Source organism: Dromiciops gliroides, chromosome 4 (genome assembly GCF_019393635.1).
Source record: "Dromiciops gliroides isolate mDroGli1 chromosome 4, mDroGli1.pri, whole genome shotgun sequence".
NCBI lineage: Eukaryota > Metazoa > Chordata > Mammalia > Microbiotheria > Microbiotheriidae > Dromiciops > Dromiciops gliroides.
The window spans coordinates 143,844,493-143,988,671 of record NC_057864.1 but is presented as its reverse complement, the minus strand read 5'-3'; the positions used below and the strand labels follow the sequence as shown (position 1 = coordinate 143,988,671).

The following is a 144,179-nucleotide window of genomic DNA, read 5'->3' as shown; positions in this document are numbered from 1 at the left end:
CCCTATCCCTAAATAATACTCTGGCCTCAGTTTCCTCACTTCACTGCCTTCCCTCTATAGTTTAATAATTGAACTATATACATTGTCCTCCACCCACCTATGTGTTAACCTCCAAAATCCCTTGCTTTCTTTTTCTACTGCTATTTATAACCTAACAATCCTCAAACCTGGTTCCTCTTCATAATTTCCTTTTTTACCACCAGGTCCAATTTTAGGATCTGAACCCTACAACAATGTAAATGGAAAGAACATATCCACCAAATTGAATGCTGTGTAATTTTTTTTCATGGAGGAAAATAAGATTGTATTTACAGTAACAACATTTAAAAAATTCAAACAGATGACCCTTGATCCTACCCTCTCCCTTCCACTCCAGGTCCCACTGTCCCCTCCTTGTTTCTTGTCTCTCCAGAATCTTGAAGGAGCAAGGAGGCAGTTAGTACCTGTGAGAAAATGGGTAGCTGTCTCCTCTCAATAAGGATATAACAGTCAATGATACTCCTCCTGACCTGTTTTTAGGACAAAGGTCTCAGATCCCCTTCTCCCCCTCTGGCCAACAAAATCACATGGTTCAAGGAGCCCTGGTCTCAATAAGGTTCACTCCGGAGTCGTGTCCATATAAGGAAGAATAAGGTCCACTCCTGAGTTATGCCCATATAAGGAAGAAGGATGGGAATACTGCATTCCGATTAGCTAGTCTTTGCACATAAATTGTAACCCTTGAGTAATTGGACCAATGATGAAAAAGGAGAGGGTCCATTCCAGTTAGGGACTAGGGTATAAAACAGGGCCTGTGAGCCCCCTTTCTTTATACCCACTAGCTGTACACTAGGGTGCCTCCTCACGAGAAGGAAATAAAAGATCTGTAAGAATTGGTTGGGCCTTGGTCAAACTCCATTGGGTATCATTAAAATTCCACACCACACCCATCATCACACTTCCCTCCTTTGGGTACTATGAGGGAAAATAATCCTTTTCTCAATAATTCTCAGGAACTCAGCAGTGATGTGACAACGGCTCTGTAAAAAATTTTAGCTAGCTAGCTGTCTGTGGGGCTATAGGCTATTAGCTGTCTAAGCCAGTCTGTAAGGGCCATTTAAAAATCCCCCAACTGCTTCTCCCAGAACAAAGGAGGAAAGTATGATGATGAGTGTGCTGTGTAATTTTAATGATCAAACTCGGCCCCAAAGAAGAGAGATGAGATTGCACCTCTATCCTCTGTAGAGGTGAAGGACGATGGGTGTAAGTGCAGAATACTATACATGTTGTTAGACTCTGTGTGTCGGTTATATTTGAAGAACTTTTTTTTCTTACCTTCAAATTATCCTTTATCTCACCATCCCTTTTCCTGATAAATTCCCAGAAAGATTTGTAATAGCAGATAGTTAGAACAGTAGATAGAGAATTAGATGAAGTTAGACCAGAGTTAAATTGTGGCCTCAGACACTTACAGGCTGTGTGACTCTAAACAAGCCACTTGACTGCTGTTTGCCTTAGTTTCCTCAACTATAAAATGGGGCTAATAGTAATATCTACCCCCAAGGGTTGTGAGGATCAAATGAAATAGTATTTGTAAAGTACTTTGTAAACCTTAAAGTGCCATATAAATGCTAGCTAGCTATCATTGCATTCATTGCCTAATTTCTTCATAACCTACTCACTTCTCAACCCCTTGCAATTTGGCTTCTGACCTTATCATTCCTGAAACCACTCTCTCCAAAGTTACTAGTTATCTCTTGAGTGCTAGCTTTGATATGCTTTTTCTTAGTTCTTTCTCTGTCCATTTCAGGGAAGGGCCCAGGCCATCCACACTTACTCCTTCATTCTTCGCTAGGTTCTGTTCCTGATTCTCCAGACTTCTTTCTCCAGTATGTCCCATCATCCTCTTACCCTGGAAATCTCTCTATTGCTGTGGCCTCTTTCTCTGATTGGTGAATGCCTCCCGGAAATCCCAACTGAAGGAAGGACTCATTATCTATGTTCACTCCTTCACTTCTTTCTCCAGCATGCTTCCTTACTCTTTTCAGCTATTTCATTTTATGTGTTGTCTTCACCCTTTAGAGTATAAAATCCTTGAAGGCAGGGACTGCCTTTCATTTAGATTCTCTTTGTATTCTTAGTGCTTAGCATGTTGCCTGCACAGATTAAGTGCTTAATAAATGCATGCTGATTGTATACCTGTTATGTATGCCAAGAGAATATAAACTTCCTAAGAATTGGTGGCAGTTAATTTTTGGTCTTTCTCCCAGTCAGTACATAGCAATGGTGCCTTGCCCACAGGTGCTTAATAAATGTTCAGAGAATTGAAGGGAAAGACATCTTTGTCCCCATTACAAATATTTGTGGTGCAGAGCAAGAGGTGACATGTAGTATTAATACTGAGCATATGGCAAGCAAAATGAATGGATATGCTGTGTAATTTAATGCTAAACTAATGGAATGTTAATTTTCTTTAAGGAGGCATGTCTCCTACTCTTCCTTTCCTGAAATATATGGCTAGACAAGCATCCTGCAAATGAACTGAAGAGCAGAATACCTGAATGCCAGGACCCTACCACACTGGCCATTCTCTAAGACAAATCATGACTGTGGAAGCAAGTAATTCAACATTAACTTATCTTTGAACTCCATTCTTTTGCTACTACTCCCTTGGCTGAATAACATTCATCTTTACTTAGTGACCTATATTTTGGCTTTAAAAAAAAAATCTGGGGAGCAGCTAGGTGGCGCAGTGGATAGAACACCGGCCCTGGATTCAGGACTCCCTGAGTTCAAATCCGGCCTCAGACACTTGACACATAACTAGCTGTGTGACTCTGGGCAAGTCACTTAACCCTCATTGCCCTGCAAAAAAAAAATAGTTTATAAAAAAAAAATAAATAAAAAAGGAAATGAATCACTTTTGACCCTTGTTTCTTTCTCACACTCTTCCTGTTTCTTTTCAGTTGCTTTGGATTCTGGTTACTTGTTTGACTTAAGATTGCTTGGATATGGGGCAGCTAGGTGGCGCAGTGGGTAGAGCACCAGCCCTGGAGTCGGGAGTACCTGGGTTCGAATCCGACCTCGGACACTTAACACTTACTAGCTGTGTGACCCTGGGCAAATCACTTAACCCCAATTGCCTTACCGAAAAAAAAAAAAAAACGAAAAAAAAAAAAGATTGCTTGGGTATCCAACACTGTATGAATATCAAATCAGTATAACTCATCAGCTGACTATATTAATTATAAACCAATCTCCAGGTGCACTGAATAATGGGATCTGTAGAAACAAAATCTGAATAATAATAATGTCAAAGGGGATGGTCTAGAGTTTAAGGAAAATAGCAAGACGTTTTTGTTTGTTTGTTTTGTTTCCCTTGTTTGCTGTTTCCTGAAATTGAAAATTACTTCATATAGCAACACATCCTTTATCTCTTCCAAACTTAGCAAGCATTTATATTTTTTAACAGTAGGTGGCAATAGTAACTTGGATGGCTTGCATTAATTTATCTTCTGTATAAAACAGTGCAATTTGGTCAAAGAATTGGCACAAAGATAATTTGGCACTCTCCTGCTGGCTGTCAATCAAGGTTTAGGGCCTCTAGAGGTCCTGTGAGATCACGCCTGGGCAGCTGGAGGCCTGTCCAGCCAGCTAAGAAGCACCTTGATGGCAGGAATCTTGTGGTACAGGATACCCCCAGCCCTACAACTTTGCTGGTTCAAGACTCTTATTAGGTATCAAAGAAACTCTCAAGCTGTAATCCAGGCCTCATCTCAGAAGGCCCCTTGGAGGTTCCCCCTTGGAAAACCATTGTTCTGATAGATTAGTAAACACAAGCTGGCAAGGTAAAGGGCTTGTTGAATTGAATTAAACAGGGCTCAATTGACTGTGTTGTTGGTAGACAAAATTTGAGTTAACCCTCAGAGGATACTAATGTAGACAAGATTAGCCCTGGAAGTATGCAAATGCATCCTCCCTCCCATTGTCTACTGATGCCTAGAGAAGGGCTACCTGCTTGCTCCAGAAAGTTCCCTACTAGCCTGGCTCTCTGGAAAGGAGAGGGTTTTGAGTTGAGTGGGGAAGCCATGGCTTCATTGGCACTACTGGTGTCGAGAAGAAGCTTTCAAAACTGCATCTGTTTGAAAATCTCCACTTCTTTCTCCTCAAAAGAAACTGTCCCTTCCATCCAGGAAAGACCATGGAGGAAATTCTTCCAGTGCCAAGTGGACTTACTTTAAAAAGCACAGCCCTATACCTTGCATTGGGCAGCTAACTTTGACTCGGGCAACCTTGAAGAAGGCGATAGAAGAGGGAGGTAATCCTAATCCCAGATTCGGTGTGAAAATCCCAGAAAAGTGCATATCTCTTCTGGCAAAGCCCTCTTCACCAAAAGATTCCTGACTCATGTATGCCCTCACAGCCTATTTTCTTATTTCAAGTCCCAGCCTTGATGGCACTACTAGAGGTAAAAGACGTTTCTTTGCCTGGATCTGTTTGAAAAAGTCCTCATTTCTCCTTCCTGCCACTGAGGACGGCGGTCCCCGGCATTCGGGAAATGTGAAAGCAAAGGGAAATCTTTGCAGCTGCTGGTTGGACTAGATGGCCACCGAATTCCCTTCCAGCTGGGTTTGGGATTATATAACAATTGAGCAAAATGATCGTTTCTAAAAGGTAACTGTGGCCAACATTGTTTTGGAAGTCACAGAAAATTTTCAGTCAAGAATTGTTTTCTGTTCTGTATACCTCCTTTGAGCATGAATCCAAATTTGTCATGTTGAAAAAAATCTGCTAATAAAACATTGTTTCTTGGGGTGGGGACAGAAGGCAGAGCTAATTTGGCCACTAGTATGTATGACATAAGGGTTTTCAAGTTTGATCTTATTTGGGGGTGTTAATGTTAAAAGGGACCTCAGAGTCTATGTAGTTCAACACATACCTGAATAAGAATCCTCTCTCCAATTTTCCTGAGAACTAGTGGTTCAGCCTTTGCTTGAATATTCCCTTTGTAGGAGACTCACCACCTCCCAAGGGAGTTTATTCTACTTTTGGACAGCCTCAACTGTTAGGATACTTTTCCTAATGTATGGAGCAAACTGCCTCAGTTTACCCAAATAACTCGAGGAGACCACCAAGTCAAGCAGAGACAGATTTATTACATTCCCATAGGAATGGGCAAGCTCAATACCTGAACCGCACCAGCTAATACATGCCTTGACCTTATATAGGAATGTTGGTCAGAGGGGAAGTCCCCACGCACACTAGGTCGAGCTCACAATCTAACATCCAATCCTGTCTCACCCAGGGTGCGTTTTCAGCTCGTGATCAATGTATGGAGACATGCATACGTGTTCCAGGAACAAGGAGGAAAAGGGGAGGGGGAACAAGGTCAAACCAAAGGAAGAGGAAACAGGGGAGTGACAGTCAGTTTCAGATCTCACAGTTCCCACTGACTCCCCTCTCCCAGCCCCTGTCTCTTGTAACGATTGGAATAACGCCACCTGCTGGATACTTACTGTAGAGGAGTTCTGCCCATGAAGGGAAGGTCTTTGAGGGCAAGACCAGGAGTCAGGAAGTGACGCGGGCTAGTGGGAGGAGGAAGGAAGAGACTGGCGCTGAGTCTTGCGCTCTTTCCTCTGGACTCTGGCGGAGAAGGGAGCTAGAAATGTGCTCTCCCTTTAATAGATAGGAATCTAGGCCTTTTTCTCTCTCTTTACCAAATTCTTATTCTCCTTAATAAATGCTTAAAAGTCTAACTCTTGCTAAAGCTTATAATTTATTGGCAACCACTCATTAGATATTTTAGACAGTTTAGCTAGAATTTTAACCCTTAACAGATGGCTGACCACGAAGAGGAAAGCTGAACCTCACTTCTGATCTTCCGGTTGGGTAAGAAATTTCCCCTACCCTTTAAACTGCTAAGTACTGGTGTACTGGCTGTGTTTTCCCTTTAAATTTTTTCGAATGGACCTTTTAAACTCCCTAATTACCCTATTTTTGATTTTAGTCTGTTTAACCAGACAAATGGGAGATAAGATCATGTTAATGCTTTGTTTTTGTGGATTTTCTATTTTTCTTTTTATTTTTGTTAAAAGAGCCAGCAACTTACTCACACAAGGAAATATCTCTCCCTCTCCCAACCATGCTTTTTCAGAGAAACCTGAAGAGATTCCTGCTGCTTTTCCCAGTTCCAACACTAATTGTTGCTCTAATTTTGCATGCCTGGAGGCAATGACCCACCCTCTAGAAGCTTTTAATCCCCTAGCACCTGGAGGCAAAGTGGGGGAAGAGGAATCCAGGCCTGAGTTCAAAATCAAGTCGGATTCAAATTGCGCTGGTCCCTCCCCTCCTCCCCAGACCCCACCCTCTACTCCTCCTATGGCCAAGCCCATAGCTTCCCCTGCCTGGGAAGTCCAGAGATCTGATGCGCATGCTCAACTTTTTCTACCTGCATTTGCAGCTTCAGGCTCAGCCCTTCCCCGGCCTGGCTGTGCTTTTGAGACAATCTTAGAAAACTCTTTAAATTCCAGATATGCTTGTTTTGTTCATAATTTTGCTAACCTGCTTTTGTCTTTAATTAGTAATCTTATAAAGCATTTGTATGGTGAAAAGACTGACAGACAATATAAAGGGGTTAAAGAAGAAAAACTTAAGCTGAATAAGAATGACAACCATCAACATAATTCAAGACTCTGCTTCTTTTGCCATGGAAGGGTATATATTTTAGAGAAATGTAGAAGTAAGCAGCAAGGTATTGATATGAGTGTTGGGGATTTTAGATATCGGAATCAAAAGTGTTCTGAATTCACTCAGAGTATTAATGTCAGTTCAGAGGTTACATAGGATTTCTATGCTATTATATATACATTTTGAAATTAATGGTATGGGTTTATTTTCATAGAGATTTTCATGCTTTTGAGATTGTGTCTTATACTTAGTTTTTAAAACAAGGAGAATATTTGTAAAAGCTTTTTATAGTCATGTGATCAAGTTTATATTTTATAGTACTCTTATTAATATTAAATTCATATTCATTTAGATTTCCCTAGTTTGAATTTCATTGTCTTTTATTATTCCACGTGTATTTTCTTCTATTCATTCATCTATCTAATTTTGAAACATGGTTTTGATTTCATAATACAATGTTAATTCTAGGAGTATTGTGCTCCCATATTCTGAGTTGTTTGTTTTTGTTATTTTTTTTTCCTCAACTGATTATTTGATCAAACTCTTTAAAGCATTTCCCTGGCAAATTGGTTGCCATGGCAAGTGTAAATTGATTCTAGAAGTATTATTTTTGATAAGCATATTCCCAAAAAAAAAAAAAAAGAGGGGAACATTTGTAAAAGTTTTCTTTTTTCAAAAAAAAAAAAGTTCTTTGAGATTCTGTTGTGCTTTAACTTGTATTTAAGTATATTCTGATTTTTCACAAAAGTAATTGTATACTAAGTAAAAAAAAGGGTATTATTTGAAATTGTTGCATAATTATATATTATATTTTTAGTCAAGATGTATTCACATTTTTTGCAATCATTTATTATCCTCAATTTTAAATCCATATGAGACTTGGATTATGGGAACTTATCATTTAAGACATTAATTGCCTTTATTCTGAGTTATCAGATGCCAGTTGGCCAAGATGCCATCCAATCACAAGAGGAATACATGCAAGAGCAGACACTGAACTGTCACATGAGGGGAGACATGCATGAAGTCAAGGTATGGCCGAGGGAACGGCTTTTGACAAATGTTGAGGTTGGATTCTCTTGGTTTAATATTTTATTCTCTTTTTCCCCACAATATTGTACAGATGGCTGGAAGTATTCATCCCACCCATCTCACTTCTACACCTGGCTTCTATGCTCCCTCCTATATGCCTGATGCCATGGACATCTCAATCCCATGCATCTGATTAAGTCTGACTCAGTTTCTTCCAATATGTTCGGTGGCATGGACATATATTCCATCCACCTATTTTAAGCCTGGCATACTGTATGGGCAGTACATATTGCTCAAGTGTGGGAATGCTCATATCCCATCATTTCTCTGTTCTTTTATGGTAACCCCCATAATTATCTCAGGTGTCATGATAAATACAGTGTTGAATTTGGCCTTGACACCTGTTACCAATTATATTAGATTTTTTAATTTCTCATAATGGCATGAGGATAATTAGGCAGATGATGCAAAAAGTGATGAAACAAAGATAAAAATTATTTTAAAAAATTAATATCACAGCAATTGTCTTCTCAATTACCCTCCATAAGGGGGGACTATAGTAATATTATAATTTTAAAGAATGTTTCAATTTTTGTTTTATTATATGTTTCATGTGTAACAACTAAGATTCTGAATTCCCTTAGACATGTTTTTGAGAAATTTCATTGTTTGATTTGATTATTGACAAAGCTATTTTAAAGTTGTGTTAAGCTCAATTTTGTAGGAAATTTTCCTGGCTGATTACCAGCATCCACACATCAACCCCTGAAAAGACTTCGATTCTATGACTACACCTAGAGGACATCTGAGAAAAGACTTTCAGAGACTTTAAATGAACAGTTTTGATTTGTTGTTTTTGTTGTTTTTTTTTCTCTTTCTGTTATAATATACACCATCTGTAACATGTATTCTCTGCAGAGGCCCTCCCTTTGCAAGACTAATGTCAAAGCGTCGGTTCATGAGGACAAAAAAAATCGCCCCTCTGAACAAAACTTTCCTCTCTTCCTTTTCTATATTGTTGTTCACATATTATTAGTTAGCAATAGTTATCATATTGTTTTTACTGTTCCGTCAAGGAAACATTTTGTTTCTTGAGGAACAACAGGGGGGACTGTAACGATTGGAATAACGCCACCTGCTGGATACTTACTGTAGAGGAGTTCTGCCCATGAAGGGAAGGTCTTTGAGGGCAAGACCAGGAGTCAGGAAGTGACGCGGGCTAGTGGGAGGAGGAAGGAAGAGACTGGCGCTGAGTCTTGCGCTCTTTCCTCTGGACTCTGGCGGAGAAGGGAGCTAGAAATGTGCTCTCCCTTTAATAGATAGGAATCTAGGCCTTTTTCTCTCTCTTTACCAAATTCTTATTCTCCTTAATAAATGCTTAAAAGTCTAACTCTTGCTAAAGCTTATAATTTATTGGCAACCACTCATTAGATATTTTAGACAGTTTAGCTAGAATTTTAACCCTTAACACTCTAAAGATATTCAACCTGAATAACAGGAAGAGTCACTCAGGTGCTTCAGCATTGTTCTGTAGCCATGTTAATTCTAGAAGGATGACAGGGTTAAAATTTATTTTCGGCTATGTTGGGAAGTCAAAGAAATAGAATAAAGAATAAAAGAATAACACATTGTTGGGACCCTAGGGTCAAGGTGATTCTGCTCTGAGAAAAAGAGACATGTCACTTAACATCTGGTCTCAACTCAATTGCTGCATCCTGTGCCAAGCCCCGTCCTTTCTTCTTGAGTCCCGAGTATTGAATTGGTGGGCTAACTCCCTGACCCACTGACTGGGGTTCTGACACATGATGGATTGCAGACAAAACTAATATGTAGCTGACAAGTGGGGAGACTGAGCAGAAGTAAAAATACTGTTAATTGGCAATAAAACTTAAAGGAGACAGTGAGAATTTGACAAGCAATAAACTTCTAAACGAACTATACTGGGGCAGGGCTGGGTACCTTCCAGACCTCATCCTCAGAGTTTAATCTGACTCAAATCCATAATCATATCATACACTAATATTAAGCTAAAGATTTCCTTTTTTGCCCATTACTCCTAGTTATTCCTAGAAGAAAAACGTTTTATTCTTCTTCCACTTGATTTCATATACTTGAAGCTAGATCTAATTTTCCCCCTAAATCTTCTCTTCTTCATTCTAAACATCTCATGTTCCTTCAACCCTTCTGCACATAACATGCTCTCATATTTTCCTTTTTTTTTTTTTTTGGTGAGGCAATTGGGGTTAAGTGGCTTGCCCAGGGTCACACAGCTAGTAAGTGTTAAGTGTATAAGGCCGGATTTGAACTCAGGTACTCCTGAATCCAGGGCTGGTGCTCTATCTACTGTGCCACCTAGCTGCCCCCATATTTTCCTTTTTAATAGGCTAGGTGGCTGGAGAGAGAAAAATAGATTTCTGTTAATTAAAAAAAAACAGATTGGTGAAGAATGTTGTAGATGTGGGGTGTTTCAAATGTTGTTGTTCAGTCATTCCATTAGTGTCAGACTCTTCATGACCTCATTTAGGGTTTTCTTAACAAAGATACTGGAGTGGTCTGCCATTTCCTTCTCCAGCTTATTTTACAAACAAACAAAAACCACTAGAGAGCATAAGAATAAATGGAGCTTTCCTTAAAATAAGTAGTTATCTATCCAAAACCATCAGCAAGTATCTGTAATGGGGACAAGCTAGAAAGCTTCCCGATAAGATCAGAGGTGAAACAAGGATGCCCTTTATCACCACTATTCTTCAACATCATACTAGAAATCTTAGTTTTAACAATAAGAGAAGAAAAAGAAATGGAAGGCATTAAAATAGGCAACAAGGAATCAAAACTATCACTCTTTGCAGATGATATTATGATATATTTAGAGAATCCTAGAGAGTCAACTAAAAAACTACTTGAAATAATTAACAACTTTAGCAAAGTTGTAGGATACAAAGTAAACCCACTTTAAACCATCAGCATTTTTATATATTACCACCAAAGCTCAGCAGCAAGAGATAGAAAGAGAAATTGCATTTAAAATAACTGTAGACAACATAAAATACTTGGGAGTCTACCTGCTAAGACAAAGCCAGGAACTATATGAATATAATTACAATTTCACACAAATAAAGTCATATCTAAACAATCGGAAAAATATGAATTGCTCATGGGTAGCCTGATCCAATACCATAAAAATGACAGTTTTTCTATCTAAATATGTATTCAGTGCCATACCAATCAAGCTATCCAAAATTGTTTTATAGAGTTAGAAAAAATAATAACAAAAGGTCAAGAATATGAAGGGAATTAATGAAAAAAATACAAAGGAAGGTGGCCTAGCCATATCAGATCTCATATTATAGAGTGGCAATCATCAAAACTATCTGGCACTGGCTAAGAAATAGAATAGTCGATCAATGGAATAGATTAGGTACACCAGACATAGTAATAAATGACCATAGTAATCTACTGTTTGATAAACCCAAAGACCCCAACTTCTGGGATAAAAATTCATTATTTGACAAAAACTGCTAGGAAAACTGGAAAATAATATAGCAGAAACTAGGTATAGATCAACATTTTGCACTGTATACAAAGATAAGGTCAAAATGGGTACATGAATTAGACATAAAGGGTGATACCATATTAGGAGAGCAAGAAATAGTTTACCTGCAGGATTTATTGAGAAGGGAAGCATTTGTGATCAAACAAGAGAGAGTGAGCATTATGAGATGTAAAATGTATAATTTTGATTATATTAAATTTAAAAGGGTTTGCACAAATAAAACCAATGCAACCAAGATTAGAAGAAAAGCAGAGGGGACAGCTAGGTGGTTCAGTGGATAAAGCACCGGCCCTGGATTCAGGAGGACCTGAGTTCAAATCCAGCCTCAGACACTTTACACTTACTAGCTGTGTGACCCTGGGCAAGTCACTTAACCCTCATTGCCAGGCAAAGAAAGGAAGAAAAGCAGAAAGCTGAGAAATAATTTTTACAGCAAGTGTCTCTAATAAAGGCCTAATTTCTCAAATATATAGAGAACTGAGTTAAATTTATAAGAACAAGTCATTCCCCAATTGATAAATGGTCAAAGAATACAAACAGGCAGTTTTCAGATGAAGAGATCAAAGCTATTTATAGTCATATGAAAAAATGTTCTAAATCATTATTGATTAGAGAAAGGAAAAAAAAACCCCAACAATTCTGAGGTAATACTTTATACCTATCTATCAAATTGGCTAATATAACAGAAAAGGAAAATAATAAATGTTGGAGGGAATCTGGGAAAACTAGGATACTAATGTATTATGGGTGGAGTGGAACTGATCCAACCATCTTGGAGAACAATCTGGAACTATACCCAAAGGGTTGTAAAACTGTGCATATCTTTTGGTCCAGCAATACCACTATTAGGTCTGTATCCCAAAGAGATTTTTTCTTTAAAATCTCACACTGTATACTAAAATAAGGTCAAAATGGGTACATGCTTTACACATAAAGGGTGATACCATAAGCAAATTAAGAGAGTATGAAATAGTTTATCTGTCAGATTTAAGGACAGAGGAAGAATTTAGGACCAAAGAAGATATAAAGAGCAAAATAAAATGTAAAATAGATTGCATAAAATTAAAAAGTTTTTTGCACAAATAAAACTAATGTAGCCAAGATTATAAGAGTAGCAGAAAACTGTGAAAGAATTTTTGAAACAAGTATCTTTGATAAAAACCTCATTTCTCACATATATAGAGAACTGAGTCAAATTTATAAAAATACAAGTCATTCCCCAATTGATAAATGGTCATCAATACATCAACAGGAAATTTTTCAGACAAAGAAATCAAAGCTAACTATAATCATATGAAAAAATGCTCTAAATCACTATTGATCAGAGAAATGCAAATTAAAACACCTCTGAAGTATCACCTTACACCTATTAGAGTGTCAAATATAACAAAAAAGGAAAATACTGGATGTTGGAGGGGATATGTGGGAAAACTGGGATGCTAATCTATTGTTGGTAGAGTTGAAAATATCCAACCATTCTGTAGAGAAATTTGGAACTATGCCCAAAGGGCTATAGAACTGTGCATACCCTTTGATCCAGCAATACCACTGCTAGGTATCCCAAAGACATCTCCAAAAGGGAAAAACACCTATTGGTATAAAAATATTTATAGCAGCTCTTTTTGTGGTGGTTAAGAATTGGAAATCAAAGGAATGCCCATTAATTGGGGAATGGCTAAACAAACCGTGGTTTATGATAGTAACGGACTATTACTGTGTTATAAGAAATGACAAACAGGATGATTTCAGAAAGGCCTGGAAAGACTTTTATGAACCGATGTATAGTGAAGTAAGCAGAACCAAGAAAACATTGTGCACAGAGATAGCAGTATTGTTTGATGAAGAACTCTGACAACTATTCTCAGCAATACAATGATCCAAGACAATCTCAAGGGACTAATGATGAAGCATACTATCCATCTCCAAAGAAAGAACTGATATTGACAGAACACAGACTGAAGCATGCTATTTTTTTACTTTTTTTCATTTTCCCCTTTTATTCAAGTTTTCTTATACAAAATGACCAATATAGTAATGTTTTACATAATTGCACGTGTATAACTCATATCTGATTGCTTACTGCCTCAGGGAGAGAGAGGAAAGAAAGGGAAGGAGAAATAAAATTTAGAACTCAAAACTTTAAATAAAAATGTTTATTATTAAAAAAAGACTATTAAGTGGGTAAATCCTCAGTAATCAAATCTCTTAATGTCAACATTCTTTGCTTGGTTTTCCCTAATGCATGTCATAACATCTTCAGATAATCTCTTCCTTGGTAAGACATTCTTGAATTTTTTTTTTAATTTTTTTTTTAGTGAGGCAATGGGGATTAAGTGACTTGCCCAGGGTCACACAGCTAGTAAGTGTTAAGTGTCTGAGGCTGGATTTGAACTCAGGTCCTCCTGACTCCAGGGCCGGTGCTCTATCCACTGTGCCACCTAGCTGCCCCCAAGACATTCTTGAATTTTAATTCTGTTTCTGGTGACTAGTTTCCAGGAACTGTTCTCAATTTGTTTATCTCTAAGGATGCTGGAATGTACAGAGAAAGGGCTCTGTCTGCCTCTCTGTAACATTGATAAGTATCTGATTTGCCCCCATATCATCATTAACATAACCAAGAAAGGCATCCTCAGTGTCTTTGTCTTCAAGACCTTAACTGGGAATGTCTTAAAAAACTAAAGAATTTTTATTTTCTTTTTAAAACTAACAAATGTCTATTTTCTCTCCCTTATACCTCACCTTACACCCAATTGAAAAAAAAGATAAACCAAACCCTTGGAACAAATATGCATTGTGAAGCAAAACAAATTCCCTCATTGTTCATGTCATAGATGTCTTATTTTGAACTCTGGGTCCATAATTTTATTTTGGGAGATGGGTAGCATGATTCCTTAAGGGTCTTTTGGAACCATAGTTAGTCATTACATTGATCAGAGCTCTAAAGTCTTTCAAAGTTGTGCTTACTATTGCTATTATTGTATAACTTGTTCTGATGGCTCTGCTCATTTCACTGTGCATCAGTTCATTCAAGTCTTCCCAAGGTTCTCTGAAACTGTCCCTGTGGCAATAGCATACAGTATTTATTACATTCCTATTCTTGTTCTACCATTCCACAATGGATGGCACTCTCTTGGTTTCCAGTTCTTTGACACTACAAAATAAGCTGCTATAAATATTCCTGTGTACATGGGTCCTTTCCTCTTTCATTGATCCCATTGGGATGTAGGTCTAGTAGTGGTATTTCAGAGTCAATTGTAGTTTCAGAGTATTGTAGTTTAGTGACTTTTGGGGTATAGTTTCAAATTGCTCTGCAGATTGGCTGAACCAATTCACAAATCTACCAACAGGGCCTAAATGTTCCAGTATTCCTGCAGCCCTTCCATTTATCATTTCCCTTTTTTGGTCATTTTCCCCAATCTGATAGGTATGAGGTAGATTGTCAGAATTACTTCAGTTTGCATTTCTCTATCAGAGACAGCTAGGTGGCACAGTGGATAGAAAGCCAGGTCTGGAGTCAGAAACACTCATCTTCCTGAGTTCAAATACAGCCTCAGACACTTCCTAACTGTGAGACGTGGGCAAGTCACTTAACCCTGTTTGCCTCAGTTTCCTTATTTGGAAAATGAGCTGGAGAAGAAAATGGCAAACCACTCCATATCTTTGCCAGGAAAATCCAAATGGGGTCACTAAGAGTCAAACAAGACTGAAACAAATGGACAACAACAATGAATGATTTAGAACCTTTTTCTATAAGGCTAGAAATAGCTTTGATATTATCCTCTGAAATCACTTTTTCACACAGGATGTTTCTCTAATATCTAATTCTTTTGTGGAGATTAACACATTTCACCATGCTCCAAAGATCTAACACCCATTCTGCTTACTTTAGTTTAAATAATAATCACAAGATATAAAACAATGCATATATCAGCCTTTAGCCACAGCAAACATGCAAAATAATAAGCAAGACCATCCATCTTCAGCATAAAAATAATGGTACAATGAAACACAGCAGTTCTGTTCAGAAGGACATTTGAGGAAGATCAACAACAAAAAATAAACTTTAGAAAACTAAAATTCTAGTAGACTTAAAATTCACAGTGGACAAAACAAATTGCCTGAGCAAACACATATCCCAACTTGGGGTGCTGAGTTCGGTGCACAGATCCCATTCAGCAGTAAAGATAAGATCAAGCACATGTCAATACATATCCCATACTCTTACATAGAGTACCCACAAATAGTTCCCTGACTCTCTCCCCTTGGAACCAGGGAGATATTGCTTATCTCTTTGATCTTAGGAATTTTTATATGTAGGTTACCTAATTAGGTCTTATGGATCCAGTCCCTTTCCAACTAGCCTCAACCTCCTTTCCTTCATTGCTGTTGATCAAATACCTCTGTACAAAGCATCATTATATAAATGTCTTGTGTAATTGGCTTACATAAAAAAAGGATTATTGTTTCTTCTCCCCACTCCCCTTTGGAATTGTGTTGTTCTTGCTGGCTCTTTGATCTTAGAGGCAGCACGCAGACACAGTGGATAGAGTACTGTGCTTCGAGTTAAGAAGGTCTGGGTTCAAATTTACCTCAAACACTTACCATCTGAGTGACTCTGGGCAAGTTAGTCAACCTCTCTTGGCCTTTGTTCTTCATCTGTCAAATGAGGGAATTGGATTAGATAGCCTCTAAAGGTCCCCTACAATTCTAAATCTATGGTGTAGTTCAGATGTTTAACTGAAGCCTGCTGACACCACTAGAAAGGAAGGAGAAACTGTTAGCTTGACCCTGCTCTAGGGCAGCTTCTCCCTGTTCTCCCTGTTCTCCCTGCCTTGCTGCTCTGAGCAGGAAAGAACTTCTTGCTCCTGTTTATCCTCTGAGCTATTTAGGATCCTGAATCTCTCATTGCTTGATCATTGCTAGAGAAGGGGCATGGTTAGGCTCAAGGAGTGCCTTGCCTGGTTTCAATTTAGCAGAACCAAATGCCCCTTCCAGGCTAAGCTCATTTGATTGACTCCACCTCTCTCAGTCTCCTCTCCCCTCTGGAAGACTGAAAGGTTGGAGTACCAAATTTCTCCCAATGCCTTCTTTCTTTCTTTCTTTCTTTTTTTTTTTTTTTGGTGAGGCAATTGGGGTTAAGTGACTTGCCCAGGGTCACACAGCTATTAAGTGTCTGAGGCCAGATTTGAACTCAGGTCCTCCTGAATCCAGGGCTGCTGCTCTATCCACTGCGCCACTTAGCTGCCCCTATGCCTTCTTTCTTAGAGGACAGAAACTGGACTCTCAGATCATTCCATTTTGCAACTGCTGCCCTACCTGATTTCAACTCCACCAAACAAGATGCTCCCTGATGTTCCATCCCTGAGCTCCCTGCTCCTTTCCTGCCTCCTTTTTGTGTGTTGTCTCCCCTTTTAGATTGTAATATTGTTGAGGGCAGGGACTGTCTTTTTTTTTATTAATTATATCTCCAGAATTTAGCACATAGTAGGTGCTTAATTAATATTTATTGGATTGGAGTGACTTCTCCAGGCCTATGATTCTCCATCCCTTTAAAGATTCAGAGTTGTTTTCCTGTCACACACTTAGCTAGAGAACACAACCCCTTTTTTATATTGTTACCCTGTGGTAATGTTGGTATAAGTGGTGAAGCATAGCCAAATATTCTCTATTACATTTGTTAAATCTAACTTTACTCATATTAATAGACATCTTTCCTGTCTCTCCACTTAATCTGTTGTTGGGGAAAATAAGAGTTAGCAGTAAATTACCTCAATTTCCTAAACTGAACTAATGTATAACCAAAAGAACCTCTTTTTTGCAACCTTTAGAGTCAGACAGTCACTTCTCAATTTTTTAAAAATATGGTTTTTATTGGTGTCTTTTGTTTTTTTTATATCATGTAATTTCCTCTACTATCCTTCCCCTTCTCAGAAAGTCATCCCATATAACAGAGTGTGTGTATATATATGAATATATAATATAACCTATATATACATACATTTGTTAATTGTTAATATATCTTGGATATCAAATTCTTATCAAAGAGATGTCATACAAAGATGTTTTTCCCTTTTGACCTCTTCCCTTTTTATCCTTGGTATTTTGTTTGCATAGAAGCTTTTTATTTTCTTACAATGAAGGTTATTTATTTGATCTTTTGTAATTGCTTCTATTCTTTATTTTTAAGAATATGTCACCTACCCATAGTTATGAGAGGTATATAATCTGCTTCTCTTCTAATTTTTAAAAAATAGTATGATCTTTAACATTAAGGTCATGTAACCATTTAGAATGTACTTTGGAATATGGTGTAAGGTGTTGGTCTAAGCATAATTTTTGCTAAGATTGCTTTCTAGTTTTTCTCAGTTGTTTTCTATTTGGTTAAATTATAACATGAACAAATATGATTTTCTTTTTTTAAAAAGTTACATTTAAAGAAACATAGATATTTTGCCCAGAGAAGTAACTTTTCCAGTGATCTAAAAGGGACCTAGTCATTAATGTACTAGACTTTTCTGTTTCCATATTTAACAATTTCCCTTCTTCCTCAGTTTGTTTTCTATTCCAAAGCTTCTTAAACTGTGGGTCATGACCCCATATGGGGTCTTGTACCTGAATGTGGTGGTTGCAAAAATTTGGGCATCAGTAAAAGATGATGTATACCTATTTTATATACCTATATATCCAGGGTCAGGTAAAAATTTCCCTGGGGTGAAAAGGGGTGAGTGGAAAAAGTTTAAGAAGCCCTGTTCTATTAAACTATTTAGCACCTTGGGCAAAATTTGCTTTGTCTTTTATCAAAAGGAAACTAGTACTTGACCCAATCACTAAATTCTCTACCTTCCACTTTTCAAGTCCATCATTAATTTTTTTTACAATAATTTTGCCCTGATGACATGCCTTAATAAGAAAGCAAGGGTTAACATAGACAGTGTTTCTACATCAAGAATATCACCCTAAAATAAACTTAGAAAACTGAATTTTTAGTATCTTGTTTTGGCTGAGCATTTTATGTGAGCACACATTAAATGGTTGTATGTGTGTATGTGTTTAAAAACATTTCCTTTCATTTTTGTGCACTTGAAAATGTATAATGCAGTTCTATCTTTCATCCCCTACTTTCCCCAATTCTATATTATGCATACTCTGCTAAATTTTCCTTCGTATTCAACATCTGCTTACTTATAATAAAATATAATGCCTTATATACTCCACAGAAATTTGATTTTGTGCACATAAGAAATGTTGGCCTTTATTTCATCTTCCCTGGGCAATTTCCATTTCTTACCCTTATAAATTCTGTATTGCTGTTAGATTCTTGCTTACAGGAGATCAAAGCAAAAGCGTTAAATTTCTCTGCATACTTTTGTTACCTATTTAGCTAAAAATCCACACTTTCATTTTCATTTTCCTGAGGTTCTTACTAAAAATGGTTCCAGAATTTTAGATCAAAATATGTGCAGAATATTCTTATGCTAAACTGCGAAGATGCTCTATAGGTTTATTTCAACTTGTTGAGGAGAGAAAGGTGTTAGGTTTTCAAAATAACATTATAGTAAATATCTGGTAAGTATATAGTAAGTACATATATACATAATACGCATGCTATAAATACTATATGTAGCGAATATACATGGTACATATATACTATATATAGTAAGTATATATAAATATATAGGTATAGGGATGTCTTAAAATCAAAGGACAAGAAGTTTTTTTAATATTAAGAAATAAAAGAACAATTTTTTTTGGTGAGGCAATTGGGGTTAAGTGGCTTGTCCAGGGTCACACAGCTAGTAAGTGTCAAATGTCTGAGGCCAGATTTGAGCTCAGGTCCTCCTGAATCCCGGGCCGGTGCTCTATCCACTGTGCCACCTAGCTGCCCCAAGAACAATTTTAAATAGCGAATTATGTCTAACATTCATTATCTCTGTGATTACAAGTGTTGGGAAGAGTTCTCACTATGATATCACTTCCAGAATTAAACCTTTACCCAATATTCAACTTAATCAGCTTTCTCCTCATTTATGTGAAATAAGGTTATCTATTCATTGAAATTCCTGAACTTAGTGTCTATAAACACTAACTTAACTCTTGGTACTCTCAGTGTGTGATATTTTTTTAGTGACCAGTGAGTGGATATGCTTTTGGAGGAACTGAATCATCTCAAACTTGGGATTCCTATTATAAATGAAACTAGAAGATAAAAGGAAGTTATAGATAAATGAAAGGATGGTTCACAGGTCCTTCTTGAAGAATAAAACAAAGGATTAGGTTTTATTATCCATATAAAGGTAATAAGAAATATTTCATGCTACATTTGGTTATCTAGTATTGTAGATTTTGTGATAAATATTTGCAAATGACCACCATGAAAATAATTGCAGCCTAGGTGCCAATATCTGTAACAACAACAACAACAACAATAAGAACAACAAAAAAGAAAGTAGAGAATTCTACTAAGAATGTGGTAAGGTAAAAAAATGTGGTAAGGTCCTCTGAATTAAACTAGAATTAGTGCTAAGCTGGGCATAAGTGAGCATGGCAAAAAAATGTTAGAAAACACATTTTAGGAATAGGAAAAGAAATAGACCAAAGGCTTATAGACTAGATAAAAAACTCATGCCTATATACCATAAATAATTTCTTCAAGAGTTGGCAGGCCCTGGACATGGTGAACACAGAATAATATTACAAAAATGAAGCTGATTTTTGTCTTAATACAGAAGAAAAAACTATTAACTGATGTGAAATCTATTTCCAAATCAACTACTATACCCATCTATGGTCAGACCATAACATAGTAGAGAAAAGATAGAAATAAATATCAAATGGGAAGAATAAAAATTCAAAGTTACAATATTTATTGAAGCAATTCTAATCTGACTTGATTAAACAAATTGTTGATATCCTCAAATGGGAAATGGATAAAACATTGACAGATCATCACCATTTCCTAAGGAAGGATTTCCCAATGCAAATCATTAGGACAGCAAGAAAAACAAAAACGGTCTAAAAACAGCTTCAATTGGCAAACTTTTAATTTCTTTGCTAAGTGGAGAGATCTAGCAACCCAGGGAAGCCCTAGTGGCTGACAGAGAATTATGAGCACTATTCACCTCTAAAATGGAATCAGAGAAATGAAAAACAAATGTGCAGAAAACTTGTTGAGAGTGTCAATTAAACCATCAGACCATCCTGAAAGTTTTTAAAGGAAAAAGTGGGAGAAATACAGAAAACAAGAAATTGAGGGGCAGGGGGAATTTATCTTCTTACAATAAAGTCTTTTCTTCATCAATGACAGGCCACTACATTTATTATCTGATGTCACAATAACTGTTATGCTTGATGAAGAAATGGAAACACACCAAAAAAAAAAAAAATAAAGATGGGAACTGCCCTAAACTTTGCAAAGTGTACACAGATGCTTGAGATGACATAATTTTGAGGACAGTGATGGATTAATTCTCTAAAATCATGCCCAAGAATTGTCTTGAAAAGGAACAGGGTACATCTGGCACAAAGTGGGTAATTTAATAAATACTTGTTGATTGGTTGGCTACGAAAAATTTTGAGTCAAGGAAAATGCTACTTTAAAGGAGTCTTCTCCAAAAAAGGTCTCTCCTGTGCACATGATAAAGTCATACATAGTATTGTTGAATTTCTGGATAAATTTTTCATATGTTGAAATAGTACATGCCTATGCTTTCCAATTTTGGTACATCTTGATTATATTTAAAACACACACAGAATATGATACTCAACATTAATGTTTGTCATAGGTTGGGTATCATTGCTCATCAATTTCTGTTCTCAATGACATGTGCCATGAATGAATAATTTTATTTCACACCAGATTTGAAAAGGACCCACATTGAACTTAGACTGAAATGACAATGGAAGGGATATTAAGACAGATTTCACAATTATTAACAATTGGTAGAATATATCAAATTAGACTCTGATTTCTGTGCAATTATAATTTTGAAGAGCCAGCATGGTACAGAGGATAAAGCATTCAACTTATAGTCAAGAACTTAAGATCTACCTGACCATATGGAAGTCACTTAACCTTACTCTGTAAGACTTAGCTACTAAGTCACAGGCAGATTTTGATTGGCATTGGAGAATCCTTCATGTTTCTATATAATTTTGAAATCCATCAATTCCATATTAACTATATATCTTAGAAATGCCAAATATAACATCAAATTATTGATACCAGGGAATTTCTATCAAGTCCCTCAGACAAGTATACCTTAGGTACTTATTCCTTTTCTAAATCAATACCTAGATAATAAATAATACCACTTATTAAATTAAACTTGAAAATCATTCAAAATCTGTCCAAGTTCAGAAGATTGATCTTCTGTGAGAGTTTAATTTATTGAACAATTGTATTTAGATGGTCTTTCCTGTTGTCATTACTAATATGATACTGGCTACCCTTAGCTTTAACTGCCTGGAAAGCCAGGTGTGTTATATTTCACCCTTCCCTGGTACCCTTAAGAGATTTTGGGGTGTCTAGACTCTCTGCCAGTGGTTCCAGCTCCCATTCAAACCCCTCCCCCAAACCTTGCAATCTGGACAGAAGTGGAACCTTTCACATGTAAAAGATTACATTATGGACAATAGAAAGAGACTGGGCTTCAGAAAGAGACCTGGGTTCAGGTGTCAACCTAATTACCTGTGTGACCATGAATAGACAAATCCCTTAACTTCTGTTTTTCCCCATCAATAAAATGAAAGGATTGAACTAGATGACCTCTGAGGTCCTTTCCAGTGCTAGATCCATGACCCTATAAAGACTTCCCACACCTTAAAGATTCCCTTAACTGTTCATTCTGCTGACAGAACTATCTGCCAGTGTTGGAAATTGGAGCCAGTGGTCTGGGGGCTGAGGTCAACTAAATACTCTATCACAAAATCTTGGCATGTTTTTGTGCTATATAGTACTTTTGTTGGCCTATTAGCAGTTAGGGATGGTGTATGCTTAGCTGCTCTTTTTATCTTTCTATTTCTGCCTTTTATTCCTTATGACTCTATCTTCTAGTGCCTAGTACTTTCCTTTTCCATTTTTACTGAGTTTCAAGTCAAAAATCACATTTAGCCCTTTCTAATTCTGATTTTAATTCCTTCCTTTGGTGTTACCACTCCATTTTCTCCAATTCTTTGTATCTCTCATCCAACTTAGATAACTTCTGCTGCAAGTTAGTGGGGTCCTCATTGCCTTGATTTAATAACTTTCTTTCTGGTCCACTTCTGATAATTGAATTCTATATTTTCTGCCTCCAAATCATATTTCATCATTTCATATTATGTTGCAAGGCCTTGCCTCTCCATCTCTAATTAGGTCACCTCATTAGTTTTTACATTTAATTCTGTTATGTCTTCTTTTCACTACTGTTTCTGTTTGCCTTATAAGCTAATTTATTTCTTCCTATAATGAGCTAAAATGTTTTATGTCAAGATATGTGAACTACAATGCCCAGTCTATGCAAGGTTCCTCTTTAGTTCCACATGGCTTAAGGTCTAAGCAATTTAGAGAATATTCTTCATATAATTTGGTTCTAGGACATCAGTTTTACAACAGTCACATTACCAAGCACAGTTTATCTTCTTCCTAAACCATTTTCCCACTTTGGCCTTTTGCTTAATTGTGGTCCCACATCTTCCTGTCAGCAATTGTAGAGTAATTTGTTATCTCTCTACTTAATTCTAATTTCATTTAGCTATTTCAGATGCCATTGCCAGTGTTTTACAACTAGACCTGTATATAATTTCTTGAGAAACAATCCAATTTAGACAAATCATTTGAGAAAATCATACTCTCCCATACTAAAACAAAGCAAACATCTAAGTGTCACCATTGCAAAGGTAAAGCTACAATTTACATTTTCTTTTTTATGTAGCTTACACATGTGTAGTCATGTAAAACAAATTTCTGTATGAACACTGTTGGGAAAGAAAACATAGACCAAAAAAAAAAAACAGGAAAAAAATAAAGTAAAATATAGTATGCTTTGATCTGCATTCAGACCCCATCAGTTCTTTCTCTGGAAGTAATAGCATTTTTCATGATAAGTCCTTCAGAACTGTCTTGGATCTTTGTATTTCTGAGAACAGCTAAATTGATCATTGTATAACAGTAATATTGTTTTAAGAACAACTTTGAGTGAATAAGTTATTTTGACTATTATAAATACCCAAATTAACTACAAAAGATATATGAAAGAAGATGCTACCTGCAACCAGAGAAAGAACTGATAAATAGAAATATGTATAGAATGGTTTTACATACATATACACACACACACACACACACACACATACATATTTTGTGTCTAATGGTAGACATCTCTAGGGTGGGGGGAGGGAGGAAAGAAAAAAGGGTGAAAAAGAAATTTACATGATAACTTTATTATATATTTAAAAGGAATAGCAAGTTGTATATAATGCATTTGCAGTTTCATGTGTGATCACCTTTTTTATTATACTCTTATTGAAATACTTTTTTTAATTCCATAAATTAAAAATAAAATACGTTTAAAAAACCAATATCATTGTTACTGTGTACAATGTTCTTTTGGTTCTGCTCATTTCACTTTGTACCAGTTCATATAAGACTTTCCAGGTTTTTCTGAAAGCATTCTGCTCATGATTTCTTTTCTTTTCTTTTTTTTTTTTATGCAGGGCAATGAGGGTTAAATGACTTGCCCAGGTTTACACAGCTAGTAAGTGTCAAATGTCTGAGGCCGGATTTGAACTCAGGTCCTCCTGAATCCAGGGCCGGTGCTTTATCCACTGTGCCACCTAGCTGCCCCCCTGCTCATCATTTCTTATAGCACAATAGTATTCCATCACAATCATGTACCACAGCTTATTTAGCCATTCCCCAATTGATGAGCATTCCCCTCAATTTTCAATTTTTCACCACCACAAAAAGAGCTGCTATAAATATTTTTTACACATAGGTCACTTTTACATTTTCAAAGAAGAATGAAAACTTGGTTAAAGCACACCCCTAAGGATGATTTTGGAACTGAAAGATGGCTATTGCTCTTGCATCCATCTAGGCGAACAACCAGGTGGCGCAGTGGATAGAGTGCTAGCCCTGGAACCAGACACTTTGCTAGCTGTGTGACCCTGGGCAAGTCACCTAACCCCAATTGCCTTAAACATATGGGGTCATCTCCGGTCATTCTGCTGTATATCTTGCCACTGGACTCAGGTGTTTCTGGAAGAAAGAGTGAGGTTGGTGACCTTGCACAGCCCTCCCTTGACTTAAATCCAATTCAGTGCAAGTCATGATGTCACGGTCCTCTTCGACAATGAAGGACAAACAACAACAACAATCCATCTAGGAAGGAGAAAAATAAAAATGAAATAAGGGAACTGTCTAGGATGAGATTCATTGAAGAAATTAAAGGCAAGAAAAGCTAATCAATAAGAGTAAAGCAATTCCAAGCTCTCCTTTTTATCTATGTGTTTGTTGTTCAGAAACCAGCCAGTTGGGTAGGTGGAGGGTGAGGGGCCTCATCTCCAATAAATTTGCAATGAGATTCATCCAGTCTTGGCTCCTAGCACAATCACTTTTGTAAATGCCAATGCAAACTCTCCTAGAATGACCCTTTTTTGTTTTGTTTTTGTTTTTAACTGAGTTGTAATTTAAAAGCATACACTAGGGGTCTCCACTAGATTTGTTAAGAACATTATGGGAAGTTGTAAATGTGTGGGTGGGTGGATGTTTGGCTTGTAGCCCTCCAATAGAACCTAAGAAACTGTGCCCAGCACCAAGGGAAGGGGTCTCATCCAACCCCTCTTTTTGGAGGCACAATATTCCCTTCTTTCCATGCAGTGACTTCCCATCTTTAGGCACTAGACAATAGGATGCTTGGTTGGCTGAACCCTGATAAATAAGCTGACTCTGTAGTCAGCCAACAGTGGTGGCAGTGAAGATGGACACGCTTTCTCTATCTCACAAGAAGCATATGATTCTTCTGTAGGGGTAAATGGGTTTGCAATATTATCAGTCTGGGATATCTCCCTCCATCTAACCCCTTTAAGAAACCTGGATCTTAAGGCTGTTGTAAAGTGTCTGCAGTTTCTATTGTCAGTCCCTTGTCAGTTCTTGACCATGTCTATTTCATTAAGCCCACCCCTTTCCACCCATTATAACCCATACAATCATGAGAGAAATGAATGTTTCTATATCCACTTGTATAACATGGAAAAAGCCTTTCTTTTATGCCTAAGTACAACTTCTCCACATAAATTCATGATACCATGATTCATTTCCCTCCTAATGGGTTTGCACTCATTAAACAGGATTGCTGGAAACACAAGAATAAATTTATCGTGTCAAAGGCAGCTTTACTTTTGAAATTCATACGTTTCCAAACGACAATGTCAGGCACAGATGTGGGGTTCAAAATGGGGTTCCTCACTAAGCTGCACCATAGAACACATAGAAAATACTGCTAATTCTCCTTTTAGGTCAAAATTGTCAGCAGTCCATTTCTGTGTATCATCAGCAAGTAGATGATGAAGGTAGGATGGAGAAGGTAAAATGATGTAGAAGTATAGTATTTTATTTGCCCTATGTCCTGTTGAGGCACATTAACCTTGGTCTTGCAAAAAGAAAACAAGTGTACAAGCTTTTATCTACCAAAAAAAAAAAAAAAGACTAGCCAGTTCTCCTGCTGCTCCTGCAAGTTCCCACAGAGTGTCTCGAACATATAGCATTGTTTAGCTTGGCAGGGAGTCTCTAGCTATACACAAAAACCCTAGGCTCTCTGCTTCTTATTGAGAAAGTGTGTGTGCGGATGTGTAGGTGGGTATGGTGTGTGTGTGTGTGTGTGTGTGTGTGTGTGTGTGTGTGTGTGAAAGCAAGAGAAAGAAAATGTTTCATCTTTTCCCAAGAGGTGAAAGGTTTGGGTGGGGATAGGATCCAGGGTCCTTTAAAAAACTCCCTTAAGAATTTTGCTTTTCTTTTGGACCTTTTTTATACCCCCATAGAGAAAAGACAACTGGAAACTAATTGCAGCAGCCAAGCAGTAACTGTATGATCTAACACAAAGAAAACAAACCAAACCTGAGCTTTCACCTACATGGAATCACACAGCCATCTAAGATTTTATAGCAAATGTAGCTCTTTGTCATCTCTAAGGTACATGTTTTGGTAAACCAAAGAAAGGTGGTTTTCAGACAGAAAAAAAGAGCCCTGGGATATTATTTCCATTTGATTTAATAAGATCTTTTGGGGCCATCTCTTCGGCAAGATAATTTTATTTGTTAACTTTAACAAGGTTGCACTGGTTACCATAGCAACATGTGTGCTGATCCCTCTGTCCAATGAGGCTGTCGTTTAGACCTGAATGGGGATGAGGTGGTGGGGAGAGATTTAGACCATATCTTTATTTGCAAAGGCTATACATGGATTGTACCCATGGTTTTGGTTGTCAGAATCCATTCCTTTTTCCTTACTGTAGGGCAAATTTTCCTGCAAACTATTATAAAATCAAATGTAGTCTTTAAGGGATAAATTATTCTTTTCCAATCTATAAATAGCACATTAGAATATCTTTGTTGATTTTACATGAAAAATGCTTAATGTGTTCTCCAAATGCAGATTTATAATTAGCATTATGATGGGAGAGGTAGCATGATGTAGTGGATAAAGAATTACCCTTGGAGATAGGAAAACCCAAGTTCCAGTATTACCTCTGACATATACATTGGCTTTATTACTTACCTTGGCCAAGTCACCTATCCCCTTCACTACTCCTGCCAATTCCATCCTACAATAGTTTCAGATATCTGCATTGGTAGAAGGAAGTCCCTCATCTGGAGATCCCTATAATCAATGAAATCACAGGTCCAGGTTGAGCCCATCCCTATGATGGGAGATAAAAATGGTTGAATATCAGGTGGTTGTTGTTTTTTTCAGGGCCTTTGGAAGAAGGAAATGGAAGAAAAAATTAACTAGAAGTCAGAAGACCTGGGTTCAAAATCTGACTTTGCTGTGCACCAACTTCATGACTTTGGACTTCATGACTTAAACCCTCTGTTATCTGAAAGATGTAAATAAAGTAAGGATAATAATGCAGGTTGATTTAAGGAAAATATCTTATAAACTGCAAAGTGCTGTGTAAATATTAGTTATTAGCTGGAAGAAAGGCTAACAAATGTAGCACATATAAGTTCTGGGACATTTTTATCCCAACTTCCATTTTCACAGACAAGTTGGTTTGCCAATGCTCCAAGACATTAAGGGTAATTCTCTAAGGCTATTGGCCCAAGCTTTTCTGTGCTTTCCCCCAAGATTATAATTTGAGAATCAATTTATTCAGCCAGTCTTAAATTATTTAAATTACTATTACTATTAAATTAGAAAGGAGTATTACTAAGTCAGCACAATAGAAACATTTGGTACAAATGAGATAATAGTTGTAAAATAGTACAGTGCCTGGCATATAGTAAGCTCTATATAAATTTTAGTCATTATTATTATTATTCTTGCAAGATATCCCCCCAAACATTTCTGACATAATTTCCCACAAGTATATACAGAGTCCAGGGGAAAGTGGGTTCAATCTTAGCATGTGTGGCAAAGGAGCAATTCACAGATCCAATTTGCTGGAAGTCTTTTTTTTCTCCCATTTATGGGATGCTCAAGAAATTCCCTTTATGCATAGTGAATTTCTATCCATCTGTCCTTGGCTCCCAACATAGACATTGTCACTGACTGATCCAGGGATGCTGTTTGAGATACTGGTAGAAAGATGGAAACTGCTGTTGTCCTTGGGGGAGGGTAGGACACCAAGGGGAAGATGGGAAGTCCAACATCCTTTGGACTCCCATCCTTTGCCCTCCTCAAAGGGGAAAAGGGAAGAAGACCTGACTGAGGCCAAAACCACAGCTTCTTCTTCTCTCCTCTCCCCCCATTCCCAAATAGAGTGGTTTTTTTGTGGGGGGGAGTTACCTGGAACTTCACACATTCTCCATTTTATAGAAATCCTCCATTCTAGGTAATTGGATATTTTTATACAGACTCTGGAGCTTCATCCCCCACCCCAGCCAATTGGAACAGACTTATTGTCTGGTGACATTTCACTTAATCAAATAGCTTTCAAATATTTTCCCCACTTAGTCTAAAGTCTATGGATAAGTGATTGAACAGGGATTTTATGAGAAACCTCTGTGATAATAAGCACCTTGCAACTTTTAACCACAATATAAATGACAGCTATCATTGATTGAGACAGGTTTTCATCTAGTTAAAACATCTAGGCTAAAATGCAATGGGATGATTTTGACCCAACCTTACAAATACATCAATAAATCAATCTAATTGCACTTAGCCCCATATGTGGGTTGTTCCTTAGTATTGTAGGTACAATGAGTCAAAGTACAAAAATTTCCATTAAAGTAATTTTTGCTTTATTTTTTATTTTTAAATGGTGAAATTAGGACAAAGCTAAATTGATTTCCACCAAATTACCTTTTGCCTAGAATGAGGCTTCAAGGTCATTACTGTCCTTGTTATGCAGAGTGGATTAATGAGTTAAATTCGTGAAGTGACATTATTCAAGAAAATGACATCCAGATTCTTGGAGGAAAGGTTGCATGGTCAGATAAAACTGTATTTACAATGTACTTATGTCTGTGAGAGATAAACAATTCAGAGGAGTGCTTTATATATATGGAACCCTTTGTCTTCTGTCTTCTCTCAAAATGTTTTTCATTTTCTGTTAACCTCCTCTCAAATGACTACAACAAAGGCAAACAGACTAATCTGAAGATCCTGATAAAACATTAATGTCAAGTATTTAACTCTTCTGGAACCTTTTGAAACTTTAGAAGTCTTCTGACTGTAGTCAACAGTGTAGTTAACTCTTCAGAGACCCAAGAGGATGAATGATGACATAGAAATATAGAATGTTTCTAGGAAATTTGTGCATAGTTTCAGTGCTGACAGGGCATTTATTAATTAGGATAGAAATGGTATCACTTGTGCTGTGCTGTGACTCTGTGTAATTAATTAGCCACTGGTTGTCCCTGGGTGGATTGATATGTGATTACACTAAGGTAATATGGGTAGAAAAGGAAATTTAAAGTGATTCAGTGGTATTGAAAAATGGAAAAAAATTGTAAATCCATAAGAATAGACATTTTTAACCTGTATCTATGAACTTGTTTTTAAGAAGTATTTTGATAACTATTTAATATGGTTGGTTTCCTTTGCAATCCTATGTATTTTACTTTATGCATTTAAAAACATTATTTGAAGAAAGGGTTCATTTGGCTTTACCAGATTGCCAAATAGATCCATGATGCAAAAAAGGTTAAGAACCCCTGCATTAGAGATCTGAATTCAAAACTGAGCCATCAATGTGATTTGTAGCAGGCTGCTCAAAGCAAAAGGCCTCCTTTACCATAGGCCAACTCCCAAATGCCATTGCCATTGAGTATCTTCCCCACTCAGTCTTCTTGGACACCAGTTCTCCCCTCTTCCAATTCAATCATTTGAGTTCTCTGATAAACTCTCTGAAAAATATTACCTGTCCTGTGGTTAGCCATTTTCTATCTCTCACTCTCCTAATCCCTGTGATTCTGAGTTGCTTTCTCCTCCAGGTGGGGAAAGAAAGATCCTTTCCCTTGCTGTCTCCCTTAACGCTTATCTTTTCTATCCTTTCCCAGTCTCTATTCTTCTCTGTCCAACCTTCCATCCTACCTTTAGGAACCCTTATTGCATCAAGAGCAACATCTTCTGGCACTTAGAGAACCTTGGTTTTCTCTGGCAGATATTGAATCAATTACCTCACTTTTCAGGGTCGACTACTCCTTTTCTTGTGTCCTATAACTCCCTGAGCAGAAGAAACTGGATCCCTTCATCCTTATTGCTACTTCTAGGTTCTCCCTTAGAATTGCAGTTCTATTAGAAATAGGATTTTTATCAGAAAATATTGAAATAGTTGTTTGAACCAGGACTGCCTGAGAGAGATAAAACTATCAACCAAGTGTACCCTTTTTGACAGAAGAAGTCTAGATTTTATATACTGTTGTAAAGGATTCTCATAGAAAGTTCTAGAAATTCCCTTATACTGAAGGGTTTTACATTTTACAAGTTACTAGTTGGGTACAATTTATAAGTTACAATTTAAGAACAGAGTGTTTATTGGAAGGAAAGGGAAAACAAACCAAAGTTATAATTTGGCATGTTAAATCCTATTAGTATCAGAACTTCAAGGACTTCCATAATAAAATAATATTACAAATCACCGATTCAAACAGTAATTTTTTTTAGAAAAAATGAAATTATTTCTTATCACATATATAAAAATGTTGTCATCTTTTGCTATCTTATAGTATATGCTGGTATTTGCATGTGACTCAATTTATTTGCTTTGATACCTTTAAGGAACCTACCACCTCAGAATCACATGGTTCAGGGGGCAGCTAGGTGGCGCAGTGGATAAAGCATTGGCCTTGGATTCAGAAGGACCTGAGTTCAAATCCAGCCTCGGATACTTGACATTTACTAGCTGTGTGACCCTGGGCAAATCACTTGACCCTCATTGTCCTGCCAAAAAAAAAAAAAAAAGAATCACATGGTTCCTTTCAGACCACAAGGCTTACCTGACCATTAGGCAAAGTCAACTCTTGCATCTAGGAATTACTGTTCTTTTGTGATAGTCAATAGAAAACTTCTTGCTGTTTGTCCCACAGACATACTTATATAGAAAAGCTATGTTTATTATCCACTTTCCATTACCTAGTTTCTCCAAGAGAGGGGCGGTGCTGGTGGGGAGATGGCATAGACTTGTAAGACCTTTCTTATTTAAGTCTGTTTTGTCTTGATTACCAATTGATAAATTTAGAGGACTAATAAATTTCTAGTTAAGCCTTATGTATTATGATAACGTATATTGCTAATTATTATGCTGTTCTTAAAAATGCCAACATGGGGCAGCTAGGTGGCACAGTGGATAAAGCACCAGCTCTGGAATCAGGAGGATCTGAGTTCAAATCCGGCTTCAGACACCTGACACTTACTAGCTGTGTGACCCTGGGCAAGTCACTTAACTACAATTGCTTCATACACACACACACACACACACACACACACACACACACACACACACACACACAAAGCCAACAAGTAGGCCTTCTAGGAGAATGACCAAGAGTGAGGTCATAAAAAACCCTCACTTCTCATGATCCCCCTAAAAAAAAAAAAGGCACCAAAAATGTTAAAATGAAACAGTGGCTTAGAAATTCACAATAAAATTAAAGCTTACCAAAAAGACGATGAACAAACAAAAATACCACATAAAAATAACAGTAACCTCATAATAACAATAACAACAACAATGATGATATGAGAAACAAAGGAAAAATTTCCAGAAGACATGATCAATGAAAGAATCAGAATCAGTAGAGAGACTGGGTCCAGCCCAGCCTTTGACACACTTGTGTGACTATGGGTAAATCACTTAAGCTCTTCAAAACTTGTTTGTTAATTTTTTTTTTAAGTGAGGCAATTGGGGTTAAGTGACTTGCCCAGGGTCACACAGCTAGTAAGTATTAAGTGTCTGAGGCCGGATTTGAACTCAAGTACTCCTGACTCCAGGGCTGGTGCTCTATCCACTGCGCCACCTAGATGCCCCTGTGTTTGTTAATTTTTAAAAGGGGGATAATAGTATTTGTAGTATCTGCTATCTAAATGAGATAACATATGTAATGTGCTATCTAAATGAGATAACATGTGTAAAGCACTTTTCAAAAGTCCTATAGAAATAAGCTATTGCTATTACCAAAAATTGCATCAGAAAATACAAAACAACACCAACACCAACAAAACTGAAGAACTCCTGAGAGATACACTTAAGTGACTAAGAGACACACTTGAGGAATCAAATCATTAGACAAATCACAAGAGAAATTAAAGAACTGAATAGAGCTAAGCTATCTCAGGAGAAGATAATGGAAAAAATCTTACAAAGATGATCATAAGAATTGTAATGTTAGAAAGAGAATTAGTGCAGTGGAAAGAATGTAGTTAGGTGGGGTGGGAAAACTCAGGAAATAACTCAACTAGAAAAAAGGGAGAGTTATAGATGTGAGTGGGGCAGTTGGGTGGCACAGTGAATAGAGTTTCTGGGCCTGAAATTAGGAAGATTCATCTTCCTAAATTCAAATCTGGCCTCAGTTGTGTGACCCTGGGCAAGTCACTTAACCATGTTGGCCTCAATTTCCTCATCTGTAAAACGAGCTGGAGAAGGAAAAGGCCAACCACTCCAGTATCTTTACCAAGAAAACTCCAAATACGGTCAAGAAGAGTTGGACACAATTGAAAAATGACTGAACAACAACAAAAGATGTGAAAGATAGATTAGGGAGAAGAAACTTTAGAAATATGAGGGTCCCGGGAAACGTCAAAAAAGAAAAGCACGTGATTGCTATAGTTCCTGACATCATACAAACAAATTTCAAAGTCCTCTCAAAAAATAAGTAAATGGAAAGAACTTATAGAAAGAAAAGTTATAGCAACAAGAAATAAGCATTTTTTTTTAAATGAGGAGGTTAAATATCACTATTTGAGGATGACATGATTTTATAGGTAAGGGTGTCCTAAGATTCTTTATGTGGTTAGAAGCTTAATAGCTTAAGGTAAACTATCAAGAAAACTTGATTAAAAATAACTTAAAGTAAGACTAAAATAGCTTAAACATAAGGTTAAAGTAAGTTATTAAGCTTAAAGTTTTGGGACCCCCTGTATAAGGTAGCGAGGTGATACAGTGTATAAAGCACTGGACCTAGAGTCAGGAAGACCTGCATTCATATCTTTTCTCAGACACTTAGTAGCCATGTGATTGTGGACAAATCACTTAAGTTCTATCTGCCTCAGTTTCTTTACCTGTAAAGTGGGGATAATAATAGGATGTACCTGTCAGAGTTGTTGTGAAGATGAAATGAGATATTTATAAAGTGTTTTGCAAGCTTTCAAGTACTATGTAAATATTAGCTATATTATTATTATTATTAAATGTAAGCTCATTGAGGTTAAGGACTATTTTACTTTCATACTAATAGCCTCAGTCTAGCAAAGTGTCTGGCTATTTTTAAATACTTGTTAAATTCAATCTAGAAAATCTAAGAGACTGAACAAAACAATTAATTTGGCTAATAATGGGATATCAACAAGACAATGAATTATAAGAAAAATCCACAAAAATAATTGTTTTTATATCGAACCAATAAAACCAAGGACAAATTGAGAGAAAGGAAAATGCTATTTATAACAATAACTCATGTTTATATAGCACTTTAAGGTTTTTCAAAGAGCTTTCATCACAAGTGTATGAGGAAGATAGAATAATTACTATTATCTCTGTTTTTACAGGTAAGGACACTGAGACTGAGGGGTTAAGTAACTTGGCCATGATCACAATAGGATTAAAACACAGATTACATGACTACAGGTCTACCCCTTTAGCCTCTATGTCACTCTTTCACAGGATGACAAAATCTAACATATATGTAAACAATAAATGAACCAAGACATATTACAGACCACTAGTAAGACAACTTTAAAATAATTAAAAAAAAAACAGAAATAAAGGACAAACTCAACAACTGGAAGTATATCAGCTATATATGGTTATGGCAAGCTGATATAGTTTATATGTCAATGTTTCTGACATTAATTAATATATTTAATGTAATAAATCCAAAATACCAATGGGTTACTTTCTGAAATTAGATAAATAAATATGTGTGTATATCTCTATCTCTATCTCTCTCTGTGTCTGTCTTTACCTCTATCTAACTCTAACTCTATATAGTGGTAACTATGAAAAAAAAAAAAAGATGGCTCCCCAAGCAATTTTCAACAAGCATTTATTAAGTACCTATTTAATGTTCTAGCTACTATGCTAAGCACTAGGGATACAAAGAAAGGCAAAAAAAAAAAATGTCCAAAAAAATTCCTGCTCTCAAGGAGTTCACAATCCAAGTAGGGAGACAACATGAAAACAACTCCGAACAAAAGGTATATATTCAGGATAGAGTGGAGATGGTCACAGAGGGAGGGTACTAGCATTAGGGAGCATTGAGAAATGCTGCTTTTAGATAGTAAGCTTTTAGCTGGGAATTGAGGGAACCTAGTAAGCAGAGACGAGGAAGGAAGGAATTTCAGGCATCAGGGAGAGCCAGTGAAAATGCCTGCTTAGAGTCTGGAGAGATAGAGTTTCAGGTGGAAGGAACAGCAAGGAGGTCAGTGTGACTGGATTGTAGAGTTCCTGGAGCAAGAAGTAAGTGTTAAGAAGACTGGAAATGTAGGAGGGAGCCAAGTTATGAAGGGCTTCAATAGCCAGAGGATTTTAGATTTGATCCTGAAAATAATAGGGAGCCATTGGAGTTTACTAAATGAGGTATGGTGGGAAGTGACACTATTAGATGTGGGTTTTTTTGTTGTTTTGTTTTTTGGGGTTTTTTTTTGGTGAGGCAATTGGGGTTAAGTGACTTGCCCAAAGCCACACAGCTAGTAAGTGTCAAGTGTCTGAGGCCGGATTTAAATTCAGGTCCTCCTGACTCCAGGGCCAGTGCTCTATCCACTGTGCCACCTAGCTGCCGCTTAGATGTGTTTTAGGAAGGTCAATTTGACAACTGAGTGGACAAAGAACTGGAGTAAGGAGAGACTTGAGGCAGGGAGACCAACCAGATGGCTAATTGTAATAGTCCATGTGTGAGGTGATGAGGGCTTGCACCAGGGAGGTGGCAATGTCAGAGAAAAGAGGGCCTTTTGCCAGAGATATTATGAAGGTAGAAATGACAATACTTAGCAACAGATTGGCTATGGAGGTAAGAATGGAGAGTTGGGGAGTAGAAAATGACATCTAGGTCTTGAGACTGGGTGAATGGGAGGATGGCAGTTCTCAACAGTAATGTGTAAAGTTAGGAAGAAGGGAGTGCTTAGGGAGAAAGAGAATGAGTTCTATTTTGAATCTGTTGAGTTCATGTCATCTATGTGACAGATATAAAAATATATCAGAAATCATTACATATAAGATTTAGAGAGATCTGACTGTTTTTTTTTAGGAAGATGAGGACTGAGGAGAGATGATTGTTGAAATAAAGGAGGGAGGAGAAAGGGGGATCAAAATTAATGAGGAAAAAAAAAGAAAAAAAAATTAATGAGGAATGGGGATGCCTATTCTGTAACAGGAGGAAAACCTGGTTGTTTGTTTTGAGAAACAGAGAGGGTGAGCTTAGGTAACAAATGTCAAAAGGTCTCAATATTATCAGTGAAGTAAAGAGACAAATTTATTTGCTAGAAGATAGGGGTTGGTAGTTTGGTTTGGGGCTTGAGGAGAAAGGAAAATATTTGGAACAGTGAATGTGTAGATTGTGAGAGGGAGTTGATAAGAACAGAAAACCATTATCAAGCAGGCCAAGATAACCTGAAGTTACTCTCTGTAAAATTTTAGTGGGTGAAGCCAGATCAATTTTGTGACTTTCTCAAAGAGTTGTCAGCAGACTGGAAGCAGAAGTAATTAGACCAGGTGGCAGATGGGGAAGAATTCAGTTGCTCTAAATCAGTTAGGAAAAAAAATTGTTGGTTGAGATGAAGTGAGTCAAAGGTTTTTCATAGTTGCATAGTTGCTTTTTTTATGATTGCAAGGTGGGGCTTTTGGCCTTACTTACAAAAGATTTGGAAATATGCCGACTAACCTAGAGGCATGTTAGCCTAGATGGTCTCATTCTGAATCAATTTTGAGCAACTTCTTTCTCATGACCTTGCCATTATTTGTCTTCCCCTCATGACTAATCACACTTTTGTGGGGTTGAGGCTGTGTCCCTAAGTAGGGAAGAAAATTAGGGTCATTAAAGAGTCAGCCATTATCTCTGACCTTCACAGTCCATATAACTCACACTACCAGTGAAGAGTTAAAGTTCAGGTTTCTTCTTTTGTAGCTTATTGCTTTTTTTTTTTTTAAGTGAGGCAATTGGGGTTGCTCAATTGTGACTTGCCCAGGGTCACACAGCTAGTAAGTGTTAAGTGTCTGAGGTCGGATTTGAACTCAGGTACTCCTTTTATCCACTGTGCCACCTAGCCACCCCATCTTATTGCTTTTTTGATCCTGACTCCTACTCTTCTCCATACGTTGAGGTTCCTATCTCTGTCAATCTTGCTTCAATTTAATTCAAATATTTATTAAATATCTTTTATGTGTAAGGCAACTTCTTCCTCCTTTGGGACTCTGCAGTTCTATTGCCTTTGCCTCAATGGCCAAATGACATTCTTCTCTCACTATAGTCCATGTGTCAATTTAGCTGGATTCTTACTCCCATTGAGACTTGGAGTTTCTGTCAGTTTGCTGAATTGCTGCAGCTGTCATTACTTCTTCAGTAAAGTAAAGTTTTATAGCATTTTTAGAAAGAGCCAATGTGGGTCAACATACCACCAAGCCAGTCAACCTATCTCCAAATAGATTCCATGTAAATATATGTTGTACAGTGTCACTCTGCTCTAAATAATTGAACAACCAGAGTTTCTATTCACCCCTGATATATACGGTCTTAAGCTCCTTGTACTAATGTCTTCCTTGGTGCTTGTGGAATTTATATTGTCTAAATTTGTCCACTAGTGGTGCAGAAAGTTTAAGCTCATAAAATGTACGGAAGAGTCCCTAACAACTAATCCATATTACTCCCCTGCTCAAAAAACTTTAGTGGCTTCCTGTTACTTTTAGGATGAAAATAGAACCTCTTCTATTTAGAATTTAAAGTACTTCACAACATGGCTTACAGATGCATCAAGTATGGGTATTGATGAGGTTTAACTAGAGATCTTATTTTAAGGAGACAAATTTAACATCACAGACAAAGGTGTGCTGGAACTGGCTCCAACAGGCTGGGGAGAGCAGGTCATTAAATTTCCAGTATGTGTATTAACCTTGGACAGAAATAGGCAAACACCAGAAATCAGGCCTTGATTTATTTTCCTGTTGATTTTCTTAGATTTAAGAAATTATTAAAAATGCAGATTAAATGAAAAGTGTGATGCATACTTTTTTTTCTTGGAGAAATGGGTTGCTAAATGTTTATTATCATATTCCTGAATATGGATCAGTAAGATTTGATAGGGTGGAACTCATGTTTGGAATATGGCTCTGGAAAGGTATACTTCATTGAAAAGGAACAGAATAAATAAGAGGGTAATGAAACATTAAGAAGATATATTTATGTGAGAAAACACAGAAAGAAAGAGAGAAGATAGCATTTGACTGAGGATCAATTAAGTGAGCAATATTGTTCTGGGAGTATGTACAGAACATTTGGACCAAAGAAGGAAATAGATGAGGAATCCTGGAGACAGATTACAAACAAAGCACAGAAGTGAAACTAACTCTCTTTCTTCCCGCCCCCGACCCTGTCTTTCTCTGTCTTTCTGTCTCTGTCTTTCTCCCTCTCAAATGAAAGGATATGTAACAATGCTTGCAAATCTTAAAGCACTATATAAATGATATCTATTGTTATTATTTTCTGACAGAGCAGCTGATAAATATTTTCCTTGCCTTAATTATAAAATGGAAGAACTGTTTTTCTCTTTCTTTCTTCCTTTCTTCATGCATTCATTCATTAGTTTTATTAATTAATTAATTAATTAATTCATCCATTTATTCATTCATGTATTTCTCTATCTATCCATCCATCCATTCATTTATTTATCATTTTCCCCATAACAAATTTTCACATTGATTTTTAAAACTTTATATTCCAAATTCTCTTCCTCCCTCCCTCCCCACCCCCTTAAAGAATTCAAGCAATTCAATATGAGTTACATATGTGCAGTCATGCAAAACATATTCAGATACCATCAGTTCTTTCTTTGTAGATGGATTGCATTTTTATAAGTCCTTCTGATAGCATCCTGCTCATCATTTCTCACAGAACAATAGTGAGGAACTGTTATTCTTGACAGAATTCTGACCAATAAGAATTAGTAGAAATAATGGAAACTTTTGGAGGAAGTAACCATTTTATTTTAGAATTCGTAATAAAGGAGAGGAAAGCCAAGTAGAGGCTGACATGCACCCCAAGATTTTTTGGAGGGGAAGGGATTGATGAAATAGATTTCAAAAGCTTCAGAGAAAAAGATAAGTAGGATCCAGGGACTAACTTTTGAGACTTTTCCACCTTGACTTAACTGCAGCATCATCCTGCACCTTTCTCCATTCCCTGGAACCTCCTCAGTTTGGATGTTCATCTTCCCCTGTGGCCTTCTCACCCAGGAACATACCTTTGCCATGCCAACCCCCTTCTCCCATTGGTGAGTTCCTCCCAGGGTCTCCATTTTGGGAAGGGACCCAGGCAGGTCAAGTTTCAGTTCCCACATGCTCTACTTCTGATTTCCTGGACTTGACCCCAAATGGTTATTTTCCCTTTGCCCTCAGTCTTTTCAACTCTCTTTTGTATGTTGTCTTCTCTCATTAAAATGTAAGCTACTTGAGGGCAGAGAATGTCTTTCTTTTTGCTTGTATTTCTATCATTAGCCCTTAGCAAGTGCTTGGCTCACAATAAGTACTTAATTAAAGCTTTTTGCCTGTCTAATAATTAATCTATCAGTAAACATTTATTAAGTGCCACATATATGCCAGGCATTTTGATAAGTACTGGGGACAGTGCAGCTAGGTAGCACAGTGGATAGAGCATGGGCCCTGGATTGAGAAGGATCTGAGTTCAAATCCGGCCTCAAGACACTTGACACTTATTAGCTGTGTGACCCTGGGCAAGTCACTTAATCCCAATTGCCTCACCCCAAAATAAAAACCAAAAAACCAAAACCAAAACCAAAAAATATATATAAGTACTGGGGACACAAAAAGAAGCAAAAAACATTCCCTGCCCTCAAAGAGCTTAGAATCTAACAGAGGAGATAACATACAAACAAATATATACAAGCCATATGCAGAATAAATAGGACATTATTAGAAGAGGGAAGGCACTAGAATTAAGAGGGGTTGGGAAAGGCTTCCTGTAAAAGATGAGATTTTAGTTGAGACTTAAGAAAGCGGGGGAGATATGGAATTAAGGAGAGAGAGAGAGAGAGAGAGAGAGAGAGAGAGAGAGAGAGAGAGAGAGAGAGAGAGAGATCCAGGCATGGGGGACAGCCGGAGAAAATTCCTGGAACTTAGAGATGGAGTGTCTTGTCTGTGGAATAGCCAGGAGGTCAGTGTCACTGCACTGAAGAGTACATGGCTGGGAAAAAGGTGTAAGAAGACTAGAAAGGTAGGAGGAGGCTTGTTTAGGACTTTAAAGGTAAAACAGAAGATTTTGCTTCTAGGGGAATTCAACCCAAGATAGAAACTTAAGAACAAAATTCTGAAGGCACAAAGAAAAATAGTTCTGAAGGTAGGCAAAGGAGGAGCTGTCTAAAGACATAGGTACTCAAAAACTCAAAGGAATACATATCTTCCTCAATTTGGAAGTACCCTTCACTGGTGCAGCTGACATGCCATCTCTATGACTCTCATCCTTTTATTCCCCAAAGTGTGTTAGAAGCCCAACAAAACGGAGGTCTTCCTAGATTTCTCCTAGCACAATAATGGCATAAGTGTGGTCATCCACCAGTCATCCTTCATTCTCACCACGTGATCAGCCTATCTTCTCTTTCTGTTACAGAATCCTTTGATGACATCCTGTTTTCCTTCCAAGTTTCTTGTTGGTTTTGTTATAACCTGTTCTCACCTACCACAAGCCTTTCCATTGCCCTCTTTATGGTCACCATCTTTAATTCTTTAGAGGCAGTAGTGTTCCAGATCTCAAAAAATATTTTGTTGTAATAATTTTTGAAAATCTTTTACATTTTTCTTTTCTTTATCGTCCTCTTTTTGTTTTCATCCTTGAATGCCCTTGGGATGACTTTGCTTAGTTGGATATCTTGCCAAGCTTTAATTAGATTGGTATTACCCTCTGCCACTTCTCATTTTTTATGTGGCAATATTGCTCATAATTGTTCATCATCCTTCTTCATTAGACTGTACAGAGGAGTTTATATTCTAAACTGATGTTGTCTTTGGCAATCATATCTCTTGGTTTGGCAAGTAAGTCAAATGTTGGCTGACTAAAGTGCTTTCTGGAATCTTTCAGTTTCCTTGTAGCAATTAATTTACATTGCTTTAACTTTCATATTTCCTTTGTAGTCCTATGTATTTTATTTGGTGCACTTAAAGACATTATCCTGAAAATGGATCCTTAGGCTTCATCAGACTTCCAGAGAGATGCATAACACGCAAAAAAGTTTAAGAACCCATAATCTAAAGCAGGGCTTTTTAAACTTTTTCCACTCGAGACCCCTTTTTGCCTGAGAAATTTTTACACAATCCAGGTATACAGGTGTATAAAATACATATACATTACCTTTTTTTTTTTTTTTTTTTAGTGAGGCAATTGGGGTTAAGTGTCTTGCCCAGGGTCACACAGCTAGTAAGTGTTAAGTGTCTGAGGCTGGATTTAAACTCAGGTCCTCCTGACTCCAGGGCCAGTGCTCTATCCACTGCGATAGCTAGCTGCCCCTACATTACCTTTTAATATTGCCAAATTTTTTTGCAACCCCCACATTCAGTTACACTACCCCATATGGGGTTGTGACCCACAATTTAAGAAGCTAGGATCCAAAGTATACTATAGATATAGTGAATAGGTTAACATTCTCTCAGAACTTTTAGTTTAATATATTATATGCTGGGATGTCTTATGTTTATAAGATGGACTAGTGGATAATTTCCAGGACTAGGATAGGCCCTAGTCCATTGGCTTAATGTTAATTTGTCCTTAGTAGAATTCTCTAGGATTCTATCTTTGGCTCCATGTTGTTCAATATTATTATCAATGACTTGGATGAAGGGAGCAATGAAAAACGGATCCTGACACCACCTTAATCTTTGTATTTAAACACCTAGGTGATCACCTAGTGGCATTTATATACCATGAAGTTTATAAATCAGATGCATTAAGCCTTAAAGTAAGATGCATTAAGCTCAATTACAATAAATTAAAATAGTCACTATTCATTTTGTGACTTGTGACTCCTTAAGCTTTGTTTTTGTCAATTCTATTCTAGGTTATCTTACACTATAACTTTAAATCACTACTACCAGCTGGATGCAAATGTGCTTTATTAGTGTAATACCCTCAATCTATTGTGGTGAGGTCAGCAGTTTTCCCTTGGGGATGACCCTGTGATGCTCTGTGTGTGTGTGTGTGTGTGTGTGTGTGTAAGGAGATGTGACTCCTGACTGGCTGAGAGACTTCAGTTTGTTGGAGACACAGTTCAAGAGAGAATCACAAGAGAGATGGGTTGAAAGAGAGAGGTAAGGTACAGACTTTGAAAGGTAGATTGGAATTCCAGAGCCACAGAAATTCAAGGAAGCTAGCTTTTATCATACCTCTAGACTTCTAGCACCTATGGCCCTAAAAAGCAGATTTCCTTTGATGACATGATTCCCTTTCTTCTTGGTTGAGTTGATATCTTATCTTGCCCTCAACTCTAGAACTTATTTCTCTTATGTTTTCACCACGTAAATTACAATTGTATAACTTCTCTGATTCCTGTTTACTGCCTTACTTGAGTCAGTGTAAGCTAAAATCTGTCTTCCCTCTTGAGATTTTGTTCTGGGTCCAGGCTTGTACTTCTAGATAAATTCCAGCCTGATAAACCCCTTAGAGACTGGAGGAGAGATCAGCCAGCTTTAGTGGTCCTGAAATTCACCTGCTCCTTCCCTCAGCTAAGCAGCTGGCAGCACAGGCCAGTCCTCTTCTAACTTTTCAAAAAGGTGGGCCAGATACCAAATGATATCTACCCTTAGATTAATGAAAACTAAAGCAATAGTAAGAAGCAGCATAGTGTGAGGGGCCTGGCTATGTAGTTAGGAGAGATCTGCATTTGAATATCAGCTCTAGGATTATACTATAGAACCATAAGTAAGGTACAACCTTTTTTTGGGGGGGGGGGGTTGGCAATGAGGGTTAAGTGACTTGCCCAGGGTTACAGAACTAGTAAGTGTCAAGTGTCTGAGGGTCACATTTGAACTCAGGTCCTCTGGAATCCAGGGCCGGTGCTTTATCTACTGCGCCACCTAGCTACCCCCTAAGGTACAACTTCTATGAACCTTTGTGTTCCTGTCTATAAAATAAGGATAATAGCATTTTCCACTATCTATCTCACAAAATGTAGTCTTAATAAAAAATGCTTTGTAAACTTTAAAGGCTCTATAAATGTAAATGCTTCTTATTAAACTTAAGAACGTTAGGTACTGAGCTACCCAATAAGAAATTAATGACCTAAAGGATAGAGTTATGATAATGCATGTATTGAAACAAATATTTTTAAGCTTTAAGTTCCCATTTATCTGGCTTCTTTCTACAAATTGCAGTTAGCTCATATTCCCTTTGGTTAGGTGTTAGGGTGACATTTCCTTTGGAGTTTCTCTAGTTTGTTTCTAATTAAGGCAAGAACATTTCAGATAGCTGGAATTTATCAGGACACTTGGATATCCTAGCAGTTGCCTTGTTTTAAAGTCAAATAGTTGTTTTGAAATTGAAATTAATTTCATGCAAGTTAATAAAGGTTTTGCTGAATCAATAAGCCCTGGCAACATGTTATTATCAGACTACTAAAAATATAGTGGTTTGTAATAATATATTACCAATATCTGACTCACCCTCTGTTCTTCAGTGGAAAATTAATCACATATGTGTATTTAAAAGCAATTTTTATATTGATCTAGTTTAGGCAGAAGGTACTTTTAAACAAGCCCCTGATTTATTTTCAATGGGTTTCATCATCTCATTTTCTATTAGTCACAGTAATGAATGGAATGTGTCTATTTTCATTAGTTGGCATCAACATTTAAATCTTAGCAAATGAAAATGCTATTAATACCCACATCATCACTACAAAACAATTATAGATTATGAATAAGAGATGGTTTTATATTGGGAACTGTTCAACCAAGATGTTTAAAGCACTGAAAACTCTTCTCTTGAAAGGGTTGCTAACTTCTGAAAAAAAGGTAATGGTTTCTTTGTACAAACTTTACCAAAAAAAAAAAAGGTGGAGACCTATATTTTAAAAAGGCTAAATAGTACAAAGTAACACAGAAGCTTTGGAAGATATAATTGAATCTCTCTCTCTCTCTCTCTCTCTCTCTCTCTCACACACACACACACACACACACACACACACACACACACACACACACACACACACTATAAAAAGTAGGGCCCAGAATTGAGGAGAGGAGCAAGCTGGATTGCCTTTGGAAAACTAACACATAGCATACACATACATGTAATACACGTGTTGATATGTCGAGTTATGACATATCAATTACTAAATATAAACATATTTTACACATATGTTTTAATATATATGTGTACATGGATGTGTGCATATACAGACATATACTATGGATGAGCTCCTCTATAGAATCTATATCCAACTATATATCATAGTCTAGACAACAGATATTCTTCATCTACTTGACTTTTCCTTTTGTAGATACTTAAGACAAAATTATTTGAATTATTACAGATCTCATTTATGAGTCTCTTTGTTATCACATAAAACGCAAATTCATCTCTTACAGCCTTTTACAGTCTGGCTCCAGGCTACCTCCCCATTCTTGGTACACATTACTCCATTCCATGAAATCTATTCTCCACTACATCCTAAGGTCATGCCTGGAATGCTGTCTTTTCTTACCTCTGCTTCTTAGTATCTCTTATTTATTCAAAGCTCAGCTCAAGTGTTTCTTCCTGCATGAGGCTTGACTGATTCCCAGATATTAATGCCTACTCCCCGCTGTTCCCACCCCCAATTTTTTTTACTTACTTTCTTAGCATATATTTTGTATTTATTTATGTTTCATGTTTTTTTCCTCCTCAGAATGTAAGATGATTAAAGGAAAGGACTGTTTAGTTTTTGTATTTATATCTCTAGTATCCGCCCAGCCTGGTGTCTGGCTCATAGTAGGTACTTAGTAAATATCTGTTGATAGACAGATGATAGATGGTGAATAGAAAGACACAGGTAGATGATAAATGATGAATAGATAGCCACAGATAAATAGATGATAGATGATGAATAGATATAGATGGATAGGCAAAAAGACAGATAATTGGTAGATGTAAGATGAAGAACATATAGATAGATGATAGATGATAGACATAGATAGATAATGGATGATAGATGAGGAATAGATAGACATAGATGATAAATGATGAATAGACATGTATAGATAGATATGGATAGGTAGATGATAGATAAGTGATAGATGATTAATAGATATAAAGAGATGATAGATAGATAGATAGACAGACAGACAGATAGATAGAGATAGATTATGATGTCTTGGGTCCTTGGGATGTCTTACAATCAGCACATTATCCCCCCAATAGAAGCATCTGGAACACCTTGCCATCTACAGGGAATTGGCTCAGTAAATATCACTTTATAAAAGGAAATCTGTCCCTTTTCTTTTGTATTTGTCTTTCTTGTACAGTTTTCTTTAATTAAAATAATGGTATTAGCCAGTGAAACATATCCCATCTGATCTGAGTCTCACAACAACTTTGTGAAGCAGATAGCTTAATAAATACAACGCTATTTTACAGATGAGGAAATTGAGGCTTTGAGACATGAAGGTCACACGTTCAAGGTACAATTAGAAGCACCTGACACACAATTAACCTGGGCGTTTTGACTTCAATTCTAATATGCGACAGTGTAGAATTTCCCTTTTGTATATTAAAGACCAACAGGAGCAATAATGGACCAATTGACGGGTTTTCTCCAATGGGTATTATCAAATTGCTGTCCAAAGCAGTGGATCCTGTTTATTCAAGACAAAGACCTGCCCTAATTCTGTCCCAGGGAAATAGCATAGTCTTGAAACTGAGTTGAAGTCTGTTTAACAGAAAGTTAAAAGCTCAAGAGCATAGCACTCTAATTACACAATCGTGGTTTTCCTTCAGGATGTGAAAGAAAATCAGAGAATTGCTAGTTGCCCAGCCAACCTTGCCATATAATAAGAGGTCTGTTTTCTCCAGGAGACACTTAACTACTCCCTACTTCAAATCGTGGGCATTAGGCACCTCTAATTCCAAAGGGGGAAAAGACCCCATAGTAACATTGCTTTTGTGCTTGGGACAATGTTTCTTTTGTTTGTCATTCTGCCCCCCTCCCTTGTCACCACAAATCCTGTTCACTATAATTTCCCTAATGTTCAGGTGTATTTATAGTTTGCAGGTTCTTTGCAGTTTTGTAAATGGTGGGTTAAAGTAATACAGAAGCCATCAGCAATGTGCCACTATATCATTTCTTAGGGTGTTTTATTTTGTTTTGTTTTTTTCAGGGCAATGAGGGCTAAGTGACTTGCCCAGGGTCACACAACTACTAAGGGTCAAGTGTCTGAGGCTGTATTTAAACTCTGGTCCTCCTGAATCCAGGGCCAGTGCTTTATCTGCTGTGCCACCTAGCTGCCCCTTAGGGTGGTTTTTTGATGGTGGTTTTGGAGGCTTTTTGTTTTCTTCAAATCTTGTTTGTCTATTGCTTCTTAGAGGTCTTCGAACAAGTCATACAACCTAGCTAGCAGTTTTAGAGGTAGTTCCTGGAGGAGAAGAGATCAGGCACAAGATTATTAGTCATAAGTAGTAACAATAATTTCCAGCTTGCTTAACAGACTATAGGACTTGAAGGGGAGGGGAAAAATTGTTTGTGAGTAGGTATGTATGACAGAGAAGCAGGAACAATGTGGTTGGGAGGACAGTATTCTGAGCTTGTAGTCAAGAAGACTTGGGTTCATACCCTGTCTTTGACACTAGCTCTGTGATTCTAGACAAGTAATTTAACCTCTGTGTGCCTCAGGCAACTTATCTACTAAGTCTAAGAAGGAGTTCCCACACTGGGAGTCCCCTACACAGTGGATGTTATTTTATGACCATTTTTGTGTGTGACTTTGGAATGGGCTGGGCATGTCATCTGAATCCTGGTTCTTTCTTCTCTCTCTGGGCTGGGTCACTCACCCAACCTGTAGTCATGCCATCAGGTCAAGGGGGAGGGAATTATAGAGTGGTTGGTCAAGCTGCAATCTCAGAGTCCTGGGGCATCCTTGGTAGAGAAGTATACATCTATTACTCACAACTCCTCTTCATTTCCTACCTGACTATGCTCCTCTAACTCCCCCCTCTTGCTTTAGAAACCTTTTCATCCTAGAAGAGTCCTTCACCTTTCAAGATCACATCAACCCTGGAACTCACACCTTTTCAGTAACCCCTGCCCCTGGGGGCCCCTCCCTCTCTCTCTCTGGAGGATGGAGATCAGAGAGCTCCTCCTAGAACCTCCATTTAAGTAGGGAGCCCAGGCCTGCTATTTCCCATGGGCTATACTCCTCTGGACTTCTCTAATAGTACCCCCTACACACATAAGTACCCCATTGCCCCCCCCCATTTTCAACTTCCTGTTGCATATTGTCTTCTCCCATTAGATTGTAAGCTCCTTGAGGGCAGAGACTATCTTTTGCATTTCTTCATATCACCCAAATGTCTACCTGGCTGACTGAAAGGTAGCTTCAGAAGCTACTGGTATGCTTTCCATTTAAATGGATCAGCTACAATGACACCATTAACTTTAACCATGAAACATTTACTAAACATAATGAAAAGAAAAAAATAAATATAATGTAACATATACCCATTAACCTGAGTCATATTTTCCCAATAATGTCCATGAGGGAGAGTGGGCACAAACTTATAGAAATCCTATGAGTAGGAAAACTCATGTTCCTGAAACAATTCATGATTCTGGAGCATTGCAGGCTCTAAGCTCTTCTCTCAACTCTCTCAGTTCAGTTGGTTTTATATGAGTCATCTGCACAACTGGGCTTGGCTTTAATCCTTTCAAATAGCAAAGGAATAGTCTTAATTTTCTTCTCCATTTGTTCTTTAGTCTCTTCCTTGGCTTTTCTGCCTGCTCTGCTTGTCAGTTGCTAACTGACGCACCTTAAAGCAAGTTTTCTTTGTGCTAAGGGACTCACTTCTACCTTAGGGTGAGAAAACAAATTTCACATTTCTGTATTATACATCACAAAAAGGTAATATACACTTGTCTCATAGTCACCAAAAAGTTATATTTTTTTCAGGGCTTTCTGTTTATTCATTCCAAATACTTGAAATAGTCAGGTGTAAACTAGATGCTGAGAAACAAGACATTTTAGCCATCTTTGCCTTGAGTTAAGTAATTTTCTCTGAGGGGCTGCTTTCTCAGAGGTTCTCTCAAATCCTTCTGTGTTTCTCCCCTTTTCCATGAATACAATTGTTTAAATCTGAAAGGGGAAACACTTTACACATGCATGACTAAAGCATGTATATAAATCAGACAAGAAGGGAGCTGTGGAATGGTAGAAAGAGTCCAGCATTGGACATCTGAAGATTTAAGTTCCAGCTTTGCTCCATATTAGTCTTGGCATCCTGGACAAATTGTTTCAAGTCCTCACTCCTAAATTTCCTCATCTTGTAAAGTGGGAATGATAATACCTGCACCACCTACCTCACCGGGTTGTTTTGAGGTTCATATCAGATAATGGATATAAAAATGCTTTGTAACAGCAAAGTGCTATATAATCAGTAAGCTGTGGTTATGATGTCAGGCAGTGGCTAATGGAAGTTGACATTGCGCCATTCACACTCAATTTCTGCTTCCTCACAATATCAGACAGAGCCTTAGCTTGGGTGTTTTATTTTTCTTGTCATCATTCATTTTTTCATGATTTCCCTGCAATGCCTTCTCCCTCCTTCATCACCCTCACCCAGGAGTATGGGGAAAAGAGGCCCCCAAACACATCCCAGTTTCTTGATGGATAGGTGGTTTATTTAATATGTTCAAGCCTGTTCTTTCCCAAAAATTGTCCATGACTTGAACCTTCCCACCATCCTGCAGAAAGCAGGATGATGGAGATAGGAAAGGGATAGGAATGAGGATAAGGATTAGATCTGTTAGCTCATTGGCATAGGAAACTGCCAGATCAGGAAACTTCTGCCAATTTAGATTGACATCTCAACAACTCATAGTCTTAGAGAGTTGCCTATGACACCGAGAAGTTAAATGATTTGCCCAGAGTACCACAGCCAATGTCTGTCACAGGTGGCACTTGAACCTGTGTCTGTCTGGCTTTGAAGTCAGCTCTTTATCCACTGCACTGCTCTCAAGGAGATAGGAGTGGTACCCAATTCTATGTAATCTGTTTCCACATCCTGTTTTCTTAGGATACTCAAATTCATGACGATGTCAGAACAAAGATCTTTGTGAGTGACTTGCTCCCTGTAATTACATTTCCCAACAATGCAGATGTGTATGGATGCTAATCAGAGGCTGAAGGGAGAGCCTATGCCCAGTATTTAGCGCTGACTTAAGATGCTTATAATCACAGAAGACCTAGATCAACAATATCTAACTGTGGCAAGCAGTTTCTAATATTCACCACCAGAGAGAGGAAAGGATGAGAAATCTAGGACTGTCTGGTCAGTCAATTGATGGGAAGCAGTGTCAGCAATTCCCACTTTGCTCTTTAAATAGTTATAGATAAATTTTGTACCCCAAAGAAGAAAGTTGTGTGAACCCACATTCTTCTTTTTCACATTATTTTCTTTACTTTAAAATTTTAATAGTATTTTACATGAAAAAATTACATGAAATGAACAGGTGTGATCTGACGAGGACAGAATGCTTTTCAATTTTTTTTTCTTGTTTAGTAATTTTTCAGTCATGTCCAACTCTTCATGACTCCATCTAGGGTTTTCTTGGTAAAGATACTGGAGTGGTTTGCCATTTCCTTTTCCAGCTCATTTGACAGATGAGGAGACTGAGGCAGACAGAGTTAAGTGACTTGCCTAGGGTCACACAGCTAGTGTCTGAAGCCAGATTTGAACTCAGGAAGATGAGTCTTTCTGACTCCAGACCAGGTGCTCTATCTACTATGCCACCTAGGTGCCTTCCTGCATAGTACAGCTGAGTTATTATCTCTCTTACTTTGAAAACTAGAGATTTACTATGTAGTTTAAGAGTACGTTTGCTCTTTTTGTCTGCCATATGCACTGCTAATTCATTTTGAGCTAGGAGTCAAGACCAGTATTCCAGTTATGGCTTGACCAGGGCTGAGAACCATAGAACTGTAATGCCTCATTTTAGATCCCAGGCTTCTTACTTTGCAGTGAAAGTTTATATTATCTTTCTTTGACTTCCATATTGAACTATAACTCAGTGACTCAATGAGTTGACATATTTCTAGCTTACAATCACCTAAAACTCACAAGGTCTTTTTTTAAAAAATAGGAATTGTTGTCTAGTTGTGCTTCTCCTATCTTGTACTTAAATCATTCTTTGAACCCTAGTGTAGGACTTTACATTTATCCCTATTGAACATCATCTTATTTCATTTGGCTCTTGCATTCTTGCCCAAAGACTTTTTGGGATCCTGATTTTGTGGTCCACTATGTTAGCCATTCCTCCCAGTTTCAGATCATTCTAAAGGTTTTTTGTTTTTTTTTTTTTGCAGCATGCTATCTATGTTTTCATTCAAGTCACTGATACACATGTTAGATAGCTCTGGTCCAAAGCCTGACTCCAGGGATGTCCTACTAAAGATATCCCTCTAGTTCTGGAAGGTGTCATGGATCTTTTTGGTAGTCAGGTAGAACCTATGGCTTCCTTCTCAAAGAAATGATTAAAGAAAATGTTCAATTTTAGCTAGAGATTAGTGAAAATAAAGATGTGTTTTTTCCCATCCAAGACTTCAGTTTAAGAACCCCTGATTTAGGCTGATATTTCCCAATTAATGTATATTTTGGGGGTTTGGCCATTCAATGAATTGCAAACCCATCTATCTGTACTGGTCTAGGTATCCATTTCATCCACAAGGATAGTTTAAGAGACTTTATCAAATGTCTGGCTGAAATCCAGATTTTCTATGGCATTCCCCCAATCTACCAGTGTAGTAACCCTATCAGAAAAGGAAATTAGGTTAGGATGGCATGACCTGTTCTTGATAAAGACATGCTGGTGCTTTGTGATCACCACTTTCTTTTCTAATTGTTCACAAACCACCTCTTATAAGACTTTGGGGGGGGGATGGGGAGAAGGGAATCTGAACCTGGGATTTTACTTGATGAAGATCTTCATCTCTTCTCTATCTTCTAGTCTTAGAGAACTGCCTGATATACTAAGAAGCTAAATCCAATCCAATTCAATAAACATTGATTAAGTGCCTATGTGCCAAGCACTGTGCTAAGTGCTATGGGTATATTATTAATAAAAATAAAGATAGTACCTGCCTAAAGGAATTTATACTCAAAGGAGAGAACACACAAAAGCAGAAAAGTACCATTGGGGTATGTATCTTGTTCTGAGAGTTGAAGCTAGGCAGAGTAGCAGATACAAAGTGGAATGAGGGTAAGTGACTCGCCCAGGGTCACACAGAAAATACGTATCAGAACTATGACTTGAACTCAGGTCTTTCTGACTCCAAGACTGACTCTCTATCCACTACGCCATGCTATCTTTTATATAATATGCTGGAGAATTTTGTTGGGAATCAAAATCAAGCTTCCCGGAATATAGTTTGAAGACCCTAACCCCTCTGGAAAGCTGGGATAACATTTATCCATCTCTAATCCTGTTTTGAGTACCCTGAGATCTATTCACCTAATTCTGGTGAATATTGAATTCTATTGAGGGTAGCTGAGTGCTGTTTTATTACTTCCTCACCTTTCCTGATTTTCAGCTTCATGTTCATTTTTTTATTTATCCTTCCAAGAATCTCCATAGAAAATGCAAACAAAATAGGAGCTCAGTCATTCTACCTTCTCTCTATTGTCTTTTAGCATCATCTTACAACTAGTAAGTGTCAGGCCTATTTTGAACTCAGGTCTTCCTGACCCTAGGGCATCTAGGTGGCACAGTGGATAGAGCACTGGGCTTGGAATCAAGACCACTCATTTTTGTGGGTTTCAATCCGGCCTTAGACACTTTCTAGCTGTGTGACACCGGGCAAGTCACTTAACCCTATTTGCCTCAGTTTTCTCATCTGTAAAATAAGCTAGAGAAGAAAATGGCAGACCACTCCAGAATCTCTGCTAAGAAAAACCCCAAATGGAGTCAGGAAGAGTCAAACACAACTGAAACGACTTAACAACAACAATGTCCCCTTTCAAGTCCAGTATTCTAGCCACTAATGGCAGCGATTAGTAGGAGAGTGTCCAGAGGAGGATGACCAGAATGGTGGAAGGTCACAAGGTCATGTGGTACAAAGATCAATTAAAAGAGCTGGGGCACCCAAGCCAGAAGAAGATAAGATTTAGAGGGAACATGATAGCTTTCTTCAAAGCTTTGAAGGGCCATCACATGGACAAGGAGTTAGATTTGATCTCCTTGGCCCCAAGGGGCAGAACTTGTTGGTCCTCACTTGAGTTCTTTTGGCAGAGGGCAGATGACCACCTGTCAGAGACGTTGTCAAGAGAATTCTTGTTCCAGGACAGGTTGGACTAGTTGGCTTCTGAGGTCCCTCCCAACTCTGAGACACTGTGATTCTGTGCAAGATTCAAACAAACCAAATGTGGTTGGACTAATCTTTTGAGACAAACACTACAAAGGAACCGTCCACAAATAATTAAAGAATCCCAGGATCTTGTCAACTAAAAAGAACTTAAATTTCCTCTAGCCTGACCTCTTGACATAGCTTTAATTTTAGTCTTGGAGGAAAAAGCCACTTGATTTATCATAATATTAAAAATAAATAAGTAAGAATATTAACAATATTTACCTCTCGCATGTCTATGATACTTTATAAGCCAGTTTATATCTCATGCTTATACCCCCAAATGATGCCATTAGTAATAGTTGATATTTATATATAACATTATTTTGGGAATAGTTAACATTTTTGTAAAGCACTGAATCCTAACAAAGCACTTATTTTCATTATCACCTCTGGGTCTCACAACTCTTATCTGTATTTGTAGAAGAAGAGACTGAGTTTTAGAGAGATTTAATGCTTACCCTGACTTTACATAGCTAGGGAGGCAACAGAATTGGGGCAGAAGTGCCCAGGTCTCCTATCCTGTGGCTCCATTTTTCTTCTCTGATCTACCCCAGTGTTTATGTAGTTTTTAGTGCTCTTCATAACCACTTAGAGCATCTAGTGAGGAAACTGATTCAGTGCAGCTTCCTTTCCTTCTCCCTATCTTTAATTATGTACTCTCTTTTTGTTTTGTTTTTTGTGGGGCAATGAGGGTTAAGTGACTTGCCCAGGGTCACACAGCTAGTAAGTGTCAAGTGTCTGAGGTCAAATTTGAACTCAGGTACTCCTGAATCCAGGGCCAGTGCCTTTTCCCGCTGCACCACCTAGCTGCCCCTATTATGTACTCTCTTTGCTAGAGGTTTGAATGTTCTGTGGATACAACAGTACTACTGCTAAGGAAAGCTAATCATAGTGGCCAATGACACTAAGTCAAACAATCAGTCAACATTTACTAAGAGCTTACTATGTCCCAGGCACTGTGCTAAGTGGCTAAACCCTGAATGCACCACTCTCTTTTCACTCGGCCATTCAAAAATGAACCAGCCTCTAATCTTAAGGAGTTAATGTTCCACTGGAAAAACAACATATAAGCAAACACAACAATCTATGCAAAGTAGATACAAGATGATGGAAAGGAGGCCACTCACTTGGGGCAGGGGGATGAGTAAAGGTACTTGAAGAAGGTCCTTGTAGAAGGAGGCACTTGAGCTGAGCCTGGAAGGAAGACAGGTATTCCAAGAGGTGGAGATAATGACAGAGGGCATTTCAGGCCTGAGAGACAGGCTGTGCCAAAAGACTGGAGTTGGAAAGATAGAAAATAGTGTGGAGGAACAGTAAGTAGCCAATCTAGTGATCGGCAGCACCCTTTGAAGCACAAGTCGTGAGGTTGTTGGTCCTCTTCAAGAACAAAAGGCGAACAACACCCTCTATACATGGAGTAATAAGCCGGGTGAGAATGTCTATTTCTTGAAAAGCCAGGGCTTACATTCATCTCTGCCAGGATGAATAAGTGTCGGGGTTGGTATTATTGAGGCAAGTTAGTGTTTTGCAAAACAGGGGTTCTGGTGAAGTGCTAGCTGTGCATGAATGCCTGGGGGGTTGGGAGCCATGTGTGTCCTCACCCTCAACAACTGACTTTTCCTGAGTGCCTGTGGTGTGAACAGCACAGTACAGAAAGATTCCCCGCTGCTCACCTCCCAGGGGTCACTCATTTGTTATCTTGCTCCAGGCCTCACATAACCCTTTCTACAGTAAAGAATCCAACTTAGCTACTATGTAAAGGAAGCTGAGCCAGAAAACAACAGAGAACTGCTGAAGAAGAGGCTGTGTGAAACACATGAATGATAGATAGGCAGGTACATGCATCTATAAGTGAAGGACAGAAAACAGCAATTATTAAGTACCTACTATGTGTAAGGTGCTATCCTTAGTGCTTTACAAATAGTATCTCATTTGATTTTCACAACAACCCTGTGAAGCAGATGTTACTATTATCCCCACTTTAAAAAAATGAACAAATTGAGGCAGATTGAGGTTAAGTGACTTGGTCAAAGTCATACAACTAGTGTCTGAGGGCAGATTTGAATTCAGGCCTTCCTGATCTAGGGGCAGCCACCTAGCTCTTAGAGAGGAAACAAAAGAGAACTAGGAAAAAGTAGGGGTTGGGGAAGGAAGCTACTTGTTGTTCAGTCATTTTCAATCTTTCATGACCCTATTTCTGGGTTTTCTTGGCAAAATACTGGAGTGGTTTTGCCATTTCCTTCTCCAGCTCATTTTATAGATGAGGAAACTGAGACAAATGGGGTTAAATTACTTTTCTGGGATCACACAGCTAGTGTGTGAGGTCAAATTTGAACTCAAGTCTTCCTGACTTCTAGGCCTCGCATTCTATCCACTGCTCTAAGCAGCTTGGGGATGAATAACCAAAGGGAATGAGAATAGGAGGAAAAGATAGGTGAAAGATTTGAACAAGAGGTGTGCTGGTTTTTTCTGCCTTGATTTTGTTCAGATTTCAGTGGAGCAAATGAAGGATGTTCCACTCAAAGGTCCTTCCATCTCACCACATTCTCTGCTCCTTTGTCTAGATAAATTTTTTGTACTGAGGCTTTCTCAGGTCAATTATGTTGTTGGGGACAGCAGAGAAAAGATACCTTGCCATAAATCCCAGAGGATGTAAGATAAACTGAACTTTGGAGTTACTTTATCATTCATGCACAGTAGGTAATTTACCTGTATTTGCCTGACAAATAAAGCACTCTCAGGTACCTAACTGTTGATATTGTGAGTTCACTCTAATGGGACTGAGAAAAGAATTGTCAATAATAGAACCAAGACACCAGGGTGACCTGGAGTCATTTAAAAGCTATCAAGTCTTTAGTACATTAAAATCAATCAATAAACATTTATTAAGTGCCTACTACATGCCAGTCACTGTACTAAGTGCTTCTTTGTAAGGAATTTGACATTGTTCCTCCAGCCAAATTAAATGATCTTTGATGATACCCAACTTTCCTTTATTATTCTCATACAATGAATATATTTGTATTTATTTAAGTGTAATAACCCTCTTGAAAGTGGGGGTGGGGAGAGAGATACTAGATTGTTGTATTTTGCTGTGCCCAGTGCATCGGAGTGACTACCTGAGACACTGGGTTAATCATACTTGTTTTGTTATACACTGATGTATACTTGATACTATGTTGTGTAATTACTGATGCCAACCCCATTGTACCTGATTTTGTAAGGGACTACAAAATTCTAAACCCTAGGGAAGCATGTAATGGCCCTTGTGAAACAGGGGACAGGTTCTGCCTCTCCTGCAGGTAGGAGTGACCTACACCTACATAGACTTTTGGAATTTTAAATTTCCCCGGCTGGGGAAACACTATATGTGATTGGGTTTGGCATGTATGAGGTCTACTGGCACAGTGGAGCTTGAGAAGAGGAAGGGCTCAGGTGGAAAGGCAGTGCAGCCAGGGTAGAAGCAGCAGCCATGTCCATTGGGAGAGGGCAGCAGAGCAGAGACTGTTCAATGGGGTGGAAAGCAACTAGGCTCTTCCTGGGAGTGGTCAGTATCATTGCTCATTGCAGGCAAATGAGACCACATCAAGAATTTGGAGGAAGAACCTAAGCAGTAGTGGTGACCAGTGGCTAAGGGATGCTTTCTTTCTCCTCCCCTCTCTCATTTCTCAATTTGTTTAAACAAAACACTGCCCCTCCTGTGTCATATTTTTTCTATTCCCTTGCTGATAGGAGATTGTAAGACTAATTCTCTTTTTGTAAATGAGTTGGTTTCTAAAGTCTTGTGGCATAAAGTTACTTGAGATCGGAGTGTGCATCAGGGTGGGGCAGGGATCGTCCTGATGGGTTTTATATTTCACAGATTCTCTATACTAGCACCCCACAATTCTTTCACGAGGGCAAAAAGACCTCTCTAGGGGTTATCAAGTTACAGTTTTGTTTTATGGATAATCCTATAATTCTAGCAAGAAGAATCCTAAAGCCTGAACTTGGGGGTTCACTTAGATTTCCCCTAAAAGAATAAACTGATAAGCTATGATATACCTGAGTGTTAGCATTGGACCTTGGGACATAACTCCATTCCTTTTACCCAAAGGGAAGGGGGGATATCTAGAAGGGACCAGAGGAGACAGTCTTGCCTCCCAACTGATCAAGCACATATGGTCACTGAGGATTTCAACCCTGCCCTTTTCTGGTTAAGAGTGGAAAGACTTTCTGATTACCCAAATAACAATTCCATCTTGCATATTTCTTTTTAGGACACACCAAAGGAAATGGGGTTGTTTTACAGATTGGCCTTCTCTGAAGTGCTAACCCAGTTGTGGCTCATAGGTGATGCCACCAAGCAGAGGCCAAGCCCTGACAGTTGGAAAAGTCAGTCCACAGACATTTATTAAGCACCTAGTAGGTGCCAAGCATTGTTCTGAGCACTGGGTATACATAGAAGGCAAAAATGATTTCTAGCATAGGATGAGCAGTGGTGCATTTCCAACGGGGACCAGCTGGCTAAGTGTAGAGAGGTTTATCATTGAAAGATTAGCCACCAAGTGATAAATTCTGGTTTTGGCCACAGCAATCCATGAAGATAATAATGATTGATGATGGTGGTGGTGGTGGTGGTGATAGATATTTATGTAGTACTTTAAACAAAAATTTGTGAAGTATATTGAGCCAGACCTATGATTTCATTGGCATAAGGAACTCCCAATGAGGAAGTTCCCCTTCCCTTCCCCAATGCATACTGGTGCATGTTGTATAACTTATAGCCTTAGAGAATTGCCTGGTGCACTGAGATAGGAAGTGACTTTTCTAGGGTCATTTAACCAGGACAAATAAAAGGAGGTCTTCAATCTAGATCTTCCTAACTTTGAGGTCAACTCTCTATGCACTTACTACTCTGAACTAAGTATTTTAGGTATCATTATTCCCATTTAACAGATGAGGAAATTGAGGTTCAAAAACCAAAATAGTAGGCATCTGAGGCAGGATTTCAACCCAGGTCTTCCTGACTCCAAGTCCAGCTATACCATAATACCTTTCAAAATTGTCTTCTGAGGTGTTGAGATATTGTTATTTGTCACTGTGGGAGGGAGTAACTACACTAATAAAGTCATGGAATATTTCTAAATTGGAAAAAATAAGACAAAATCATTTGTCTAGTCTTCTACAGCAAGCTGGTGCCCCAGCCAAGGATGGAACTCCAGTCTCCAAAGAGATTGAGAGAGAACATAAAACAAATGTTTCTTTATCCCAATAGGATAACCATTTCTATATTTTCCCAGCCTGTCTGCTTTCTCCAGTCAGATTATGAGCTCCTCAAGGGCAGACTGGGTCATATCTTCTTGTGTAGTGCTTTGCCTATGGTGGACATTTGATAAATGCTGATGACCCAATATAACTGAGTTTTGGATCTGAAAGAATACCATTCTCAATAGACTAAGGCAGGAGGAAGAGTGATGCATGGGGATGAAACATGGTTTCTTCAGCTTCCTATATCTCCTTGTATGACTGTGTTGAGGGGAAAAGCACCCTGGGCAATCAGGTCAGGGGAAAAAAAAAAGACAGCAGAGTCACAGCTTGGATTTATAGTCAAATTTACTATGGTGTTCACTCAACATTCCACAGTTGCAGAGGGATCATTTACAGACTAACAGCAGGCAGTGCTACAGGGAAGACAAAGGTTGCTCCACATAGGGTGTGTACTTCAGAGAGGCGTGGAGCCTCCACAGGGTGCAAATGAGGGATAACTAGCCAATCCTCATTTCTCTTCTTTCTCAAGGAGGAGGACTGAGAAGTAGGATATAGAGATGCTCTAGATTAGCCATACTCTCCAGGGAAGAAAATAAAAATGCTGTAGTTGGTCAAAAGGTCTTTAAATGGATACATAATGAAGATTCTTGGCTGCAATTTTCCTTTCTCTGTGAAAAAAACAGTGCTCATCTCCAATCAGCATATTCACTGAAATGAATTCACTTAATACATTTAAACTTTGGAATTTATAATGATTAAAAAAAACAACAACCCCTAGCCCCATATTTGATTCTACTTGGCACATGTATCATTTGCTGTAAAAATGTATGCTGCTTCTTTAAGAAATCAATTAAAAAAGCACAGCACCCTAGGCCATTTTGAGTTAGGCAGCAGGAAGTCATATTCTCTATTATCCTCTAATGCTAAAAGCATGCATAATTTCTATGGGAAGTTTTCACAGACAGAAAAGGGGACACTTGCATTACAAATGGATTCAGAGAATGGTACAAAAGAACTTTTTCTCTCTGAAGGGGTTTTCTGATGCAGGCACTGGTATAATAAGGGGGTCTTCTCGGATATGGGCATCACAGTATGCCAGTAGGTCCGCTGCAGCCTTGGAGACCTGTAAGGAAAACGAGATGAAAAAATTTATTAGGATAGGTACACTGCATATGATCAAATGATAATTTCCATTTCTATAGCACTTTAGGGTTGTAAAATGTTTTCCTCATTACAACCCTGTGAGGTAGGCAGTGCAACCATTAGGATACCCATTTTGTAGAATGCAAGTCAAGGAAAGAAGCTTTGTTAAATTCCTACTCTGTGCCATGCACTGTGTTAAGTATTGGATATATAAATCAAAGCAGAAAGAAAGACAGTCCCTGCCCCAAAGGACCTCATATTCTAATGGGAAGCTCTTCACTTTTCTGGCATGGCGCTGGAAGACTGTCCAGGTTTCACAGGCATATAAGAGTGCCATGCCAGGAAATTGAACAGTGCTTCCATTTGGATTGTCTTAGGAAGATTCTAAAGATCACTTGGCAAGAAGACTTCTCTTGAGCTGAACTGCTAAGCATTCAAACTCTACCGCAGGGAGCACAACTCCAATGGGCTGGCCACATTGTTCAAAGGCCAAGCGTACATTTGACTAAAAGACTTTTTTTTTTTTTTTACATAGAACTCACACAAGGCAAGCCTTCACACGGAGGTCAGAAGAAATGATATAAAGACATTCTCAAAATCTCCGAAGAACTTTGTTATCGATTGGGAGACACGGGAGACACTGGCACAAGACTGCCCAGCATGGTGTGCCAGCATCAAAGAAGGCGCTGTGCTCTATGAGCACAGCAGAATTGCAATAGCTCAAAAGAAATATGAGGTGTGCAAATTTAGAGACATCTCCATCCCAAATGTTCAGACTATTTGAGTCTGATTGGTGGTATTCCGAGCTCACACTGTTCTGATCAGTCAGTCAGACACATGATACTTTGACCCCAATTTTATGATGTCATTTTAGTCCTCTTCCAGTACCAAGGACAAGGACCATGACTACTCTAATAGGGGAAGACAACACACAAAAGGGGGAGGAGGGTGAAGTTGCTAGTGCAGGGGAATGCTATTGAAGTCAGAAGCAGAGGAAGAAGAAACAGTGGCAATCTAGCAAGAGGCAGTAGATATCTATACATAATAAAGAAGAAAGCTAAATTGTGGGGATACCCATCAATCGGGGAATGGCTAAACAAGTTGTGGTTAATGATTGTGATGGAATAAGACTGTGCTATAAGAAATGATGAGCTTGGGGACAGCTAGGTGGCACAGTGGATAAAGTATCAGCCCTGGATTCAGGAGGACCTGAATTCAAATCTTGCCTCGGACACTTGACACTTACTAGCTGTGTGACCCTGAGCAAGTCACTTAACCCTCATTGCCCCACAAAAAAAAACAAAGAAAAAAGAAATATTGAGCCTGATAATCTTAGAAAACATGGATAGACTTGCATGGAATAATGAAGGGTAAAATGAGCAGAACCAAGAGAATGTTGTATAAAGTAATAGCAGTATTGTTTTAAGAACAACTTTGAATGAATAAGTCATTTTGATGATCATAAACACCCAAATTAACTACAAAGGACATATGAAGAAAGGTGCTATCTGCATCCAGAGAAAGAACTGATACATAGTAAAAAGTATAGAATTATTTTACATATATATATATGTATATATATATATATATACACACACATATTTGTGTGTAATGATAGTCATGTCTAGGACAGGGTCAGGGATGAGGGAAGGAAAAAAGAAAAAAGAAATTTACATGATAACTTTATTATTATTAAAATGAATAAAAAAAATAATAAATAAAATAAAATGAATAGCAAGTTGTACATAATAGATTTGCAGTTTCACATGCAACCATCTTTTAAAAAAATTATACTATGATATGGAAATGCTTGTTTTATTCCATAAATTAAAAATAAAATGAATAAAAATGGTTTTAAAAAGCCGTTTGCTTTTTTTTTGTTGTTTGTTTTTTGTGTGGTAATGAGGGTTAAGTGACTTGCCCAGGGTTACACAACTAGTAAGTGTCAAGTGTCTGAGGTCACATTTGAACTCAAGTCCTCCTGAATCCAGGGCTAGTGCTTTATCCACTGTGCCACCTAGCTGCCCCTAAAAAGCTGTTTTCAAGGCTAGACAGTACACATGCCAACCTGACATGATACACGCTCTAAAACATGCTTATAAGATATCTAATCCCCTCCTGTCTCTTCTCGGAGCTCTCCCCATCAATCATCCTCTTTCTCTAATCTTCATTCTCTTTTTACCCATGGGCTCTTTCCCTGTTGCCTCCAATCATGCCAGATCTCCTCAATTCTTAATAAAAACAACACAAAACAAAACACACAAAAATCTCTTCTAGAATCTGCCATCTTTTCAAGCTATCATTCTGCTGCTGGAGCTGATTTTTCCACAAAGAAAAGCAGACATTATGGCATATATAGAAAATATGATTCAGCTAGAAGACTTGAGGAAGGAATATTTTTAAGTAAGATATGCTTACAATAGTTCTATGAATATTCAGGCCAATGTGACGATTAAAAGGTTTGAGACATAGTTTCTGGGTAATTTAATAATTTCATTAATAAGGCCAGCAGGTTTTTTTTTGCTCTTTTTAAATTTTATTTTCCAGTTACATGTAAGGGTACTTTTCAACATTCATTTTCACAAGATTTAGAGTTCCAAATTTTTCTCCCTCCCTCCCTCCCTTTCCTCCCCCTCCACAAGATTTCAACCAGGTTATATATGCACAATCCACAAGTGTTCTTTTTATCAGTTCTTTCTATAGGGGTGCATAATAAGCTTCCTCATTAGTTCCTTGGGATTGTCTTGGATCATTGCATTGTTGAGAGTAGTTAAGTCATTCACAATTGCTCATTGAACAATACTAGGCCAGCAGGTTTTTAATAAAAGGATGGTCATTTGGCCATCTCTCTTAGATCAAAGACCCCTAATGTTAGTGAGGTCACAGTTTATATGCCCTTCTAAGAAATGTTACTGAGGGGTGCCTTCTCAACTCTGATTGGTTAAAACAATGGATGTGGGCTATGTTGGAGTGTGACTTGGGTCATTCAAATCTTGGTCAAAGAGACATCAATTTACATATCACCTGTCTTGATAACAGGGAGGATCAACACTTTCCCTGTTTGAGCAAACACAAGGAGCAGGAATATACTCTCTAGCCCAGATTTAGAATTTTTTTACTGTCTGATTAGATCATGGCCTGGATAAATCTCTAAGAGAGATTTCCCACACTGGTTGGTTTCTAGATGAGGAAACAGAAAAGGGGATAAGCCTTTGTCCTAATACAATAATTAATTAGTGAATATGAGAGAAATAATAATTTCTCACACTTCACTATCTGCCCTGTCACTGCCTCCAAAGGCCTTCCAGGCTTTACCTATAGACTGTGGGCACTGTCATTTGACTTACTGACGTAACGTTAGGACCTCTGGTGCTTGCTATCTGCGTGTTGCTGAGTCCTTAAGATTTCTAAACCTTTCCAGGTGTCCTTTAATTGAACACTTTAAAAATGTGATGTCTTCCCCAATTAGAGTATCATCTCCCAGAGAGCTGAGCCTATTTAGATTTTTCTATTTGTATTTCCAGGGCTTAAAATAGTGCTTAAAATAAGCAATTAATAAATACTTTTTCATGTATTCATTCCATGCCTTTCTCTTCCCGTTCATAGTCAAATTCATAGATCAATCTGTCTATAGCGATGGTTTCCATATCTTCAAGCCCCTGTAGAATGGCTTCCAATATTACCACTTGAGTGAAAATGCTTTCTCCAAGGTTACCAATAATCTCTAAAGTACAGAATTCAAGGGTCTTTTCTCAGTCTTCATCTTTTATGACTTCTCTGTAGCACTTGAAACTGTCTTTCCTGTGTTTTCACTATGCTATTCTTTCTGGTTCTCCACTTATCTGGCTACTCCTTCTTAGCCCCCTTGCTATATTACTGTTCATGTCCCATGCCGTGTGTGTGTGTGTGTATATACTCCAATATTCTATTCTGGGCCCTCTTCTCTATATATACTTTCTCTTGGTGATCTCATCAGCCACCTTAGATTCAATGACCAGTTCTGTGCAGGTTATATACGGAACCATCACCCCTCTCCTAAGTTTCAGGCTTGCAACATCAATTGGCTATTGGGCATTTCCATCCAGATAACTCACAGGAATCTCAAACTCAATAGGTCCAGCACAAAACTCTTATCTTTCTCCTGATACATATTTCCTCCATCTGCTCATCACACCGCCATCCTTCCAAACACTCAGGTTTGCAATCTTACTCACCATTGATCATTCCCTCTACCATGATCAAGAACCACATCTCATCGATTCTACTTTCACATCTCTTTTCTGAATTAGTGTGATCTTCTAATTCATCTCCCTGTTCTAGTCTATTTTCTCTCCGAACCATCTTCCACACAGTTGCCAAGTTGATATTTCTAAAGTGTAAGTTTGAATATCTCTTCTCTCCTTAAGATGCTTCAGTGGCTTCCTATCCCCTTTAATATAAACTGCAAACTCCTCTATTCAGAATTTTTTTTTGCAGGGCAATGAGGGTTAAGTGACTTGCTCAGGGTCACACAGCTTGCTGCCCCCCTCTATTCAGAATTTAAAGCCCTTCACAATCTGGTGCTAGCCTCCTTTTCAAATTTTCCTCTTCCTTCATTCTATGTTAGATTTAAACGTAATATTCTATTTCCCATCTCTGTGTCTTTTCTCTAATATAAAGTTCTCAACCCCCTCACCACCACCTCTTAGTCTCCATGTCTACCCTCAGTGCTCACTTCAAATCATACCTTTAAGTTTGAGCCCATATTCCCCAGGGATAGAGGATATGTAAAGGGAATAGTGTACCCCTGATTTGGGGAATGCTTTGTAACTTTTGTCCTTGCTATCCTTTTCAGATAATTGGCTTTTTAATTAATGACTACTTGGTCGATATTGGGGGGAGGCAGCATACTGGAATGGCAGTTTGTGAGAAATATTAGAAGCTATAAACCCGGGGCAGCTAGGTGGCGCAGTGGATAGAGCACTGGCCCTGGAGTCAGGAGGACCTGAGTTCAAATCCGACATCAGACACTTGACACTAACTAGCTGTGTGACCTTGGGCAAGTCACTTAACCCCAATTGCCTCACCAAAAGAAAAAAGAAAAAGGAAAAAAAAGAAGCTATAAACCCTCATGGTTCCCCCTAGAATCTTGAGGGGATGATTAATCATTTACTCTTTGGGAACCCTGCCCATCAGTGTGAGTAAGGGAGTAGGGGAGTGGGGAGAGGGAAGGGTGCTATAAAAGTCTAAAAAGATGGGAAAGGTGAGAAGAGGCCAGGTTGTGAAGAACCTTAAATACAAGAGGATTTTATAGTTGATCTTGGAGGTGTCAGTAAGATACTAGAGTTTATTGAGGTGGGTGCGTGGGTGGATGATATAGTTAAACCTGTACTTTAGAAAAAAAAAACCTCGGAAGTTGTGTGGAAAACAGATTGGAGTGAGGGAAGACTTGAGGAAGGGAGAACAAGTAGGATGTTATTGCAATGCTCTCTCTCTCTCTCTGTCTCTGTCTCTCTGTGTCTCTCTTTCTCTGTTTCTGTCAGTGTCTGTGTCTCTGTTTCTGTCTCTCTCTCCCCTCCTCTCTGTCTCTGTCTCTTTCTCCCCTCTCCATTTTCAGTTCTGCTTTGGAACAAGATACCACAAGATGCAATCTGGTGTTCCTTGACCTCCTCCCCTTTCCAGCTTCCTCTTGTGTGTTTTCTTCCCCAACTAGATTATAAGCAGCTTGAGGTCAGAGACTGTCTTTCTTTTTCTTATTTGTATTCCTTGTACTTAGTGCAGTGTCTGGCACATAGTAGGTGCTTAATAAACGTATACTGTCCAATAGTCTAGGTAAGAGGTGATTAAGATTTGCGTTTGGGTGATGGCCATGAGAATGGAAGGAGGTCCATTATAGAGACTTCCTTCGAGTTTTGCTCCTTAGATGAGGCCTCTCCTGATTCCTCCCCCTCTCCCAAATTACTTTGAATTCACTTTATGTAGACCTAGGCCTGCTTCATTTTTATCTTTCTAACCCCCATGCCTAGTGCAGTGGTTGGTGCATAGTAGGAGCTTAACAAATAAATGGCTGTTAAATTGAATAGAGCTGGAAGGAATCTCAGAAGGCATTTTGGTTGAGCCCCATAAGTTCAGGCAAAGGAGATCTTATTTCATCTTACGAATGAGATTTGGACAGTGGGGGCTCTAAGGATTGAAATTCAGACTAGAGGGTCAGAACCTCTTTTCTGCTCTCTAACTAATAATAAAGTGTGGATAGGATTTATTAAGGATAGGAATTATTAAGAGCTCCTGGATTCTATTTCCTCCACTCTGGAGGGAGACAGATGAGAATGGCTATTCATTTCTTTACAAGTCTGGATGACCACCTTTCAGAAATCTTGTAGGAAGGATTCCTTTTTAGGTATGGATTGGACTTGATGACTTCTAAGGCCCTTTCTGGCCCTGAGGTTCTGTGACTCTGTGATCCTGACTCCAGCCCTCTCTATACATCCATATATATATAGGTATAGGTATATATACACATATATGAGTGTATACCTATATATGCATTGTATTAAAATATTCATATATACATAGAAGTTGCTGTTGGTCCAATACATAGAATATGGGCCTTGAATTCAGGAAGATCTGAGTTCAAATCTGAATGCAGATAGTTACTATGTGACCTTGGGTAACTCATTTAACCTCTGAATGCCTCAACCTCTCATCTGCAAAATGGGGATAACAATAGCACTTACCTCACAGGGTTGTTGGGTCTTCAAAAGAGATACCATATGTAAAGTGCTCTCCAAACCTCAAAGCCCTTAAAAATGTTAGCTATTATTGTTAATATATATTTAAGTTAGAAGTTGTATGGTTTTACATTCAGCAGGTCAAAGGCAGCTAGAGGGTTTTGTTTGTTTTCTTATTTCCCCAAATGCACCAATAGATACCTAACACCTTTTGAATATATTAATCATGAATAATGGAGAGAAGGATTTGTCCAGGCTTGGGAAGAATTTCCTTAGTGCATGTGTTGGAAGGATGAGGTTCTCCTCATATACCAGTCATTCTAGAGGGGCAGGGTGGCCAAACAGGCATCCCTAGTTTATTGTTGGTGATATAAAAATCCACTATGAATACTAATGTAGCTAGACAATTGATCTCCAGCAATAAAACCATTTTTTAAAAAAGCACTAGCTGGAATCACCAAGCTCTCATGTGAAAGGATCCCTTTGCTCTTCTTGGAAGAAAATACCCATCAGGGGACTTGCCTTATACCAGCAGAAGAACACGAAGGCTTACAAAAGAGAAAGACTAATAACTAGGTAATAGAGGCTAGTGTTTCATTGATGGCATGCTGTAAATTTCCCTCCTATTTCCCCCACTGTTCCCACCAGTAATGGGGCCTCCACCTCCCTCAATCGTTCTGGCATGCCTCAATTATGCAGCACAATAGTATTCCCAGTAAAAGTCCATGCCGCCCCCTTCCCCCTCCCAAGGAGTAGCCAGGTAGCAGGAGGTTAGGCCATGGGCCACCATTCACCAAGACATAGGAGGAGGAGATCAATCTTATTTCACTTGCTGTCTGTGAAATGAAACGTGTTTGGCAAATGAATGGCTTGAACATTAACCCACCCTGCCAATTAGATTGTTCTGCCTGTAAGTGCTTATTAGAGGCAGGGATAAGTATATAGCAGTCAAATGAAATCCTTTTAGTATATTTTTGTGTCCAAATCTTCTTCAGAATGATACAAATGCCACAAAGAAAGAATATCTGATTATTTTCTAAAGCTTCCAGGGCATCTCATTTAAAATTTATTCATCTTCCAAAATTTGTAACAATTCCATTTCTGATTTTTAGCCCAGGCCCAAACCCTATAAATTATGGTTATAATTCTTTCAAGTAACTACAGAAAAGATGTATTTTGGGGTTCTCTCTCTAAATGTTTTAATTAGAATCACGGACTTAAGGATATGAATTCATACTTTTCAAAGGAAGAAATATAAACTATCAATTATATGAAAAAATGCTCTAAATCACTAATAACTGGAGAAGTACAAATTAAAGCAATTTTTAGGTTTTAATTCATACACATCAGACAGTCAAAGATGACAAAAGAGGAAAATGTCAGATGGTAGAGGGACTGTGGGGAGAGGTGAAATACATTGTTGGTGGAGCTGTAAATTGGTCTATGCAGTTTGTAGCTATGTTCCAGAATTACTAAACTATGTATCCTGTTTTAATCAGCTATATTGCTATGAAACCCAGCCTTCAAAGAGATCAAAGAAAGAAGGAAAAGACTTATATGTACAAAAATATTTATAGCAGCTCTTTTCAATTTTTAACAATTGAAAACTAAGGGGATGTCCTGTTGAGCCATGGCTATATGAGCACATGAATGTAATGGAATCTCATTGTGCCATAAGTAATGATGAAATGGTTAATTTCAGAAAAAACTTGGGAGATCTCTATGAAGTGATACAAAGCAAAGAGAACAATCTTTACAATGACAACATGGTGGAGAAAAACAACTCTGAGAGACTTGAGAACTCTAATCAATGCACTGAAAAACCATGAATTCAGAAGTAGATGAAACATAGCACTCAGTCTCTGCCATAGAGATGATGGGCTTGACATGCAGAAAAAGAGAGAGAGAGGGAGAAAGAGAGAGAGAGAGACACACACATACACACAGACAGAGAGAGAGAGATAGAGAAAGAGAGACAGAGACAGAGAGTGAGATACAGAGACAGAGAGAGTGAGAGACAGAGAGACAGAGAGAGACACACACACATATATACACACAGACAGAGAGAGAGAGATAGAGAAAGAGACAGAGAGAGACAGAGAGTGAGATACAGAGACAGAGACAGAGACAGAGAGACAGAGACAGAGACAGAGACAGAGAGACAGAGAGAGACAGAGACAAAGAAAGAGAGAGGGAGAGAGATGCATTTTCAGTCACAGCCAGCGTGGGCATTTGTTTTTGCTGAACTATGCATATTTATGATAAGGGTTTTCTTTTTCCAAAAAGCTTCAGAAAATTTTAAAAGAATGAGGGATGGCAAGTTGTGAGGACAGTGGCTAGAGTAAAAGCACATGATGAGTAGGGAGGAATATAAGACAGGTACAAAAAAAGACAGTCAAGAAGAATGTCAGGTGTTCAGAGAAGAAAGAGGCCAAGGGGATCAGGGCTTTTAGGAAAAACAACACAAAGGCTTACAGAAGACGTGGGACCTGAGCTGGGCCCTGTATCACTTTCTTACATCATGATTCTTTCTGTCTTCATATCAGGCAGGTAGGCAGCTACTCTTTATTAAGAGCCTACTATGTGCCAGGAACTGTGGTAAGTACTGGAGATATAAAGAAAGGCAAATATCCAACACACCCAGCTTTCAAAGAGCTCACACTCTAAAGGGGGAGACAACCTACAAACAATTATATAGAAACTGCACATATGTAATACATGCATGTATATGGATAACATATACACCCATTGCTCTCTGTGTGTGTGTGTATATATATATATATGTCTCTGTGTACATATATGTCTGTGTATATACACAGTGATGTCATTTTGGTTCTCTTTGAGTACAAAGGAGGACAACCTTATGATAAATTGGGGATTGTCAGAGAGAAGGGACTAAGATTAAGGAAACCTGGGAAAGGATTCTCGCAGATTCTGTGGAGCAACCCATGAAAATGCTAGGATTCTGGATTCTGGAAACTGGATGTTGTTGTATGAGGAGCACCCAGGAGACCAGTGTCACTGGCTTGCTAAGTACATGGAAGGGTGTTAGGTGTAAGGAGACTAGAAATATAGGGGGGAGAGGCAGGACTTTAAAAGCCAAACAGAGGATTTTATATTTGATCCTGGAAGTCGTAGGGAGCTCCTGGGGTTTATTGAGTGGGGGAGAGGGGAGACAGCTTTATTTGATCAAGTATCACTATCAGTACAAGTAAGCCGTTACTATATTTCCAGCCTTGATCCTAAATAGGCTGAATCTAGGAATTTTTCTATCACCTTTTAAAGGTGAAAGAGTATCATAGATTTGTACTTTTCCAGAAAATAAAGAACTTGACTTACTTTTAAAGGCATTATAGCTGAAGTTTAGTCATTCCACAAATGTTTACTTAGTTCTAAGTGCAGAGCTCTGATGTATTGAGTGTTTAAATAAAACTACCCTCAGGAAGTTTACTATTTAGTAAAGGGATAGACATATTCAACTATGACATAAAATAATGTATAGAAAGTGACTTAGAGGCAGGCTGGTGTAGTGGATAGATCTTCTAACTAGACTAGAAGAAGATCTTGATTCAAGTCCTACTCTAAGATACACTACGTGGCACAGTGGATAGACTAGAAATGTGTTGGTAAATTTTTAAACACCGACTCTCAAAAAAAAAGTATATACAGTTTACTTTTAACTTTAATCTGCATGATTAACATTTTTCTCCATCACTTTGTTAAGTCTAGGCAGCCAACAAAATAATAAATCAAGCCTCAGTTTGTAGCATTTGATTCCCAAGGTATAAATGTTGTCACTGAAAATTTAACAATTGGCTCCTATGAGCTGGTTCAAGCTGGCTCCAGCACACCTCTTGAAAAAGTGGGATTGGAGCCTAGTTCTTCTAGCTTCAGTGCTGAAGCTCTTACCACTACAGAACAGATGCTTCCTATTTCTGTCCCCATTTTTTCCACCATTCCAATCCACCCTTCCTACTGATGCCGGACTAATTTTCTTTATGAATCAATCTGGTCGTATCATATCTTTCCTCAAAAAACTTTAGGAGCTTTCTATTACCTTCCTAGTAAAGCTCAAATTGCTTTGTCTGGAATTCAAGGCCCTTCACTATCTGGCCCCACCTTATTTCTTTCTTCTATGATCTGTTGTCAAAGCTATTTATAAGATATAAGTGGGTGGCAATGGAGCCCTTTAGTGGGATTCTGGCAGCTAGAATAAACAGAAGATAGATGTAAGAGATATGGCAGAGGTAGAATTACCAGGACTTGGTAACTTAGTAATATACCATGAGAGGTGAGGGAGAAGGAAGAGTTCAAACCAATATCAGAGTTTTGAATATGGAAGACTTGGTACCATTGGGGGAAAAAACCCCAAGGTGGTAAAGATAATAGGTATGATTTGGGATAAATTGAGTTTGAGAGTGGCCAGTGGCCCATTCATCTGGGGATGATTTGTAGGCTCAATTGAATAGAGATGAGAGTGTAGGAGTTAGTCGTATAGGCAAACAGAATGCACCTATAATGATGGCATGGCTAGAATTATTATTGTCATTTCTTGCTCATTTTTGAAGAGGACCAATGACCATGTTTAGAAGCCAGGGTGATGCATAGTGTCTTGGAGGGACCCCTGGGCAATTAAGGAAGGGGGATAGCTTAACGGACAGAAGTTGTTTAGCTGCAAATGGAAACCTAACAAATTGCTGAACCTTCTTTGTGCACCTGGGTAGTGGCATGTAATACACAATGGGCTAGATGATATTGCCAAGTAATAAGCGCCCAGCTTAGGACCAAATGCATGGTGTTGGTTTGGTTCCATGCAATATTAATCTTCCTAAGTACACTCAGCATCATTTTAGAATTTGTGCTTTGCTGGTTGGCCCACTTAATGGCACCTTCATTTGGTACATACTGTGCAGGTTAGATCACAACATAAATGTCTGTATCAGCAAGGGAGTTCTACACTTCAGCTAAGGCCTCACTTATTATAAGCAAGAGTTAATTTGTGTTTATTCCGGTAAAACCAAAGAGTTTTGGACAGTCCCCTGGAGTTGTAAAGTGATGTGATCTTCATAAATACAATGCAATACAAATAATATTATAATGAATATTTTATAATTTATTTATATCACGTATAATTTATTTATTATATAATTTATTGTTTATAGAATAAATATAATTTGATCTTTATGAATATTTGTAAATAATACATATTATAATATTTACTTCTCAGGGATGGTGCTGGGGTCCAGGCTTGTCACGCTTGTTGATCAATTGATTTCATTGGTATAAGGAAATTCTTGGTGTCTTGGTTTCTCTGTCAATGCAGACTGGCAACTTACCTCAATATTATAGTCTTTGCAAAGTTGTCTAGGTTCAATAAGAGTTTACATAGATTGGCCAATGTTTCCCAGCTATTAAAAGCAGAACTTGAACCCAGGTCTGCTCAGTTCCAAGGACAGCCATGCATTCACATATAGACATGAAAAAAAAATCTAAAATACACAATGGGCACCAAGACTTAAATCTTGATGAATGAATACACTCTACAGTAATGCTTTCTATTCAGGCAGCTCTTTGCGTGTACAGTTTGGCACATACAGTATCTTGCTCGAGTCTCATAATAAGCTTGTGAGGGAGACAAGGGCATTTTCTCTATCTTTATTTTATAGATGAGAAAACTGAGGTCCAGAAAGAAAGTATAAGTGACTGACTGGCCAGTAAGCTGTGGAGTAGGACCAATGTCCTTTCCACTAGCCTATTGTGTTGCTAGCAATCAGCTAGTATTTTTACAGTGTTTCAAGGTTTGCAAAGAAGTTAACATAGATTATCTCATTATGTTGAAAGGTAGGGTTACCATTGTCCCCAATTTACAGATGAGAAAACTGAGGCCCAGAGAGATTAAGTGACTTGCCTAGGGTCACATAATGTCAGAGGCAGGATTCAAACCCAAGTCTTCTTGATTCCAAGTCTAGTGCTTTTCCATATACTGTACTACTCACTCTACAGAACAGTTCATCACACTATTTCTCAATGTGTGGGATAAGATTTTTAAAGATCAACTCCAGGTTGATTTTCACCAATGTTTGAAGACTTCCTTTTGGCAAAGAAATTGTATGCTGTAGATGCTGCTGACCCCCCCTGAACATTTGCAAAACATATGGATGAAGATCAGCCTTCCAGAAGAGAAGCCCTTATTTTGATTGGAAAATTAAGAATGCCCTTTTCCTCTTTAAGTCTAAAATACGATTTACTCAAGATCTAATATTATTGAATGCATGGAACTCTGGTAACTCCCCTTCTTGGTACCAAACTGTCAGATTTAATAGATAACGGATGTTGAAAAGCTCAAAAAGAACCCACAGCCTTAAAAGAATGGTGGAATTTTACCATTACATTAGAGAGTAAAGGAGGTGATTAAAACAGCCCAAGTTAGCACATAATCCTGTTAGTTGCACTATAATTATAAGCTTCAATGACAGGAGAAAACGCTGCAATTACCATAGTCTCATTCCTTGACAAGACGGATGACATAATTACTATCCTTGCTGAGACACCCACTCGATTTATCCTCAGCATCTAAAAACGAAGAGACCCACACCTATTTCTCAGAAATACGGTGCTTTGTCTAGCGACTCTCTGGGAATCAGTTAAAGACATTTTCTCCGGCCTTGTTTTCTTTACAAAGAATTAAGCAGCAAGAGTAAAGGCCTTGAGTGCGGCCATTTTGGAACCATAAATATGGAAGAGGAAGATTGTATTCCACAGGGTGAAGCAGTGATTTGAAGTGGAATTTGATCCTTGTTCCCATAGGGGAAAAAAACGGGATATGTTTGATTTGATGCCATGATACCCAGAATGTTACAGGTACATTAAGGTTAGGTAGGAGTCCTTCTTGTTCCTACATAAATCAGACTTTAGAAATGGATCTATCAGATAAGTTGTTGGCTACCCAGTTGGTTGGGGCCCAGAAGTAACTCTTCAGTGCAAGCTATAAAGTCTAGCATGAATGCAGATACCAGCAGATCCTTGCTGCTGCTCCTTCAGGTCTGCATAGCTCTTGATTCTCTGCAAATGTATTTCTATTCCATAGATTGTTTTCTTGGACATAGTGCATCTGTACTCTTTTCATGCAGCTGGGTTCTGAGCTGCAGATAAATACAGCTGTACTGAGGTTAGGCAAGGAGATGGGAACTAGAGATTTGAGGGATGAGTAAAAAATAATGCACCTGACTGCATTCTAGACCCCAATCTAAATAACCTTGGATTATCTACCACTTGGTATTCCCTTCTCCTCCCTACTAGCATGGGTTATCAAGATTCAAAAAAAAATTATCAACAAATTGGAGAAAGTCACATTTTCCCTGCTTTTTGAATCTGTAGGTGACACAAAGCTGAGAGGGAGAGCTAACACATTAGTTGACAGTCAGGATCCAAAAAGAGCCTGACAGTCATAGGGTTGATGAAATTCAACAGGGATAAATGTAAAATCTTATATTTGGATGAAAACAAATCAGCTTCACAAGTACAAGATGTAAAGGGGTGTTGCCAAGACCGCAATGAAGTTTTAGGCGACAGTGTGGATCACAAACTCAATATGAGTTCACAGAAGGATGAGGCAACCACAAAGCTAATGTAATCCTGGGTTGTAGGAATGGAGGCATAACTTTCAGAAATGAGGAAGTCATATCCCCTCTGTTTTCTATACTGGTCAGACTGTTTCTGGGCTCTTGCATTTAGTTCTGGGCACCATGATTTAGGAATGACATTGATAAATTGGAAAATGTCTATAGTAGCTCAACCAGCACGGCAAAGGTTCATGAATCATTGTCATATGAGGACTGATTAAAGATATTGAGAATATCCAGTGTGGAGAAGAGAAGACTGAGGGGCAGGGGGAAGGACATGTTAGTCTTTAGTCATCATGGGATCTGTGAGACCACTCTCTATGATTATCAATCGCTAAGTAGTTATGGAGAATTCACTATGTTACTAAAATCATAGGTATGGACTTCCCTTTCAAAAGTGCGTATTTGAAGAATTATCATGTGAAAGGGAGCCCAGCCTTGTTCTTTTTTGGTCTCAGAAGGCAGAATTGGTACTAGGGGGTGAAAGTTGCAAGGAGGCAAATTTAGGCTTGACATCAGAAGAGAAAATTAAGGTTATAGAAAAGTAGAATGGGATGCTTTGAGAGGTAGAGGGTTTTCCCCTCATTGGAAGGTAATGATCTCCTCTAGCCACTGGGAGGTGACCAGGGTTGGACTAAGTTGTCTCTGAGATCCCTTATAACTCTAAAATTCTGATTATGAATGTAAGGTTCTTTGTGTTCCTATGTAAATATATATATATATATATATATATATATATATATATATATATATATATATATATATAAATGTCCGTGTGGATTGCCTAAATTTGTCTTAGAAGTGGCATGAGTTTACATCTCTGGAATATAGCCTACCCTTCTCCAAGAGATACTGTGGCTTTCACCTTGAGGTAAGCTGGGGAAGGAGTGGTGGCTGGCTGGGCTTTTGCTCCTTGTCTTGCCTATATCCAAAAAGGGTATCAAACTAGAATAGTTATCAAACTATTGCTCACTTCCCCGTCTCTTCCCCTTAATTATTGCTGGTCTATTTGTACAATTTTGATTCAGAACAAAAGCTTCTTCCCTGGTCACTACCCCTTAGCTTACACTCACCAGCTTAATTCCTTCCCGCCAAATACTGGTTATACAACAGACCTTTGCAAATAGCAAAGTAACACAGAGACTCATTTATCTAAGCAAAATGGCAAACAGAAATTGTTGAAATTCTACAGATTGGATTATACTAGAAAATGAACAAGAATGAATGAGCTCTTCTGATGGCTTTGAAATAATTATCTCAATTTGGACTGAGAGAGAGACCCCAATGTCACTGGAGAAGAAAATATCTAGGGAGTTGGGCTGGAAAATAAGGCTGTGTTAAGGACTTGACTTTCCTAAAACGTCTGTAGCTTCCAAAGTCTCTTTCTCTTCTCTTGAGTCCATCACCATGTGTATCTCCCCTGAAGAAGCTCTTACATCCACCCCACCTCTCACTCAGTCATGGCCAGATTCTCTTCATTGATCTTGTGTCATCACTTTCGTCTGCATAAATGTGTACTTGGGTCAAAGCCTAGTTACATGGGTTAACTGTACCATGAGAAGTAGTATCATTGTAAATTCTAGATGCTTCAAAGAGAATTTAAAAATGCCTGAGACGATCCACCTAACATTGATGGACTTATAAGGCCTTTTTCATATTGCCAGTAAAGAATTCAGTTGGGCTAGTTTGCATATTGCCTTGCCCCCATTGATATCATTAAATGACTTTGCATGAAAGAAGACCTCTAGAGTCAGAGGTCTTGACCCTGGCACTTAATATAAAGTGACCTTGGGCAATAATCAATAATCAAAAAACATTTACTAAGTGCCTACTATGTGCTAGATACTAAGCTAAGTTTCTGTGGCCCTCATTTTCCTTATCTGTAAAATGAAGAGGTTGAACCAGATAACCTTTTAAGGCCTCTTTGAGCTTTCAATCTGTGATCCTATCATGTTATTTGTGGGAAAAGGGGTTTGGAGGTGTGATTTTATAGAAGCATGCTGGTAAGTGTTTAACAATCAGCTTTCTGGGGGTAGGGGAGAAAACACATGCACACTGTTAAGTTTAATGTGCATTGTCATCATGTTCTCCAACACTTTCTTAAGTCCAGATACCAACAAAATAATAAATCAAACCCTGATTTGTAGCATTTGCTGATTTCTGAGGTGTGAAATGATCCTACTGAAAATTTAACAACCAACTCTTGAGAGCTGGTTTAATCTGGTTCCACCTCCAAAAAAAGAAACTCCCTCTGCCAATGCAACAGCTTTTCAACCTATAATCTTAAGTGGTTGTTTTAAAAAAAAATCCTATGGTTTCTAAAAAAAATCCCCTGCAACTTTTTTGAGGAGTGGGGTAGGGCAATGAGGGTTAAGTGATTTGCCCAAGGTCACACAGCTAGTAAGTGTCAAGTGTCTGAGGTTAGATTTGAACTCAGGTACTCCTGAATCCAGGGCCAGTGCTTTATCCACTGTACCACCTAGCTGCCCCTAGTTACTTAAAAAAAAAAAATTCACTTTAGTGATAGTTTTCAGTGCTGTAGCAAATTATTTCAGTTAAGTGAATGATTAGCCTAAAACAGACCCCACTTTCTGTTCCTAGTCCTTAGTGACTCTGGGAAGTCAGGAAGGTTTATTAAAATAAATAATGGGCTCATTTGGGGGAGCAAGGGTTTGCCACTAACTAGCTGTGTTACCATGGCCAACGTACTTTACCATTTGATAATGTGGATAATTATGACAATAACAATAGACTCCCATGCTTGCTTTGTTGTTAAAACATGATAACAGATAAGAAACAAAAGGGGGTTACATATTTTAAGCGTTAATGTTCCTTGGTTTGGACCAAAATACTTAACTCTTCTCGGATGTCTAGTACCACAACTGCTACTTTTTTTGTTTCCTTTCCAAAGTTTTAATTTTTTAAAAAATGAATTGTAATGGGGACTGGCCAATAAGGGTCCTTTTCTTGAGGTATGTGGAGATATTATTTATCTGTGTGCTGCCAATCCAATATGTGAAACCATGAAAGGGGTTTCAGCCATGATGACTCAGAGGTTTGTACTGTTTGGTGATGAAAAGACTTCTTCTAATTGGCCTCAGAGCCAGAAAACAGACTAATGACTGAAAAGCTTCATAGCTGGAGCTGAATTTGTATAAGAAATAATCCTTCCTGAGTTGTGTTTTCCTTCCTGGCAGAAAGCAAGCCAAGATCTGCTAAGAGTCCACAGACTGGGGAGAGGTATTGGGGTTCTATTTCATACATGGTGACCATGTGATGGTAATTCTTGTTTGTCTTGTATTCATTCTTTCCCAATCTTAGGTGAAAGAGTATTCCAAGAGGATGAAGGCCCAGGTCAACCATGAGACTGAGATCCATCAAAGCCTCCAGAGAGTGCTCACTGGTAATTGGAGTCAGTAGCAGCAGCCAAGTTGGGTGAGTCAAATGACCCACTTGACCCAGCCTGGACAGTGGACTGAGTCATCAGCCAAGAAACCTTAGCCAGAAGGAGCTAGGCCAGCTAAGCAATGGAATGACTCATCTATCACCACTGAAACAGCCTGAAGTGAACCTGGTCGGGATTCTCTAAAGGGAGAAAAGGACTCTCAGGGGCAGCAGTTGCGGGGTATACTTTGACTTCATGTGGTTCTTACATGGGTGCCTCACAACACTCTTGCTTCAAGTTGGAGTCCACTCTTCCCTAGGACTAACTGTGTGTAGAGAGGAGAATGTACCCCCTAATTTGGGTGGTTTTTGTGATTTCTGCCCCTTTTCAAATGCTAGTTGATGTCAGCTGCTTGATTAGGAAAACACACCAGATGTGTTTCATGAGTGACCAGGAACCCCTGAAGATTATTCCTAGCTCTATGAGAAGTAAGCATATACCTTCTGGAGACCCAACCTGTCAGCGAGAGGAGTTAAGAGAGTAACCTCAGAAGAGGTACTACAGGATGAAAAGGCTTTCAATTTGAATACATCCAGCTGATTTTTACTAACAGTACAGATCTAGGTGAAAATCTTGTATTTCCCTTAGCAGAGGAAAGGGATCTATCTAGAACATGGCTGACTCTTCTTCCATGTGAGAGCCCTTCAAATTCTTGGAAAAGGCTGCCACAAACCAGTGCCAAATGAAAGGAACAGAACAAGAACCATGCATGTGATGACCACAATCATAAATGTGGGGGAGAGGGGGAACAACTTTGAAAGATCTCAGTACTCTGACCAAAACAGTAACCAATCATGACTTTATGGTGATAACAACTAGAATTTATATAGTTCTTTAAGGTTTGCAGAGTGCTTTAGAAATATTTTCTCATTTTATTTTATTATTATTTTTTTTTTAGTGAGGCATTTGGGGTTAAGTGACTTGCCCAGGGTCACACAGCTAGTAAGTGTTAAGTGTCTGAGGCCACATTTGAACTCAGCTCCTCCTGACTCCAGGGCCAGTGCTCTGTCCACTACGCCACCTAGCTGCCCCTTCTCATTTTATTCTAACAACAATCCTATAAGGTAGGTCCTTTTGTTATTCTGTTTTATAGAAGACTGAGGCAGAGAGAAGTTAAGTGACTTGCCCAGGGACATACAGATAGTAAGCGTCTGAGGTCAGATCTGAAATCTGGTTTTCCTGACTTGATGAAACATCCCTCCCAGCTCTTGGCAGAGAGGTGATGGACTCCAAGGACAGAGTGAGTCATGCATCCTCAGACAGGGCCCATTAATGTGTTCATTTGTTTTTCTTGGCTATATATACATTTACTATAAGGGAGGGCTTCTACTGGCATGTAGGGAATTGGGTTAGTGGATAGTAATACACATGAAAAAAAGGGGATCAATTAAAATTCTTTTGAATGCACTTAAGAAGACAGAACTTCAGAAAGAGACATAAATAGAGCAATTCTGTTACTACTTTCTTAAACTTAACAAACATTTTTTAAGAGAAAATAGCTATCATGTTTTCCTTAAGTCTTTGTTTTGTTTTGTTTTTTTGTTTTTTGCAGGGCAATGAGGGTGACTTGCCCAGGGTCACACAGCTAGTAACTGTCAAGTGTATGAGGCTGGATTTGAACTCAGGTCCTCCTGAATCCTGGGCTGGTGCTTTATCCACTGCACCACCTATCTGGCCCTAGTCTTTTTTTTTTTTTTCCAAATGAAATGTCACCAGTTTCTTCAATTGATCCTCATGTGGTACGGGCTTCAGTTTTCTTCTCCTCTTGGTTCTTTTCCTCAGCAATCATTTCCCTGAGTCCTGTTATTACCCTGGGATATATTCAGCCCTGGGCCTGATGATTGGAACTCACTGAAGGGAACTAGGGACTCTTTTATCATCTCACTTTGGTTGGGTCTTAATGATCAACTAACAATTTGGTCTCCCCACTGTGAAGATTATTTTCTAGGGCAGAGAACATAGATGCAAGGTAGGAGTTGGTCAGTGTTGCCTTCTCTTAGTCTTGTTATATCTGTAATCCTCGTAACAAGTGGCAAAGGCAAACCTGTTTTTTTAAACTTCCTATTTCCTCTAACATAGTTTAAAAAAAAAAAAAAGGTTTTTGGGGCAGCTAGATGGCGCAGTGGATAGAGCGCTGGCCCTGGAGTCAGGAATACCTGAGTTCAAATGTGGCCTCAGACACTTAACACTTACTAGCTGTGTGACCCTGGGCAAGTCACTTAACCCCAATTGCCTCACCAAAAAACCAAAACAAAATTAAAAAAAGGTTTTTGTTGTGATTGTCTCTAGTATTATTGCAAGCCGTAACTCATTCTGAGTCTTAACATTCCTGAAATTATTTTTGCAGGACCATGTCATTCTTTTGCATTAATCTTCATTGTCATTGCTTCTATATTCTGCATGTATTCTGCAGCAGGGGCAGGTAGGTGGAGCAGTCATGAGTGCTGGGCCTGGACTTAGGACAAGATGGGTTCAAATACGGTCTCAGATAATTACTAGCTGGGTCCTAGTGGCACAAGTCACTTTCCCTTTGTCTGCCTGTTTCCCCAAATGTAAAATTGAAATAATAACAGCACCTACTTCAAAGGGTTGTTGGGAAGATCACAGGAGATGATATTTGTAAATCACTTAGCATAGTACTTGGCATAGAGTGGGCATATGATAAATGCATATTCTCTTCTTTCCATCCTCGGTATGTGCTTTTAAAAATCTAACTTGGCCAATGAGTTCTCTGTAAAGCCATACTGATCTCTTCCAGATGTTTCTCATTTTCTTTTTTATTGCTGTGTTTTGTGTATCATCAAAATTTCATTGAAAGTGTTCTGTCCCTCTTGAGCCAATTTCTCCTGTGGAATTATAGGTCTATCCTTTTCTCTCAATTCTTTAAAATTTGCTCTTCCAAAATTTAGAGTGGGCATCAGACTATGCCTTATCTATCACAGATTTCAAGATGACACAATCCTTTTTTCCCAAGGTCCCTTTTGCTTTGGTAACCAATTCTTTCTCTATGGTAAGAAATCAGAATTAGATATAGAATAGCGGTTACCCTCATTGCTTCTGAAGGATGAAATGATCCGGAAAACAAATACAAATTCTTCAGTTCCATTGTTTTTAGCAAAGGGACGCCTTGGACAGACACTTGGATAACTGAAGTTGCCATCACCTCTGCATCTTGACTCCATGCCAGCTCTGTGGTCTGCCTCCAGAGCTCATCACTCATTTCCATTTTCTGCCCAATGCTCTGTAATGCTATCCTCATGCAAATGCTCTCCACCATGCGTCTCCTCATTCTTTCATAGATTTCCATTCAGGAGTATATAGTTTTTGTATACAATGCTATTTTTTGGTTTTTTTGGTTTTTTAGTAATGGACATTTCTTGTCTCCCCCCCCCCACTTATTTTCACTTTATTTTACATTGCTGGCTTAAGTATATTTGGTCCTTTAATTAGCCTAATCGTGAAGAAAAAAGGTTTAACTTTTAGTTATTGAACTAAGGGGCCAAGTATGTGGGGGTATTTTTGGGGGGGGGGGGAAGATCCACTTACAAATAGTAAATATCACTTATATGGAGCTTTATAATTTACAAAGTGCTTTACATACATTATCTCATTTGATCCTTGCAATAATTCTTTTTTTTTTTTTTAAGGGAGGCAATTGGGGTTAAGTGACTTGCCCAGGGTCACACAGCTAGTACATGTTAAGTGTCTGAGGCCGGATTTGAACTCAGGTCCTCCTGAATCCAGGGCTGGTGCTCTACCCACTGTGCCACCTAGCTGCCCCTCCTTGCAATAATTCTATGAAGTAGGCAGTAGTTGGGTGAATTCAGGAGTATGATGGTAAATGTTTAACAATGAGTTTTCAATAATGTTTAACAATGAGCTTTCAATAAATATATATATGCATGGTGAATATTTAAGCTTAATCTGCATTGTTAACATTTTCTCCATCCTTTCTAAAGTCTAGACAACCAATAAAAAATAAATAAAGCCCTTGTTTGTAGCATTTGCTGATTTCTGAAGTGTAAATACACTGAAAATTTAACAGTTGGCTGTTGGGAGCAGGTTAGAGCTGGCTCCAGAACACAGGTGGGAACCATGGTTTTATTAGTGAGGGGAACTTAAAGGGCAAAAACTCCTTCAACCAATGCAGATCAGCAACTTGTCTGTAACTTTTAGTCTTAATAAATTCCTTAGGGACACTGAAAGTTAGAAATAGAGTACCTTGCCTACAGTAAAAAAGACAGAATAAATGAGAAGCAGGACTTGAAGCCATGTCTCCCTGATTCTAAGACCACCTTTCTTTCCACTGTAGCACACTGACTTCCTATAGGTACTATAGGTAATATTCTCATTTTATATGCAAGGGTTGGGGTGTGTGGATTGAATAATGAATCGAATTACACCCATCCCATTTAAAACAAATGTCAAGATTGTAGGAGTCAACAAGGCCTGGACACCTCCTTGAATCAATCAAATACATTTCAATTCTGTCACATCTTCTGGGTATGACCCAAAGTCTATTCCAGTTGTTTGAGAGACTTGGTCATGCCTGAAGAGCATATGTAAAAGAAGGAGCTAGTTCAGAGGGGAGAGATTTCCAGGGTCTGGGAGAATGAGGACGGAGAGGAAAAAGCAAGAGCTGAGCTGGAAATAGACACCTGCACAGGGGCAACTAAAACAAAACAAAACAAAAAAGGAGAAAGAGAAAGTAGGATTGAGCTGTGACAGAGGAGGATGAGAGTGAAGAGCACCATCGGCCCAACAGGCATCTTGGAGCAGAAGACTCAGCCTCAGGCCACCTCCTCAATGATGGAAGGGATTGTCAACAAAAGGTCTTCCATTTCTCCAAGTGCCAGTTCCTGTTTATTAACAGACAGTGTAATCTACTATGCTGTTTCTTTAGCCAAACGGTCACGCGATTTGAGTTTTGCCTCAAACACAAAGAACCCAGGCATTAGTTAAATCTAAATGTAAATTAAGGCAGAGAACAAAACCTCTGCTGAAAAGTTAGGAATTTTCCTAACCAGGACATAGGAGTGATTTTAGGTGATCTTTTTTTTTTTTTTTTTTTTTTTTTTTTGGGGGGCAAAGGGGATTAAGTGACTTGCCCAGGGTCACACAGCTAGTAAGTGTTAAGTGTCTGAGATCGGATTTGAACTCAGGTACTCCTGAATCCAGGGCCAGTGCTTTATCCACTGCGCCACCTAGCTGCCCCCATAGGAGTGATTTTAATGATATTGCTAACTTTTTGTTTAATATAAACTTCCTAAAGCAATAGTGGAAGGAACCACATAGTCCTGAGGGCCTATTATACTGCCCCAGGCTGAAAAGGAGCTAATTATTGTAACAGGGTATTACAGGCATATGAGAAATCAGACCCTCACAGAGGTTAGGTTGCTCACTCATGGTCACAGAGCAAGGAAGTATTAGGGATGGGATATTAACACCCCCCCCGCCCCCACCCCAAATCCAAATTCACCATTCTAGCTACTACAATCCATTGCCTTATGACAAAGGCCATAAGTATTTAAATGGAAAGATTTGGAAGGCAAAATCCATAATCACCCTCACTCTTCTTCTGGCTGGTTAGTAGATTTATTGGTTTTCCTGGGGGAAAAAGTGGGTCCTTTAACTTCAGCTACACCCACCATCTTAGACTTTTGGACCTTAACTTGTTAGCCCTTTCAACTTGGCTATTTTTGAATGTCCTGTCTTCTGACTGTGATCATATCAAGAGTTCTGCTATTTCTCACTTCTCCACAAAGGCAGGCGTAACATTTGAGCTTCACTCATATTCTAGCTGTTTCAGCAGCCGCCTCTGTCTTGACAGCTCTCTGGTTTAGTTTCCAAAATAAAATGTTTGACTATTTTTCCTCTTCTTCTTTTTCTTTCTTTCTTTTTTTTTAGAAGAAAAACCTAAAAAACTGACACAAACATTTTGTTCTCTCAAAAAAGTCACCAATTGGCAACGCTTCTTGTCACTTCTGAGAAGTGCAAGAAAAATTCCTAGACTTATACTGCCAAAGTTAAAGGTAAGACATGTGTTAAAGACGCAGCTGCTATAAGGGCTGTTCAGAAGTTATATTATCAGAGAGAAAACACTGATTCAAATATAAGTCTGAAATAACAGCCAGGAGGACCGAGTCGCTATCTTCACATAATGTGAGAGTTGGAAGGGACCTTATAAATCACCTAGTACAACCTCCTTATTTTTTAAAGAAAGTAAATGATGATGGTGGTGATGGTAGCTAGTATTTCTGTAGCGCCTTTAGGGTAGCTAGGTGGCACTACTACTATCTGTCTACTGATAGAGTGCCAGACCTGGAGTCAGGAAGACCTGAGTTCTAAATCCAGTCTCAGACACTTACTAGCTGTGTGACCCTGGGCAAGTCACTTGACCTTGTTTGCCTCAGTTTCCTCATCTGTAAAATGAGCTGGAGAAGGGAATGGCAAACCACTCCAGTATCTTTGCCAAGAAAAACCCAGATGGGTTCATGAAGAGTTGGACACGACTGAAGCGACTGAACAACAACATAAAGCACCTTATATCATCTCACTTGATAAGCATACACAGGTCCAAGATCACATGACAGAGTAGAACTTGAACTGAGATCTTTTAACTTTAAACCTATTAAAATTTCCACCACACCACAATTCTTCCCTTGCTTTTTTTCCCCACCAAAAACCTGCTCCAGTGATTTCTCTCATTTTCCCTATAATCAACTCTCAACGATCCAAGCTCATCAGCTTGGAGAGAGCTAGTGGTCCAGATAATCCAAAATCAATTTATATTTAAATTTGGGTGCATTATATGATTTTTATGCAGCAAATCTGCTTTCCTAGCTAGGTTTTGCTTTAGGCTGATATTAAACTTGATATTAGCATTTCTTGGATACACAGACTTCAGTAGCAAGGAGAAAAAAAGCTGGGGGTAAGTTAGGTGACAGAAGCACTTTGGTTTAAGATTTTAAAATGTCATGAATAATCTACATAGTAGATAGTCTAGAGTTTGCTGGAACAATAACTCTAAAAATGCCAATACCAATAATACCAACGTGACTGTAAAAGTGTGTGCTGTAAAGACAGAGCTCAAAGTAGAGGAATTGAAAGCTGTGGAATAGCGCTGGTGAGTCCTTTTCTTCTAGATCAGCCTTTTAAGTTCCAGATTTCCTAAGTACTCCAGAAATCCCATGCCATTTGGATACATTTTTTGTCTGGACTATCCATCAAAGGTTCTGTATTTGGAGGTGTGAAGAGAGCCACTGAATAAGAGTTTGACTTTGATTTATGACTAGGAGAAGGGTGACACCAAGGATTAAGAAGGCTTATTGGTGGGAACTCAACTGGGTTGTTCAAGGTGCAGTGTAGACTGCAATCAGGTGGTGAAAGGTTCGGGCTACCTAAATGGCTGACATCCTCTTGGCCCCTTCATCCTGGCCAAACAGGTCACAGGTGTTAGAATGGAACATGCAGGGGCAGCTAGGTGGCACAGTGGATAGAGCACCGGCCCTGGAGTCAGGAGTACCTGAGTTCAAATCTGGCCTCAGACACTTAACACTTACTAGCTGTGTGACCCTGGGCAAGTCACTTAACCCCAACTGCCTCACTTAAAAAAAAAAAAAGAATGGAACATGCAAGAGGAAACTGGACCTTCACTGATGATGGAGGTTCAGCTTGAGGGGCTGCTGGAACAGGTTTAGGGATATTCTCCCAAGCAGAGTGGGGAAAAAAGCTCCAACTGCCCTCAAAAGTCAACAGAAGGGGCAGCTAGGTGGTGCAGTGGATAGAGCACTGGCCCTGGAGTCAGGAGTGCCTGAGTTCAAGTCTGGCCTCAGACACTTAACACTTGCTAGCTGTGTGACCCTGGGCAGGTCACTTGACCCCAATTGCCTCACTAAATAAAATAAAATAGAATAAAATAAAAAATTTAGGAAAAAAAAAAGTCAACAGAAATCAAAGCCTGGAAGAAGGAAGCAATAGGATATACATCTCTTATAATGAGAAGACACAAACTGATAGGCAAAGTAAAGGATCTGGCAAACTGAATCCCTCAAAAAGAATGGGGTTGGCATCACCAAACCACCTGGGTCCACGTCTTGGAGTTTGCCTCTATACCACAAAATGATGTCATGTGCCACTAGTTCCTCACTTCTTTTACCTAAGATCCAGATCATAGGGTCATAGATTTGGAACTGTAAGGGGATCGCAGAGGCCATCAAGCACCATTATTTGACAGATGAAGAAACTGAGGCCCAGGGAGGATAGGTGACTTGCCCAATGTTACACATTTAAATGTGAGAGGCAGATTTTGAACCTCCGTCTTTCGACTTCAGAGTCAGCACTTGGTTTACTATTGTACCATGCCGCCACTCAAAATAGCTTAATACTTGGCATGGTTTGCTGGTCGCCCTGAATGCCTAAGCCATCCCCTGGGCATATTAAGGGCTGAGAAACAGATCACAAGTGTTCTCATATTGAGAATGGATCAACTACTGCACATGGACATTATCTAAAGGGAAAGAAATGGTAGGATCAGTGGCATGTTGGAACTTGGGCTGTACTATCTATGATGGTTAACATTTTACTGCCATGGTATCATAGATCTTCCTGATAGAATTTTTAATAATTTGATTCTGTATTCACTGAGTTAAAGAACCAGTCTATTCCCATGGCTTTCTTTTACCAAGGACTAAAAGGAATAAAATTTCTAAATTCATTCCTTTATGACACTATTTATTCTTGGAAATAGAATATCATGTCTAGACTTTCCTTTTTTGAAAGTCACATAAATTTTGTTTCAAGTATTCTTGGTCTTGAGGCATTTATTTTTAACTGTCCTTAGGTTTTCACATTGTTTGCTTTTACCATTTGATCAAGGCTCAAAACCTTACAAAACTTATTTCAAATTATTCTCTTTTTCTCTCTCCTTTCTTCATCCCTTACTTAATTTTTTTCACTAAAAAATCCATAGCAAACTAAAAAAAAATCCTTTCACTCACTCAAAACATAAATTAGAAAACTTAAAATCTGTCCTAGAGTTGAAAATATTTATGTAAACCACATTGGCAGGGGTCACACTTGTAGGTTTTGCCAACAAAGTTTCAGTCATAAAGATAATGTGGTAATAGTGCAAAAGATTTGGTGTGATAGGAACTGACTTCAAATCCTGGCTCTAAAACTTATTGTGGTTCTAGGTCACTTTGTACAAGTAACAGAATCCCTCTGGGCCTCAGCTTCCACAGTCTTACCACCTGCCATGAGGTTGGCACCTCTTGGTATATTCTTGAACAGTCTAAGCACCTCCCTTCCTTAATGTACCTTCCCCATTTATTGATATTCTGCCTAGATTCATTCCCTAATTGGTTCACATATTCTCCTTACCTCTAATTTTCTCCATCCCAGTGACATTGAATCTGACCACTGCTATCTGCTCTCTCATTCCCAAACCCTTAGCCCGCTGTTTGAAGATTGCATCTGGTGGCTTTGACACCATTATAGTCTTCCCTCAAGGGAGGCTGTAAGCTTACGAAACATACTCAAGGAAAAATACCAACAAGAACATTTTTTTTTTCAAAGGTTGGTACAGCTCTGTCCCCTAAATAATATTTTGTCTACCACCAGCTTGATTTCTCTCCCTGATAACCCTGCCCCCCACAAATATTTTGTTCTAACCCCTGATATACAATTTAGCCAATCCTAGGGAGGCCATCCAAAATCATAGTAGAAGGCACTCACTCTCAGAAGAGCACTCTGGAGCATCCCTTCCCTTCCAGCAGGAGCATGCCCCCCTTCCCTGATGAATAGGCCCATGTCTCTGGGCTCCCCAATGCAATGCTGCCTTTATCTTAGTTATACTTTATGTTAGCATATATGCCTAGGGGCGGCTAGGTGGCGAAGTGGATAAAGCACCGGCCCTGGATTCAGGAGTTCCTGAGTTCAAATCTGGCCTCAGACACTTGACACTTACTAGCTGTGTGACTTTGGGCAAGTCGCTTAACTCCCACTGCCCTGAAAAAACAAAAAACAAAAAACAAAACCAGAAAAGCATATATGCCTGAGTTGTGTGTTGGGTCCCTTTTTTTCTCTTCCATCCTATCTCTTGCCCACTGCTTGCAATAAAGTTTTGCATTGAATTGACTCTCATTGTTTTACATGTTATTCGCAGTACCTGAACTCATCAAGGTGTTGTTTTCCCCAGCGTCTTTGTCTTTGGCTGGCCCACAGGCCTTTTCTTAGACATAAACTGAGTACCTGAACAAGGAGTGAACCTATTAGCAGTCCTACCTACACTTTAGGAGTAGGGGACTGTGAGTCCTTAGTTGTAGAAAGCAAGGATCAATAGGGGAACCCTATGTCCTCCCAAGAGGGATTCCCTTATGCCACAGGACTCTCTCAAAACATTCATTCACCCCTTTCCATGTCCCATTCCAAATCTGCCCAGTCTTTCCACTGTGGTCTCTGAATTACCTTCTCCATAATTAACAATTGTATTTTTTAAAATTTCAAACCCTTTCCTCTCTTGTTCCTTCTGTCTTGTAGAACTACAAAGATTTGGCTCTCTATGGATGACACAACTTTCCTGACCACCTTTTTCAGTATTGGCTATACTTTCCTTCATGCCTCTGGACTCACTAGACCCAGGTGGAGAGGTGGAACACTCCTTGTTCCACATTATGATTTCCACACTCTTCCTATACCACCATCAATCAGTAACTTCTCCTCCTTTGAGTTCATGCTAGCTGGAGTTATAAAAAAATTCAGACAAGTGGACATGATTTACTGACCCCCGGGGATATTCTTCCTCCTATCTCAATGTTTAGTGCCTGACTCGTTTTCCCTTTCCATCCCAATGCCTACTCTTATATTAGGAGATTTCAGTATACTTGTTGACATTTCTTAAATACCTTAACTTCCTAGTTCCTCAATTTATTTAACTCTTATAACCTATTCCTCCATTCTACCTCAGGGGTACACAGGGATTGTGAGACCTTTGACCCTGTCACCCACAAGTGTTTTGAGAACTCCAAAATTCTTTTATCTGCTCTTATCACCATGCATATTGTCTTTCTCGATACTTCATTTGTTAAGTGCTTAGTGTCTGGCACATAGCAGGTACTCAATAAATGCCTGTTTCTTTCCTTTTTTTCTACTGTACTCTTCCTATACCTATTCTTCATCATTGTCATGACTTTCTCTTCCTTGATCCTTCAATACTATCCCAGGGCACTACTGGCTATACTCTTTTACTTTCCCAAACTCAATCCTTTGTTGAACTAGGTCAATTTTACACTATCATCTATGTTCAAATCACTTGCCCCTTTGTCTTATTCACTTATCAGGCTTTACCAAACCCTATCCCTAGGTTACTCCTACCATAAGCTCTTAGCTTATGCTGCTGAATGAAGCTAGAGAGAGTTAAAAAGTCATGCTGACTTTTTAGTGTTTTCTAATCTCAACTGGGCCTTCACTGAAGTAAGGAAATCCTTAGATTCCTCCTTAATCAGTTGTTTATCTCACTTACTCAATGTCTGTCCCAAGACTTCTTTTTTCTCCTTAAGCTTCCCATGACAACCCCTCCCTCCACTTGGTTGTGTCCTACTTCCTTTCTTGTCACATTCTTCTAAGATCATCTCTATTTTCTCCTTTACTAACTCCAGGCTCTGATAAAGAGGAGACTCTTCTTGCCAAAGCCAACCCTATGATAAGCATCCTTGGTCCTATCCCATCAGTTTTCTCCAGAAGATTGCCTCTACAATCATCTCTACTCTATCTTCCTCTAATCTTCGGTTTCTCCTTTGGTCCTCTTCAAGAGTGAAGGATGAACAACAATTTCTTTCCATCTATGGATTACTTCTTAGCTGCCTACAAACATGTCCCTGTTTTCCCCAACTTTAAAAACTCTCACTTGAAAAAAACACAAAAACAAACTCTCTCTTGATCTTACTATCCCTGCAAACTATTACCTAACATCCATCCCACCCCTCTCAGCTATATCCCTTTAAAAAGCCATCTAAAATCAATGTCTTTACTTTACCAATGTCTTAAAAGACCAAGAAGCAGTATAGAGAAAAAAGAAATTTATAGAAAGCTTGACAAAAGACCAATGGAGTCAGATTATCCTTAAAAATTTAAGGATGAAACTGGAAGGATGACAACATTCAAACAAATAATGGAAAATATCTGTCAAGATTTCTATAATAAACTCTTTTCTTCATATCTGACAATAGGACCATTAGTTTGACTTTAAAATCGCAGTCTCTGATGTGGTTTATGAGAAAACAGAAATGGAACTAAAAAGAAAGAAATATGAGAAGAAAAGCTGAACTAGACCAAGTATACACACAGGAAATCTTTGCTGGGGTGACACAGTTTTAAAGGTGACAAGGAATTCAGTCTCAAGAAATAATGACCAAGAAATATCAGTAGTTATCAGCTCATACACCCCTCCTCTGCCAACTCTTTATGAGGATCTATAGACACATTGATGGCATCTTTGATGAAGGTATGAGAATGGCACAGGTAAAGCTTTGCAGATGTTATTTGATACCATTCTACATACTTATAGCCATACAATTGATGACATTGTTCTGATGGCACCAAGCCTTAGAATACTGAAGAGCCTAGAATCACTATAATCTATAATCACTCAAAAGAATTTAGCTTACTTATCTACAAAGGAAAAACCTAGTCTATGAAGAATGTCTTTTGTCCAGAGTATGATATATGTTTGGATGGACAGTGCATTGGTATGGAGGAACAATGAACTGGAGTTATAATTTAATAGGAGAAGGGCAGGATGTATTGCATTTGGGAAACGGTTTCATCTTTTTTTAATGATCCTAAATGTCTCCTAGAAACAGAGCCCCATCTTTTTTAACATCAATATTATTCTGTTGATGCCATATGGCTGCAAGTTATGTGATACCGAGTCTCTAAAAGTTAAGTAACCAAAGGACATTAGAGAAGGACATGGTGGACATGAGTAGGCTGCATATCAATGAAGAATTCCACAGAAAAATCCGTATGAAGAATGTCATCAAACTCATGTAGGAAGTTAAAGAGGTTAGACTTAAAGAGGTGGACTAGTCGTTTAATTAAGAGTGAGGGATGATGGATGGGACAGCTGTGTGCTCCATCACTACTCATTCAGTGTCAAGAGTGTTAGAGGGAGGCATCAACCAGTGGTTATCCTGCCTCTGCTTGATGATCTCCATTTAGAAAGAAACTGCTACCTATGTTGCAAGGCAGCTCATTCCACTTTTGGAAAGCTCTAATGGATGACAAATATTCTTTACATCAAACCTAAATCTTCCCACCTGCAACCTCTACTTGTTACTCCCAGTTCTGTTCTCTGCGGCCAAGCAGAACAAATCTATCTTTTAATTTAACATTTTATTTCCCCCCAATTACATGTGAAACCAGTTTTAACATTCGTTTTCTAAAATTTTGATTTTCAAATTCTCTCTCTTCATTCCCCCTCCCCCTTATTGAGAAGGTAGGCAATTTGATATACATGTGTAGTCATGCAAAACATATTTCCATATTAGTCACATTGTGAAAGAAAACACAAACTAACCCCCCCCCAAGAAAAACAAAGAAAGTAAAAAAAATGTATGCTTCAATCTGTATTCAGGTTCCATCAGTTCTTTCTCTGGAGATGGATAGCATTTTTCATCGTAAGTCCTTTGCACTTGTCTTGGATTATTGTACTGCTAAAAATATTTAAGTTATTCACAGTAGATCATCACACAATATTGCTGTTACTGTATACAATGGTCTTCTCACTCTGTTCATTTCACTTTGTATCAGTTCATGTAAGTCTTTGCAAGTTTTTCTGAGAGCATCCTGCTCATCATTTCTTATAGTACAATAGTATTCCATTGCAATCATATACCACAACTTGTTTGGTTACTCCCCAATTGATGAGCATCCCCTCTATTTCTAATTCTTTGCCACCACTAAAAGAGCAATGATAAACATATTTGTACAGATAGGCCATTTTCCTTTTTGTTTTTTATCTCTTTGAGATCCAGACCTAGTAGTGGTATCCAAGCAGAACAAGTCTAAACTCTTTTCCATACAATGACCTTTCAAATACATAGACAGCTGGTGTGTCTCCCTATAGCTTCCTTTCCCCAGAAGAGAAAGTAAGGAAAGAATTATGAGGAAAATTTTTGTAACTTGAAATCAGTATCCAGATGTAAACTGTTATTTTTCCTCTTCTCTTTAGAAAACCTGCTTATGTCTGTGTCCTAGAGAAATAAACCCCATGAAGTAATCTCTGTAGTGTTGTTGTCAGGTGGAAGTGGAGAAGGTTCACTATTGGTGAATTTATTATCAATCTAAAACCTTTATGCTTCAAACTGAACAGAGACCCTTCACATCATCATCAATGTTACTATCTTTCCAGGTTCCTGGTCTTGAAATACTGTAATTGTTCTCAATTTCCCCTTCCTCTATAGCTCTCACATTATCAGTTACCATGTCCTGGTAGTTCAACTATGAATTAATATGTAAAATATAAAAGAACCTACATATTTAATACAAATACTATGATAGGCTCAGAATCACTATTCCTGATTCTGGGTGGAAATATGGCTTGCTTCTAGTCATATTAACTCATCATTGAGGGGCTTGCACTATGAGATGATGAGGAGTTATCTTATTGGTTGAGAAGCCAGAAGAAATTAAATATCAGTAAATGTAAAACAGTTCAAAGGGAGCCAAGGCTGTTGCGAACTGCTTCTCAAGAGTCAGGTGGGTGAAGCAGGGTCTTACCCAAACCCCATCCTCTGCTTCCATAAGGCTGTGAGAACATGGAGTCTTAAGCATGCATGGGCAAGCCCAAGCCTTAATCTTTCTTTTCTGTTTAGTTATTTTTTGTGTGTTTGTCCTTTTCTGATCTGATGAGAAATAGTGCCTACCCTGAGAGGAACGGGTCTAGGCATGGAGGTGAACGTGTGAGTTTGAGAGGTCTGGAGTCCTAGGTCCTATTGTGGTTTGAGGCTAAATAGTGGCAAGGGAGAGAGGTTCCAGGCAAATACTCAGATGCTTTTGGAGAGGATGGCTTCCAACCAAAGAAGTGCCCCAACCTGACCGTTTTACCAGTAGAAGTACCAGGAATTGTTTGGATAGTGCCAAATCAAGGTGAAATGTAAAGTGAGTAATTAGCAGACTTGCCAACTTCTTTATGTTCTTATGAAATAAGTATGCCTCTTAGTAGACTGTAATAGTAGTTATGTTAGGTTACAGAATCATTTTTAAAGTTGTTCTTAGAATCTTTTTATGATTTTAAACAATCTTTTCTTCTGTGTGTGGGAATAAATTATCTGTCCCATATTTCATTCATATTATATATTGAATACTTTATTTATTCCTCCTTTTTTAGGGAGGTCATAAATGTGACTCGTCAATTTTTCTCCAGTGCACCAGAATGGGGAACTACTTAACATGCCAAAGTGTGTAAGAAAAGGGAGTCTCACCCCTCTCCTTAAGCATAGGCTCACCTTGGACTCCCCACACACCTGGGTATAGAAGGGTACAGAACAGAGAGTGGGCATAGTACTCCAGCTCTGGTGAGACCACCAGTGGTTCCTTAAAGTTAGATAAATATACATCCTTAGACTCTACTCTTCTTCCCTTCTACTACCTTTTTTTCCTGCTACATCATATCATCTGAATGACCTCAGCAGCACCCTAATTGCTTTTCAGATTTCAATCCTACACCATTCAGGTCCATTCTGCACAGTGATACAGGATTAATTTAGCTCAAATACCATTTTCAGCCCACTCTTCAGGGACTTAGAGGAGTTTTCTATTGTCTATACTCATGAAATAACCCCCATTCTTAAAGAACTTACAAATAATGGGGGGAGGCCAGGAACACAAACAACTATGATGCAATGAAGAGCAGTATAAGTGCAAAGGAGAGGCCCAGAAAAAGTGTTATAAAACATTTGAGGAGAAAGAGATTATTTTCACAAGGGGCAGGAGGAGGGGCCAAAAATCAGGAAAGGCTTCATGGATTTTTGGCCCCTCCTTAGACATGATGGATTTAGAGTTTAAGAGATTTTCAGGTTGGATATTTCTTCCAGGTAGTTGTAAGTCTGATATGGAGGTTGGAAGAGAGGACAGGGCTGGAGATGTATATTTATGTGTCATTTGTATAGAGGTGATAATTAGGACTATGGGCATAAATGATATAATAAAATAGTAGAGATTGGAAAGAGAAAGGAAGGGGGCAAAGGACAGAGCCTCAGGACATATGAACCTAAAGGGGTCAGAAAGAGGATGAGAAAGCCAGTAAAGGAAACAAAGCAGGAATAGCTAGATAGACAGGAGAAAAACCAGGAGAGCATGATGTCTCTGAAGCCAAGGTCAGAGAGGTTATCACTAAGAATTGGGCAAAGAGGTCAAGGAGGATAAGGACTGAAAAAAAGACCATAGAATTTGGTCAATGGAGATGTTTGATCTGTTTTAGTAGAATGGGGTTGGGGGAGGAGAGAGAGACAGAAACAGAGACAGAGAGAGACAGAGACAGAGACAGAGAAACGAAGAGAAACAGAGACAGAGAGACAGGCTGAGAAATTAGACAGCAAGAAATTGAGAAAGTGGGAAGTGAGGAATTGGAAGCATCATTTGTAAACAACTTTTTTTTTTAAGAAATTTGAGAGTGAAGGTGAGGAGAAATATGGGCACCTAAATTTTCTGAGCTCTAGATGCTTGGGTAAGCAAGAACTCTGAGTTTTGCACCCACCCAGGACACTATGAATTTTTACTTTTCTGGCCATATTTATTACAGATTACTGCCACCATCCCAATCATCAAAACAACAATGCATTTTTAATGTGATGGGCTTTGCCTGGCCTCCCATGCACCCCTAGATAACATTTGGTTAATAGCTGGCTTCTTCCTGCTTCACTTCTCCCAGCATGAAGAATTCCACACTCAGCTAAATGAGCACACGGAGGGTTCTCTTGCCCCCTTCCCCTCTTTTCCCAAAGGAACATTTGATAAACATGTTGTAAGTTTTGATGCTTTACCCCTCAAGGATGCCCTTGTCAAGATATCAGATGTTGTCTAACTTAGAATACATAGTGAGGGCTGAGAAATTGTGATTGGTCTCATTGTTAAAAACTCTCCCTCACTTATTGGCATGACAACTGAGCTAAATAGAGCTGAGATGAATGCAAGGCTATTTTTGGTGCCTCCTCTAGGATTTCACGCACACTGTGTATTTTGCATCATTTTAATACTTGAGCACACTAAGAAGTCTGAGGCAAACACTCGTTTGTAAATGTTACAGCCTGCCAAGCTTGGGTGGGTGTTTTGCAGGGTGACGTTTTTCATCTCACATGATTACTTCTGGCAACAGCCAGATCAGGGAGGTATTTAATTTTTTTTTAAGGCTGGAAACAAAGTCTTAGTTCAGTTTAGGAGAAAGATGGGCTCTCACTTACCTTTATCCTGTCCATACAGGCTTCCATTTTGAGCTGCTCCACAGCTTTTCGGGCTTGAGAGATACTGGTTGTGCTGTTATTCGACATGCCTTCTTTCATTCTGTTTCCCCAGAAACTGTCCAAGTTAGAGAATCAGAAAGATGTAAATTACAATGAGTGTAATAATGTGCCTATTATCTCCATATTGTAAACATTCATGCAATAAAAGTGACATTTTATCCTTCCAAAAGGATAGGAAGAGTCTGACCAAGATGTACAGTACTGACCAATAGTAGGAACAAATGGAATTCCTTGGAACAGTCTCTCAGTACCTACTTGTTTGTCAATACTGGGCATTGTCAATAAATGGGAACAGAAAGTTCAAACCCCTAATTGCCATCCTCTAGTACTACTAATTATAATTGACCTAATAAGCTATAAACTCAAATGTCTTATTTCGATATCATTTAAAAAATTAATCACTTACTTCATTGTGTTATTGAGGTAACAATTTGGGAGAGCTGTCTTTAAATAATGTCAGACATGCATGCATGCACAAGCATGCACACCATTAGAAATGCCAATTGCTTTTCCTTTCTAAAAAGACAGAAGACATTCTCAGTGACCTGGCTGGGTATTGAGGTTACAAGACAAATACTGGCTAGTAGATACATGGGGGAATAATTAAAATGATCTATTTCTCTATCTCTCTGTCTATCTATTAGTCCATCTGACTGTCCATACATCCATCTGTCCATCTGCCCACCTATCCACCTGTTCACCCACCCACATACCCATCCATCCATCCATCCATCCATCCATCCATCCATCCATCCATCCATCCATCCATCCATCCATCTATCCATCCATCTGTCCGTCCATCTGTCCAACCATCCACCCTTTCACCCACCCGTCCATCCGTCCATCCGTCCATCTGTCTGTCTGTCTGTCTGTCTATCTATCTCCTATACTACTCTACTGAAACTGTTAGATCAACAGTCATCAGTGATCAATTCAGTGGCCCTTTTGTTAGTCCCTATCTTTCTTGATATCTGCCCAGTCCTTAGGAATAATCTTTCCTACCTTGGCTTTGGAGTCACAACACTTTCCTGGCCCCCAAACAGATGAATGTAATAATGCCAAGTGCTCTGTGGTAGCATATTTATAAAGCATATGCTCTGACTTGTACTTATGGCATCTAATGAGAACCATTTGGAAAGAGCCATCATAATTAAAAGCTCAGAGAGAGTAGGAAGCTGACCAAAGACAAATCCTCACTCTGTTGTGTAAGGAACAAAAATAATTTCTAATCACTGCACGGCAAGGGGTAGGAAGATATTATCCTGGCATTGAGGCCAGCCTTTTTCCCCTGGACTTTTCATTTTTCAGGCAATTACCTTGTATGAGCAGTGTGTGATGTAGCACAGCATGGTTAAGTTTTGCACCAGGGAGCCTAAATTCAGAAGGGACACTGACAGCCCTTTCAGTCCCTCAGCAACACAGCAACCATTAAGCTTAGCACCCAGTTGGCAAGAATAGTTAATTTTTGGGGCAGCTAGGGGGTGCAGTGGATAAGAGCACTGGCCCTGGAGTCAGGAGTACCTGAGTTCAAATGTGGCCTCAGACACTTGACACTTACTAGCTGTGTGACCCTGGGCAAGTCACTTAACCCCAAATGCCTCACCAAAAAAAAAAAAAAAAAAATATATATATATATATATATATATATATATATATATATATATATATATATATATATATATAGTTGCTTCATTAAACACCTCCAAATTACATGTAAGATATTATTAACATTAATTTAAAAATTTTTTAGTTCCAAATTCTCTCTCTCCTGCCTGCTCCTCTTTGACCCAAGAATAATCTATTTCAATGGGAAGTTATTGATGCTTCTCCCCTCTTCAGGACCCCTGTCCCCTCAGCATCTTTACCTCAGGTGTGTTTCTTCTCAGTTCAGCCCTGACCCTGCTTAGACTCCCAAAGCCTCTAGGACAGTGGCCTCAAGTTTTTCTAGAGCTTCTATTGCCCCTTCCTCACAACTGAATTGAGGTCACATTGCCACTTGCCCCAAGCATAATTTTTCTCTTGTCCTAGCAGCAAAAATTGATGGTTGCATCTCTTGCTTTCCCAGTCATAACAGGCTGAATCTTTAAAAAAAAACCTAGGTATTCTAAGAGGCAGACTAAGGAAAGAGAGCATTCCAGGCATGGGGGACAGACCAAGTAAAAAGTCACAAAGATGAGAAATGGAGCATCTTACATAAATAACAGCAAGGAGGCCAGTGTGGCTGGACCATAGAATACATATAGGGAGGACTGCAAAGACAGGAAGGAGGCATGTTGTGAAAAACTTAAAATGACAGGTGAAAGGGGGCCACTAAAGTTGATTGTGGGGTGTGGGGAACAGTCACAGAGTGAGATGTGTACTTTAGAAAAATTACTTTGTCAACAATCACTCCAAAAGAATTACTTCGTCATCTGTGTTGGGGATAGATTGGAATGGGGAGAGATTTGAGGCAAGGAGTCCAATTTGGGAAGCTATTGAAATAGTTGATGTGAAACGTAATTAAGGCTTAAACTAAAGTTGTGGTTGTGTGAGTGAATAGATGAGGTTGTATCTGAAATAAATTGTGGAGAAAGAAACAGTAAGATTTGGCAACTGATAAGTCTTTGTGGGCTGAGTGAGAATGAGGAGTCAAGAATGACACTGAGAATGAGAGCCTGCATATCTGGAAAGATGGTGGTGTCTTTGACAAAAACAGGGAAGTTTAAATGATGATGGGTTTTGTAAAAAGGATGAATTTTGTTTTGGATGTGCTGAGTTTAAGATGCCCACCAGACCTTCCATTTGAAATGCCCAGTAGGCAGTTGGTAATGTGGACCAAGAGTTTAGGAGAGAGACTAGGGATGGCTGGATATAGAGATTTGGGAATCGTTTGCATAGAGATGATACTTGAACCCATGGGTGCTGATGAGGTAACCAAATGCGAAAGTATAGAAAGAAAAAGGAAGAAGACACAGGACAGAGCCTTCAGGGAAATCAACAGTGTTATGACCTGGATGAAGATCCAGCAAAGGAAACTGAGAAGAAGCAGTCAGATGGGTGGAAGAAAATCAAAGGAGAGAGATGTCTCAAAACCCAGAGATGGTGATCGGTAGTGTCAAATGTTACAAAGAAGTCAAAAAAGGATGAAGATTGAGAAGTCATTAAATTTGGCAATTAAAGGATCAGTGGCAACTTTGGGGAAAAAAGCAGTTTCAGCTGAATGAAGTTGGAAGTCAGATTGCTAAGCATTTAGAAGAAAGTGTGTGGGGGAAAAGACAAGTGGAGAAATTGATTGTAGATGCCTTTTTTTTTTAAAGGAATCTGAGGAGAGCTGTAGGATGATAGTGTGAGTAAAGGTAGAATCTAGTAAGGGTTTTTTAAGGATTAAGGTAATTTAGGTGTGCTTTTATTCAGCCCTGGGCATCACAGTTTAGGACAGTCATTGATAAACTGCCTGGATGTCCTGAGAATGGCAACTAAGGTTGTGAAAGACCTCAAGCTCACATTATATGAGAATCTATCAAAGGAAGTGGGCATCTCTGACCTAGAGATGAAAAGATATTGTGGTGGTGGTGGTGATGACAACGATGGGGCGGCAGCTATCTTCTAAGTGCTTAAGCACTTTATAAACATCATCTCATTTTAACCTCATAACAAGTTAAGTGACTTGCCCAGTATCACAGAGCCAGGATCTGAGACTGAATTTGAACTTGAGTCTTCCTGACTCCAGGTGTAGTATTCTATCCTTTGCATCACTTAAGGGCTGAGGTATTTTGTGGAAGGTGGGCTTCATAGTTCTCTTTAATTCTCTGTCATGTGGAAGAAGGATTAGATTTTTGGGTTTTTTGGCCCCAGAAGACAGAACTTCCTAATTGTTCAAGCTGCCCGCAGGATAATAGGCTGTAATGGGAGTTAGTGGGTTACTTTTCATCACAGTTCTTCTTATCAAAAGCTCATATTGTACTTGTTAGGGGGATTTGTGTATGGGGATCCTAATGGATGATCTTTGAGGCCCCTTCTAACTTTGTGATGCTATAATTTATTTTAAAGACTAAGAGAGATTCCATAGATGAAGCTGAGAAGTCCAACTCCCCAAATATCACTTTTTACCACTTCCAACTCATCAAAACTCACTCAGTTTGTAAGATGTTAATTTATTTATCCTAGTTGTATTACTATCCATTTTCTCCAGCTGTTTTTTTCTTTTTCTTTTCTTTTTTTTTTTTTGGTGAGGCAACTGGGGTCAAGTGACTTGCCCAGGGTCACACAGCTAGTAAGTGTTAAGTGTCTGAGGCCGGATTTGAACTCAGGTATTCCTGACTCCACGGCCAGTGCTCTATCCACTGTGCCACCTAGCTGCCCGCCCCAGCTGTTTTTTATATACAAATTCTGTCCTTATAACCAGATTGCAAAAAACAAAACTCCCAGGATCCCATCTTTTATTTCCCTTCAATTTTCCACAGTGCTTTGTATACAGGAGGAATGAAATTAAATGTTTCTTGCCTAGAATCATAGAACTAAGATCTAGAAGGGGCCATGCGGATAAACTAACACTACCAACTGGTTTTTAGAGATAATGAAATTTAGGCCCAGAGAGATGAAATGACTGGTGCTGGGTCACATAAGTACTTATTGGTAGAAGCCAAGACTAGGACTCAAGTCCAGTGATTTCTCACTATCATGCTCAAGGATCCCTACCCCTCTAGGGATGCATACATATGGTTCCTCTGGGAGAATGCAAGAAAGCCCCCTCCATTGGGTTATCAGAGGGATTCTTTAGTCTTCATTCTGTCTCTCCCCCTGCTCTCCCCATCCCACCACTCCAGCTATACCTAAGGTTTGGTCCTTCTCGACCTTGTGTTGTGGACTGGGCCAAATAAAGTGATGGGGAATGGTGAAGAAAGAAAACTAGCTGAGACTTGCTAGCTGCTTCTAAAAAAGATCGGAGACTCATGTGCAGCCATCGAGTAGGGATGGTTTGCTGTCCTTCCCATCTTCTCCCTTCTGTATCCATCCTTCAGGTTGCATTTTGCCCTTTCCTGGCATCTCCAATTTGCTTTTCCCATGCAAGGTTTCCCTTGGTCTTCATTTTAAGCAGCAATCCCCATTTAACAGGGTTGGAGGGAGTACAGGGTAGGATCTGTCTGAAGGAAGCTTCATGTTCTAGCAAGGATGGTTTTGCTCCCAGCTCTTCGTCTATCATCTTCCCCCAACATCCACACTGTGAGCTGGGGTCATGTTAAGTGGAACAATTGTTCCACAGGAAGGCTCTGACTCCAGGAGGAGGGGGGACTGAAATGTTATACAAAGATGGCTCTGGCGGCCTGGAGTTGAGGTAGGGGGTGGGCACCAAGTAGGCTTGAGACCAAGAGCATGGCCAAAAGAAGGAAGTAAATGCGATGGAATTGGCCCCTTCTTTGCGTTCTATATACATTGGCAAGAAACATATAGACCTTAGGGACTATTGTGTGGGCAGACATGAACAAGTCAGCTTTCTTACCTGTTGTAAGGGCAGGCCCAGTGACCTGGAGCAGGCGGATCACGGGCTTCTGGAGGCACAGAAGTTATCAATCAACAAAGATCCACAGGTTGGGAGCAGTAATGCTGCTTGAACTCGTCTATGTTCAACGCTGAATCAGGGCTCCTAACAGGAATTTCATCTGAAATAACAGCCAAAGAAAGGGCTAGAAATGGGAAGAGAAAGCTTTCCTGTCTGCACAGTGTCAAAACAAACACACCACAAACCACTGCACTTTTCCCCTTTCCCACAGAAATTCCAGGCCTGATTGCATACTCCTGCTCAAGATGGGATGTGGAGCTGGCTCCTGGAGAAATCATGGCTCCTAGAACAGTCATCGACTGGGCCCTCTCCATAGGAGCTACTCTCTTCAAAGTTACTGATGATCTCTTGATTGCCAACCCCCCCCCTTTTTTTTAAGTGAGGCAATTGGGGTTAAGTGACTTGCCCAGGGTCACATACCTAGTAAGTGTTAAGTGTCTGAGGCCAGATTTGAACTCAGGTACTCCTGACTCCAGGGCCAGTGCTCTATCCACTGAACCACCTAGCTGCCCGATTGCCAAACCCTTTTAATGGTCTTTTCTCAGTCCTTATTCTTCTTGGCCTTTGACATCGTCGATCAGCCTCTGCTCTCTAGGTTTCTGTGACACTTATCTATTTGGGTTTTTCTCCTACCATTCCTTCTCAGCCTTCTTTGCTACATTTTCATCCTTGTCATGCTTGCTAACCTCCTGTGTTTCTTCAGGGATCTGTCCTGGACCCTCCTGTTAGTTGATTCTCAGATCTATTGGCTCAGTCTTAACCTCTCTCCTAACCTCAAGACTTAAATCTCCAACAGCCTATTGGACGTCTCTAACTAGATGTCTCATAGACATCTTAAACCCATAATGTCCAAAACAGAAATGATTATCTTTCCTTTAGAAAGCTCCAACTTCCCTGTTACTATCCGGGGCACCACCATCCTCCTAGTCGCTCAGGTTCTCAAACTAGGTGTTCTCCTCAACTCATTCTTTCTCAACCGCCATATTTAGTTACCTATAAAGTCCTATCCTTTCTACACTCATTTTTGTTCTTGTGGAGTTGTTCCAGGCACGTCTGACCCTTTGTGACCCATTTGGGGTTTTCTTGGCAAAGATACTGGGGTGGTTTGCCATTTCCTTCTCAAGCCCATTTTCCAGATGGAAACTGAGGCAAAGAGGGTTAAGTGACTTGCCCAAGGTCACAAAGCTAGTAAGTACCTGAGGCTGGATTTGAATTCAGGTCTTCCTGACTATAGTCCTGATGCTCTATTCACTGTGCTACCCAGCTGCCCCTTCTGCATTTATAACATCTCTTATATACACCCTCTTCTTTCCTCTGACACTGTCACCACCCTAGTGCAGGCCCTCATCATCTCATGCTCAGACCATTACAATAATGTGATGGTTGGTTGATCTCCTTGCTTCAAATCTCTCCTTGATCCACCCAACTGCCAAATTAATCTTCATAAAGTACAGATCTGAGCATGTCATTCCTATTCCCTACCCCACCTCACCCATTACCACCCACCCCCACCTTATTCCATAAACTCCAGTGGTTCCCTATCATCTCTAGGCAAAATATAACATTCTCTGCTTGATATTCAAAGCCTTTCATAACTTGGCTCACTCCTACCTTTCTACTCTTCTTCAGCCTTATGTAACTCCACATATTCCAGAATCTGGTGACACTTCCCTCCTTGCACTTCCCTGATCAAGCCATTTCATCTCCCACCTCCATGCATTTCCATTGGCAGTCTCCCATGCCTAGAGTTCTCTCCCTCCTCATCTTCACCTCCAGGATTTCCTGGCTTCCTTCAAATCCTAACTAAAACCTCACCTACAGGAAGCCTTTCCTGATCCCCCTTACTGCTCATGCCCTACCTCTGTTGGTTAACTCCAATTTATCATGCATATATTCTTGTTTGTACATAGTTGTTATCATGTTTCCCCCATTAGAGTCTGATCTCCTTAAGAGCAGGGACTATCATCTTTTGACTTTTTTTGGTATCCCTGGAACATAGTAGGCACTTAATAAATGCTTGTTCATTGATTGACTCTGGAGTCTATTGGAATTTTCCCCATAGCCATGATGACCAAACCCCAAATCAGATCTAACAAAGAATATTTATTTTTGCACAACTATTAAAAATATCCTTTCTCCTAGAGGCAGGATGGTATAGTGAAGAGAGCTTTGGCCAAGGAATCCAACCATCCTTGTCCCAACTCAGTCACTATGTGGTCTTAAGCAAGTCATTTAACCTTGCTGAGTCTCAGTTTCTTGCCTGTCAAATGGAGATAATAATACTTGCACTCCTTAGCTCTGAAAATTGTTGAGAGGAAAGTGCTTTGTAAACTGAAAAGTGTTATGTAAATGTAGTTATTATTATTTAGTCTTGAAATTGAAACTATCTAAAACCCAGCATGCAAGGTGAAGGTATTCATAGCCTTAGACCTAATGCAGATCTCTTCTCTACCCATGTGGCATTTCAACGATCATTTTTAAAAATAATGTTAATGTTTTATTGATATCTTTTGGGGGTTTTTACTTCACTATAATTTCTATCAGTGTCCTTCCCCCTCTCATTCCCAGAGAATCATATAAAATAATAAGTAGTATTTTTAAGTTTAAAAAAAGAGGAAGGAAAAAGGTCAACTCAAATGATCAATATATTTGAAAAGTCTAAAAATATATGCAAATGTAAAATATTTGTATATTTTCTACCTCTGCTAAAGGGTTGGGTGGGGATGTCTTTTCATTTCTTTTCTTTCAAGCTAGGCTTATTCTTTATAATTTTGCAACATTAACTTTTTTTTTCTTTTTTTCCCCTCCCCATCCTGACTCTTTGATGAACCAATTCAGCTCTACACTGTCCTCCTCTCTTGATCCCCTTTTCTCTTTATCATATCATCAATTAGACATAGACAAGTCTTAGACTTGGATCACTCTCACAACTTGTCACCTTTGTGCCTACACAAGTGTTGATGAATGAAGGTAGAGAAAATCACTCTACTATTCTGAGTCCACCACAAATTTCTATTATATAATCTCAAGAGGGTCCTCACTGCTGCTTGGCAGTTCTACTATACCTCCCTTATCTGCTCATTATCCCACTCTCCACAGAGGCTCTTCCAAACCTTTTCATTCCTTCTCAAATCTCCTTTGGCTTCCCCTCTCCCATTCTCTCAGCTGAGAATCTTGCCTCATGTTTTCAGGAAAAAAAAATTAAGACTATTTTTCCTGACCTCCCTCTTCTCCCTTCTTCCTTATCTCCTTTCACTCAGGTGCCTTCTGCCACTATCTCCTCCTTCATCCCAACTCACATGATGAAGTGGACTTACTCCTTAATCAAGGTTAACCCTTGTCCAGGGCAACACTAACTTTTGATTTCTTTCCATTTACAGTGTTGTAGTCACTGTGTATGTTATTTTCTTGGCTCTGTTTACTTCGCTCTGCATCAGTTCCTGCAGATCTTTTCATGCTTCTTATTCATCACATCCATCATTTCTTACAGAAAAGTTCTATCTATTACAGTCATAAACCATAGTTTGGGGAGCCATTCTCCAATCTATAGACATCTACTTTGTTTCTGGTTCTTTACTATCACAAAAAGTACTGCTATAGATATTTTGGTATCTTTGGGATTTTCTTCTTATCAATGGTCTCCCTGGGGTATAAATCCAATAATGGATTCTCTGTGTCAAAGGGTATAGATTACAACCTTTTATTGAATGTAGTCTATATATTTCAAGAGTATGGACTATATTTTAGTCACCTTATTTGCATAGCTCCAAATTGCTTTAAAAATGCCAACCATCAAATGTTTCACATGGCTACACATGTATAACTTATATTGAATAGCTTGCCTTCTTAAGGGGAGGGAAAGGAGGAAAGAAGAGAATTTGGAGCACAAGTTTTTAAAATGCAAATTAAAAATTGTTTTTTCATGTAATTGGGGAAAATAAAATTCTAAATAAATGGGAAAAATCTTAAAAAACAAAATTAAAAAATAAAAACCCCAATAAAATAGAAAAAAGAAAAAATGCCAACCATTTAGAAAAGGGGGGAGGAAGGCTGGATAGAGCAACTGGCCTTGGAGTCAGGAGGACCTGAGCTCAAATCCAGCCTCAGACACTTACTATCTGTATGACCCTGGGTAAGTTACTTAACACTGATTTCCTTGAAAACAAAATGCCAACCATCATTTCTTCTTCTTCTTTATTTTTTTGTGAGACAATTGGAATGAAGTGACTTTCCCAGGGTCACAAGCTAGTGTCAAGTATCTGATGCTGGATTTGAACTCAGGTCCTCTTGACTCCAGTGCTGGTGCACTTACCACTGGACCACCTAGCTGCCCCAATCACTTTTCCTATATTCATCACTCACTTTACCACTGACCAAAGAGAGGAAATGATTTTGAATGGAAGGTAACTTTAACATCATATATAAACTAATAATTTTTTTTAAAAAATCACCTGTCATCTAAACAATTATGTATCTCTTCAAGGGTATTTGAGAGGCAGTGTGATGTAGTAGATAGAGAACTAGGTTGTGTGACCCTAGATAAATCACTTCTCAGTTCTCTAAGGCAGATCTTTAAGATAATAAGTTACAGAGAAAGTGTCCATTGGTACTAGGAAACAGTTTCATCATCTGAAATCATAGGTCCAGTGCTTATTCCTATCAAAGGGTTTTTAGGAGTGCCTGCAAGTGCCTTACCTTATTCTGCCTTAATCAGAATTTATAAACAAAGTCTGAGATTAAATGGAACAAGAGAAGGCGTATTTTGCTTTATTTGATATTGGTCCAAATTGACTTTGGTTTTAAACATCAGGGGGATCTGTTTGACTGTTTCTCATTTCCCCATCTGACCGGCCTACCCATTGCCTGGGATGTCTAGAGCATATTTTTTATTTTACTTTTTGTCAGAAGTTCCTCCTTGTTAAGCCTGTTGGATTTCATTGCTTTTTCTATTTTAGGGGATGGGGTGGAGCAGGGTGGGAAGGGAGAAGTAGCCATCTATATAACTATAATTTTATGTTGTTTCATTCCTTCTCTATGACCACTGAATTTTAGCTTTTGGGCTACCTGTTTTAAAAACTATTTTGATTCATTCACTCACGTCTTTTTTTCACTTGCATTCTCATAAATTTCCTATTTATGGGTGTTGTTGTCACAGGGAGTGTGTATTTCGTGTGGTGCATAGGAACTGATCATAGTGTATCTGATATAATCACATTAATGATAAGGGAGAAGTGTGGAGGGTCTCCTAACATTTCCTCTAGTCAAGGCTTCTCCTTTTCCACCATTTTCATTTCCATAAAAGAAGAGTGGGAGATATTGGTGGTGTGGCCCTTGTGACAGAAACCCCAGCAAGGGCTGCCTTGCCTATTCAGAGGATGGAGAAGGATTGTTGGCTGCCTTGAGGACAACATCTCTTAGGATGGGGCTTTTAAATGAGGCTCCAGGAGTCTCTTTCAGGAGTTTCCAACCTACCTTTCCACCTCTTCAGAATTCTGGGTAGTACCAACTCCTGAGAGGGTTAGTCAGCATTTCCTCGATTAACACTAAGGGTGGCTCTGCTGGCTGATGATGCTGATCTATAGGCACTCCTTCGAGCTGTCTACTGAGAGATGAATGAACTTGAATAGGCCTTGTTCATCATGGTCTGTGTTTTCATGACTCAGTCTCTTTTCCCAGACCAGTCTCCCTTGGAGCACACCATTGTTGAGGGCCAATCAGTTATCTTGACAAGAAAATCAGTCAGCAAGTATTTATTAAGCAACTACTCTACCAGGCACAGGTGCAGGGGCTACAAATTTAATGAGTAAACAAATTCCTATCCTCAAGAAGCTTATATCCTAATGGGGAGACAACAATGACCTATCTAAGGATGTTCAGAGTAAATACATAAAGAATAAAGAGAACTAAACAAAAATAGTTAAATACAAGATAGTTTGAGAGAGAGAGGACACACGTGATTGCATTCTTTTTGTCTACAGACTGTTTCTCAATATAACTAGTTTCCTCTGCATTTTATCTTATGCATTTAATAGTAATAGCTAACATTTATATGGCACCTGTACCATGCACATTGCTAAGCAAATGAATTTATTAAAGTACCTGCTATGTGTCAGGCACTATGCTTTACAAATATTATCTTGTTTGATACAATAATCCTGGGAGGTAGGTGCTATTAGCCCCATTTACATACAGTTGAGCAAACAGAATTTAAGTGACTTGCTCAGGATCACACATCTAGTCAGTGCCTGAGATGGGATTTAAACTTGGGTCTTTCTGAGTCGTGGTCCAGTGCTCTATATATGATGCCATATATCTGCCCCATATAAAAACATTATTCTAAAAGAGGTCTGTGGGCCTCAGTAGATTGCCAAAGGGGTCCATTACACAAAAGTTAAGAACTCCTACCCTGGACAGCCCAAGCCACTCTTTCATAGAGGTGGGAGATGCACAAGAGTTACACATTACACATATTTTGGGGGGGCAGCTAGGTGGCGCAGTGGATAGAGCACCTGCCCTGGAGTCAGGAGTACCTGAGTTCAAATCTGGCCTCAGACACTTAACACTTACTAGCTGTGTGACCCTGGGCAAGTCACTTAACCCCAATTGCCTCACTAAAAAAACAAAAAACAAACAAACAAACACATATTTTGGGGGCTTTTTAAATGTATCAATTAGCTGTGTTGATTTTTTTTTCTCTCAAAAAATATTATTTGGCACATGGGTTACCTCTCTGGCTAGGGTGAGAAGGGAAAAGAATACTTGGGATAACTAGAATGATGTAAGAGACAGAAGACATCAATTAAACTTATTTAAAAAACACCCAGCTTTAAGGGGTTTAAGTTTTAAGGGGGTTAAGCTTTAAGATTTATAAAGTGCTCCCTTCAAAGCAATACTATGAAAGAGGCAAGAAACCTTATCATCTCCCTTTTACAGATGTTGATTAGACTTTTTAAAACTGTGTCTGACTCTTTGTGACCCCTTTTGGAATTTTCTTGGCAAAAATACTGGAGTGGTTTGCCATTTCTTTCTCCAGCTCCGTTTACAGATGAGGAAACTGAGGCAAACAGGGTGAAGTGACTTGCCTAGGGTCACACAGCTAGTAAGTGTCTGAGACCAGATTTGAATTCAGGAAGAGGAGTCTTCCTGACTCCAAGGTCAGCACTCTATCTACTGTGCCACCTGCCCATTTTACAAATGAAGGAATTATAAAAATGTTATATTTGAAAAGTGTAATTTTTTTCTTCTTTATCCCAATAGAAGCGTCAGTGCTAACCTCTGAGGAGACCAAATGCTACTTGTGTAGCCAGATCCACAGGGAAAGAAGGCTCTTGTGGTCCAAGGGAAGCAGGTACGTACGATGTTTGGTCTTTAGACATACCTTGTACACAGATTAGAGACCAGAACGGCTCAGAAGGAACCCTTATTGATTGGATCACATTTCCAGCCATGCTTGAACCACTGCACAAATTAAATAGGGTGCTAGTAAAGCATGAGGCATTTTGCAATTTGGGTCTCAATTACTCAATTTGCATCTTGATTGCCTGATAGCATCTGCCTGATCTAATAACATCTAATCACACAGATGCTAAACAAGAGCAAGGATAAAGAGTTTGAATCGTGGCATATGCATCATGGACTGGAGAGGAATGATGCAGTCAGGAAGCACCTTGCCTGTATGATTCCTGCCTGTCAGAGATACGGGAGCGATGGTCATCACAGGGTTTCTGAAGCCTGTTATTCTAATGCTGAGTCATGAGACAGACCTCCTTGATGGTCTCTCATTGAATGAGAAAACGGGAGAGGATTAAAATAAGCATTGGTTTTTGTTTTTGTTTTTCAAGCACAGAAGGCAAATTAGCAGCAGGTTTAGGAAGAGAATCACAATAAAGGTCTACTTTCTTTTTAAAAAAATTACAATAATTGCCTCTTACTTCAAGTAGAATCAATAATTTATACAATACTTTTAGGGTTTGCAAAGTACTCTCATCCATTATTTCATTTGTACTTCACTTCTGAGGCAGGTACCATAGGTATCCCCATTTTACAGATGAGGAAAACTGAGGTTCACAGAAGTTAATCAATTTGCCAATGGTTACACAGCCAGTAAATATCAAAGGTGGGATTTGAATGTGTGTCTTTTTGATTACAAATACTTGTCCAATAATAATAGCTCATTTATATTTCACTTTAAATTTTGGAAAACACTTTACAAATATTATCTCATTTTATTCTCATAACAATCTGTTATTATTATCCTCATTTTACTAATGAGGAAACTGAAGTTAAGCGACTTGCCTAGACCACACAACTAGCAAGTGTCTGAGGCTGGATTTGAACTCAAGTCTTTTTTACTCAGGTTCAATGCACAGCCTAATTGCCTCTCATAATCTACTTCTCCCTAATTCTGTTCACTGCCTTTCCTAATTCAATCTTTTCTCTGTCTTCCCTCTTTTGCTAAATACTAGCCACTAGCTTAGCTTTGAAGACAGGTTCCCTAAATCTTAATGATGATAGCTTCTATTTATAAAGTATTTCAATCACAGAAGCCCCCGGTGGTAGGTAATACAATATTATACCTATTTACAGATAAGGAAACTGAGTCTCAGAGAAACTAAGTGACTTGCCTGAGGTAAAAATGTCAGTAAGGGGTCTAGCCATAACTTTGTCCTGACTCCCAAATTGATGCTCTTTCCAAAGCAAAATGTCCAATTCTTTGCCGCCCCCTCCCCCCCCCCCCCCCGCACCACTTTTTCCATGTCTCCCTCCACCCCCAAGTTAGACTTCTAGTTTTCATTGTTGAAGGGTGGGGGGTGGGGCATATCATGAAACCAAAAAGCAATTCACTACAGATCAAATGACAAAAAGTTGTTTGAAAGGAATGCCCATCAATTGGGGAATGGCTAAACAAAATGTGGTATATGATGGTGATAAAATATTATTATGCTATAAGAAATGACAAGTAGGATGATGTCAGAAAGGCCTGGAAATATCTGCATGAAATGATGTATGGTAAAGTGAGCAGAACCAAGAGAACATTGTACACAGAGACAGCAATATTGTTTGATGAAGAACTGTGAATGACTTAACTATTCTCAACAATACAATGATTCAAGACAACCCCAAAGGACTATTGATGAAACATACTATCCACCTCCGAAGATGGAACTGATATTGAGGGAATGGACTGAAGCATGCTATTTTTCATTTTCTGTCATTTTTGTCTTTTAATTAAGTTTTCTTGTACAAAATGACAAATATGGTAATGCTTTACATAATCATACATGTATAACACATATCTGATTGCTTGCCGACTCAGGGAGGGGGGGAGGGGAGGGAGAGGAGGGATAAAAATTGAAACTCAGAACTATAAATAAAAATGTTTATTACATTTAAATAAAGCTTTTTGAATTAATTAAACAGCCCAAAGTTTCATTCAGGGATGTGATTGATAAAATGGAGAAAGGAGATCTGTGTCAATTACGCCCACTGTTGCCATAAACTAGAGTTCACATCATCATTCAGATTAGAGTTTGTGTGAGCCATAGTCTCTGCCCTTGGGAAATGTATAGCCTACAATGGAGACAATGAAGGCAATATCAATTGTGTTTTGTAATTCTAATACAAAAATAACACCTTGAGTCATCTGTCCCCTACTAAGTGTTCTTTTTTAGAGGCAATTCATGCTTCAAGGAGGAAATGAACTAGATGTCCTTTCAATTCTAAGAGTATATGAATTCTATTCTATCACCACCAAAGATAATAGATAATAGCGACATTTATCTTCTTCTTCTTTTTTTTTTTTTGGCAGGGCAATGAGGGTTAAGTGACTTGCCCAGGGTCACACAGCTAGTGTCAAGTGTTTGAGGCAGGATTTGAACTCAGGTCCTCCTGAATCCAGGGCCAGTGCTTTAACCACTGCTCCATCTAGCTGCCCCAATAGCGACATTTATATACAATTTCTGGTTACGAAGTGCTTTTTGTGAATCTTGGAAACTTCACAGCAGGGGTTGGGCATGAAGATCTCTAAGATCCCTTACAGCTCTAGACCTCTGACCCTAGGATCCGAGCCCTATGAGGTAGGTAGCACAACTACTATCTTCATTTTACGGATGGGGAAAGGAGTTTAGAAAGATTAAATGTTCATGTCGCCTTTCAACAGCACACATTTACAAAGCAGCTGGAGAAGGTGAAGGATGCGGTCTTTGATCATGAAGAGAGCAAAGTTAAGAGCTCATGTGAGAACAGAGCCCAGTCATCGTGTTAGCATGTGTAAGAAAAAATGGGGGCAGGTGCAGAGAAAGGGGTAAGGGTGGATAAGCTTCAGCCACAAGGGGGACAGCTATAGGCAGAGGGTAGAAAAGGAGCAGCTGAATTGCTCCTTGGAACGCTGGGACATAGGTAGGCACCCCCCACCCCGACCCCAGCAAAGAGTGGAAGTGCATTTGTCAGCATGGCTTCATTACAATTCATTACAATGTCAGCCTGGCCAATTGTAATGAAGCCATGCTGACTCTTTCCTCTGGGCAAGCTCCTTGCTCTAACTGCTCTAACTCTTCAATTTTGGCCATATTCATATATCCTGGATCGTCTTTTCAAACAAATGAAAAACTGTTTCTTTCCAAAGCTAAGATTACTAGTCTCTGCATTCTATTCTCTTTGGTCTTGAGCTCTTGCTCTATCCTCCTCGAGGTAGAGAACCCCCAATTGGTTGGCTATGGGAGGCAGGGTGAGAGTGAATAGTCAAAGGTGATTCTGAGGTTTTAAACCAGCAGGACTGAGTGATGTCGATGCTAATCCAAAGAGAGAGGAAATTTTGGGGGAAAGGCAGGTTTGCAGTAGAGGTTGAGGGAAAACAATAAGCTCTATTTTTTTAAAAGTAATAAATTTTATTTATCATTTTGGGTTCCAATTCTTATCCCTCCTTCCCTCCCTCCCCTCCCCCTCCCTGAGGCAGTAAGCAATCCGATGTAGGTTATACTTATACAATTATGTAGAACATGACCATATTAGTCATGAAAAAATTGAATAAAAGAAAAAAATGAAAGAAAGTAAAAAATAGCATGATTCAGTCTGTGTTCCATCAATATCGTTTTATTCTTTGGAGGTGGATAATATGTTTCATCAATAGTCCTTTGAGATTGTCTTAGATCATTGCATTGTTGAGAATAGTTGTCTTTCACAGTTCTTCATCAAACAATAGTGCTGTCTCTGTGCACAGTGTTCTCTTGGTTCTGCTCACTTCACTATACATCAGTTCATACTTGTCTTTCCAGGCCTTTCTGAAGTCATCCTGCTTGTCATTTCTTATAGCACAATAATATTCCATCACCATCACATACCACACAACTTGTTTAGCCATTCCCCAATTGATGGGCATTCCTTTGATTTCCAATTCTTTTTTTTTTTTTTTTGGTGAGGCAATTGGGGTTAAGTGACTTGCCCAGGGTCACACAACTAGTAAGTGTCAAGTGTCTGAGGCCACATTTGAACTCAGGTCCTCCTGACTCCAGGGCCAGTGCTTTATCCACTGTGCCACCTAGCTGCCCTGATTTCCAATTCTTAGCCACCACAAAAAGAGCTGCTATAAATATTTTTGTACAAATAAGTCTTTTTCTCTTTTGGGGGATGAATGAGCTCTATTTGGACATGATGACCTTGACATTCTAGTGGGACATCTAGGTAGATGTGTCTAGCAGTCAAAAGGAAATACAGGACCAGAACTCGGGAGAAATTGGGGCTGGTTTTATAGATTTGTGAATTGTCTGTTTGGAGATGATAATAACAACAACTAACATGTGTAAAGTACTTTAAGGTTTACAAAGCATTTTAAATATGTCATTTCATTTGATCTGATTCATTTGCTCGGTATCTGTGAGATAGGTACTATTATTAGCCCCATTTTACAAATGAAGGAATTGAGGTTAAATGACTTGCTCAGGGTTCTACAGCTAGCGGATGTTTCAGGCAGTATTAGAATGTAATGTAATTAGAATGTCTCCTCAATTCCGCCTCTACCACTCTATCCTTTGTGCCAGTTAATGCCTCAGTTGAGATGATAATTGAACCTATGGGACCTGATAGTGTACAGAAAGGGAGAAGGTCTAGGGACATTCATATTTAAGGGATGGCATAAAGTCCATGAACCAGCAAAAGAAGATTGGGTAGAAAGGTTAGAAGGAGACCTATGTTAATAGAGTTTGTTCCAGTCCTCTTGGTGAATTTGTCTGACCAGCACTAGGCTTGAGAGGGAGGGACCAGTCCAGAAATAGTTCCTTTTGGAGGTGAGCACGAAGCAGTTCTGGAAGGGAGAGAATTTTGGAAGGGTATGGATTGGGGAGAAGAGAGACAGGAGCCACTTTGGTGTGGTACAGAAAGAGCACAATATTTGATATCAGAAGGCCTGAGTTTGAATCCCTGCTCTGTCACTTGTTACCTTTGGTAAGTACATGTGGGTAACTTTGATTAGGTCACTTAACCAAGCTTTTGTTTTGTCTCTTTCCCATCTACCCCTGCCTACTGAAAACAAAAACAAAACCCAAGACTCTTGTAATAAATAATTCATGGGCAAACCAAACAAATTTCAACAATGGCCACACCCCTAAAATGTGTTTCATTCACTTCCATCAGAAGAGCTGATGAGAGTTCTTATATCTTTCAGAATTGTATGTCTTTAAATGTCATTGTTATTGTAGAAATTAGAACTGGCATTAAAAAAAAATGTACCTAGAATACTGATTATTTCATGAAGGTAAAACTCTCAAGAGATTTTTTTTTCCTCCATGCTGTCAAATGGGAGGAAGTTGAACAGATGGTCAGGTAGCCCATCTGCCTGGACAGAGTGTTCCTATGATCAAAAAGTTTTAGAACTGCTACTGAAATAGACTGAAAAATAGACTGAAGCTTGAAAATGGGGGGAAATCCCTAGTTTACTTAATAAGGTTTCAATAGAAGTGTTGTTTTTACAAAATAAGCCTGATAGATAGAGAAGTGATAAATGATGTTGTTGAGCCTTTCAGGCTATTTGTAATTGGGATGCTCTGTCTTCTAATTCACTAATTAGAGAGAAAAGGAAGAACAGTGGTATGTTTTCTGTCCCAGAATTATTCAACTAAAATAGGATCTTTCTCCAGTTGAACTCTTAGGGTAAGTTTCCATTTCTTATACTTGGGTTCTTTGATGGATCTATGATCTCACAGGTTTGGATGCTCTCTCTGCTGGCACCAATCCAAACCCCTCTGACACATTCTTATCCTGGGTTATTCTTGTCCATGTTCTTCCATATCTTTTATAGAGGAACTACACAATGCTCAAAGAACCTTTGTCATGTTTTTCAGCCACAGCGGATAGAGAGTGCTGAACCTGAAGTCAGGAAGATCTGAGTTCAAATTTGAGCCTCAGACACTCAATAGCCGTGTGATCCTGGGCAAGTCATTTACCTCTGTCTGCCTTTGAGTTTCCTTGAATGTAAAATGGGGATAACTATGGCATCTACCACCCAGGATCTTCAGGAGGATAAAATGAGATATTTGGGTTTTTTTTAATTTTTTTTAGGGGCAATGAGGGTTAAGTGACTTGCCCAGAGTCACACAGCTAGTAAGTGTCAAATGTCTGGGGCTGGATTTGAACTCAGGTCCTCCTGAATCCAAGGCCAGTGCTTTATCCACTGTGCCACCTAGCCGCCCTCAAAATGAGATATTTGTAAAGTGCTTTGTAAACCGTAAAGCACTATATAAACACCAGCTATTATTTATTGTTATTAACATCATTAAAACAATAATATCTATTAGCAATAATTATTAACAACACTGATATTGATAATAGTAACAACAAGGAGAACAATAACAATATTGATAACCTGTTACTAGTCAGTGCAACTCCCAGGCTATCCATCTTGATCTCTCTCCTTTGCTAAATTATACATCTAGGACTGGAAAGGGTTTCAGAGGACATCTTGTTCAATGGAGGCCCAGAGAGGTTAAACAACTTGCTGCAGGTCACCAGTATCAAGCATCAAGAGGTAGGATCTGAACCCAGGTCCTATGACTTCTTTTTTAATTGTATCATGTGATTTAGCAGAAAGATCAGTGAGTTTGTAGTCAGAGGACCTGTGCTCATATCTTGCCTCTAATGCTTACTAGTTGTGTGACCATGATAAGTGAGTCACTTGGGTTTCAGTTTCCTCACCCATAAGATGAAGGCAGCAGAGGGTCTCAATCTCTGACCCTTCTGACCATACGTATCCTTAATTATGACTCTTAGACTACATGCTGTAGTCTACTTATACCAACCTTGTGCCTTTCTATTACCGGTCCTATCAATTGTAACTGATTTTTCTGAGATACTGAGGTTCTATGATTCATTGATGCTTAGCTTCATTAAGAAAATAGGGCCTAGTATATGGAAAGAGGAAAAGAAGGTTGCATTAAGGGAAATAAGAAATCAAAACCTCTCCTTACTTAGGCCCAATAGAGGAAGAACTCAAAATATCTCAGAATCCACTCACTTCTGGTTCACTTTTTTCCTTCCTTTTCTCTCTTCCCTTGATGTTTTGTCTTACTTCCATCTACCCCCTCCAGCAATGGGTGGTGATACTAGAAAGATACCTCCCATGATCCTTTGGGGCTATTGTAGCCCTATAAAATGGACACTGTAGCACTCGCTTGGAGATAATAGTCTGAAGGCTTACTTTCCCTGAGGAGCAGGGTCCTTAGGCTCAGCTACTATAACCCCCACTGGTTCTAGGGTTAGCCATGTGGGATATGTGAAGGCTTTCTAATACATATAATACTAATAGTGCACAAACTCCCACTGGTGTGCGTTTCCTCAAGATTATCAGTGAAGGGTAATTTAGTCTACTAGAATTAAATAGCTTTTAGGCAGGAATATTTACTATGGTGGAATTTACTGTTGCTGTTACAAAATATCACCCCCACCAAAAGTCACTGTTACTTTACTTAATCCTAGGACATTTCACACTTAATCTAATGTGTTTGATTGATTGGTTGATTGGTATCAGGTCATTGTATCACTTACTTTAAGAGGGTTGGAGTGACTTGCCTGATTTGCTCGATCAAGCCCACTTTCTGACATCTCTCTGCATGCATCACACTTTCCAGTAGAAAATTTTGTGATGGAATCTTGGCTAGGTGCCCTTAACTTGTACTGCCTCTCATCTACCCCAGTACTTCTCCCAGGATGATTGGCATGCTTCTGGAGCCAGGAAGCAGCTTGAGAGGACTCAGAGAATCTAATGATCCTTTTTTACCTCCAACAGCTCCCCAGGTAATCTCCAGAAATGGACAAGTATCTTCATGAAGAAAAACAATTTGAAACAAGTCCAGGACTCCGTCTGGAGATGGGGAACTTCAACAAATAACAAATGTTGCTCCATCATCAACACAGCCAGACTCTAGTAACATTATTTTTTTTAGCTCATGCTGATAACTGCCTGCACCAGTGTGGGTTGAGCCTTCAGAAGAGGATGAGCATCGTCAAGGGTGGGATGGAGGAAGTGTCTTCTTTGTATCAGGGGCTCTGACTGAGGATGGAAAGGAGCAGCAAAAACCTATTTCTTATTGCTCAATCATAACCTGTCCCGGGCCATCTCAAAATGTCAGGTGTTTTGGAATAGGAGAATCTGCTGTTTTCTTTTTAAAAAAAAAACTTTAAAATATTTTTTATTTATTTTGTTAAATATTTCTTAATTACATTAAACATTTTTTTAACATTCACTTTTACAGATTTGGAGTTTCGATATGAATCTGCTATTTTCAATGATAGCTACATGATAACACAACTAAAAGGGTAAAAAAGAGTGGCCTCCAAAGATGCCCTAAGCAGGGGAATTCTGATGCTGCTGAATATGTGGTATCCTGGAGGATTCCCGAGTTCTTCTGAACTCCTAGTCTTCCGCTGACTTCCAGAGATACCCACCCTGACAGTTGCAGGCTCCCCACCACCACCTCCATACTCTCCCAGCCTCTCTTGAGACACTGTCTGCTCTTTTCTTTGTTAACAACAAGGAGGGAAGCAGGTCTAAATCCAGAGCAAGTCCAAATGTGGTGCAAACAAACAGTGGATGACTAAACTTGGCTTCAGCTGCAAGTGTGGTTCCTCCCCCTCCTTCTCCATCAGGATGTTGAGGAGTCACCAGGGTTAGTGTCAGGTGACCCAATAAAGATGAGGGATAAGGCACTGAGTAGGAAACTTTTTAGAGGACCTTCTAGTCACTGATGAGTGCTTTAGGGATTTAATTTAGAGAGTTATAACTTCTATCAAAGCCAGAGTCTAAGCGTCCTTGAAACTCACTGGAGCAGGACTAGAAGAATTTAGTTTGATGAAACTGAGATATATTAGGAGTAATTTGGGGGGAGGAGGGGAAAAGGAGTGCTGTGGGCTAACAGTAGTCATTGGAACCAGTTGACAAATACCATTAGCTGCCCCAAGACAGTAAAAAAAAAAAAAAGACAGGCACCAAAATGATGAAAAAAGTATTAATCGAAGATTTAAAAATGTAAATTAGATGAATGTTTGCTGAGTGCTTATTGTGGGCCTAGTGTGGCACAGTGTAGAGTTGAGTCTGGAATCACAAGGTCTTAATTTAAGCCCCACCCCTGAGATTCACTATCCACATGAGCCTGGGAAAATCATTTACCTTCCCTGGGCCTCGGTTTCCTAATTTGTAAAATTAAGGGGGTTAGGATAGATAGCCCCTGGGGCCCTTTCCCCAAGCAGATCTAGGGGACTATGACTAAAGTTCTTTTAAGTATCATTCTGGCTCTAAATCTATGATCATAATTGTGAAGGAAAACTTCAGGAAGATTGAAAGGAGTCCTGAAGGATGATTAGCTTTTGTTGATGATGAGATTTAGGCTTGTAGAGGTGAGGTGAAAGGGCAACCTCAGGGAATAGAAGCATAGTAAGGATGCATCTGTTTTGGAGTTGGTGAGAAAACCTGGCGATAAAGTTCAGTCGATTATCAGGGAGCAGAATGTAATGGGTAGGTATTGTAGGGCTAGATGACGAAAGTCCTGGAAAGCCCAGAAGACAAATTTGGATTTGATTCACTGGGCAATGAAAGCCATTTTTGATTACTCTGAAAAAGAGAGATGTGATGAAAGATAATTTTTAAAATAATTAACTTGATGATCTTCCACTAAAACCTTCCTTAGATACATCTTATGGTGTGGAGGTGACACTGGACCCCTGAAGTCTATGATAGCTGGGGATAATTCTAGGTGGGTAGTGGACAGATAGTGGGACTTGGTATCATGAATACCTGGGTTTGCCTCCTGCCTCTGATGTGTTGAGCTGTACAACCCTAGGCAAATCACTTAAGTTCTCTGAGTCTCAATTATGTCATCTGAAAAATGGGAAGCACCAACCTCACAGGACTGTTGTGAGGATAAAATGAGATAATGTACCTAAAATCACTTTGCAGATCTCAAAGTGCTCTATCAATATAAATTATTATTTGAGTACAGGCTTGGTGTTGGGTTGTGTCTCTGTTGTCTGAGAACAAGCTAATTAAATTTAGAGAGTCTCATTCTCAGAAGATTGGCCATAACAACTTGTGAAGTACTAGGGGATAGAGTGTGTGTGTATGGGGGGGGGGGTGTCTTCTAGTTCTGTGTGACAGAGAAGAAAATCAACAAGCTGTTATTAAGCACCTGTGTTTAGGCACCATGCTAATACTGGTACATCCACAAGGATGAAAACATGGATCTTTGGAAATATTTAAATAAATCTGATAGGAATGACTAAGATGAACTGGAGGGGGAAGAGATTAGAGATAGGATGAGTAAGTAGGTAGCAGGCTTTTCTGGTAAGCCGGTGTGAGGTGAGCAGAATGTAGAATGGAGTGGCAGAATCATGAGTTATTGTAAAGAGCTATATTATATGGGAGGAGCAGCTAAGTGTTGAAGTATATAGAGTGCCTGGAGTCAGGGAGACTCTGTGAATTTGACTCTGGCTTCAGACCAAGACTGGCTGTGTGACCTTGGCCAAGTCACTTAAAATCGTTTGCCTCAGTTTCCTCTTCTGTAAAATGAGCTGGTGAAGGAAGTGGCAAACCACTCCAGTATCTCTGCCAAGAAAACCCCAAATGGGATCAAGAAAAATTGGACACAACTGAAACAATCGAAAACAAAAATATTACATGGAGCTTCAGGAAACTCTTCCATGGAATGTAATGAAGGAGAGTGGGAATGAAACATGCCCTTGGGGAGCTGTTATTTACTCCAGTCATTTGTATACATTCTGTAGATGAAAACAAAACAGTTTTCTTAATGTTTACAACACCTTTCTTCCAGGGTTTTGGTGGGAATTGAATACTATCACATGTAAATGAGCACCTCCGGTGTGCAAGACCAGCCTGACTTCTGCCTTTGGGAGAAAAGGAAAAAAATGCCCAGCCCTTTCCATTTTATGGGGAAATTTGGGACAGGTGGAGACAAAGCTTCCAAATAACTCCTGACATTCAGGGTGTCTGTGTGACTTTCTAGTGAGAGTGCAGCTTGTCAGACCATGTCATGCTCAGCTTCTGATCTTAGTGCCTTTCATTGTCATGGCTAGAGAAGCTTCCTGTTTTTGATTTTGGAGTCCGTCGCCATGAACTCTTCAGCCTCCTTTGCTTCATTGTGATTTCTTTCCCCCACAAAGCCTACACCTCCCATCTCCATCCATAGATGGACCTTTCATCGAAAGGCTTCTTCTTTGATAGCTTGTAGCATCCTGACCCCTCCTTCGGCAGGTAAATCTCCTCCAAATTAGTCAAACCATTGATCCCTACCAAACTGATCCAGACTTGTGGGACATTTTTGACAGGTAATTTCTCTTTGATCAAAACTGTTCTATTTGGCAGTGACATAGTTAAGCACCTGCTTCATCTTTCAGGCAGGGTTAATTAGCACTCAGGTAAAAGTGATGATCCTGTGCAAGGCACAGAGAAAATATAGGTCCAGATAAAAGTTATTAATATTTTCCCCACCACAGAAATAAAAACTTAATGGCTGCAATAACTCTTCTCAAATGTCAAGTATGTTTCTGAGAGACTGAAAAGAATTGGCAGCAAACTTTTACTCTATAATATTGATAGATTCTGCTGGGGGGGACAATATATCTTCATGTAAGTATATACAAAATAAATATGTATATAAGATATCTTCTGGAATATAACAAATATGACAAAGACAGTTATAGTCCTGTTGTAACAATGATTAGTCTCAAAAACATGTGGAAGTCCTGTTCTTTTAGATTAAGGTTAGAAAAGGTTTATATGACACTGCCACAAAATGTAAGAGGAAGAAAAAAACCCATAAGGTAGTAATATGGTGTGGCTAAAGAGGTTGCAAAGGGCACTGGACTTGGTGTTGGAAGACCTGGAGTTTGAAAAGATGTTAAAATGTCCCTTGCTTGATGGACCCCAAACAAAAGGAGTTTAATTTTCAATACTAGCACAGATATATCTGAAGTTAAAAGAGACCTTGTGGTCGTGGAGCTTGAATGCCATAATATTTCTTTGGGAAAATGCATTGAATTCTAGAATTAAAAACAAAATACAAACCACTTGTAATATGGAAATTGCCTATGCTGTTAAAACAAGAAAAGGGGTTAGCTAGGTGGCACAGTGGATAAAGCATGGGCCCTGGATTCAGGAGGACCTGAGTTCAAAGCCAGCCTCAGACACTTGACACTAGCTGTGTGACCCTGGGCAAGTCACTTAACGCCAATTGCCTCACCAAAAAAAAAACCCCCAAACAACAAGAAAACAAAACTTCACTCTTGGGATGGATTTCTCATGCCCTTTCCTGTTTTCTCTCATTTAAGCAGAGTATTAATTCATTCTTTGATTCACTAGGACATGTGAGGATATAATAAGTACAGGGAGAAGGAAATGTGAATACAAAGGAATTGTTATAGCCTGTGGGAAATCACAGAAACAAGAGATGGAAAATCATGCATAGGGAAGAGCAAGGAGGCCAGTTTGGCTTGAATGTAGAATCTGTGAAGGAGGAACAACATCTAACTTGTCTGGATTTGAAGGCTCTTGACAGTGTGTGAAGGGATATAAATGCCAACTGGAAGAATTTTTTCTTTATCCTAGAGGCAAGAGAGAGTGTCTTGAGCAGAGGAATGACCTGGCTAGATCTGTACTTTGGGAATATCCATTTTGCAGCTATGTGGAGAATGGACTGCATCGGGGAGAGACTTTAAGCAAGGAGACCAGTTATAAGTTTATGCCAATAGTGCATGAAGCGCTGATGAGGGCCTGAAGTAGGGTGGTACTTGTGTGGGTGGGCCAAGATGCCAAGCATATGCCAGAAAACTTTAAAGAATCACATAGTCACCTCTCTTAAACTTACAGATGAGAAAACCCATTGGAAAATCTCAAATCTCTGGACCCTATCTGGTTTCTTCTCCAAAGTCTTCATACTTCCTAATAATCTGAACACAAATTCTGAAATATGAACAGTCATTTCTTTTCTTTTCTTTTTTTTTGTGGGGCAATGGGGGTTAAGTGACTTGCCCAGGGTCACACAGCTAGTAAGTGTCAAGTGTCTGAGGCCGGATTTGAACTCAGGTCCTCCTGAATCCAGGGCCAGTGCTTTATCCACTACACCACCTAGCCGCCCCAAGTCATTTCTGAAAATATACTAGAGAGGGGGCAGCTAGGTGGCACAGTGGATAGAGCACTGGCCCTGGAATCAGGAGGACCTGAGTTCAAATCCAGCCTCAGACACTTGACACTAGCTGTGTGACCCTGGGCAAGTCACTTAATCCCAATTCTCTCTCTCTCTCTCTCTCTCTCTCTCTCTCTCTCTCTCTCTCAAAAAAACAACAACCATATATATATATATATATATATATATATATATATATATATATATATATATATATATATACACACACACACACACATACACATACACACATACACACACACATACACACATACACACTAGGGGACTGAAGCCAGAATCCTACAGCTGGGCTATTACAGATGAATTCCTTACTCTTTGGAATTTTTCAAGCTGTCACAAACACACCTTCAAAGCACTATAAACACCTGAACCCTTGCTGTTAAAGATAGGAGCCTGTAGCTCAACCACTTGAATAATCACAAGACAACCAAAGGATACAGCACAAGCTCATTTCATGGCAGAAACCCTCATCGAGGCAGAGTGAGGGTAAGCAAGGGATTTCTGTTGGCCCTGGTGACTTTGGGACAGAGCAGAAGGTCCCTGAAGTACTTTTCAACTCAGGCAACTTGAGACTCCATGGTCTGAATGACAAGGGGAAGAAGCTGGAACCTGGGCCACTAAATGACTCATAATTACTTGCCCCAACAAATATTTAATGTATACCTATACCACATGTGACAATGCAACATGGAGAAGTGACTAAAGTACTTACCTGGACTAAAGAATCAGCCAGTCAGTCAACTAGGATTCTTTTCCTGATATATAACACAAAGGGGTTGGATAAGATAATCTTTGAGGCCTCTTCTATCTCTACCATTTTATGATTCTATAATGTACCTAATGCAGCACCTAATAACGACCCTTTAAGGATCCTGAAATAGGAAAGGAAGATTGAGTTATGTCCAGTACAGTTTCAGTGTTTAGTCCATCTTATTATATGCAGATTATCTGCAAATTGTTAAACCACTTATTATACACATGATTAACTAAAATATAGCATTTTGTTAACCATAATCACTCATTGCTTGAACACGCTTCCAAGTTCACTCACTGTATGCTGCTACAAATCCCCATGAAAACTTGACCACCAAGTACTTAAAGGAACAGAACATGAATGAAGGAAAGAGGGGAGGTATTGGTTAGACTGTGTGGTAGAGTTGGATTAGTGATGAGATGGGGGCAAAGTTTTCACTTTGGGCAGGCCTCATGGAAAAGGTGACAGTTTAGTCATGGTACTTCCTTGTGGCATCATTTGGTCAGTGATTGGACACTTCTGTTTCGGAAAAAGTTTGGACTCCCACTATGAGTCTAACAAATGCTGAATTTAAGAATACAGAAGCCACATTAATCGGAACTCAAAGGATCATAGATTAAGAACTACAAGGATATTAGGGGTCATCTAGTCAAGTCATATCAAACTCAAATAGAAATGGAATTTTGAATTAGAAGACCACAAATTCATATTATCTATGTTGTATTCTATTTTTATTTATTTTGCTAATCATTTCCCAATTGTATTTTAACCTGGTTCCAAGTTTGACACCTCTGATCTAATCTAACCTTTTTTTTCTTTCCTTCTTTCTTTCCCTTTCTTCCTTCTCTTTCTTTCTTTCTTTCTTTCTTTCTTTCTTTCTTTCTTTCTTTCTTTCTTTCTTTCTTTCTTTCTTTCTTTCTTTCTTTCTTTCTTTCTTTCTTGGAAACCAAGGCCCTAGGAATTAAAGGGATTTGCTCAGTCATGGTGCTAGGCTTGAAATTCACATACTCAGACTTCAAAGCCAGCATTTTCTCTGCTGTACTACATGGCCTCTCCTATTTTGGCCTGGCTAGACAGTGGTTGTGAGAGGCAAATCTTAGAAGATTGAAAACATAGAGTCTTTATGTAGGCAGAGAGATTCAGCAGAGAGAATCTTGGCCTGGAAATAAAGAGAACTAGACTGTAATACCAATTCTGTCATGGGCTTGCTATGGGGCTTTGGGTAAGTCACTAAATCTCTGTATTTCTGGTTTCTTCTCTAAAATAAGAATAACATTCTCCTTTTCTTCTACCTATCCCCAAATGGCTACATATTGGATGAGTTTAAGTGATTGCTGGCACAAACAAGAAAACCGTGAGAAAGAAATAGGAATGACTCAGAAAAATCACAAGATTTGGGACAATTCCCTTTGGAATTCTCAGAGACAAGGGGACAACTTCATGACTGGAGATATGACAGAATGGGAGGAAAAAATAAGATTAACAGTGATTTTTATACTACATTAGAAAAGAACTAGAAAATTTCTGACGCTTAGTTGTGTGACTTTGGCAAATTACCTAACTTTTCTGCGCTTCAGTTTCCATTTTTGTAAAATGAAAGAGGATTTCGAAGGTCCGTTCCACCTCTAAGTCTATGACTTTATTCCAAGGGTCAATGCCTTTCAATTCAATTAAAAAAGCCTTGATTACTAGGGCTACAACAATAAAGAAACTGCCCTCAGAGAGCTTACAGTCAAATATGGAAGGGGAAAAGAAATAAAACACATACAAAAATAACTCTGCTCCTAGGCAGACTGTGATCAGGCCAAAAAGAGAAATTCTCAGGAGGTGTAATGAGAAATCTGAGCAGGGAGTGGTCGCTTTCACCTGTGGGAGGGGTTTCTCAGGGAAGGCTTTATAGTGTCAGTGATGCCTCAGCTGGGCAGGGGAGAATAATATTTTCATAGATGCAGAGGGATGGGGAGATGACTATTAGAAGGATGGGGGTTAATGGTATGAACAAAGGCATGGAAAGAAAAGAGAACCTGATAGGAATGAAAAGTAGAGATCAGTCCAGTTTGGCTGAACTGTAGAATATATGAAGGGGAGTAAGTAGTATGAGAAAAGGTTTGATAACAAGCAGGCTGGAGTCAGATTGTGGACAGCCTTAAATGTCAGAGTCAGGGAGAGGAGAAGGGTAGAAATGAAAACTGACATTAAAAAGAGCAGGGCATTCATGAACACAATTAACTGCATATTATATGTATAAACAGGAATTATCTAATGGTAGTTAATTATTGGTACATTGTAGATAGACTGAAGGCAACTAGGTGGTGCAGTGAATAGAGTGCTGGGCCTAGAATCAGGAGGACCTGAGTTCAAATCCAGCCTCAGACTCTTACTGGGTGTGTGACCCTGGACATGTCACTTACCCCTAAATTCCTCATCTGTAAAATGAGCTGGAGAAGAAAATGGCAAACCACTCCAGCATCTTTGCCAAGAAAACCCCAAATTGGGTCATGAAGCATCAGACATGACTGAAATGACTGAATAGCAAAAGATAGACTGAGTTATTAAGCTCAAACATGCTATAAATGGAAGAAACATATTCTCAAAATCACAGAACTAGAAGGAATCTGAGAAACTATCTAGGCCAATTTATTCATCCTACAGATGAGGAAACTGAGGCATGGGACACTTAAGTGGTTTGCTCAAGATAACACAGGTAAATAAGTATCAGAAGCAGGATCTGAATCCAGGTTCTTCAGAAGTGAGAGCCAGTCCTATTTCCACTCTGCCACCCACACTACAGTTTGGTAAGAATTAAAGAGTAGGGCATTGAAGCGATCTCATGATAATTTGACTGTATTCCAAGAGAAAATGTTTGAGCCATAATATGATATGTTTTTCTTTAAAAGTGTGGCAAGCTTTCACATATCACGGCAATATAGTTGTCACGGTGAGGATTGTTTCTAAAAAAGCAGAGGTGGTAGCACAGAATAACATGGTAGTCGACAAATTGAGTTTAGAATTATTCTGTGTAGCTCCAGAAGGATTAACGGGTAAAAGTTTCACAAAGGTAGATTTGGGGCTCAAAGAGAGTAGGAACTTCCTGCCTCCCAATGAGAACTGTCCAACAATGAGCTTGTAAAGTCAACAAATGCCTTATTCCTGGATGTGTTTCAAGTAGAAGTTAGACAGTCCCTTGCTGGGGGGCATTGTGCTGGTTACCCATTCATACTCCAGGCAGTGGAATGGACAAGATATCCTATAGGGTCCTTTCCAATTCCAAGATCCTATGATTCCATGGAAGGCTGGAGATGTGTCTTTATGGCCCATGCACCTACCCAAAGGGAAACTACTGAAAACATGCACATTCTCCTGTAACAAGCATTTCAATATTTTATGTTTGGATAGTGGAAGAAATATAAACAGCCAGGCATTGAGCCAGGTTTCTCAAATAGTTCCTCCATACATTCGCTAGCAACAAAGTACACAGGAGGGCCAAAGTCTGCGAGAAAGCTCTAAGGATGTAGGGAATGTGTACAATCCTACAACAGAATGCATAAACTTTCTTGCTCACGAGCTCTATTTTAAATGAAACCCCTTGATCACTGTAAGGGGAAGGGAACAATCATTTACTAAGTACCTACTATATGTCAGACACTGTGCTAAACCCTTGACAAATATTTATCTCATTTAGTTGCTCACTCCCCTACCCCTCCTCAAGTTACTATTTCTGTTTACCTCTAGAAGAATGTAAGTTCCTTGAGGGTAGGAAATGTGGATTTTTTTTTTTTGTCTTTGATGTTTACTGGGTTGGACAACCCGATTTGTTGAAGACACTGAGAATGTTTGTCCTAGAGAAGAAAAAACTCAGAGGGACTTGATAGCTCTCTCTTCAAATATTTGAAATATTTGGCTGTCAAGTGGAAAAGGGATTAGGCTTGTTTTGTTTGTACCCAAAGGGCAGGAGCAAGAGCAATGGGGTGTAAAGGAACAAATTTAGGCTAGATATCAGGAAGAGCTTTCTACCCATGAGAGCTGCCTAAAAGTCAAATGGGTTGCTCCAAGAGGTGTTGGGGCCCCCTGCACACGACCCAAGAGGTTAGATGACCACCTGGGCATGTTATAGCAGAGATTTCTTTCATGTTTGGGTTGGACTGGGTGGCCACCTGGGTCCCTTTCAGCTCTCATGTTCTGAGAGTCTGTGATAAGCAGTGTGCTATATTAGTGTCTAAATTGGAGAAACGTGTGGAAGTACTTAGAGCTAAAGTCAAGGCTAAAAGCATGACTGAACATATTGCCCAATAGAGAAGAAATGCTATAGAGGATACATTTAGAAAATTGGGGGGGGGGGCAGCTAGGTGGTGCAGTGGATAGAGCACCAGCCCTGGATTCAGGAGGACCTGAGTTCAAATCCAACCTCAGACACTTGACACTTACCAGCTGTGTGACCCTGGGCAAGTCACTTAACCCCAACTGCCTCACCAAAAAAGAAAAAAAAAAGAAAATTGGTGGGATTTGGAGGGTTTAAGCTGTGGTCCTACTTGATGACTGGGGAATGCATTAGTAGACCTCTCAAAAATCCAAGGACAGCTTCGCAAGAAATCAGGCATCTAGCTCATGACTCAGATCCTACTTTTTTCAAACTAGGTAAGAAAGCAGTAGCTACTAATTTAGGAACTCTATCTCTGCCTCATCTCTAAGGCCAACCCCCTAACTACTATCTTGCGGGGCAGCCCCAATTCTTGGAAGACCCGTCCTCTGGAAGACTTGTCTTTCCTGCCTCCACCCAACACCCTGGCTTTCTGGGAATTTGCCCAGACTACTGGAAAAAAGCCCAAGCCTACCTCTCAAAGGTTATTCACGCCTCATCTGCATATGTATGGTCAATTGAATTAGGGTGGCCTTCTCACCGGCTGTTTCCTATTCCTAGAATACTCTCCCTTCTCACCTCCTCCTCTTAGAATCTCTCACTTCCTCCAAAGCCTGGCTAAAGTGCTGCCTCCTACGGGAAGCCTTTCCTGATTCCCTCCTTCTTCTCCCTGAAGTTACTTTGGATAGGCAAGGCCTCCTGTAGAGGTGAGACTGGGAGAGGGGAAGAATAGCCCGGGCCATTCCAAAAGACAGAAGATGGCCAAAGAAGTATAGGCTGTCCCCATAGGTGATGGCTGAGATCAGGCAAACCTATTATTCCCCTTCCCTGCTCCTTCAAATGGGCACAACTGGTGCCTGTTTCTAAGAACGTTCCATTATTTGGTTATAAACTGTGTCTTGGAGAATTCGTTTTACTCCTCATAAGGCATCTGTATTTGACCAAGGCATCTGTATGTCCTTGTGTATGTTGGTCAATGGCATGAGGGTGTGGGGATAGCTCTGGAAGACATGCAGGAGAGGGTGACCTTTCCCAGCATAGGGTCAGCATCCCAACCCCAGCCTATTGTTAGGAAGTTTTTCTTTCTCATATAGTTTATAACCACATTCCTAAGGGCAGAACTGGATCTTTCTGTCTCCCCTACAATGACCCTATCCTGTGATTTTGCAGTAGAACTCAAGTGCCTGACCCATGAAAATCAGTGTGCGATAGGCTCCATGGAGATGCCTGGTTATCTATATCTTTCTTTAATACACTTAGTACTATACTTGTTGTATCCCCCAGGAGAATGTAACCTCTTTATTTTATTTATTTATTTATTTTTTGTGGGGCCATGGGGGTTAAGTGACTTGCTCAGGGTCACACTGCTAGTAAGTGTCAAGTGTCTGAGGCTGGATTTGAACTCAGGTACTCCTGAATCCAGGGCTGGTGCTTTATCCACTGCACCACCTAGCTGCCCCCTATAAGTTTTATTTTTTAACTTGTATCTTCATGGCAGTTCATCTTGGTGGAGGTTGAAGATGCAAGAGGGTGAAGAGCAAGGTCTGCACAGGAGTTTGGGGTAGGGGGTTCCATGTTCCTGCTTGCTATGGGAGGGATCCAGCATCAGTGCCTCTGTGCCCTGGGCCCCCTCAGGGATGCCCAGCTCTGTTTGGGGAAGAGGGCTAAAGGAGACTTCTGGCCACTCTGGAATAGGATGACAGCTGCACATCCAAGGGGCCTTGCTCCTAGCCTTGTACCAGGCCCTTTGAGTGTCTGGGCACTGCTTGCTGTCCTGATGTGTATCCTGTTGCCCATTTAGGGATCACGAGTTTGTGCCATAGAGGCAGGGCCTTACTGTCCAGGGGAGTGAACTTGCCTTTTATGGCATGAGCCTGGTTCTGGAGACCCAAAATAGGCATGTGGGGGGGTTGTTTATGTTGGGGTTGGGGTGGGAGTTTCAGGAGCAGCAACACAGAAGCAGAGGAGAGGACTGGGGAGGTCATGTTAGTATTCCATTTACCATAACCATTTAACATGGATTGTTCTCTCCTCTCTACAAATAGCCCCCATCCCTGCCAGACATCTCCTCTTCCTAGGAAGAGGTTACCTGTGGAGGTTACTGTGAGTTCTAGATGTCTAAGCAAGTGAAGGTTCTACCATGCTGGAAAGGCTTTAAGAACTTCCTATCTCATACCTCGTGTTCTGTGATCAACTAATTAATTAACAGGAGGCTGGCCACCTGCCAACAATATTTTTTTGAGAGAGGGGAGTCAGAACAACACAGGAAACAAAGAAAAGTACAGTACCTCATGACAGGGGAAGGGGATAAGGGGGGTATGGGTGAAGGAAGGGAGGGTAGATTGGGGGAGGGGGCAGTCAGAAGCAAAACACTTTTGAGGAGGGATAGGGTGAAAGAAAATAGAAAATAGAGTAAATATCAAGGGGAGGAAATAGGATGGAGGGTAATACAGTTAACAATAGTAACTGAAAAAAATTGGAAGCAATTTTGTCTGATAGGCTTCAGTTCTCAAACACATAGAGAACTGAGTCAAATTTGTTAAAATGAGAGCCATTCCCCAATTGATAGATTACCAAAAGACACAAAGTTTTCAGATGAAATAATCAGTCACCTATAGGCATATTTTAAAAAATCCTCTAACTCATTATTTATTTATTTATATTTATTTTTTGGCAGGGCAATGAGGTTTAAGTGACTTGCCCAAGGTCGCACTGCTAGTAAGTGTCAAATGTCTGAGACCAGATTTGAACTCAGGTTCTCCTGAATTCAGAGCTGGTGCTTTATCTACTGTGCCACCTAGCTGCCCCTCTAACTCACTGTTGATTGGAAAGATTCAGGTCAAAACAATCCTGGGTACTACCTCATACCTATTGGATTGGATAATAGGACAGCAGAGGAAAATGACAAATGTTGTGGATATAGGGGAAATGAGACACTATTGGTAAAGTTGTAAACTGATTCAAACATTCTGTAGAGCAATTTGGAACTATGGCCAAGGGGCTATAAAATCATGCATACTCTTTGACCTAGCAATACAACTACTAGATTGCTATCCTAAAAGAGATTTAAAAAAATTGAAATTGGGGTGATGCCCATCAATTGGGAAATGGCTGAACATACTGTGGGATGAGATTAGGATGGAACATTATTGTGCTGTAAGAAATGATGAGCAGGATGCTATCAGAAGGACTTATGAAAAATGCAATCCATCTATAGATACTGATGGTATCGGAATACAGACTGAAGTATAATTTTTTATGTTAATTCCTCTTTCTGTAGTTTTTTTTAGTCTGTTTTCTTTTGCAACCTGACTAATGTGGAAATGTTTTGCATGACTGTACATGTATAACTTATATTGAATTGCTTGAGTTCTTAAGGGGGGGTGTGGGAGGGAGGGAGGAAGAAAATTTGGAACACAAAGTTTTAAAAATCGATGGGAAAGAGGCAGCTAGGTGGCACAGTGGATAAAGCACCAGCCCTGGATTCAGGAGGACCTGAGTTCAAATCTGGCCTCAAACACTTGACACTTACTAGCTGTGGGACCCTGGGCAAATCACTTAACCCTCATTGCCCTGCCCCACCGCCAAAATCAATGTTAAAATGTTTTTACATGTAACTTGGGGAAAATTTTAAATAAAGAAAAAAATAAAGTACAATACCTCAGCCTCAGGTGGCCCCTTGCCACATCTGCCAAGATAGTGGTGGAGTACTGAGAGAAAAGGGACAGAGGAGCTCACACAGCTTTTAGACCCTCTGTAAACTTTAACTTGATTGTAGGAACTTTAAGCGTGAGATCCTTGTCCAATGACTGGGAAGTGGGCATGTTGTTTGAGGACCTGAATTCTTGTAATACTTGAAATCAGAAGCAAGAAGAAAACTGGGGCCTAATGGAAGGCTGCCTTACAGGAGAGGCAATGAAAGGAGGTCCTACAGTAGATTTATGTAAGGCAACAGGGAATGTTATTTCAAGGGATGTTTGGGCATCACATATTGCAGGACTAAGGAAAAGTATTTTCAAAAAGACCACCATGAAAATGACAACTTATGCATTAACAGTGGTTGTGGAGGATGAAGTGATAGAGAGAAAATCTACTTGATTAGATTGTCCACATCAAATCAGCATCTACTCTGGTTTTGTTTGATCACTTCAATGCAAAAGTGGGAAAAGATGAGGATGGTGACAAATATATGGGAAAGCAAGGTTCAGGGAAGGAATGAGAAATAACAAAGATCTGGCGATTTTACAGACATCACTAATTCTTTGAAAAGTAAATTGGTGGGGCAGCTAGGTGGAGCAGTGGATAAAGCACCTGCCCTGGACTCAGGAGGACCTGAGTTCAAATCTGACCTCAGACATGTGACACTTACTAGCTGTGTGACCCTGGGCAAGTCACTTAACCTTCATTGCCTCCCCCCCAAAAGTAAATTGGTAGGCAGTGGTTATACATTGAATAAAACCATGAAAATCCAAATAGATTTATTTTAATAGACAGGAAATGATTGTTATTTATTATTTATGTGGGCGTTTTCCCTGAATCAGCTGTCTGTTTATACTTAAACCACTATCTTGTCAGAACTAAGATCAGAACTAGTATAAAACAAGAAAAATAGTGAGAAAATGACAAATGATGCAATTGAAACAAATTAACTATCAACTATTTAAAGAAGTAACTGAAAATCAAAGATGAGAAATGGACAAAAGAAATGATACCAATACTGATTGACAATTTATCCTTTCTATATCTTGTTCGTGCAGTTATTTGCTTTTTGTCCTTCCCCCCATTTGATTGTGAGCCCCTTCAGAACATGGACTGTCTTACTTTTCTTTGTATCTTAACAAAGTGCCTGGCACACAGTAAACACTTATTAAATGTTTTTTAACTGACTATAATAATTTTGTCCAGAAATTTAACCAAGGTAATTGCTATAATAAGGAGCTCTAACAATCCCAGAATGGGCTTTTAGCAGCAAACATGAATTGTTAGAGAAAGAAAGTTGCCAAAGTCAACAAGAGGTTAGAAAATAAAATCTTATGAAGAAGGATGATGGAAGAATATTAGTAGTATTGTTTCACAGAACAGTCAGTAGGGGATAAAACCTGTTTTTAAAAATCTTAGCAAGGTATCTGATTAAGTAATCCCAAGGGCTTTCAAGGTTGATGTTGAAAGGACTATAAACATTAGGAAAATTGTAAAAAAAAAAAAAAAAAAAGATTTACAAAGATCATTTAAACAAACATTTTTCTCCAACAAGGATAGTGGAGTCACCGCACCTAGACCTTATCACCCCAATGTCAGATGGGCTTATGGAGGAAGCAGAAAGGGTATTAAAGAGAAAAAAGGTGAGAATAGCAGCCTAATTGACCAAACATATATAGAGGAGATCTATGCTGGAGGCAATATAATTATATTGAGAGTACTGAGGGATCAATATGCAAGGTATCTGAAGGAAGGAAAGATAGCAAAGATTTGGGAAAAAACCCAAACAACCCAAAACTTGGCCTTTGTTAAAGGCTGAAAAATAAAGTAACCAAGAGAACATTAATGGCTACTACCCCGTATGCCTTCTTTTTCATATATTCAAAATCTTTTTGGTCTTCATCTATATATGAATCAAGAACATGTTCAATGAAAACATTAGCAGACAATAGAAAGGCTTTCTAAAATAACATTCAGCCACAGACCATGAATTTTCCATTTTGTAATTAACTTAAAGTTGTAGCAAATATAGGAATTCATTGTGCTTATTGTTTGTTGGTTATGAAACAATTTTTTGATTTGGTAACACTAAGCATTGCTTTATAGGCTCTTTTATGAAAAGAAGTCTCCCATCGATATATCAAAATCATTCAAAATTCTCTAGAAGATATAACACCATAAATAATGACTGCTAAATGACTGATAATAAAATCTCAGACCAAGATAAACAAAGAAGCAAACAAACAGGAAGATATATATTTGCCAAATGTATTCACTGTTGTCACAGTAGAGACCCAATGCAGAGTACAGATTAAGGAAGGATTCTCTGTGAATGGTGACATCTTCTGGATGCTACTATTTTGGGTTAACAATTTGCTGATTGCATCAAGCCCTAGAACATTGTCTATAGAACCTCCTGGAGATCAGTAATCACTCAAATCAGTTTAGACTGTTCATCCATATAGGAAAGACCAAGTGGATGAAGAGTGACAACTGCTCAGATTTCAGCATGCATCTGGATTTATACATCATAGACTTTGTCTAGCAGAATGTATATCTGGGACAGACAGTACAGAGGGATAGGAGGAGGAGGACAGGCTGGGCTGCTTTTTTTTTTTTTTGTGAGGCATTTGGGGTTAAGTGACTTGCCTAGAGTCACATAGCTAGTAAGTGTTAAGTGTCTGAGGCCAGATTTGAACTCAGGTCCTCCTGACTCCAGGGCTGGTGCTTTATCCACTGCGACACCTAGCTGCCCCTATCTCTGAGCTTCTTGTGAAAGGTCCATCTTTTCAATATTGACATTCTGACAGTGTTGCTAGAGGGCTGTGAGACGTGTTAATCAATGAGGAACTAAAAAAAAATATAACAGGAATAAGACAGCATCAAGGAACTAAATGACAGGAAGGGAAAGATGGGGAAGGGGAAAGGGTCATGTTGCAGGAATGAAGGCTGACAGGTAGGCATCCAAAGTGTTCCACTAGTACTCTCAAAATAATAGGAGAGGGCCAGCTAGGTGGTGCAGTGGATAAAGCACCAACTCTGGATTCAGGAGGACCTGAGTTCAAATCCGGCCTCAGACACTTGACATTTACTAGCTGTGTGACCCTGGGCAAGTCACTTAACCCCAATTGCCCCACAAAAAAATTTAAAAAATTAAAAAAAAATAATAGGAGAAAGGGAAGAAAGTCACAAATACACTGGAGGTGGTGAACTCTTAGGAAAACAAAGACAAGAGTTGCAAAGGAGAAGCAGACATGTATGGGTTTCAATCTGCATTTCTGAATCAATGAAATCACAAGATGCCGTTGAGCACTGAGTATTCCCAGTGCCCAACACTGTGCTGGAGGACACAGTAGGTCTTTAATAAATACTTGTTGGGTGAGTGAATAAAAAACGAGAGAAAAGCAAATAGATTGGAGATATATGTGGAAACTGAATTATCCAAGACATTTCTCATTAGCCATTTCTAATGCCCTTTCTGTTTGTTTGCTGTGTGAATGTGAGTGACTGTGTGTGTTCTTTTGGGGTGGGGTGGTTCTTATATGGCTCTTTCCCACCCCTAGTGAGTCAATAAAGAACATCCTGGAAAGTGTCAATTAGCATATAAATTAAGCTGATACACCTGGAGAAGCTGTTTCAGGCTGTTATTTATCATGTTTAATGTGAAGAACCTTTGGGAACAGTGAACCAAAATCTCTCTCCCTTGTCTAGATAAAGAATTGGGGGTGGGGGTGGGGTGGAGAAGGTGCCATCTTTGAAGAGCTTTGAGCAAAGGGCCAGGAATGGAATGGCTGGTCGTGGAAGAAAGGGGGCGGGGAGAAAGAAAGGAAGCATATTAAACTGTGTTTAGTGCAACTCTCTGAATATAGGTGTGAAAAATAGATGGGAGAAACCCTGGACCATTGAGACTATTGAAAGATCCAGGAAAGGAAGAAGGAATCATTTCAAATCATGTTACCAGAATCATCAAAAGGTATTTGCTAGGAGTCTAACTTGCATCAGGCTGTGCTAATCTGTAATAAAAAGAGGTTAACAGGCCATGTCCCTGCCCTCCAGAGGTTTATGGGGGGATGTGAACAGATCACCAAACACAATAAGGAAAATGCACCATGATGATAGAGGTTATAGTTCCAGAGTTGGAAGAGACCTCAGAGGCCCCTAGTCCAAACCCCTCATTTTACAGATGAGAAAACCAAGGCCCAGGATGACTAAGTGATTTAGCCAAGGTCATACAGTAGAGATCTACTACAAGATCATACATCCCAGATAGGATTTGTGTCCTCCAGAGTTAGTGTTCATTCCACTGTACCATTTTATCTTTTTATTTGGGTCTTTAATCCATTCACACTTAAAGGTTATTTTGGGGTGTGTGTGTATATATATATACAGAGACATACAAACATAAGTGTGTATACACACACATATATATTTTGTTTGTTGTTCAGTTGTTTCAGTCATGTTTGACTTTTCGTGACCCCCTTTGAGGTTTTCTTGACAAAGATAAAGTTCTTTGCCATTTTCTTCTCTAGCTCATTTGACAGATAAGGAAACAGGTAGACAGGGTTAAGTGACTTGCCTAGGGTCACACAGCTAATAGTGTCTGGGGTCATATTTGAACCCAGGAAGACTAATCTTCCTGACTCCAGGTCCAGCATTCTATTCTCTGTGCCATCTAGCCACCTGTGTGTGTATGTGTGTATATATATATATATATATATATATAATATGTGTATATGTGTGTGTATATATTTATGAATGTATACACACACATATAAAAATTTACGCTTATCTGATCCCTGTCTCTTCCCCACCCAACTCCACTTCCTTCCTGTTCATTTGGACTCTGGAGAACCAGGAACTAAGTTTAAGTTCCAAGGCAACATACTCATAGGAGTGGGTATCAACAAACCAGTTGACCAATACACATTGCTTATGAGCCCATCGTGTTCCCAGCACCATATATGAAGGAGAGGGAAGAAGGTGAGGGACCGGCAGTTCATTTTTCTAGGTACTTGTCTGATGCTCTGGAGGATTTTGCTCACATACGAACCAAGGCACTGAGGAAAATAACTAAGGGGCAGAACTTCTGAGAAGGGTCTTGACCCCTTGTGTAAACAGTCTTTACATAGGGTCTTTATCCCTATGTGGGAGAACTGGCTTCCCATATTTTTTCTAGCCATACTCATGCATCTCCAAATGAAATCTCTTTGTGCACTTCTCACTCCACCTGGGTGAAAAAAATAAATCTCTGTGTGACTTGGTCTCTTCCTACCCTTTCCATCTTATACTTTGCTCTCCTTCACACTTGCCACTGGACTACGATGACTCTGGAGGAGAGAGTGAGGCCGATGACTTTACACAGCTCTGTCTCACTTAAATCTAATTCACTTGCAAGTCAAGATGTCATTGGGCCTCTTGTGAGAATGAAGGATGAACAACAACAATGGTGACACTGATCTACTAATTGCTATTCCTTGAACAGTCAATCCTAACTCCAGTCTTGATGCCTTTTCACTAGCTATTTAACATGTCAGGAAGACTCTTCCTCCTCACCTCTACCTTTTAGCTTCCCTGAAATTCCTTCACGACTCAGTTCAAGTCTCATCTTCTATAGTGAGAGGAGAAGAGGTGCCAGGACAAGGCCTTGGGGTGCCCTTGGATGATAACCCAGCAAAGAGGATTGCTAAGGAATAGTCGTCACTGGCCTTCTTTGGGAAATGGGATACTCTCCAGCTCATCAATGTCTTTTCCAGATGAAAAGGAACACAATACTCAAGACCTGGTCTGATGAGGATAGACAGAAAGTCTATCACCTCCCTTAGTCTTTGTTCCTTTTTCTTCCAATTTAGTTTCTACCCTAAAACCACCTTATCAATCTTACCATTCCTCAACGGCCTCAGTTTATTTGAGCTTTAAAGCACCAATTTTTACAGGGCATATTTGTATTCATTCTCAGTTATTTGTATTTGCAGGTGCATCCTGAGAACCTACCTTGGTTTCTTTGGACAAATCTCCTTTTTCTCCCTCTTTGGAATTTTCTCCTCTTTGAATCTTCAGAATTTAATTTTTCAGGGCTTCTCAACCATCCTGGGTTGAAGTCTCCTAAACTTATTCAGGCCATAGGATCTTTTTTTTCTGAGTCCTTTGAAATATGATCTCCCCAAATCTAGGATACATGCCAGTTTATTCTAAGTTTCATTTTATTTCTCTACTACGAATTCCAAGATGAAGTGGTGAGTTCCCCACAAACTTCACATTATTTCTGCATTAGTATTTCTATATAAGGGTGGGCAGGTAGTACAGTGGATAGAGCAGTGGGCCTAGAGTTAGGAAGACCTGAGTTCAAATCCAGATTCAGATACTTACTAGCTGTGTGACCCTGGGCAAATTATTTAACTTTATTTGCCTCTATTTCCTTGCCTCTAGAATGAGCTGGTGAAGCAAATGGCAAACCACTCCAGTATCTTTGCCAAGAAAACCCCTAATAGGGTCATGACAAGTTGGACATGACTGAACAACATTAATTCCTCCTCCTTGGAATTCTTTTTCCAGTTCTTATTGGTTCCTTTCCCTTTCAAATGTAGAAACAAACCAAGACTTTATTAGTTGATCTACTTTTGAGAGAAAGCGTGTGCTAGTAGATGGTCCAGAAAGTACTACTATATTATACCTTTCTGCCAGGGTATTTCCCAAACTCATCTATTTCTTCCTTCTGCCTAGGTGGTCTGACACTGGGTAAATATAGCATATCATGATTAGTTAAAATTGCCCAAATCTTGTTGCTACAAATCCCATTATGGTGAAAATTTCTTCAGAATAAAGAGGTATCAAAGCCCCAGCTCCATGCACTCTTCAACACTATTCAGTGCAATAAAGGGGACATTCTTTGGGGAGCATAGTGTAATAGGATCTGCCTTATTCTTCAGTCTAGGTATGTGTAAACCTTGGGCAGAAGCTGTAAGTCTATTTACCAAAGGTGTGAAAGGCATTCAGGGATTCTAAGGTGATGCTCACTGGGAAGCACTGTAATGTGGAAAGAGCAATAATTTCAATTATCTGCAGGAAAGAGCAAAAGGAGAAGCCGTAACACTACTATAACACCACTTAATGGAATTGGGGACCGCTTCCCTGCATTCCTCATCCATTTCTTTGGTATCCACTGGGAGCAACAAATGCTTAGCAAGACCCTAGGAGATGCTTATATAATTTCTTTTTTGTTTTGTTTTTTTTGTGGGGCAATGAGGGTTAAGTGACTTGCCCAGGATCACACAGCTAGTAAGTGTCAAGTGTCTGAGGCTGGATTTAAACTCAGGTCCTCCTGAATCCAAGACACTGGTCTTTATCCACTTTATCCACTGTGCCACCTAGCTGCCCCCACTTATATAATTTCTTTACTAGGGTCTCGTCCGACCTTCTAGTTCTGATCATCTAGAGTCAGCCAACATAGTAACTCTAGAAGAAGTAGTATTTAGAAAGCATAAGAGAAAAGGAAAATATATCTTGTCCTTTGGAAAAAACAATATACTACTATCTGAATTAATGGGAATGATGTGCTATCCATCATTTGTGATTTCCTGAGACTTGGCTCAGGTTCTTTCTGGAACTCTTCATTGCTTTGTCTTTTCTAAGCGTAACCTGTCATTGGTTCCCTCTTCTCCCTAGAGCATGTTATTTTATTTTTAAAAGGATTTACTGATGATTTATGCTCTTTATATATCACAATCACATTCCAATTTCCATCCCCTTAAAGAACCTTCCCTCGTAACAAAGGGAAAGAATTAAGCAAAATAAATAAATATATCAAACATGTCCCACAGCATATGAAGCATTCCATACCTATAGTCTACTACTTCTTTACTAAGAGGAGGGAATTACATTTCATCATAAGTCCTTTAGAATAAAAATTGGTCATGATTTATTCTGATATCTTTTACTGTTTTCCTTTTCTTTAACATGGTCATTATGTGCCCTGTTCTCTTGGTTTTGCTTTCGCTCTGCATCAGTTCATACTTGCTTTCTCAAGTTTCTCTGTTCTTAATATTTCTTGTTTCTTATGGTGTGAAAATATTGTATTAAATTCAGGTATCACCTTTTTTTAGTACAAGGAATTTTAAACACACAAATCTTCTCTCTGTCTCTGTGGCTCTGTCTCTCTCTGTCTCAGACTGGGGAACAGGAATGAAAATGTATTTTCCCAATAGTGCTACTCTGGAACTAGATCCTAAAGCATAACCCTGTCCCATCTCTGCATCAACCTTTGTGTGAGCCCTGTTGTGTTGTGTGTAGATTATGACCCAAAGGTATGTTCTGGAGTATATCACCATTCAATGGAAAGGAAGGTGAATCCAGTTCATTTCAGAACCACTATTCAGTCACCCCTTTCTTCTTTTTTTTTTTGTTTTGTGGGGCAATGGGGGTTCAGTGACTTGCCCAGGGTCACACAGCCAGTAAGTGTCAAGTGTCTGAGGCCGGATTTGAACTCAGGAACTCCTGAATCCAGGGCTGGTGCTTTATCCACTGTGCCACCTAGCCGCCCCCCACCCCTTTCTTCTTAATCTAGAGATCTTGGATATCCTGGTGAGAATTACAATAATAGAGGGACAGACAGGAATGCTAATGTCTTCCAAGGAGATTTGAGAGTCTCAGTTTGCTACTCTTCCTCTCAACATTCTGCACTCATTCTCTTGGTTCTGCAATGGGATGCTTAGAATGTATGGCCTCACAGTAGAGGAAAGAAGGGTTTTTGCCCTTTCTGACAAATGCCTTCTGTTCTTTAATGAGTCCTGCCTGGAGACTGGGGCAGGATTTAGAAGGTGGGAGTATCAAGTGGGATGATGTGGGAGGTATTACAAGGAAGGGCTTGGAGATTTTCCCAGAAAGGGCCATGCTAAATAGAGGCTAGAAGGCCACTTGTTGCTGTAGGAGAGATTCCTGCTCATGTACATGTTGATCTAGATGACCTCAGAGTTCTGTTTGAACTTTCAGATCACATTTTTTTGGGATCAGAATTAATTTGACCTATCTCCTCCCCACCAAGTCATTGGGGTCTACGGTGGGTGGTGGTCAGTAAATTAATCTGTTGCATTTATATGTAGGTATTGTTTTGGGATTTCAGTTTCTTCAGGGTTTCTGGAAGATGGATCAAATCATTCAAGTTGGAAGGAGCCTGAGAAGTCATATAGGTCAATCCCCCTTTCTTCCAGAAGGAAATTCCTCTTTTTCCTCAGAGGAAACTGAAGCCATGAGAAATAAGAAGTGAATGGGACACAAGTAGCAAACAGAAGTGAGATTCATCCTCAGGTATTGACTCCGGGTAGTCACTGTGTCACACTGCTTCCCCTCAAATCACAACACATATTTTACATTTAAGGCTTATAAAACATGTTCCTTACAAAGTAGTTAAAGTATTATTATCCCTGTTTTATGAATGAGAAAATTGAGGACAGTTCTGAGAAGTTTCTTAGCCATGATCATACTACTGTCATGTGTCCGAGGCAACATTTTAACTTGGTCTTCTGACCTTAATCACATACTCTTTCCATTACTGCGAAATCCTTCTCTCATTTGTTAAACTACTACCCCTAATTCTTTTTGGGTTGTATCTTCAGTGATTTACACAGCAAACTACATAGTGAAGTGAAAGATGCTGAATCCACTTCACATGGGGAATAATTGATGAAATTAGGGATATTTAGTCTTGGAGAAGAGAAGATTCAGGGAGGTCAAGATGGTGGTCCTCTGGTATTTTGAGGGTTTTCACATAGAAGAAAGATTACACTTACTCTATTTGGCCACAAAAGGCAGAACCAGAAGGAGTGGCAGTTTCAAAGATGCTAATTTCAGCTTGGTGTAAGAAAAAAGGTCCTGGGGCAGCTAGGTGGTGCAGTGGATAGAGCACTGGCCCTGGAGTCAGGAGGACCTGAGTTCAAATTCAGCCTCAGACACTTAACACTTACTGGCTGTGTGACCCTGGGTAAGTCACTTAACCCCAACTGCCTCACAAAAAATCCCCAAAAAAACAAAAGAAAAAGGTCCTAACAATTAGATTTCTCTGTAAGTGGAATAGTCTGCTTTGGGAGGGGGTCCCCATTATTGGGAGTCCTCAGGCAGATGTTAGATGACCACTTATCCAATATGCTATAGTGGGTATTCTTTTGTAGGGACAGGTGGGACTAGGGGGCTACAGAGGACCCTTCCAACTCTAAAATTTGATGATTTCCTGAAATGAATCCACTTAGAGTTTGGGGGACTTTGGCTCCTTGCCAGGCTCTACCACTAACTAGTGATGTGACTTTAACTTCTGTCAATTAACCTCTATGAACCTCAGGTTCATACATGCCCTCCCTAACTTACAAGGTTGTTTCAAGGAACAAATGATGTGTGGAAATACTTTGTAAACTAAAATGCTTTACTAATCTAAAATCTTTAAACTATATGGATAGATTGCTGGGCTTGGAGTCAGAAAGAACAGAGTTCAAATCCAGTCTCAGTTACTTACTAGTGGTGTGACCCTGGGAAAGTCATTTAATCCGTATCTGCCTCAGATTCCTCAACTGCAAAACGGGGATCATAACAGCAACTATCTCACAGGGTTGTTGGGTGCATCAAATGAGATATTTTTAAAATATTTAGTATAGTGACTGGCACATAGTAGGTACTTAATAAATATGTATTCCCTTCTCCCATATGGATTACTATTCTTATGACCTTAGTTCTTCAATAGCTACAACTAATTTCTAGCTCCAGTCCCTTCTTCATTTAAGCCTTAGGACACACCCATGTCCCCATTCCCAAAACAGAGAGTCTAGTCCCTTCATCAAGAAGGAATTCCACCCAATGTCCTACCATTTTGCTTGCTCAGTTTCTACCTGGAAAAATGACTGCATATTAATCCCTGCCTGTTAACGCAATTAAAGTTGTTGGAAATTAGAAAAATTCACATAATAAGCTCATGAGCTTATTTAGTTGATCTCTTCTTAAGTATCCTGCATTATTTTAATTGGTGGTTGGCTTTTTTTGTGGAGAGGGAAGGGAGACATCTCAGCCATTTGCTTTGCAGCATTTTATTCTTTTAGCATGTTGTTATGACTGTTTTTTTCTTGAGCTGGGAAAAATGTATTTGCATTTTCATTCTGATTATTTGTCTGGGTTTTTTGGGTTTTCTTTCACATGGTTCAAACCACTTATCCCTTTCAGGGACATTATGCAAATTTCTGATACCATAATTTATCTTTCTTTTTCTCCCCTTACACTCATTTAGTTCTTATGACTTTCAATTAAAATGTCCTTGCAAACCACAGTTGTATGAGGGTGTTTTTTCCCTTCCTGGCTGTAGCTTTTTACATATTAAAGGAGTTAATTTCATTTTCTGATCTGCAAAAAAAATGAATAAGTAATCCTTTTCACCTGATTAGTAGAAATTCTGTTATGTGTGAATGACTAGAGTGAATAAGAATATCAAACGAAACAATGTGTAAGATTGGATTAATAGTACATGCCTCACAACAGCATTATGAAAACTGAGCAGTTAATATTTTAAAAGCAAATGTTTTAATTTCTGTAAAGAAAAGGGCAATCTACAAATGTGCATTTCGTGCCCTAAGAAGAGTAAGAGACAGAAGCAAGGAAGAGTCTAATAGTGAAGTATGTCTAACAGTAAAGGAGAAAAACTGATCAATCCTCTCTCAGTCATTAGAATATGTGATTCAACAAATAATTGGTTGGAAAGAGTGGAAGTGGCAGGGTGTCATGTATGATTCCTTTTAAAAGTGGTCAAAGTCTACCATTAAAAAATCCTTCTCCAGTGACAAATAAGCAAGACAGTGGTCCTTTAATCATCGTATACTTGTCTTCCACTCTCTTTTTTTCTTAGAAGGCAGCTAGGTGGCTCAGTGGATAAAGCAATGGGTTTACAATCAGAAAGATGAGTTCAAATTTGACCTCGGACTCTTACCAGCTGTGTGACCCTGGGCAAGTCACTTAACTTCTGTTTGCCTCAGTTTCCTCAACTGTAAAATGAAGACAATAACAGTACCTATCCTTTAGAGTTGTTGTGAGGATCAAATGAGGTAATATTTGTAAAGCAGTTAGCATAGTGCCTGACACATAATAGGTACTATGCAGATGCTTCCTTCTTTATCTTCCCTTTTTTTTTTTTTAAGTGAGGCAATTGGGGTTAAGTGACTTGCCCAGGGTCACACAGCTAGTAAGTGTTAAGTGTCTGAGGCTGGATTTGAACTCAGGTACTCCTGACTCCAGGGCCGGTGCTCTATCCACTGCGCCACCTAACTGCCCCTATCTTCCCCTTTTTTGAGGAAGGATCCAAGATTTGAGAAAGATATCAGGCTGTCAAATTAAATTTTTAAAAAATTCTGCAAAAGAATAAGGCTTGAGGGCAGAGAAGAATAATCTTCTCTAGTTTCTCCACTGAAGGCTTGAAAAATATGGTCAGAATATGGTCAGATAAAAATATGGTCAGAAAACACATGCACAGAACAGGGATGGGGGTTTTTCTCTTCTTGATGCCATTCTCTAAGCTAACTAGCTCTGGCTAGGGTGGTCAGGAAGCCTAGGCTCTTGCTATAGGTTTCCCCTGGAGCAATGTGCTTTTAAGGAGCAGGAGGTGTGAAGCTCTATATGGGAGTGAAGGGAGATGGGAGATCTAATTCAGCTGTTACAGGTATTGCTAAAGAGTCATTTCAGTTTAACAGTCTATGGTGAGGCAATTTGACAATTGTAGCACACAAGGAATCAAATACTACACATGAATTCTTAGCATTTATTAGCCGCTATATTTATTTTTTTCCATGATACATAATTAGGTGAATATGCCCTCTAAAATAATTCACATTTAAAACGTATGCAGCATCTTGTTTCTAAGACCCTTGAAATACTTCATATTTATTATCTGTCTTTTCATAATAAAGCCTTAATGTAAAAAGGACCAGCTGGTTAAAAAAAAAAAGGAGAAATAGTTGGCCACAAGAACGAGTGTTAGAACCTGGACTTGAACTCAGTTCATTTGCCTACTAGCCTAATGTGTTCTTCCTTGGGAGATTTTGCTCTTTGTAGGAAGCATCATTCTTGAATAACTAATTCAAGGGACACATTTTATGGACAAAAGCAGGCACAGCCTAGTGGCCCAATGCCCTGCCTGAAACTGACGCCTGGTCTTGTGTACCATATGCAATCCTGGGGGATCAAAGTATGGACAAGAAAATGGAGACATTCAGGTAGCTGAGGCAGAGGTTAAGGGTAAGTACTGATACTCAACTTTATTACTTGATCAAACTTCAACATTCATAAGTTTCTTTACACCTAAGCTCAGAATACAATATACTGAGAATGAAGAAATTCATCTTCCTGAAGGTGTGAACTGTGTCCACAGTTCTGCATACATGCCCAGATCTCTAATACCCTCTATAATTACTGCTGAAGATTATTTGGAAAACAAAACCCCAATTCTTTTCAATTCTGCTGGCGTTAAGGACTGCAAACTCATTTCTGTTCAGCACCAGACCTAGGGACAGAGACGCCATAAACCAAATCCCCTTTTCATCAATTGATAAAAATCACCACCTCTTTCTTGTATGTGTTCTAAAAGGGTTAGGGAGAAAAGTCGGGTTTCTACAGGTATTTGTCAAATTCATTTATCAATTTAAAATATAAATAACTATTCGATACCTTCCCATTTAATGAACCTCTCTTCAGATGGGGAAAAATATCTCGGTTCTGCCAACAGCAAATATCAGTGACCTACATATAGAGAAAGGGGTCCCCAAGTAAGATTCTGTGGTTGAGAAGTAACAGATTTTCCCCAAAAAAGCATTTCTTCCACGCATTCTCAGTGCTTTCTCCCACGATTTTCAAATATACTCCTGTGCCATATAATTTGGATTTCCTAAAGGCTGTGTATTTTAGTTGGGAGTTGGTAGAGGGGAGTGTTTGGCAAAGAGAAACATCAAGAACAATACATTTCTCAATGCTGTGCAAATAGAAGGCTTCCTATCTTCTGTAAATACATGTGAATTATAGATATGTATATGTAGATATACCAACATATTTACGGACATTCTCAATGAAATGCACGTTTATTTCACCCCAAAAGCATGCCAGCATGGCTAAGTAGTTAGGACAATGCTCTTCTGATAATATAAAACATTTCTTCCCTCTCCCCCTCCCCCCATGTTTTCATTTATGTCCTTTGGGTTACAAAAGAACTAGAGATCATTTCTGTAGTTCCAAAGACATACATACTTTCCAGTTGGAGTTTTTCTTTTGTTCTTGGCTTGCTCATCCTCCCTTATCTTGATCACCATCCCCCCACATAAAAACTCGGAAAAGGTTTCGCGTTTCTTTTTTAAATTGTATATACATTCATGCTTTGCCGATCTCAGAACCCCTGTAATTTAGCTAGGAGGATCTCCTTATCTCTTTTGTCAGGGCTCCAGGTTGCATCCGACCTCCTGTCCCCTCCCCAAATCTACCCCTGCCCACAAAGCATGCTTCTGCCTCAACTTACCCGGTGCTGGGTACCTGGGGCTGCTGGAGAGAACTAGGAGAGAGGGGAGACGCTCACGCACGGGCTTTGTCTCCAAAGCAGATCGCTAGGGTGGTGGCCAGACACTGTGGCATCGCTCTTCATTTGGAAGTGGGACTCAGCAAAGCAGCAGCTACGGAAGCAGCAGCAGCAGCGGCGGCGGCGGCAGCGGCAACAGCATCACTGCAACAGCAGAAGTGGGAGGCGCGCAGGCTGGATGCAGCCGAGCCTCCCCTGGCACATAATGAGAGGCAGGCAGACACACAAGAGACAGAGCAGGAGCGGGATCGGCAGCTCCCGGGCTCCAATAACGCCTCAGCCCCTAATGGATTCACTATGGAAACGCGCACGCCCTTCGCACCCCGACCCTCCCTCTTGCAGCCCCACCCCCCAAGGCCGTATCTGCCGCCTCCGCGGCTCTGGCCCCGCTCCTGAAAGTCCCCCCAGCCCTAGTCCCTGCGGCGCCCGCCGCCCACGCGCCTCCCGAGGCCAGGGGAAGGGGAGGGAGGCTAGGGAAAGACCACGCGGAAAGGGGTGTGTGTGTGTTGGGGGAGGGAGTACGCTGCTGCGACCTGCTCCAAGCTCATCGCCGCCAGCCCACCCCGCAACCCCCCATAACTGTCTTTGGGAGGAATCACTACAGCATTGGGGACCTTCTTCTTCTTTCTCCAACATCCAGTCCCCTCTCATGTTTCTCAAAGGCTTGGTTATGAAATAGGGAGAGATGTAACCTGCTCCTGCCCCCACCCCTCTCTGGCTCCTTTCAGTCCACGATGGTCGCGCCCACTTTGCGGCAGGGTCTTTGCTTTTCTCTGGAGGAGTTGGGGAGGAAGAAAAGGAGCCAGGGGGGAAATCCCCGCCTGCTGCTTGCGTCAGGTGGTGCGTCACTCGGGGCTCCCGCACTGAAGTCTCCGCGTTCTCCGCGCAGAGCGCACGTGCCCCGGGTTCCCGGGCAGGCGGCCTGGAGAGCTAGGCCTCCAGAGGG

General features: G+C 39.3%; 1 protein-coding gene across 1 annotated transcript; it reads right to left on the bottom strand.

Moving 5' to 3' along the window:
* Nucleotides 1-57,498: 57,498 nt before the first annotated feature.
* On the bottom strand, nucleotides 57,499-143,519 carry GNG4 (G protein subunit gamma 4). Its single transcript, XM_044004007.1, has 4 exons — nucleotides 143,177-143,519; nucleotides 99,084-99,243; nucleotides 93,545-93,659; nucleotides 57,499-58,288 (listed from the first exon to the last, which is right to left on the bottom strand). Exons 3-4 carry the CDS (start codon nucleotides 93,641-93,643, stop codon nucleotides 58,160-58,162), a joined length of 228 nt encoding a protein of 75 aa, XP_043859942.1. The 5' UTR covers nucleotides 93,644-93,659; nucleotides 99,084-99,243; nucleotides 143,177-143,519; the 3' UTR covers nucleotides 57,499-58,159.
* Nucleotides 143,520-144,179: the final 660 nt, after the last annotated feature.

Excerpts from the sequence above, each read along its gene's own strand:
- GNG4 (XM_044004007.1), bottom strand. The coding sequence starts at position 93,643 with ATGAAAGAAGGCATGTCGAATAACAGCACAACCAGTATCTCTCAAGCC. Across the intron at positions 58,289-93,544 it reads CCTGTATGGACAGGATAAAG|GTCTCCAAGGCTGCAGCGGA; the intron begins GTAAGTGAGAGC and ends TTTTCCTTACAG.